The sequence below is a fragment of the Haliotis rufescens genome, unplaced genomic scaffold (assembly GCF_023055435.1).
Source record: "Haliotis rufescens isolate VD_foot unplaced genomic scaffold, xgHalRufe1.0.p SCAF_72, whole genome shotgun sequence".
In the NCBI taxonomy this organism is placed as follows: Eukaryota; Metazoa; Mollusca; class Gastropoda; order Lepetellida; family Haliotidae; genus Haliotis; species Haliotis rufescens.
In genome coordinates, this window is record NW_025964364.1 from 1,671,277 (window position 1) to 1,815,455 (window position 144,179).

Genomic DNA, 144,179 nt, shown 5'->3' on the forward strand with positions numbered 1-144,179 from the left:
GATCATTGCCATTCCTGCTGCCAAGCTGAATCCATCTAGGTTCTCGCCAGCAGGCACTCCCTATACCCCGGTGAAGAAATCGAAGCGCAAAGGAAGGCAGAAAGTTACTTGGTCTGGCAAACAGGGTAAGATTCGGGAAATTATTCCCAAGACAGAACTTCAGATTCAGAATGTGGTAAGCTTGAAGGACAGAGTTCTGGATAGTACAAAGGTTTTGGAGCCATCACAAGATTGTGCAAGTAAGAGAATGAGGGATTATTTTCGTAAGTGCCAAGCTCTAGATCATGCCGATTCAGAAGAAAAAACAGAAGGGTGTCAAGAAACAGACAACCAGGGTAGCCAGCAGTCTAGAGCTCATGGTGATGAGCAAACAGAGAATTCTAATAAGAAACAAACTGTCTGTTGTCAAATGGATTCAGCAAAGCGAAAATCTGGAGAGTCAGGAGATTTTCAAACAAATTCTTTGGCAAAAAAGGCAAAAGTATTGAACAGATTAGATGATGATGATGAAGATGATGAAGAATATGTTGTCATTGATCTTGAAGATATGGGAGATCATGCCCCTGAAGGGAAGATGACAACGCTGAATGTTTCCAGTGATGATGGTGATGATATATTTACAGCCAGTGGAATTGGAAGCAACAATGAGACTTGTATTTCGTCAAGTGAAAACAATTCCAGTGATATGATCAGTGTATCTGACTGTACCTTACAAGAGCTTTCACTTCGAGAAATTCCGTTTGGCCTAGTATTCCCTTCCAAAACCAAGAGAAAGATTTACACTGGCAGGAAGCTGAATATTTTTCATAGTGAAGAAGAAGCACCACAAAGAAAACAAAAGTTCGTCACAAAAAAAACTCCCAAAAAACAGTCAAAGATATTGTCTGTCAAATCGAAATGTCCCGACACTCAGTCACAAGTGCCTCATTATACCATCCAGCCTGTTGCAAGATCTCTGGAGTTGTCAGAAGTTGCTGGCACCACCAACCCTATAAAGACTATACCTATTGTGGTGGCATTAGCAAATGGGAAGACCGCCACTGTGATGCTGCCGGGCTACACTCCCAACAACAAGCTGGAAGTGCCTTTGACCCCTCAGGTAGCAGCACCCCCGCAACACAGACAGCCTCATCCCATACAGACCACTACCTTTACCCATCCCAAACAGACAAATACCTTTACCAATTCTCTTATACAAACCCCGAGGGTATGCATGGCTAGTGTTTCTAATCCGTCAAACAATGTCTTCACTTCAAGTGCACTTATTCCATCTCAGGTGCCTGGAATGCAGCAGATGAAGCTGCTGCAGCATCCTGTTCCAAGAGGATTTGTACCGCAAGTCATATCAGGAGCTCTGACTCTGTCCAACTCATTGCCTATCGGTGTGTCTGGCAGCCATCAAGTTGGTGGTGTGCAGAGCATCCTCCAGGGTCCAGTTGTAACAGGATCTGCTGTGGTGACAGGGGGAATTCAACAGCAACTTCTTGTTCCCAACTTTGCAATACAGAATCAGACTGTGTCTGTTCCGAATCAGTATCTGGGGCAACAACAACAGATGCGTCTCCCGACTATTCCCTCCCCGACTATCCCCTCGCACCTGAACAATGGGAAAGTCAAGAATGTGCCTCGGCAATTACCTCCAGTCAGTAAACGAAAACCGTCAGTTGTGAAACCATCTACTCTCAAAGAAATAAGGCCAAAATAACCATGACAACTGCTGAATTAGAAATCAGTGCTAGCCCATGGCTCATCGTTGTTTAAAAGTGCTATTACTCTGCAGCCATCTGTTCGTTCAGCTTGCTAGACAATAGGGGGGAAACAATACATCCCATATGATACACAATACATTTTTTTTGTCTCGATACACTTGCTGAAAAAAAACACTTACTTCTTGTTAAATGACCCCTGGCTTTTGTCAGTCAGCTATAGAAAAAGGTGTTGTAATTAGTGTTTCAAGTTCACTGCTAAAAATAGCTGCTACAAGCATGTGTCAACAGCAAGCTTTTCTTCTAAACTTTCTCTGAAATATTTACTGTCAAGAAGTTTCCATGCTATTTGACATAAATATGAGTATGGCGATACTTAACATATCTTAACCTATGTATCATGATACATATCGTATCTGACCTTGCTGGATCGTTTCACCCCTACTGTACAACTGATTCAGCCTTAAGGAAAACTATTGGGATTCATGTGTTTCCGTTGTCCATGTAGGTGTCTGATGTTGGTGACAACGAGATCAAACTGGTGTGACTGCAAGGTTTCTGCACCATGTGTGTGTACGCTTGGGGAGAAATGTTTTTTAGACATGTTCAGTTCTTAGGTTGATAGTCAAGTATGATTTTTGTGATGTTAATGTGCCAAAATATTTTAAGTGGGTTTTAATTCTATTTGTTTCATATTGATACATGATGTCCAACAGTTCCTAAGGTATCCCTGGGGGGCACGGGGGGCCCAGTCGTCTAAGGCGCCGCGATTCGCTGTGCAGAGTTGCGTCCCTTGGGCATGCCAGAAACCTATGATTGTGGGTTCGAATCCCGGTTATGTTTCCAGGTTTGTCAGCACCATACCCGTGCTCGTGGGTTTCACCGAAGTGGTAAACGTCAGAGACCTGCATCACTTCGGGCTTTCCTCCCACATTAAGCTGACACGCCGTTATATAACTGGGATACTGTTAAAAGCGGCGTTAAACCCAACTCACTCACTCACTCACTCGCTGTATAAGACCGAACGTGTACACGATCATATTATCTTGTGGGTAGTACAGATGTGACGGATACAACACTGTACATGTTTATTTTATTCACCTTCAGTGCCTGCTTTTAAGTTTTGTTTGTTTGTTCTTTAACGTTGCACTCAGCAATATTCCAGCTATAGGACGGCGGTCTGTAAATAATCGAGTCTGGACCAGACAATCCAGTGATTAATATCATGAGCATCGATCCACGCAATTGTGATCAATGACATGCATCAACCAAGTCAGCGAGCCTGACCACCCGATCCTGTTAGTCGCCTCTTACGACAAGCACAGCCACCTTTTACGGCAAGCATGGGTTGCTGAAGACCTATTCTACCCCGGAATCTTCACGGGTAGTCTGCTTTTAAGTGTTCAACTTTATGTTTTATGATTGGTTAAGATAGATTAAATGTAGTTCATGTGTCCTTCATTTTGTGAGCCTAAACAAACCCAAGCTATGACGTGCTCAACTGATTGGCCAAGCTAGCCCTCAAAGTTGACCCTTTGTCTCACTGCATGTTCTCAGTCTACACACATTTTTAACACAGACATATGGGCAAATAACACATAAGTGTGTCACACCTGTAAAGTCATGTACATGTATGTATTTTGAAAGAAATTTATTATCTCTTTACAATTAGATAATATGATATATGGATAATTATTCTATTTGGTTCTTACATTAGTTAGCAGATCATTGTACAGTATAACAACTAATATAGGAACAACATCTGTTTGTCATGTAAAACGGTTTGTACTACTGTGATGTTGATGACTGCATTATGTGTATTGTTAATATTACTTATCATTCCTTTAATATTTCAGGGTATAGATACTTGGGCTGGGACGGGTAACTCGGGTCGGGTGGGTGCTGAGTAGGACCTGGGTACCCACAGGACTACATGGTTAGTCACATGATATATTGTTTAATGACAAAGAAAAGTATCTAGAACTCTATGGTAGTATGGTTACCGGTACACTACAAGTTAGAAATGTTCGCATTCCTTCTGACTTTTCATATCTTTGAATAAAGATATAACTTGAGTCAACTTCAGTGTATGCATGACCAGATTGTTTAATACATGTATCTCAATACGTTTTGCCAGTGCTATGGTAATAAAATGCCCAATCGGGCATTTTGTACCTATCTCATGAGACCTACAGTGGGTACCCGTAGGGTCGGGTAATAGGAGGGTGGCCCGGGTGGTAAATTGGGACTCGTCCCAGCCCTACTAGATAAATATATGAAACATCCACTGGCTTATTAAAATGTCTCTGATTTCGTTTTTGTTGTGTATTGTTTGTCAATTTTCTAAATTCCCAGGCGCTCATTACGGCAAATATGGTAATTTGATATGAAAAATTTATGAAACGTTAGACAATTTCTGTGAATTATCGACTAGACTCCGTCTACGTGTGCATCTCCTATCATGTTGTTGACAGTGCGGAATGTTTATCTGTTTTGTGATTTTTCTATTTTGTTTCTTTGTTTTCTCGATCATGAGGGGTCGGGCAGTGCATTTGATAAACAGGGTACCTATTATTAGGGCTTGGACGATACACCAACTGTGCGATCCGATACGTATCACGATACCTTGCTCATGACCCGATACATATTACGTATTCTTGTGTGTGCAGCTTATACCCAAAATATAGTTTCAACATTATTTCTGGTAGCACTACCTATCACTGAAATGGTTTTAATTCCATAAAAATACAAAGGTCTTTGTGAGGTATGACCTTTAACCGGCACCTAATACAATGTGATTCTGTAGTCGGTGTAACCATAGTAACATGCCAGGTATTCTGCAGCCAGTATAACCATGGTAACGTGCCAGATATTCTGTAGCAAGTGTAACCATGGTAAAGTGCCAGGTATTCAGAAGCCAGTATAACCATGGTAACGTCCCATGTATTCTGTAGTTTGTTCACATTGCTAAGTATCATCTATCATGTCCATAGGGTTTCATTTAGAGACAGAGTACACCTGATGCTAACAATTTGAACCAATCATGATGAACCACAAGCATAGCTTGTGAAGCGTTTCTTGAGGAGACCAACACCATTAGTGCTGTACCATTTCCCGATGTGACGCACAGATGCTACATCTGTCCTCCCTGTACATGGTGGGAGTGGTGTGGAATTCAAAACATTTTCGATAACTTTTTCTTGAATGGATCTCGAATGAATTTTTAACATGTCGATTAAAATATGGTTTGTACAATGTCTGTGTCGGTTGTTTGTAAATGTTTAATAAAGAAGTAAGAGAACATGTTCTTTAAAATGTTTATGTACAAATAAGACAACTCTACTACAGTACGAGATCATGTGAGTCCCGATGCTCCTGGAGAACTCGGAGATTCAGATGGGGAGGAGTCTGCAGCTTCATCAGACTTGACCTTGCTTGATGACTGCTTGCCTGCTCTCTTGTCAGCTTTCTTCACGTCATTCTGTAAGTGCATGGAGTAATTCTGTAAGTGACATGCTGGTCTAAATGCTTCACTCACTCATCTCGATAATTAAGACGCCTGGATGCTGATTGGCTGATTCCCCCGACAGAACCTTGTGTGTGTTTCATCTTCCTGAGGCAAGTGAGTTAACTGACCATAAAAGTCCAGATTCCACCCGTGCCAAATCAGGCTGGTATTATGGAGTTACATTTTGGCTGGACTAATGAGTCTATGCGTAGTCCAATTACAATCGCGCCCTGAAATCGAAATCCAGTTCGTAAACTTTCATGCAGATTTCAGTCGATTGCAGGATTTGCAAAACATGTGCACCGCTAACTTGTCAACAGATATTTTCTAAATCTTTTCATGATTTTGATCAAGGTGCTGACGTGATTTGATGCACTTCGTGATGTAAGACTCATTTTATCACAATACAGATCTTGATTGTCGATCAGATCATCTTGGCTGGGCCCCATCATTTTGTTTGATTTGTTTGTTTGTTTGTTTGTTGTTCAACGCCACACTCAGCAATATTCCAGCTATAAGACGGCGGTCTGTAAAATATTCGTGTCTGGTCCTGACAATCCAGTGATTGACATCATGAGCATCGATCCACTGTTGGGATCGATGACATGTATCAACCAAGTCTGCGAGCCTGACCACCCGACCCTGTTAGTCGCCTTTTACGATAAGCATAGTCGCCTTTTACAGCAAGTATGGGTTGCTAAAGACCTATTCTACCCCGGAATCTTCACGGGTCCCATTTTGTTGAAAGCAAAGGTAAGTGATACGAAAGGGATAGAAGGGACATTACTTGTAATAGCCACTAGTGGCGTTAGGAATTCCAGCCTAGTTCGACAAGGGTGGAAACTGGACTTTTAAAGTCAGTTAACGCTCTTGCCTCAGGAAGATGGGTGTGTTCATATCGGAGTATAATAATTGATTTTAGAGAGATGGAGCATCAGTCAAGATGACATTCAGCAAATGTTTTTTCTTGCTCAAGAATAGTGAGTTGGGTATAATGGAGCTTTAACGCCGCAGTATTCCAGTTATATCACAATGTGTCATCTTAATGTGGGAGGAAAGCCCAAAGTCATATCGGTCTCCGATGTTTACCACTTCATTGAAACACCCAGTAGGTATGGTGCTGACAAACCTTGAAACAAAAGGAGTGAACTTGGATTCAAACCCACAATCAGAGGTTCTGGCCTTAGATGACTGGACCAAGCGTGCCCTCTGCTCAAGAATAAATATGCAATAGAGAAGTTAATCTAAATTTGCAGAGAGGCTGAGCAGCTATGTGATATAAGACAACAAGGATGTCTATAGTTGTGTGAACACCACATCAGCAGCTAGCCACCTCATCATAATTTTTTTACCTCTGTAACCATGGCAACAAGGCACCATACTGTGACCTGAAATCCCCAATATATTTTTCTGATATCATTCTCAGAGTGAGACGACTGCCACTGAAGACTTACTGGTCCCGCTGGCACACACTCCAGAGGTATCGTCACTGGGCCGTCGTTCTGTATATTCACCTGCATGTAGGCGCCAAATTTACCATCTGAAACATAATCATGAAATACACACTAAGTTGATCAGATGAGAAATCTACTATATGTTGAGCTGGAAACAGAATAACAAATCATGCAGATTTCCATATTTCCTATATTTTAACATGTAAAATAAACGTGAGTGAGTTGGGTTTAACGCCGCTTTTAACAGTATTCCAGTTATATCACGGCGTGTCAGCTTAATGTGGGAGGAAAGCCCGAAGTGATGCAGGTCTCAGACGTTTAGCACTTCGGTGAAACCCACGAGCACGGGTATGGTGCTGACAAACCTAGAAACAATCAGGGCGAACCAGGATTCGAACCCACAATCATAGGTTTCTTGCATGCCCAAGGGACGCAACTCTGCACAGCGAATTGTGGCGCCTTAGACGACTGGGCCCCCCGTGCCCCCCAATTGATATTGTGAAAAATGGTCCCCGCTGCTGGGGTACGATGACGTGCTATCAACCAAGTCACTGTGTATGACCACTTTCATTATCAATATTCCAGCATCCAGGATTCAAACAATACCACCATGTACAGTCAAGTCTCTTAATCCGACACTAATGATGGGAACCAATTAAATCAGTGCTATTTTGACCCGTTAATCCGACATCTCGTTCTCCGACTTCAACACACCTAATTTGCAACGAATTATCGAAATCTCTCATTAATCAGTCTCGTTAATTTGACACAGTGATCAGCGTACTCCGTGGTCATCTGCCCCAGGTACACAGCCAGTGTTTTGATGCGAGACGAGTCGACTGGTAGTTGCATATTACAAAGCTGCAGAGATAAACTTTGCTTAACAATAAACATGCTTTAAATATGGAAAACAGGATAAATCACATGCTGAGATTACCTCAATCTCATTAAAAGCAGATACAAGTTCTCGATATTGCCGAGAATATCCCATTACAGGTCACGTCAGAAGAATCTTTTGCGAACTATGACAATGAACGTTGGTACTACTTAATTTCGTTTATCTGAAATACTCGTTAATCCGACATAATCATATGCAACCAGCCATGTCTGATTAATGGGACTAGACTGTACATGAATTGTCCACACCCGAATCATTAATGTGACTATGGACTTGAATCGTCTACACGTCAATCATCTACGTGACCATGTACATGAATCGTCTACACCTCAATCATCTACGTGACCATGTACATGAATCGTCTACACCTCAATCATCTACGCGACCATGTACATGAATCGTCAACATCTCAATCATCTACGTGACCATGTACATGAATCGTCTACACCTCAATCATCTTCGTGACCATGTACATGAATCGTCTACACCTCAATCATCTACGTGACCATGTACATGAATCGTCTACACCTCAATCATCTACGCGACCATGTACATGAATCGTCAACATCTCAATCATCCACGTGACCATGTACATGAATCGTCTACACCTCAATCATCTTCGTGACCATGTACATGAATCGTCTACACCTCAATCATCTACGCGACCATGTACATGAATCGTCAACATCTCCATCATCTACGCGACCATGTACATGAATCGTCAACATCTCAATCATCCACGTGACCATGTACATGAATCGTCTACACCTCAATCATCTTCGTGACCATGTACATGAATCGTCTACACCTCAATCATCTATGCGACCATGTACATGAATCGTCAACATCTCAATCATCTACGTGACCATGTACATGAATCGTCAACATCTCAATCATCCACGTGACCATGTACATGAATCGTCTACACCTCAATCATCTTCGTGACCATGTACATGAATCGTCTACACCTCAATCATCTACGTGACCATGTACATGAATCGTCTACACCTCAATCATCTACGCGACCATGTACATGAATCGTCAACATCTCAATCATCCACGTGACCATGTACATGAATCGTCTACACCTCAATCATCTTCGTGACCATGTACATGAATCGTCTACACCTCAATCATCTACGCGACCATGTACATGAATCGTCAACATCTCAATCATCTACGCGACCATGTACATGAATCGTCAACATCTCAATCATCCACGTGACCATGTACATGAATCGTCTACACCTCAATCATCTTCGTGACCATGTACATGAATCGTCTACACCTCAATCATCTATGCGACCATGTACATGAATCGTCAACATCTCAATCATCTACGTGACCATGTACATGAATCGTCAACATCTCAATCATCCACGTGACCATGTATATGAATCGTCAACACCTGAATTGTCTACATGACCATGTACATGAATTGTCCACACCTGAATCGTCTACATGACCATGGACTTGAATCGTCTACGTACCCTGTACTTTGTCGGGGGAGTATGCGGCTCCCAGCTGCTTGAGGAACTCCTGGTACATCTGCTGGGACAGGTCGGGGCCCATTGCCTCGTGGAAGTCTGGCTTGTTGCCCTTCAGAGTCACACACAGGGTGAACTGCAGAGACATAAACAGTGCAGCATGACTGTGTCTGCAAGCATACTCATTTTGAATAGTTTCTAGACTGACTTGACCAAAAGTATATCTTACTGGAGTTTGGTTTCAGAGTAGTGACTTAAACTCACAGCACCTCACCTGGAAATCACACAATTCACCTGGACATATCACACAATAGCTCACCTGGACATATCACACAATAGCTCACCTGGACATATCACACAGTAGCTCACCTGGACATATCACACAATAGCTCACCTGGACATATCACACAGTAGCTCACCTGGACATATCACACAATAGCTCACCTGGATATATCACACAGTAGCTCACCTGGACATATCACACAGTAGCTCACCTGGCTGACACAAAGCACTTCAAACTGCTTGTCCATCACATTCTTGGCCCATCGCTTTCCACCGTCATCATCAAACAGACGCAAGTTCAGAACTTTTCTAACTCTGAAAGTGGAAATCTTTGAGATAGAATCAACAGTTTAGTTCAACATGATTTGTGTCAGCATCAGAATAAGGCAGACAATCCAGCCACACTTGTCACCAGGTCCAGCCATACACCACACTTGTCACCAGGTCCAGCCATACACCACACTTGTCACCAGGGCCAGCCATACACCACACTTGTCACTTGTCACCAGGTCCAGCCATACACCACACTTGTCACCAGGTCCAGCTATACACCACACTTGTCACTTGTCACCAGGTCCAGCCATACACCACACTTGTCACCAGGTCCAGCCAAGCACCACACTTGTCATGTGACACCAGGTCCAGCCATACACCACACTTGTCACTTGTCACCAGGTCCAGCCATACACCACACTTGTCACCAGGTCCAGCCATACACCACACTTGTCACCAGGGCCAGCCATACACCACACTTGTCACTTGTCACCAGGTCCAGCCATACACCACACTTGTCACCAGGTCCAGCCAAGCACCACACTTGTTATGTGACACCAGGTCCAGCCATACACCACACTTGTCACTTGTCACCAGGTCCAGCCATACACCACACTTGTCATGGGACACCAGGTCCGGCCATACACCACACGAGTCGCAAGCCGACCCCAATATTTTTCTGCTAACCTAATATGGCACCGTATACGGCACCATAAATTTATTATGCTGAAACGTTGACACTAAAGACGGCTGCTATCTTTTCTATTGCTATGTGACGTCATCCTGTTTCTATGATGTTGCTATTTGTAAATCAGTGACCTCTGTTGTGAGCCTTTTTCTGTATAGTTTTTATTAATAAAGTCACGAACATGGTTTCTTTAAGAAATATTGTCGTTGTACATCACAACTAAGGATATTAAAACACAAAACAGTGTCGAATAACGAATTTCTGTACCAGAATTTTCATGTGAAATATTTGAGGTGGGTGTTGAAAAATCCAAGATGGCTGTTACTGATGGTATACGGTCTCATATCAGGTCAGTATCAACCATCTTGGATTTTTACTGACGGTATACGGACTCATATGGGGTCAGTAGATCTGCTCTCTGATTGGTCAATCTCACTTTGAGGCATAATAATGACATCTATGTAGAGCACAGTGACTGACATGTACTCCATCTCCTTCGGGGTGTCGTATCTCGAGATTCCCACCAGCACACACAGGCCTCTTCCGATCGACCCAACCACTTCATCTCCAACTGAAATAGAAGAAAGCTTCCATGAACAAGCCTACAAACAACGATAATGTTGAACATGGGGTATTCCGAACGATAGTTATGGGTTTAACAACTGAATCCTTACAATCTAGACCATCTATTACCCATTCCAGAATGGTTTTTTTGTTCAGGTTTCGAATTTGTAATCGAGAGTTTGTCAAAATATGTCTCGAAGCGTAGTCGCCAATTTGAAATTTGTGCCGTAAAGCACGAGAAAGCTGCCTACTGATTGGTCATTCCATTGGTCGGTCAAAGTTCGCAAAAGGTCGGTCTGACGTGACCCGTAATGGGATGTCTTCAGGGCCCACTTGCACAAAGCGATCTTAGCGCTAAGATGATCGTAACTCCGATGCTTTAACATAGGCTTACAATAGTCTTAGCACTAAGATCGCTTTGTGCAAGTGGGCCCAGATCTTTGTTTAGCGGTAGCGAGAACTAAGATCTGATTTTAATGAGATTGTATATTGATTTCGTTCAGCATCCTAAGACTTCGTGAACTCGCCATTTCAAGGTTTGATTGTACCGTCACAGGACACTGTTTCAAACATGGCTGAGAAAACGGCAAGGATGATAATTCACACCACCATCAATGTGCAGAGTGACATAAGGGCATAAGATCTGTTTCCATATTTCCTATATTTTAACATGTGAAATAAACGCGAGTGAGTGAGGTTTAACGCTGCTTTTAACAGTATTCCAGTTGTATCGCGGCGCGTTAGCTTAATCTAGGAGTAAAGCCTGAAGTGATGCAGGTCTCAGACGTTTACCCGAAACCCATGAGCAGGGGTATGGTGCTGACAAACCTAGAAACATAATCAGGGCGAACCAGGATTCGAACCCACAATCATAGGTTTCTGGCGTGCCCAAGGGACGCAACTCTGCACAGCGAATCGCGGCGCCTGAGACGACTGGGCCAGCCGTGGCCCTTATTTTGTTATAGAAGAACTGTAACCAAATTAAGAAGTGGGTGCAATAGCAACCAGAAAATTGGCAAAGGGATAATTGTGAGTTGGATAATGATGATGCATTGTGTAAAGTGCCTGAAGATAGAAAATGCATTTTGTATAACTGTGTTTTATATAACTGCATAGGGATGTGTTGCCTCCCATAAGGAAAGGCCAACATGTACCACAGCATTAGATCTATTTGTTCAGTCTCTAATTCAGATTCTCATATTAAACATATTTAAAATACTGTATTCGATGTAATAAGCGCCCCGCTCTAATTAGTGCCCACTGCGATATTTGCTGATATATTGGCTAGTGAAAAATCCCAATTAGCACCCCTTCCGATTGATCAATGTATACAAGACTTATTTATTCGCATATAATACTCACTCGTGTGTTATATGCATTCTTAATTATGGGCAATTAAATTATGGAAAAATGTATCTGTTGCATATAAACATTTCAGTGTGTCAGCATAAACCACGAAATTTATCTTTCAACTCTCTTTTTTCCACCAAAATAATATTCTAATAACAGCCCCCTTTTTCTAATTTTGAGAGTGCCCTTGGCGCTTATTACGTCGAATATGGTATGTGAGGAATTGTAAACTTTGTCACTCTCACAGCACTACCTTTGTACAATGGGTATTTGGGACTGAACTAGAGATAAACATATCTGTCTGTCTGTCAGTTGTGTTAGAATCCTTGAAGGAGTCCAATAAATACATGATAGCTAACTTTCTGTTTGATGATTACATGTTGATTTTTTGTTTGTTTGTGCGTTTGTGTGTTTATCGCTGTGCTCAGCAATTAATATTCCAGCTATATGATGGTCTGTAAGTAATCGAGTCTGGACTAGACAGTCCAGTCATTGATATCATGAGCATTGAGCCACGCAATATTGATACGATGACATGCATCAATCAAGTTAGCGAACTTGACCACCCGATCCCATTAGTCGCCTCTTATGACAAGCATGGGTCGCTGAAGACCTATTCTTTCCTGGATCTTCACGGATATCCTCGTCTTTTGTTTTTATAGGTTCTAAACCTTATAAAGCTTAATCCCCTATTGCCTTACCAATCACCATGCTCAGGTGAATTTGTACCTATAATAAGTGCTGGACAAGAAGGAAGGGCCCTGATACACCACCAGGCAGACTGGGTGCCAGCCTGATGATTGAAACATAGCACGTCATGCAGCAGAATCTGTTTTAAACCTACCGTGGGGGAATCCCCTTACTGGCCGGAATTTTTCATTTGGAGGACGATTTCACGTGTCTTTTTTTGTCGTTTTATTTACACTTTTTCTAATTTTCAATTTAATTTTGTTCAAGCATTTGTGATTAAATATGCCCAAATGTATTAAAATCTGCAAAGTTGCTATGTTGACTTTACTTGTCCTTTAAAATTACTAGACAGTTTCAAATTTCACAACCATAAATATGCGACAGTTTATATTTTCAGAAATTTGATAATGTAAAGGTATCAACAAAGTAAACAATAATTGCAAATCATAAGACAAATATTATGAAGGGAGGTAACTCTGATCTTGCAACCTTGATTTGTTGCAGGCATTAATTATTTTTTGTTATATTTTTTATGGTTGTATTCATACAGAGACAGAAACCCGTGAAAATTCCGGGTAGAATAGATCTTCAGCAACCCATGCTTGCCGTAAAAGGTGACTATGCTTGTCGTAATAGGCGACTAACGGGATCGGGTGGTCAGGCTCGCTGACTTGGTTGATGCATGTCATCGATCCCAATTGCGTGGACCGATGCTCATGACATTAATCACTGGATTGTCTGGTCCAGACTCAATTATTTACAGACCGCCTTCATATAGCTTGAATATTGCTGAGTGCGGCGTTAAACAACAAACCAAAAAAATACAGAGACGGAACAATTTTATTTAATTTTGATCAACTAAGAATTGTGCCTAAAGTTCAGTAGCCAGTCAGGCTACAGAGTAGGTGGCTTTTTCTCACACAGGCGGGCACAACAATTCTGAATGACGATGCCCTGTTTTAATAGTTGTAGAGGACTTCATATGACCCAATGTTGACAAATGTGTGCACTGTCAAGTCATCAGCTTTAATGACGTCACACCGCTCTTCATAACGCGAGATATTTCGATAATTATGGCTGTTTGAAAACGGGTAGGTCCACTCCGCAAGACAAGTAAAGTCATGAAGAATTTCACTTCAATACTTTCGTAGTCTGTATCTGTGTATAGACAAATGATCGACCATTCGAACGGATACCCCATCACTTGGAGCCTTGCTATATGTTTGTGTTGTAATGGTTATTTACTAAGTCATTCAAATCTGAATTTAGAAGCTGATACCTGTCACACTTGCTTTCATTACTCTCTGGATGATGGCCTTCATGACTAGTTTCGCAAATCAACGTGCATGACAGCCGGCGAGACAGGTCAGAGTTACCCCCCTTGGTATATGACAGAAAAGTTCGATGTTATGTCCTCTAATGCATAATTCCCCAAAGAAATTCTCTCATCAACATTTTTTAATGATTATTTCTCTCTGCCTCATTTCTATAACGAGGTCTTCTAAATAGATTAGAATACTAACAAAACACATTCTCAATAGCCTCAGCAGTGACAATCACGGTGTCAAGATCTAACTCCTCACAGCGATAGCCCATTCCCGGAGCTCGCCATGCATACTATCGTGATGATACCGGGAAGGTAACAATTAGTGTGTCAGGCGCTGGAATGAGCTTGTAGCGAAGGGGCATAACTCTTTCCATTGGTTTAGGAAGTGGATTTCTTTTTGACCGGAAACGCGCTTGTAGCTCTACAGTCGCCTAGTAACTACGGAAGCTCGGTACTCTGGCGAGATTGTTTAAGTTGGGTATGTTTTGCTTGTGATTTCTCCCTGCTGAAACAACGGTGAACGTATTTATCAGACGTTCTTCAAACATTTAGGTGGTGTACTAATTATAGTTGATTCTGCTAAACGTTAATGAGAAATGCGTACATTCATAGATCTACAGAAAATGAAAGAACATGCTGTTTGAAAACATGCCATTATTTTTTTTATTAGGTTTTGCAACATTGTTTTTATATTGTTTACAGATTCGCTAAACCCTTCACTCTCTTTTTTACCATATTTTTTTCATGCAATCTGTTCGACGTAGATTCTTTTTGGAAAAAGTATTTTCTCTTGCAGTTTTATATACAATTTTTATTTTTATTTATGTGCCCATTTATCTGTTTGTCAAATTGTGTTGTTGACTTGATGCTGAATGTTTTTATATGATCTGGACCAGGGCCCACTTGCACAAAACGATCTTAGCGCTAAGACTATCATAAGCCTATGTTAATGTATGGGAGTAAAGATCATCTTAGCCCTAAAATTGTTTTGTGCAAGTGGGCCCACTAAATAAATTGCCCCGGTGATAATCTTTTGAAGACAATTGCCAAAGGGGAAACCTTTCTTACTGTGATATGTTTATATATTTATTAATACCAACATTTCATCTATTATTATGTATTCATGTAATATCTGTTACTATTTGTTCTTCACATTTGAATGTATCTCGAAATATCACATAAATCCGGCTTATGTACTTTTCAGTGTATCCTTTTCTGGAAAAACTGCTTGTAAGTCTCTCACCATGAGATCGACATTGCCTCATTTTAAGAAAAACTTAAAAACAATTTTCTTGTTTTCAGCATAGATAACAAAATGGCTGAGCCTGAACCCCCTCACATTCGGCCCCCAGAGCCCATCACGATTGCCGTGCACAGGGCGAGGAATCTGGTGAGTGTTGGATGATTCAAGAGAATATTATGTTTACCAGAAAATAATAATAACTTATGATAGATAAACATATCATTATGATCATGATCATGATGATGTATTTAAAAAAGAAACACATTAGTTTATTTTAGTTAGTTTACTGAACATAGAGCAATATTCTGTATTTCTGAGGTGAAGGTTGCACAGCAGTATATAGAATAAAATAATCAGATGCCTTCATGAAATTAATTTTCAGGTAAATAATTTTTGTGTTGTAGGTTAATAATTCTTAGATGCATCATTTGCATTCAAACAATATATATTTTCCAAATCAAATCAACAAATATATATATATATATATATATATATATATATAAATTGCAAAACAAAGGATGAAATAAAGTGTGGCCTTAGTTGTTCTCTTAATGCTAATGGCTTTTTTCAGTTCTTGTTGAAATACATGTTGGTATGTAAATTGTAGCAGAAATCATCAGATTCTGACTTTTCTGTAACAGAAGGGACAGAAGGGAGACACAGTGAATGCTATGATCAAAGTGGAGTTCGGAGAGAGGAGTTTAGGAGAATCTCCCAAAGTTGACTGTACAGCCGATACCCCAGCAGAATTCAACTACAATGCAGCTCTCAACTGTACATACGAGGACCCGATAGTGCTGGATGAGATAGCACACAAGCCTGTTGTCTGTAAGTGGTCGTTGTCATCAAGGGGGCACGGGGGGCCCAGTCCTCTAAGACTCGGCGATTCGGTGTGCAGAGTTGTGTCCCTTGGGCACGCCAGAAATCATGATTGTGGGTTCGAATCCCGATTCGCCCCAATTGTTTCTAGGTTTGTCAGCACTATACCCATGCTTGTGGGTTTCACCGAAGTGAAGCGTCTGAGGCCTGCATCAATTCAGGCTTTCCTCCCACATTAAACTGATGCGCCGTGATATAACTGGAATACTGTTAAAAGCGGCGTTTAACCAAACTCACTCACTCACTCACATTGTCATCAATGTGTTTGTTAACGTTCTGTGGAGTGAGACCACATACTGTTTCTACTCTTTTAGAGATGTTGGTACACATGTGAACATTCTTGATATGACTAGCACTCATAGGGAGCTATTGTACATGTATGTGTTATGTAAGTCATAATTTATAAAATCTCTTTCAGCAAGGAATCATTTACCTCTTTTTACTTTGACAGAAGTCCCCTGTCGGGCCTGGTTAGATAGAGTAGGACCAGTCATGGGTTGTCAGAGGCAACAGAATTGAATTGGGTGATGAGGCTTGTTTACGGCAAGCATGGGTTGCTGAAGACCTATTCTACCCGGATCTTCACGGGACTAGACTGGTGTGATGTGGCTGCATATTGCTGACTGCTGCATAAAATGTCAAACAAATTAACCACAATTAATAGATATTATTTTGAAATGTGCAAGAAGACAAGTATTACACAAGCCAGTCAAAGTGTACATTTACTTTCACTATCATTAAACTTTCGTGAAAAATCCCAAATATCTAAATTTGTATTTGGGTAGTAATTTAAACTGCCACAATTTGCTGTGAAGAGTTGTCTCCCTTAATAGTGTCAGGACCCATTGTCTTTATTCCCAGGTGTGACTGAGTTATGATCCTTGGTCAATTAGGAACATACCCATGTTGTGTGTTTCACCATGTTGAAAGGAACTGGTGGGGGTGGGGCTGGGGGATGGGGGTGAGACTGGTCTCAGGAATGTATCATATTTTGCTGTCTCCCAATTTACATAGCATTTGTTCAATATCTCCCCCAGAAGATAAATCCACAAAGTCCCCTTCTCTCAAGCACCAGCTTGAGGTAGATGTGATAGTTATTTGACTTGAATAGACTCAGTATTTGAGTGTGTCTGTCCTCCTTCAGTGACGGTGATCGAGGTCCTGCCGAAGGAGAGGAAACAGAAGGAGGAGAAGACCATCTTGCTGGGCCAGTGCACCGTGGATCTCCTGCCTCTTGTCAAAGGTGGGATGCAGCTCTACACCCATCTTCCTCAGGCAAGGGAGTAAACTGACCATAAAAGTCCAGTTTCCACCCTTGCCGAAATAGACTGGAACTTCCAGGCTCAATCGTAGCCCCACCAGTGGCTGTTACGAGTTATGTCCCTTCTATGTCCTTCCTATTGACCAATCAGATTCCATCTCTCATATCACATGCTGTTCCTTCAAACAAAATGGCGGCGCTCGATTAAGACAATCTGATTGATAATCAAAATCTATATTGTAATAAAATGGGTCTTACCTTGCGAAGTGCATCATTTCATGTGAGCACCTTGATTAGAAACATGAAAAGATTTGCAAAATATCCGTGGACGCCCAGTTAACAGTACTCATACTTTCAAATCCTTCAGTCGACCGAAATCTACTCATTGAAATCCATGTTGTTTACATACTGGATGTCTAGTTCGTTACTTGATTTTGATTGGACTATGCATATAGTCATTTGTCCAGCTAAAATGTAACCCCGGAATTCCAGTCTAGTTCGGCAAGGGTGGAAACTGGACTTTTACAGTCAGTTAACGCCCTTGCCTCGGGAAGATGCTCTACACAAAACACAGACCCTCTATCTTAAATGTTTTGTTTTAGTGCAATGTGAATACACAACAAGAACGCGTAGACATGGCATGAGGCAGATCTGTACGTGGAGATACTGTTCAGGGTGCCGTTGTACAAAGCGATCTTAACGTTAACGTGATCGTAACTCCCATACTTTAACATAGACTTACGCTAGTCATAACGCTAAGGTTGTTTTGTACAACGACACCCTTGGCGGGAGTGGAGCAGTGACAACAAAAACAATCCAACAAGATTTTTAAACTTTAATTATTCAAACATTTTGGCTTAAAGTTTTTGACGCCTCATCTAACTCACCAAGCCGCCGTATATGCATGGCAGGCCCTGTTTACAAGGAGGTTACATGGAGGTTGTGTGTTTATTCCCAGGAGAAGTGAAGCAAAAGTACACGCTGATGGTGAACCCCCTCCCTGGCTCCCCATTGGAGCAGCTGTCCCCCGAAAGCTTGAGGGTGGGTGCACTAGCTGTTTCTTTTCATAATCATCATCATCATCATCATCATGAATGTCACAAATTATATCAATGTTTTTGTCTTAAGTACATTCTGTTAATTTCCGTCATTTCTTTCGTGTTGTTAGGTTCTGATTTTATTATTAGGTAATACTGAAGATTTATAAAACTTTACTCATGACAAGTTTTGCTTGGTTAGGACATGATATTTAGGATTGGGTTCAGAATTGAGTTCAGAATTGAGTTCAGAATTGAGTTCAGAATTGAGTTCAGAATTGGGTTCAGAATTGGGTTTAGAATTGAGTTCAGAATTGGGTTCAGAATTGAGTTCAGAATTGAGTTCAGAATTGGGTTTAGAATTGAGTTCAGAATTGGGTTCAGAATTGGGTTCGGAATTGGGTTCAGAATTGGGTTCAGGATTGAGTTCAGAATTGAGTTCATTGGAGTGTGAACTTTCATGGATTGTCAGGGCCACTCTGTATGAACATCAGTTTCGAATACATGTGACCAGCTTCTTCATTCATATTAATGAATTATTATTTGTTTGGTTGATGAAACTGCTCATCATATGAAAGCGGAGCATCTTTACATACATTTCCAAGATACAGAGTCATGTGTGTACTTACCTGTAGCTTTATCAGACTAAGACAAATTCACCACGTCCCCTTTCTCTCAATCACCAGCCTGAGGTGGACGTGACTATCTCCGTCAATGACCCGCTGCTGGACGAGAACCAACTGAAAGATGGAAATCTGTTGACCATCACCATGGAAACGCTGTACTCTCCTCCCGAGAACTGGCTCCTCACGGGTCAACAATACTACTACGCTTCCACACTGCCCATCCCTATCACATCGGAGGTGGGGATGACGTATTGCATGCTTTACTAGTTATTTGTGTTACTCGCAATCTCATTAAAATCAGATCTTAGTTCTCACTACAGCTAAACAAAGATCTGAGGACATCCCATTATAGGTCATGTCAGGACGACCTTTCATCTGACCAATCAGAGCGTCGCTTATCAGATCATGAAAGTAACAGTTGGAATGTGATTTTTTATTGTGCAACCTTGAAAAAAACCGACATACTGAGTATTCTGAATGACAGTTATGGGCTTTATGACTGTATTCATACAATCTAGATGATCTATTAGCCATTCCACAATGTTTTTTGTTCACTTTTTAATTTTTTAATCGAGTATATGTCAAAATTTGTTTCGAAGCGTAGTCACCAGTTTGAAACTCGTGCCGTAAAGCTCTATTAAACTGCGTTGTGATTGGCTAATGCCGACTTCTTGTCAGTCTGGTGTGACCCGTAATGGGATGTCCTCAGATCGTTGTTTCAGGAGCGAGAACTAAAATCTGAGTAAGGATAAGAATTTATGGATGAACAACTTCTTTATTACAATTAAGAGCAACGTTTCAGTGTAGGTTCTAACACCGTTATCAAGCAAGTGATTTACAGAGTGTGGTTGGCAAGTATATATACAAGTAGGAGGCAATGTTTTTACAGTAGAGTAGAAGTTGTTCATCCATAAATTCGAGTACTCCAACTTCTAAATGCCTATCAAAGAAACTAAGATCTGATTTTAACTAGATTAGGTTACTCAACATGTTCTATTTTATTTGGACTTAAATTGTTTTGGTCAGTTTAGTGGAAATAAATGCTGTTTTACGTGTTTAAAGTGCAATGTTTTAATAATTTTACAGGATTATGTATTTGTCTTTACTTCAGGGAATGTTAAGTTGTGTTTAAGGAGGTAAGCGATGGCAGTGACAAGATTGACTGCATGTTTTGTGATTGATGTTTTCACAGAAGGAGTCGACCATCGTGTTCCCCCACGGCCAGCTCAAGCCCGGCACAGACAAGGAGATACCTAACAAACAGAAGAAGTGGGCGTCGCCCGGGCAGGCGCAGGGGAATTCTATATACATCACTGATGCGTAGGTTTCCTTGTCGTGGATCATGAAATAATTGGAGCCGAGTTTAGGAGACTTGTTGACTATCCTTCAAGTGCACATACCTCCTTATATGGTGATGATGATGATCAAGTTGTGCATTAGAAGACTTCCACTACAGGAAGTGTTTCAGAAATGCTGAAAATATGCTCACCGTAATAGAAACATCCTGACATAATTGCATGGTGTCTTGGTCATGACACAAGACACAATGATAGCCCATGTAGAAAGGATGTCCTGGCTTATGTATCCTACTAATCGGTAGCAGGCTTGTCGGCAGTATTCAATCCCTCAATTCCCTATTGGATATGACCCGTGAAGATTCCGGGGTAGAATAGGTCTTCAGCAACCCATGCTTGCCGTAAGGTGACTATGCTTGTTGTAAAAGGTGACTAACAGGATTGGGTGGTCAGAATCTCTGACTTGGTTGATGCATGTCATCGATCCCAATTGCGCGGATCGATGCTTATGACATTAATCCCTGGATTGTCTGGTCCAGACTCGATTATTTACAAACCGCCGTCATATAGCTGGAATATTGTTGAGTGCGGCGTTAAACAACAAACAAACCAACCTACCCTATTGGATATCTACCGTTTGGTGTTTAGTAATTGTTGTGGGTTACGACAGAATCTTTCCATTGTATGACTTATTACTGAAAATTTGCAGACAAAAGATATGACAAATTATTTCACCAATAATTGAATAATTGTTCTTTCAAATTTAAACTATTACTATTGTAATCCAGATATAGCGGCCTGAAACTAACACATACCAGAAAAATCTTCCTTAAAGGGAGGTAACTCTCGCTGGTGTTTGACCAAGTCAATGCATGATGTAGTAATGTGCCTGCTACAGCCCCACTGCTTTCAATCATGATACATCACATGTAGTGACAGATATCTTTAAAACAAACCTTTGTATGCTTCATGTCATCCAGAATAGTTGGGTGGAGTTGTACGCTACTTGAACTGTGACTGGTCAAGGAGCCTGTTGACATCGTATTTACTTGAATGCTGCTGTGGTTTGTTCCATATGATCCGAGTTGTCCTGAATGTGCAGGTACATCTTGCCCTATATGATCCATATGATCCATTTTTCCTGGATGTGCAGGTACATCTTGGTCCATATGATCCACATTGCCCCAACTGTGCAGGTACATCTTGCCCTATTATATGATCCACGTTGTCCTGACTGTGCAGGTACGTCTTGGTCTACATGTTGTAACGCTGTGGTGATGGTGTAGGTACGTCTCGGCCGACACGGTGGAGGATGAAGATGGGGAGCTGCGGGGCAAGGAGGACCGGGAGCTCCGGGCGGTGTCAGAGATAGACAAGAACCGCATCACCTGGAACACGGAGAGACGATGCTACATGGAGACCTCGTCTGTCAAGGGGTGGGTAAACATACACAGATATACACAGAAATACATCCACATGCATACATAAGGGGCTGGTCATATATTATAGATGGGTATGGGGACAGGGATGTGGGGAGATTGGTCTTTGGACTGTATCATATTTTGCTCCCCCCTCCCATTTTATGCAACATTTTCTCAAATACGCCCAAGACCCCTCCCTAGAATAAATGACCATTTCCAAAATAATGTTCACATTTATAATATTTTGACCACCCCTCACCCCCTCCCTTTTGCTCTATCATTGTGCTAACATATCAATATCATGCATACATCGGTTGGCATATTCAGTGTTTTGGATCTACATATTCGGCATCTTGTATTTTGGCAACATGAGGTTTGAGGTTAATGACTACGGTATTTGAATCTATTCGGTGTCTCAGTCTACCTCGAAGTCGGATAGGTGCGGTCGGGTAGTGTAGCGGTTAAAGCGTTCGTTCGTCACGTCAAAGTCCGGGGTTTGAATCCTGACATGGGTACAATGTGTGAAGTCCATTTCTGGTGTCCGCCGCCGTGATATTGCTGGAATATTGCTGGAATATTGCTAAAAGCGGTGTAAAAGAATACTCACTCACTCACTCAAAGTCTGATAACTAGGAACCCTCTCATACTTCGCTTGAAACCGTGACAAATAGTGACTGATCTTGATCTGTTTAGTTGTAAGAAAGACATATATTCTGAAAATAATTTCCAGCTTCCAAGATTCCATTGCCAAGACGCGCTACTGGCCGGTGGAGATTTTCCGTCTTCCTCAGCCCTCAGGAGGAAAAGGAAAGAAGGTAAGACAGATTTGTGAGGAAAACATATCTTGTTTGCCAAATGTTAATTAAATTAAATTAATTAACAAAAGTTAATTGTGTGTTTAATCACTGAGTGGTAGATTTTTTTATCTGACTTGGTAAAATTAGTGTGATAAAATTATGAATGTGAGGTAAAAAATGTCAAAGATTTTATTGCAACATTTCTTTGTGTTATGTTTTCAGTTGATATGGGTCCGTGAGGATTTCCGTTTGTCAGACCTGTAGACTAGGACATGTAGCTCGGGCTTGTAAAGTGTACAGCCCATTGTAAATATTGTAAACATTTTGTAAATGCTTTTTTTTTTGCTTTTTTTTTATTAGCTTCATAGAGCAGAATATTGCTGTAGAAAGCAGAACTATATCTCTTGCAAAACAGAGAACAGTGGTCAAATGAAATGTTGGTCTTACGGATGTTATCAGGTTATTTGACCAATGAAACACTTGGAGGAATAAATAATGTTTTTGTTTTTACGATCAGTTTGACAGTGTGATGAAAATGTGTTCGAACTGAAATGTGTTCTGACTTGTTAGACACTGTGACATGTACACAGCTTGATACAATTGAGAATCCAGTTTAGCAGCAACGGAATCAGACTTATTCAATGGCTGCTGCAGTATAAGTTGGAATATTGCTGACTGTGGTTTTTGTAACAAAACTTACAACTTTATGGATAACAATTTGATTTAAAAAGTTTTGTTAACATATTAAACTTATGTAATTGGGAGAATATCCTTTTCTGTATGACACAATCTCCATATGTAGGATATTCTCTTCATGATTTGACAAGAGTATTATAAAGCACTCAGTGTTGAAAACTTGCTGGGGACAAACCACTGCTGGTGAATTAATGATCTGCTTAGTTTTTTTGTTATTGGTGTTTCTCAGTAAGAATGTTGAATATATATCGGCGTTTTTACCAACACGCTATGTGGGATTACTGTTTATCTGTGAATGAATGCATGATGTTCGTCCCAAACCTTGTCCCATGGTGTTCATTCATAAGGGACAAGTCCAGTTTTTAGCAGTAGGACTGGGACGGGTAACTTGGGTACTCTGGTTGGTGGGTACTTAGGAGGACCTGGGTACCCACAGGACTATCCGGACCTGTGGTTAGTCAGGTGATATATTGTTGAATGACAAAATTATCTAGAACTCCATGGTTACGCTACAAGTCACAAATGTTCGCATTTCTTTCTCACTATCCACGCATTCTTTCTGACTTTATATGTTTGAATAAAGATAAAACTTCAGTCAACTTCAGTGTATGCATGACCAGATCGTTTTATACGAGTATCTAAATACATTTTGCCACGGCTACGGTAAAACTATTCCCAAAGGGACATTTGTACCTATCTCTTGAGACCCACAGCGGTACCCGGGTAGGGTGGGGTAATAGAGGGGGTGGGGACCCGGGGGTGGGGACCCGGGTAGGGTGGGGTAATAGAGGGGGTGGGGACCCGGGGGTGGGGACCCGGGTAGGGTGGGGTAATAGAGGGGGTGGGGACCCGGGTAGGGTCAGGTAATAGGGGGGTGGGGACCCGGGTAGTAAATTTGGACTCATCCCAGCCCTATTCATAGGTTGCTCTATACATTTTCTTCTTCATTCAAAATGTGAAAGTGAATTGTGATGTATTGTCCAGCTGAAGAACAATATATTACATGTGTTGTGATGTCATAAAACATGACATCATATTATATTGTCCTCAACAATCAAGCAGTGTTACGTGATATGACTGCAACTGACCAATCAGCACGGAGAATCACCTAATGTACATGTGCAGATATGGGACAGCCATGCACTCCATCCTTCTTCTGGGTCATATCTAATGTTACAATCTATTTCATGTCCATAGCTCGATCTATCAGTCGTGGTGTTGCACTCCGAGCTAGGGCACTGCTGGAGTATATAGTCCATAATACGCTTGAATGTTTTCAGCAGAACCCTACTCCCTCTCAACAAAATGTTAAGGTATAAGTGTGTGAAGCTTCAGTCAATCATAGGCCATTAGTTCTAGCCGTCACGATATGGCTGAAATATTGCCGATGTGACGTAAAGCTTTAACTCACTCACTCACTTTAGTTCTAGCCTTCACTAACAGCCATTCACAGCTTCCCTTACCTTTTTCAGCCATTTTTACTAAACTTATTAGTTCAAAGTGTACTTGCTTATGTTCAATTTCATTAAAATCAGATCTTAGTCCTCGCTACCGCTAAACAAAGATCTGAGGACATCCCATTACGGGTCACATCAGGCTGACCTTGCTTGAACTTTGACCAATGGAATGACCAATCAGTAGGCATCTTTCTCGTGCTTTACGGCACTAATTTCAAATTGGCGACTACGCTTCGAAACATATTTTGACAAATTCTCAATTAAAAATTTGAAACCTGAACAAAAGAACAATCTGGAATGGGTAATAGATGGTCTAGATTGTATGGATTCAGTCGTTTAACCCGTAACAATCGTTCGGAATACCCAAAGTTAAAGTTTTCGAGGTTGTATGAATAGAAATCACAATCTCTGATTGGTCGGATGAAAGGTCGTTCTGACGTGACCCCTACTGGGATGTCCTCAGATCTTTGTTTAGTGGTAGCGAGAACTAAGATCTGATTTTAATGAAATTGGCTTATATTTAACTATGTTATTTTTAATATACTAGTATATGATTGTTTCAAAATTTGAACTTATGAAACTTAATACTTTGAATTAAGAAACACATTTACAAACATGATAAAGGTTCTATACTGCCAGTTTAAGTTTTGTTTTCAATTTGATGTTGATGAGCTTGCTACAAATTGAAAGGAGCAACATAGAAAGATGTAGTTGATCTAGGTTGTTCTACATGTGTGGGTGATCTAGGTTGTTCTACATGTGTGGGTGATCTAGGTTGTTCTACATGTGTGGGTGATCTAGGTTGTTCTACATGTGTGGGAGATCTAGGTTGTTCTACATGTGTGGGTGATCTAGGTTCTACATGTGTGGGAGATCTAGGTTGTTCTACATGTGTGGGAGATCTACGTTGTTCTACATGTGTGGGAGATCTAGGTTGTTGTATATGTGTGGGTGATCTAGGTTGTTCTACATGTGTGGGAGATCTAGGTTGTTCTACATGTGTGGGAGATCTAGGTTGTTCTACATGTGTGGGAGATCTAGGTTGTTGTATATGTGTGGGTGATCTAGGTTGTTGTATATGTGTGGGTGATCTAGGTTGTTCTACATGTGTGGGTGATCTACGTTGTTCTACATGTGTGGGAGATCTAGGTTGTTCTACATGTGTGGGAGATCTAGGTTGTTGTATATGTGTGGGTGATCTAGGTTGTTCTACATGTGTGGGAGATCTAGGTTGTTCTACATGTGTGGGTGATCTAGGTTCTTCTACATGTGTGGGAGATCTAGGTTGTTCTACATGTGTGGGAGATCTAGGTTGTTGTATATGTGTGGGTGATCTAGGTTGTTCTACATGTGTGGGTGATCTAGGTTGTTGTATATGTGTGGGAGATCTAGGTTGTTGTATATGTGTGGGTGATCTAGGTTGTTCTACATGTGTGGGAGATCTAGGTTGTTGTATATGTGTTGGTGATCTAGGTTGTTCTACATGTGTGGGAGATCTAGGTTGTTGTATATGTGTGGGTGATCTAGGTTGTTGTATATGTGTGGGTGATCTAGGTTGTTCTACATGTGTGGGTGATCTAGGTTGTTCTACATGTGTGGGAGATCTAGGTTGTTCTACATGTGTGGGTGATCTACGTTGTTCTACATGTGTGGGTGATCTACGTTGTTCTACATGTGTGGGTTATCTAGGTTGTTGTATATGTGTGGGTGATCTAGGTTGTTCTACATGTGTGGGTGATCTAGGTTGTTCTACTTGTGTGGGTGATCTAGGTTGTTCTACATGTGTGGGGCCCATTTCTGGTGTCCCCCGCCGTGATATTGCTGGAATATTGCTAAAAGCGGCGTAAAACCATACTCACTCACTCACTCACTCACTCACTCACTGTGATCTAGGTTGTTCTACATGTGTGGGTGATCTACATTGTTCTACATGTGTGGGTGATCTAGGTTGTTCTACATGTGTGGGTGATCTAGATTGTTCTACATGTGTGGGTGATCTAGGTTGTTCTACATGTGTGGGTGATCTAGGTTGTTCCACATGTGTGGGTGATCTAGGTTGTTCTACATGTGTGGGTGATCTAGGTTGTTCTACATGTGTGGGTGATCTAGGTTGTTCTACATGTGTGGGTGATCTAGGTTGTTCTACATGTGTGGGTGATCTAGGTTGTTGTATATGTGTGGGTGATCTAGGTTGTTCTACATGTGTGGGTGATCTACGTTGTTCTACATGTGTGGGTGATCTAGGTTGTTCTACATGTGTAGAACAGATCTTCAGCAACCCATGCTTGCCATAAAATGTGACTATGCTTGTTGTAAAAGGTGACTAACAGGATTGGGTGGTCAGGATCTCTGACTTGGTTGAAGCATTTCATCGGTATCCCAATTGTGTGGATCGATGCTCATGATGTCAGTCACTGGATTGTGTTGTCCAGACTCGATTATTTACAGACCGCCATCATATAGCTGGAATATTGCTGAGTGCGGCGTTAAAGAACAATCAAACAAACAAATAAACATGTGCATGTGATCTAGGCGGGGCGGTCGGGTAGCCTAGTGGTTAAAGCGTTCGCTCGTCACGCCGAAGACCCGGGTTTGATTCCCGACATGGGTACAATGTGAGAAGCCTATTTCTGTTGTCCCCCGCCGTGATATTGCTGGAATATTGCTAAAAGCGGCGTAAAACCATACTCACTCACTCACTCACTGTGATCTAGGTTGTTCTTAATTTTTGGGCGTTCAGATTCCACCGCAGCTGGTGACCATGACACGTCATGCTTGCTTGATGCACCAAGTAACACATGCAGCATAATGAGTTCCAATAAGGCGTAACATATCCCCTTGTTTCATGAAGGTTTCGTGTATTCATACTAATTAATAAATAAACGTCCAACTTTTGCCACAATCCAATTCCCCTGAAGCTGGGAATGGAGAGTTGGTCTGTAGGAGAGCTTGTCTCTCTGTATGACACATTGGACACATACCCTCAGTCTGTTTTACCGCTGCTATACTGCAAACTGAGGCTTATCCTGTGTAGTTACTTTAATGCTTCTTTCACAGTTGTCATGGTTACTGGGCATCAGTTTTGACTACTAATCACGTTATGTTAGAATATTGACAAGAGCTATAACATGTGTGTTTCTCCGAGGCCTTGTCCCACAACATGATCTGATCATCTCTGTGATAGACATGTTAACTCCATGTACTTTAACACACAGCTTTACATCCATCTTCCTGAGACGGGGCGGTCGGGTAGCCTAGTGGTTAAAGCGTTCGCTCGTCACGCCGAAGACCCGGGTTCGAATCCCGACATGGGTACAATGTGTGAAGCCCATTTCTGGTGTCCCCCGCCGTGATATTGCTGGAATATTGCTAAAAGCGGCGTAAAACCATACTCACTCACTCTTCCTGAGACAAGGGAGTTAACAGACAGTATAGTCCAGTTTCCACCCTTGCTGAACTAGGCTGGAATTTCCAGACTCGATCACATTGCCACCAGTGGCTATTACGAGTTATGTCCCTTCTATGTTCCTCATATTGCTCATATTGACCAATCGGATTCCATCTCTCATATCACTTGCATTTGCTTCAAACAAACTAGTGGTGTCCAGTCAAGTCGATCTGATCGATAATCAAGATCTTTTTTGGAATAAAATGGGTCTTACCCCGTGAATTGCATTAAATCACTTGAGCACCTTGATGACAAGCATGAAAAGATTTGCAAAATATCTGTGGACGCCCAGTTGACGGTACACATGTTTTGCAAATCCTGCAATCTACCATAATCTGCTCAACGGTGCACGTTGAAATCCATGTTGTTTACAAACCGGATGTCCAGTTCATTATGCGATTTTGATTAGACTATGGGGAGACTCGTTAGTCCAGCCAAACTGTAACTCCGGAATACCAGCCTAGATTTTTTCAAGGGTGGAAACTGGAAACTAGTCAGTTAACTCCCTTCCCTCGGGAGGATGTAGACATAGGTCTGTTTGTGGAATGAGGCTCAGGCGTTCTAGATGTGAGATTTGTACACAGACATGTAGTTGTCATGTCTGTGAAACTGTATCTGTATTGTATCATGTACCATGGTACTAATTCAGATACATGTATTTCTAGTAATATATTTAGAACATTTGATTTCTATGAATAACAATCTTCATTCTTGCATGCTGTATTCATTAAAGAACAAACTGATTTAGAAGTTTCAATTTCAAACCCACAGAGGTTTAATTGTTTGATAGGCATTACTTAGAAGTTGACGGATGACAAAGTAGACACAATTTAGGGATAACAACTTCTTTAATACTGTAAAGGCGACGTTTCGCTATGGATCCTTATACCATTGTCAAGCAAGACTTGTTTGACAACGGTATAAGGATCTATACTGAAAAGTCGGCTATACAGTATTAAAGAAGTTGTTATCCATAAAGTGTGTCTTCTTTGTCACACAAAAGTTCTTCTGGAATTAATACATGTACCAAAAGAGTGGCTTGGTCGTTTAATACTTGTTAGAGGGAGAAAGAAAAGTGCCAAATATATATGTTAGAATTGTGCGTCTAGGATGTTCCGATGTTATAATGGTGCCTCTAGGATGTTCCGATGTTATAATGGTGTGTCTAGGATGTTCTGATGTTAGAATGGTGCATCTAGGATGATCCGATGTTAGAATGGTGCATCTAGGATGTTCTGATGTTAGAATGGTGCATCTAGGATGTTCTGATGTTAGAATGGTGCATCTAGGATGTTCTGATGTTAGAATGGTGCATCTAGGATGTTCTGATGTTAGGATAGATACAAGTGTCTTCTTCTTTGACCTAGTTATGTTAACACTGTTTTATCTTTTAGTTTTGGTTTCTGAAACAAAGTTTTTTGTTTTTCATATTTTTTAAAATGAACGAAACTATTCCGACATGTCAGATAAACTGTTTGTGATATTTGGTATGAAGGACCATATTATCTTACACTTTAAGATGGTTTAGTTTCATGTCTGTCTATTTAAACTTTAATCTCAAAATATGACAATATATTTCTCTGCATATTCCAATTACTTGAAAAGCATAATATTTGTACTGATTATAAGATATATGGGTTTCTGGTTGAGCAGATTGTTCATATCCAAGGATGTATAGTATCCTCCATGTTGTGATGCATGTGACAGCAGCTGTAGCTATTCCTCGTACACGTCACAGGGGGATGATGACTAATGATGATGTGTGATGTCACAGGGGGATGATGACTAATGATGATGTGTGATGTATGTGACAGCAGCTGTAGCTATTCCTCGTACACGTCACAGGGGGATGATGACTAATGATGATGTGTGATGTATGTGACAGCAGCTGTAGCTATTCCTCGTACACGTCACAGGGGGATGATGACTAATGATGATGTGTGATGTATGTGACAGCAGCTGTAGCTATTCCTCATACGCGTCACAGGGGGATGATGACTAATGATGATGTGTGATGTATGTGACAGCAGCTGTAGCTATTCCTCGTACACGCCACAGGGGGATGATGACTAATGATGATGTGTGATGTATGTGACAGCAGCTGTAGCTATTCCTCGTACACGTCACAGGGGGGTGATGACTAATGATGTGTGATGTATGTGACAGCAGCTGTAGCTATTCCTCGTACACGTCACAGGGGGATGATGACTAATGATGATGTGTGATGTCACAGGGGGATGATGACTAATGATGATGTGTGATGTATGTGACAGCAGCTGTAGCTATTCCTCGTACACGTCACAGGGGGATGATGACTAATGATGATGTGTGATGTCACAGGGGGATGATGACTAATGATGATGTGTGATGTCACAGGGGGATGATGACTAATGATGATGTGTGATGTATGTGACAGCAGCTGTAGCTATTCCTCGTACACGTCACAGGGGGGTGATGACTAATGATGATGTGTGATGTATGTGACAGCAGCTGTAGCTATTCCTCGTACACGTTATGTCACAGGGGGGTGATGACTAATGATGATGTGTGATGTTGCAGGATGATGAGGGGTCCATCAGCTTCCATGGAGTGGCCTTCATCAACCTGGCGCCGCTCCTATACCCTGGGGGTGAGTCTCATAATCTGAAATAGTGATGTTGTTTCCATGTTTGAAAACCCGTGAAGATCCGGGGTGGAACAGGTCTTCAGAAAGACAGAAACCCAGGCTTGCTGTAAAAGGTGACTATGCTTGCCGTAAAAGGCGACTAACGGGATCGGGTGGTCAGGCTCGCTGACTTGGTTGATGCATGTCATCGTATGCCAATTGCGTGGATCGATGCTCATCATATCAATCACTGGATTGTCTGGTCCAGACTCGATTATTTACAGACCGCTGTCATATAGCTAGTGAGGCGTAAAACAACCAACCAACCAACCAACCAACCATTTTTGTAAAACGTATGTTTGTTTGTTTAAAAAAAATTGTATTCCTTCATTTGTGTCACATCCGTTTTTAAAAATGGAATAATTTTTTGTTTCAAATTTCATACTCCTTAAGAGAGATAGATAAGATCAAATATTATTATCCCAAAGGAAATTCATATTGGTTCTAAACTTGGTGAAAAGAATACCATCAGTTACCTCAGATGACTGAACATGTTTCACAGATGTAATGGCCAGTTGTCTATCTCTTGCATCCACAGTTATGTCCCTTAGTTGTGACAGGATCCATTGATCATGGTTTCAATCCAAGATTCACTCTGATTATGATCCTTGATCTGCCAGCAAAATATTCAAGATGGAGGGTTTCAACCTGTGTCAGTTCCAGCTTCCTCCAAACCGACACCATATTGAACTAACCCCATCCGATATAGCTGACATATAGCAATAGCAATGTTGTACCATCTCGAGAACAGCAATGTTGTACCATCTCGAGAATAGCAATGTTGTACCATCTCGAGAACAGCAATGTTGTACCATCTCGAGAACAGCAATGTTGTACCATCTCGAGAACAGCAATGTTGTACCATCTCGAGAATAGCAATGTTGTACCATCTCGAGAACAGCAATGTTGTACCATCTCGAGAACAGCAATGTTGTACCATCTCGAGATCAGCAATGTTGTACCATCTCGAGAACAGCAATGTTGTACCATCTCGAGAACAGCAATGTTGTACCATCTCGAGAACAGCAATGTTGTTCCATCTCGAGAATAGCAATGTTGTACCATCTCACTCACTCACTCACTGAACACAAGCCTTCCAATTTATCACACCTCACTGATAGCAGCTGCCACCATTGCATGACAACAGCCAATGTAATTAAGTGATAGCATCTTGCAATTGTCTAGAGGTATTATATAAATGAATAATTAACAATCTGTAAATTATTGACAGAGAAGTAGTCAATATGTCTTTGGTTGTTTTCTCCCAACAGTCCAGCGGATCCGAGGGGCGTACAAGGTGTATGCATACACTGATCATCTCCTGCATGAAAAGGTAAGAAAAACTCTTGTAAATCCTTTACTTTGCCTGTAAGAGACACAGACACTCTCTCCCAGTGTTGGAGGCACGGTGGCCCAGCCGTCTAAGCCGCCGCAATTCGCTTTGCAAAGTTGCGTCCCTTGGGCACGCCAGAAACCTATGATTGCGGGTTCGAATTCCGGTTTGCCCCGATTATGATTCTAGTTTTGTCAGCACCATACCCGTGCTCGTGGGTTTCACCGAAGTGGTAAACGTCTGAGACCTGCATCACTTCGTGGCTTCCCTCCAAAATTGAGCTGACACGGCGAGATATAACTGGAATACTGTTAAAAGCGGCGTTAAACCAAACTCACTCACTCACTCTCCCAGTGTAACAGGCTCCTGATAATTACTGGAGCCAGTGTGTATGTTCTCCTTTGCACAGGCTAATGGTACGTTTCTTTGGGTATGTTTGTCCTTCAATGGGTCCAGTCTATTGGATATTTTAGAACCAGTGAGAAGACAAGAATAAAACAAATATTCTGTTCAAATGCTGTTAAGTTCTGATTTTGGTTTGTTCTTCTTCTGCCCCAAATGTGTCACGTCACACAAACTGATAACAGTGAGACATGTCTTTGTTGCTGTACGCAAAACGTAACTCTTTGTGCATCGTACACACTAGAGGTCTTGTATACTTTCTTTCTTTGTTTTTTTGTTTGTTGTTTAACGCTGCACTCAGCAATATTCCAGCTATATGACGGCGGTCTGTAAATAATCGAGTCTGGACCAGACAATCCAGTGATTAATATCATGAGCATCGATCCTCGCAATTTGGATCGATGACATGCATCAACCAAGTCAGCGAGCCTGATCGACCGATCCTGTAAGTTGCCTTTTACGACAAGCAGAGTCACCTTTTACGGCAAGAATGGGTTGCTAAAGACCTATTCTACCCTGGAATCTTCACAGGTCTTTTATCATGCCTGCATTGTACACAGTAGAGGTCATGTATACACCATGCCTGCATTGTACACAGTAGAGGTCATGTATACACCATGCCTGCATTGTACACAGTAGAGGTCATGTATACACCATGCCTGCATTGTACACAGTAGAGGTCATGTATACACCATGCCTGCATTGTACACAGTAGAGGTCATGTATACACCATGCCTGCATTGTACACAGTAGAGGTCATGTATACACCATGCCTGCATTGTACACAGTAGAGGTCATGTATACACCATGCCTGCATTGTACACAGTAGAGGTCATGTATACACCATGCCTGCATTGTACACAGTAGAGGTCATGTATACACCATGCCTGCATTGTACACAGTAGAGGTCATGTATACACCATGCCTGCATTGTACACAGTAGAAGTCATGTATACACAATGCCTGCATTGTACACAGTAGAGGTCATGTGTACACAATGCCTGCATTGTACACAGTAGAGGTCATGTATACACAATGCCTGCATTGTACACAGTAGAGGTCATGTGTACACAATGCCTGCATTGTACACAGTAGAGGTCATGTATACATAATGCCTACATTGTACACAGTAGAGGTCATGTATACACAATGCCTGCATTGTACACAGTAGAGGTCATGTATACACAATGCCTACATTGTACACACTAGAGGTCATGTATACACAATGCCTACATTGTACACACTAGAGGTCATGTATACACAATGCCTGCATTGTACACAGTAGAGGTCATGTATACACAATGCCTGCATTGTACACAGTAGAGGTCATGTATACACAATGCCTACATTGTACACACTAGAGGTCATGTATACACAATGCCTACATTGTACACACTAGAGGTCATGTATACACAATGCCTGCATTGTACACAGTAGAGGTCATGTATACACAATGCCTACATTGTACACACTAGAGGTCATGTATACACAATGCCTACATTGTACACAGTAGAGGTCATGTATACACAATGCCTGCATTGTACACAGTAGAGGTCATGTATACACAATGCCTACATTGTACACAGTAGAGGTCATGTATACACAATGCCTGCATTGTACACAGTAGAAGTCATGTATACACCATGCCTGCATTGTACACAGTAGAGGTCATGTATACACCATGCCTGCATTGTACACACTAGAGGTCATGTATACACAATGCCTGCATTGTACACAGTAGAGGTCATGTATACACAATGCCTGCATTGTACACAGTAGAGGTCATGTATACACAATGCCTGCATTGTACACAGTAGAGGTCATGTATACACCATGCCTGCATTGTACACAGTAGAGGTCATGTATACACCATGCCTGCATTGTACACAGTAGAGGTCATGTATACACCATGCCTGCATTGTACACACTAGAGGTCATGTATACACCATGCCTGCATTGTACACAGTAGAGGTCATGTATACACAATGCCTGCAATGTACACAGTAGACGTCATGTATACACAATGCCTGCATTGTACACAGTAGAGGTCATGTATACACCATGCCTGCATTGTACACAGTAGAGGTCATGTATACACCATGCCTGCATTGTACACAGTAGACGTCATGTATACACAATGCCTGCATTGTACACACTAGAGGTCATGTATACACAATGCCTGCATTGTACACAGTAGAGGTCATGTATACACCATGCCTGCATTGTACACAGTAGAGGTCATGTATACACAATGCCTGCATTGTACACAGTAGACGTCATGTATACACCATGCCTACATTGTACACAGTAGAGGTCATGTATACACCATGCCTGCATTGTACACAGTAGAGGTCATGTATACACCATGCCTGCATTGTACACACTAGAGGTCATGTATACACCATGCCTGCATTGTACACAGTAGAGGTCATGTATACACAATGCCTGCATTGTACACAGTAGAAGTCATGTATACACAATGCCTGCATTGTACACAGTAGAGGTCATGTATACACAATGCCTGCATTGTACACAGTAGAGGTCATGTATACACAATGCCTGCATTGTACACAGTAGAGGTCATGTATACACAATGCCTGCATTGTACACAGTAGAAGTCATGTATACACAATGCCTGCAATGTACACAGTAGACGTCATGTATACACGATGCCTGCAATGTACACACTAGAGGTCATGTATACATAATGCCTGCATTGCATCAGCAAGTACAGATCTGTAATTCCCAATCAGTGTACACTCAAATTAAATTCTCAGCTCCCTGGAGAGTTTTCAACCCATGCTGCAAGCAGATTTAGCATTCACACACCATCTCATCCTACCAGTGGGCAAACAAACGAAAATTACACATAAAAAAGTACAAATTATTCATTCACTTTTAATCATTCACTGCGTGTGAAACATCACTCAATGGTTGAAATGTGTTCCTCTGTCCAGACAAAACGCAAGGTGGGAATTGCTGAAGAGGCTGCAAAGATGGCGTTCAACATTCTGAACAGGAGCAGTACATCCCCCTCCCCAAAGAAAGTTGCCAAGGACAAGGAGGGGGACAAGAAGGAGGTCAAGAAAGGGGTACGTGTTGACAGCTGTCATGCCTTGTTTCCACATTGCCTTGTGTCTCACAATAACTGGAAAAGTTTGAATCTCTTTGTTTTCATTCTAAAATTGGTGAATGCTTCCACTTTGATCTACATTGCTGAAGAACCAGATCCGCCCGTCATCCATCGGAAGCAGCATAGTCTTTTATTAATTTAATTCCATATGATATGATTTTGGAAATTTAAAGTACAGAATATGATTTGATTTGATTTTTTTTAAATGATTTATCATGGAATTTTAGCTATATTCATAAGTTTGTGAATCTTTGTATTCATGTTTACACGTAAGCAACTAAATGTTTGACATGTGAAGAGTCACAACAATACAGGGTATAAGTGTCATCTGCCTGTGGTCAGTGGCTATGTGTCATGTTGTGCTGGTGGTGTCTATGTGTTATGTAGTACTGCTTCCTAGCACCTGGTGTCTAGGTCCTGTAGTGGAATATTGGCTCCTGCATAGTCAGCTTCTAGTCTCCAGCTCTAGGGTCATAGCCAGGGACCTCTGTGTCCATCAGGGCTCCGGAGATCTGGGAATCGGGGGCTCCAGGGATATAGCCATGGACCTCTGTGACCATCAGGGCTCTGGAGCTCTGGGAATCGGGGGCTCCAGGGACATAGCCAGGTACCTCTGTTTCCATCAGGCCCTGCCTGTGGCCATCAGGGCTCATGGGCTCTAGGGTCATAGCCAGGGACCTCTGTGTCAATCAGGGCTCCAGGGACCTGACTGTGTCCATCAGGGCTCTGGGGCGCTAGGGACCCCTGTGTCAATCAGGGCTCTGGGGACCTGACTGTGGCCATCAGGGCTCCAGGGCGCTAGGGACCTCTGTGTCAATCAGGGCTCTGGGAACCTGACTGTGTCCATCAGGGCTTTGGGGCTCTGGGAATCGGGGGCTCCAGGGACATAACCAGGGACCTGACTGTGTCAATCAGGGCTCCAGGGCTCTGGGGCTCCAGGATCGGGGGCTCCAGGGACATAACCAGGGACCTGACTGTGTCCATCAGGGCTCCGGGGCTCTTGGGCTCCAGGATCGGGGGCTCCAGGGACATAACCAGGGACCTGACTGTGTCCATCAGGGCTCCGGGGCTCTTGGGCTCCAGGATCGGGGGCTCCAGGGACATAACCAGGGACCTGACTGTGTCTATCAGGGCTCCGGGGCTCTGGGGCTCCAGGATCGGGGGCTCCAGGGACATAACCAGGGACCTGACTGTGTCAATCAGGGCTCCGGGGCTCCAGGATCGGGGGCTCCAGGGACATAACCACGGACCTGACTGTGTCCATCAGGGTTCTGGGTGCAAGGGACCTGACTTTGTCCATCAGGGCTGCAGGGCTTCACTCCAGTATAAATCCTGTAGTTTGCTTGCTGAATCTGCTGAGGTGTCGGCATCTATCTACTTGACACATATTGGGATTATAACATCATTACATCATGGGTTATTAGCTTTGTTCCAAATATATAAAATAACTACAAAACATAAAAGTATGAGGTTGAACTTGTTTAGATATTAGTAGTCTTAACTACAGTGTAACAGGAAAAATTAATAAACAAGACAATCTACCGTACAGAATTTTAAGCCTCGGGTTCTGAAGAAAGAAAGTGAAATGAAGTTCATGAATCTAAATGAAAAACAACCTCAAATTCTGAAAAAAATCCAGATAATCTCAAAATTCTCTATGAGGCTTGCCCATAAAATCTGTATGAATGGGTAATAGATAAAACAAAGGTGTTCTACCTCCTTGCTGGTGTCTGCTATGTCTTGCATGATGGCTGCGCTTCAGTGCTCTGCTTCCTCGTTCTTCCAGCGGTCAAATAGCATCGTGCCCTCAGGTCAAGGTGACCTGCTCGAGGTTTGTGTTGGTGTTGTTGTTGTCTTGCCTCTGTACCTGGGTGTTCCTCCGTGTATCTGCTCTATGCCATTACTAACTGTGCTCTTCCCACTTCAGGGACATTTCTACCTACAAATTGTCACAACTGATGTACCACCTCCATCTGATGTCATTGATGTCATTCTTAACATACTCTCTGCAAAATTTACATTGAATTTTCAGAACTTCATAATATTTAGTGTTATAAATTTTAGAATGGACATCTTTATTTTTTTTCAATTTGATCACAAACGATATATGTGATATAATCTGCTTCACTAAAACAGTGTATAAAAAATTCACCCTTGCAATATCCAATCTTAGGAAGTCATTTTGATAAGTGAATTGGCTTTCATATCAGTATAATTTTTCTTTTCGGTATATCATTTTATTGTCTCTTGTCCTTGGCTCTTTTCTAATCATGTTTGAAAATTAATGCACTAATAAATTCACTTTTTGAGGTTGTGTGTTGCAAGGTGAATAACAGCATGGTATATGAAGTGAAATATTCATATGAAAAGTTTGGTTTGTGGATTTGAAGATAAACCAGACTTCCTCATATAATCCTTTGAATTTCTAATGTGTTATTTTGTTTCTATTCAGAAAATAGATGACTCCGTTTTGTTTCAGAGACGGTTATTTATATTATTGACCATCATACATTTTATCACTATCGTAAATATCTACTTATTGTGGTGTTGGGCAATTATTGTCAATGAACGTCATTATTTAAATTTAAATATCAAAATTATTTTAGATTTTCTAAGGAAACCACTCAGGGGACAAGCCTTCCTCTGGGATCTGTATAATTTAAGAAACGAGCAAAGTGTTTCGATATTTTTATGAAAATGTTCATGTAAATAAGATGTATTCTATGTTCATTCAACAACTGCATGTTTTGAACTTTTAACATCATGAGATGTATGAACATAAAAGGCTGAAATATGTCAAAAAGACTCATCTTTATAGGTTTACAGGAAGCATTTTGAAAATATTTTTATCCAGGCTGATACCTTAGCTTTGAATAACTGAGGTACCATTATTTGGTATAAAATTTATCTTTGTTCTGGGACTTCTCACAGTTAGATTTTCTCTTGAAAAGTTAGAAAAATCCGCCTTTTGAAAATGAAAAATAAAAATTTAAGGTTTAATAAAATAAAATAATTGGTTCTCAGCCAATGGTTTTTCAAAATATAGTGCGGGCGGTGCCTTCTTTTTTTCTTTTTTTTTCAAACTAGCTTGTAACCAAATAAACAGTTCCATAACCAAATAAAAGGTTGTGTACCTGGGAATACAGTATTTGACTACTGTTGGACTTGGAATATTTAAGGATATTTAGTTTTTAAAAAAAATGGAAATAAAAACGAAACGTGCAGCGGACTTTGTGATTATGCGGGCGGTGCCTGAGAACCAAGATTCTTATTTTTTTTAGCCTAAGCTGTTCTTTTATATTGAGTCATGTCAGAAACAAGTAGGAAAGACAAAAGACTTGATGTCAGCAATTAGAACATGATAGACTATCATCATTTCATTATTACAAAGTTTTTCATAGCTTCAACTTTTCACATGTTCTTTGTGCCAAGGGCCTTTCTGCTGCCTCGCTCTTCATGTGTCATAAACACTAACTCCACAATACACACTGAATCACTTTCATTCCCATACCTACTTTATGCACTCAACATATATTTGCTGTTTTTAAGCAATCCTATTCGAAAGTTTAATGTAAATTTACAAATTGAACAATTCTCTCAAACACAGGTTGACTTGTAGCAATTCCTACACTTTATGCTCCCAAGCTACATCGCTGAGAGAGTGGATCCTTTCTGGAGCAGTTTCATCCACAGAACTACATCACAAATACTATGCTTGTCGTAAAGGCAGCTAACGGGATCAGATGGTCAGGCTTGCTGACTTGGTTGATGCACGTCAACAATCCGAATTGAATGGATCGATGCTCATGATGTCAGCCACTGGATTGTCTGGTCCAGACTCGATTGTTTACAGACCCCCATCATAAAGCTGGAATATTGCTGAGTGTGGGGTTAAACAACAAACAAACAAACAAACAAACAAATCATGCATACAGATGGAATCAGTCTGAAGCAATTCATGCAGACATTACTACTTTTATAAAAATCAGTTTCTGGAGTTCATACATATTTTATTCATACAAATAAAGTGAATCCATTTCTGATGCAATTCCCAGAAATACTAACCATTATGATTATTGGCATTATAATTAAGACATTTAGAACCCGATAATGCCAATACCCTTATGTTAAACATAACAAATTGTGAACTTCTGCCATGGCTGAATGTCTATGCTACACCATGGCAGCCATATTGAAAAACCTATTTATCTCTGTTACTCAGCCATTTTTGCTCCAAGTGTCATGACATTTTGTATATATGTGGTTAATAGGGGGATTCAACAGAATTATACTGTTTGGTGTAATGTTATAAATTTGACCTTGTTTTGACCTTTGTGTGACAATGCTCTTTAAGTCACTCATAATGCAAGTGGCTGTTTAAACCTTTCCTCTGAAACTACCATGCTGAGGACGAGCAGCATTGGTATGCCTGTTTCTTCTCCAGGTGACGCCATATTTTGTTCAAATCCTTAGAATTTAGCGTTTGTTGTGAGTCTTCAGTTTCTATGCAGAAAAGGGGCACTGGTAGCCCATTTGGCTAAGGCGCCGCAATTTGCTGTGCAGAGTTGCATCCCTTGGGCAGGCCAGAAACCTATGATTGTGTGTTCGAATTCCAGTTCATCATTTAGTGACTGGACCTTGCATTGATATACTTCATGTTTTAGGCAAATCATTTTATAGAGATCATTTCAAAGTTAATTAACTTAAAGCATTCAAAGAACAACAATTTACTGAATAGTTTATAAAACTGTTCTGTTTTGTGCGTTCAAAGACAAATCTTTTCCTATGTAGTTGTTTGAAGAGACGTCTTTCATTTGCTGATAACATCTGTCTTGCATGGATCATCACATGACCAGAGTAGACTTTTTGGGAAACGTGAATGCTTTCTGGGTGGCCTGTACCCTGATTCGGAGCCAGAGCTAGAGATGTGCTTGCCAGAAGTTTGTGCTTCATCATGCATCAGGTTTCATGTGTGGCTTTAGGTAGTTTTACGTCACATCCGACTGGACTCGTTCTTGTCAGGTCATCACACAGCATTTTCAAGGGGGAAGATTGTACATTCTGGGATATGATTAGCTGAAACATCTATGAATTCTTCATTTTATTTTGGCGTTCAATTTAACTTAGTGTTCCCCTGATGTAATGGTTCATGGAGGGTTTTGTCAAATCTTCTCGCAGAGTGATGTCATAACAGAGTAAAAAATTCTGATTTGAACATCTTCCTGAGGCAAGGGAGTTTACTGACAATAAAGGTCCAGTTTCCATCCTTGGCAAACAAGACTTTAATTTCTTAGCCCGATTGTAGTGCCACCAGTGGCTATTATGACTATGTCCCTCCTCTTGACCAACCAGATTCCTCTTCTCATATCACTTGTATTTGCCTCAAACAAAACAGCAAGACGATCTGATCGATAATCAAGATCTATATTGTAATAAAACTGGTCTTACCTCAAGAAGTGCACAATTTACTTCAGCACCTTGATTAAAAACATGAAAAGATTTGGAAAATATCAGTTGATGCCCAGCGATGCCCAGTTGGCGGTATACATGCTTTGCAAATCCTTCAGTCGACCGAAATGTGCACGTTGAGATCCATGTTGTTTCACCAAGGGTTGAAACTGGACTTTAGTAGTCAGTTAATTCCCTTGCCTCTGGAAGATGGATTTTAATGATATTGCTGTGAATCCTACCAGCTGATCCTGACAGAGCTCCAGTCACTCCGTTTGTCTATTACATGTCTATTTCACGTGTATTGCAGCATGAACCGACGTCCCCTAAACACAGAGGTTCAGTTTCTAACTGGACTTCAGTTGTGGTAAAACTCTCTAGCGTGTAGATTTCATCAGCTGTAGACAGTCTCTACTTTTGATTCAAAATTTGCATGATATTGTTTTTTGTTTGTTGGTTGTTTTTTTGTTTTTTTTTGGGGGGGGGGGGGGGGCGAATTTAAAATTGATTTCAAAAATGTGTTTGCAATCCATAGCATCTACATTTTGATCAAGTAGTTTTAGGATTATAAAAGAGTTAATTATTTCAAACACTTAGCCCTGTTTCTACTCTAGCTCTGTCAGCATGCTTTCCCTGCTTGTGGGGTTCAGTAAAGTGGTAAACGTCAACATCACTTTAGGCTTTCCTCCCACATGAAGCCAACATGTTGTGACATAGCTGAGATACTGTACCAACCAAACACTCTCTCACTCACAATTTTAGATGTAAAACAGATAATCTTTATTAGAATAGGATCATTAATTGTTAGAACAATATAGCTAATGTCTAGTTGTTAGATACTCCTCCCTATTGCTGTTTGCCAATCAGCACTGGTAGATGATAAACTTTGCTGTATTCTCTAAACTACCATTAACAATGTAATTACTGTATCAAATGTGGATTACGTAGTTCAGAAAATTATGAAATATTATATAAATACTACATTATACTATATATGAAATATTATATACATATTACATAAATACTATATTATAGTATATATGAAATATATTAATATTATATATTATTATATTATAGTAAATGTGAAATAATATATAAATATTATATGAATACTATATTATAGTATACATGAAATATTACATAAACATGATAAATATTATATGAATACTGTATTATAGTATATATGAAACATTACATGAATATTATATGAATACTTTATAATAGTATATATGAAATATATAATATTATATGAATACTATATTATAGTATATATAAAACATGACATAAATATTATATAAATACTATATAATAGTATATGTGAAATATATTAATATTATAGTATATATGAAATCTATTAATATTATATGAATACTATATTATAGTATATATGAAATCTATTAATATTATAGCATATATGAAATCTATTATTATTATATGAATACTATATTATAGTATATATGAAATATTCTTTATAAAATATATTCATTATAATTGTTAATGTATAGCATGGCAAAATAACACCAACCAATTCCATTCAGTCCTACTGTTTGCAGCTGAATGTCCACAGATGAGTGAAGTTTATATCTTTACAGAAAATAGGAATTGTATGGCGTTGTCATGCAGAACAGTAAACTCTGAAGTATAAATCTGAGGCTACTTGTGATGTTAATTCAGAAATATGGAACTTTGAAATTATCAACTAAAATTGTGTTATTTGTCTGTAGTCAGTCACCACCCAGTTGTCCAGTTTAGTCGGACGTCAACGTGAGGTATGTTATACCATTGAAAAGCTTCTTCTTAGATTGTGAAACTCTCCTACATAACCAGTTAGAATTGTAGAAAACTGAGTTAATAAATAATTATGTAACTAAAACCTGCCGAACTTTCTCTTAAATCTGTTCTGAAATTAATTGAAAATACCAACAGAACTTAGTTGAAAATACTAATAGAGAAATAGTCCATGAAATGTCAATATTTAACCCTTTTGTGTTCTTTCCTTCTAAAACATAAACATTCCTTTAAAGAATAATCCTACTACAGTCTAGCGATGTACTGGTCTTATAGTTGCCCAAATATAACAGTACATCTAACAGGGCACAGGTAACCATGGTAATAGTGTAGAATAGATAGTTTGATGATGCCACAGTTTGTCCTGCAGTGTGGCTTTATAGTGAATGAGGCGTTATATAGGGGCTTGTACCGTAAGAAGTATCTGGAACAATCTCATTAAAATCTGATCTTAGTTCTAGCTACCGCTAAACAAAGATCTGAGGACATCCCATTAGGGGTCACATCAGAACGACCTTTCATTCGACAAAACAGAGCGTTGCTTACCAGATCATGAAAGTGACAGTCGGAATGTGTTTTCTAATCATGCAACCTCGAAATCTTTAACACAGGGTATTCCGAACAATAAGTACTGGTTTAACAACTGAATACATACAATTAGGACCATTCCAGAATCTTCTTTTGTTCAGGTTTAATATTTTTAATCAAGAATTGATCAAAATTTGTTTCGAAGCGTAGTCACCAATTTGAAAGCTGTAAAGCATGAGAAAGCTGCCTTCTGATTGGCTAATGTCGGCTTCTTGTCAGTCCGTCAAAAGGTCGGTCAAAGTACGAGCAAGGTCGGTCTGACGTGACCCGTAATAGGATGTCCTCAGAACTTTGTTAAGTGGTAGAGAGAACTAAGATCTGATTTTAATGAGATTGTATGGGGAATGTCATTGAAGTGTGTGATTAGGGAGTTTTCTACCAGGATTGTCATGGCAGTCTGATAACAAGTCAGAAAACCAGTGATCGATAGCATGAGCAGCAATCTACACGACATGATGACATCATATCACAACTCTGTCCCCCTCATCTCATCATCACACCTCCATGTACTAATGTCATACGTAGTAGCTATGATGATATGATCCCCATCTTCATCACCTCTGTTCATCAATGATGACTTCAGTAGCAGCTCATGGTCCTGTTCCCCCCGAATGGCACATCATCGATTCATGATGATTATCATTATAGTGATCACAGCAGTCTGTTAGTCCTGAGCTCATTGTACCCTACAGTCTTAGAATCGTATCACATGGCTTTTGTCTATATTCCGTGCTAATCAAAGTCTGCAGAGTAAACATCACAGGTTTGCATCCACTGCTTTAACACGGGTCAAGTCTTGTGACCTACTTCCCTGCTTATACTAATACTGACCTTGTCTATTTCAGGACCAACTGTCATTCACATCAATACGGTGTTCATTTCAAATCAATTTCTGACACCTATACTTTTTTCAGTTCTAAAATACACAATATATTTTTAATTTTGTAGTATTTATCTTCATTTTCTTTTTATCTTTAAAAAAACCTTACAAGCTTTTAGAATCATACATCAATACAGTGTTCATTTCAGATCAGTTCAGACACCTATATTTATTTCAGTTCTGAAATACACAATATTTTCAATTTCATAGTATTTATTTTCATTTTCTTCTCTTTCAAATAAACAAGCTTATAGAATGATGCTGTAGAATACTCTACATGATATAACATGATCTAGTAGCTGTTAAGGTGAGACTTGTTTTGTGGACTACAGTTCTGCAGATTGTTTTCAACTTTGCACATTAATATATTGATATATTAGATGAAAGCTTATTCATTTATCGACATCTGCGTGCACCTTTAAAGCTTTTCAGTCCAGCTGCACTTCACTTAATGTAGACATCTTCCAATTGTACATTTTCAACACAAGTTTCTATCAACACAAGTTTCTATCAACACAAGTTTCTATCAACACAAGTTTCTATCAACACAAGTTAAACATCAGCCGTGGTTACAGGCGTCACAGACGGTCAAGTCGGACACGGCATCAGATGTGGACGGTCAAGCTGTGGTCAATGTGGAGGGTCAGCAGTATGTGGACTCCAAGGCCTACATCATGCTGGAGATCAACCTAGAGCGCCCCTTGGTGCCCAAGAGACCACCAGAGGAACTCGCCAAACGGTTCGTACAAATATCACAAGTAATGTAGATTCTCTCAGTAGTGGTTTATTACTAATTTGGCACAAGTATTTTTGCGGCTGATTTATTCTAATGACATGTTTTTTTCTTCACTTTTTTAATGTTATAAGTGAATTAATATGTTCTTGAAACCTTGGTAATGTTTCACAAAGCCATTTACTATTTGACCCGGGAAGATCCGGGGTGGAATAGAGATTCAGCAACCAATGCTTGCTTTAAAAAGCGACTATGTTTGTCGTAAGGGGCGACTAACAGGATCAGGTGGTGAGGCTTGCTGACTTGGTTGATGCATGTCATCATATCCCAATTGTGTGGACCGATGTTCATGATGTCAATCACTGGATTGTCTGGTCCAGACTCGATTATTTACAGACCGCCATCTACAGACTATTACAAGATCCATTGAGGAACAAAGCACTTTCAGAAACAAATTCATCAACATCTATTTGATGCCAAGGTAATCTGCTTTTCCTGGGTTGTGAATTAGCAAACATTTGGTTTAATGGAAGCAATTTCTTGTTGTGTCTTTCATTGATAGTTTTGTCATTGAAATGTTTTGTTGTATTCAGAGTGGCGGAACTCATTCCTCCCCGACCCTTGTTTCCCAAGAGGACAGATGGAGCTCAAAGGGTAACTCAGAAACATGGAATTACTTAAACATTTAACATCTGTTATTTTTGGGACCACTCTTTCTTAGTAAAGTACAAATTCTAGTCATTTTGGGTGGAGTCCCATCGGGATGCAAAACCACTCTGTCAGAGTAAGGCACCTAATTGCCTGCAGGCAAAAATGGTCTGACAACTGGTAGTCTAGATGACCTACCTAGAAATTGTTTATGAATGTCAAGTGAAATGCACAAGTTGTTTACTTTCCGCTATAAGCATGCTGTGTTTGTGATGTTGCCAGTCAGTGGAGGACTACCACAACCAGATCACCAGCGTCGCTGGACTCGTCCTGGAGGAGTTCCGAGAACACTTTGGTGACGACCTCAAGGATCCCCAGACACAGACCAATGAGGCAATGGAGGGCAGGTGGGTTCAGTGGGGTGTGGGGGTGTACAGTGGGGTGTGGGGGTGTACAATGGAGGTCAGTGGGGTGTGGGGGTGTACAGAGGAGGTCAGGTGGGTGTGTGGGGTGTGGGGGTGTACAGTGGGGTGTGGGGGTGTACAGAGGAGGTCAGGTGGGTGTGTGGGGTGTACAGTGGGGTGTGGGGGTGTACAATGGAGGTCAGTGGGGTGTGGGGGTGTACAGAGGAGGTCAGGTGGGGGTGTACAGTGGGGGGTGGGGGTGTACAATGGAGGTCAGTGGGGTGTGGGGGTGTACAGAGGAGGTCAGTGGGGTGTGGGGGGGGAAAGAGGAGGTCAGTGGGGTGTACAGAGGAGGTCAGTGGGGTTTACAGAGGAGGTCAGGTGGGGGTGTGGGGGTGTACAATGGAGGGCAGGTGGGTTCAGTGGGGTGTGTGGGTGTACAGAGGAGGTCAGGTGGGTGTGTGGGGTGTGGGGGTGTACAATGGAGGGCAGGTGATTGTGTGGGGTGTGGGGTGTACAGAGGAGGTCAGTGGGGTGTGGGGTGTACAGAGGTCAGTGGGGTGTGGGGTGTACAGAAGAGGTCAGTGGGTCGTGTGGGTGTACAGAGGAGGTCAGTGGGGTGTGTACAGGGGAGGTCATTGGGTTTCGGGGGTTTACAGAGGAGGTCAGTGGGGTGTGGGGGGGTACAGAGGAGGTCAGTGGGGGGGGGGGGGGGTACAGAGGAGGTCAGTGGGGTGTGGGGGGGTACAGAGGAGGTCAGTGGGGAATGGGGGTGTACAATGGAGGTCAGTGGGGTGTGGGGTGCACAATGGAGGTCAGTAGGCTGTGGGTTGCACAATGGAGGTCAGTAGGGTGTGGGTTGCACAGTGGAGGTCAGTAGGGTGTACAGAGGAGGGCATGTACAGAGGGTTCTTAAAAGTTAAACCATAATCCACACAGTCCTTGTCAGAAAAGTGATACTTTATTTCAGTCAATGTTTTTGAGTTCATGATACACATTTTCCTCATCATTTGTTGCCAGGAGACAGAAGCTGATCTATGAGTTGAACTCCTCGGGGAAATACTTCGCCTTCAAGGAGCAGCTCAAGCACGCTGTGGTCAAGATCGTCCGGGAGAAATATCTCAAGACATCAAACTTCGAAGACCGCCAAGAATTACAGGTTTGCGATATCTATTTTTTGTCATAAGATATATCCCTCTTTAGCTATCTGTGCCAAGTCTGGATCTGTGAAACTGTTCTGTTTGTTGTAGGAGTTGACTGTTTGTTTTAGGGGTTGTTTTTGACTGTTTCAGACTTTCCTCAGTGAGCTGTACGTGTACCTAGTGGATCAGATGCATGTGGCTCTGGGTCAAGTCCTTGCTCTCGAGGACCAGCCCCCGGTGCCGGACCCACTCACGGACTCCGCCCAACTCAAACACTTCGCCAGGGAGGCGGAGGTCAATGAGAACTTTGACCTGGCAGCCAAATATTACCAGGAGGTGAGAACAGTTCTTTCAGAGATGGACCCATGAAGATCCGCATTACAATAGGTCCCCAGCAACCCATGCTTGCTGTAAGACGTTACAGTGCTTGCTGTAAGAGGCGACTAACAGGATGGGGTGATCAGACTCACTAACTTTGTTAATGCATGTCATCGTATCACAATGCTCATATTGCTGGAATATTGCTAAGTGCGGTTTTAAACAACAAACAACAAACAAATCAACATAAAATTTTACCGGTCTGAATGTCGTAACTCAAATGAGTCCCTCTATACGAGACTAAGCCTAAAGTCTGTCTCATTTTCAGATTTCACAGACCTGAGATGATTTCATGTACAAAGATTGGTAATGTCTCCTTGCTTTACGATACTTTATTGAAGATCAGACATAAATTGTTTAACATTACTGTTTCCAGAGGATCGCCCGGGAGAAGAACGATCCTGGCAACTGGTTCGACTACGGCACCTTCTGTCTGTACATCAACGACATCACCAAGGTAGGGGTCTCCAAACGTCAAACACAACATCGCCATTAGGTGATTGGAAGAGAGGGCATGGATGGTCCAGTCATCTAAGGTGCTGCAGTTTTTGTTGTGCAGAGTTGCATCCCCATGATCTCATCCCTCATTTGTTTGTCAGCATCACACCTCTCCTCAAACTAGTCATAGGCTTCACCAAAGTCGTGAACATCGCAGACAGGAATAACTTTGGGCTTTCCTTTAACATTAAGCTGACATGGAAGGTGAGGTCAGGTGACATTGGGTTTAATGTCGCGTCCAAGATTATTGTGACGTGCATGCTCGTGTGTGCGTGTGACTGCTTGTACTAGTCCGGACTGATGTTGATTTATAGTGCTAGCCCACTGAGATACCATGCCGCAGTTGAATACCCCAATAAGACACAGTATACTGACTCTGAGCTGACCAGTCCTTGTTTTTGCCCCTTAATGCCAAACACCTGACAGGGTAACAATAGGTACCGTCATTTATCATCTTTTGGTGATGACACTGCCAGGGTTCGAATCCCTGGCCTTCCGCTTTCCGGGCAGACGCTCTACCATTAGCCCACGGAGATGGTCCCCACATGCAAGGATATATAGCTGAGATAAACTCAGTCACTTTTGATTAATAGTGAAAGCATCACTGTTAATATATGCCATATTCTTTTTAATATTGTGAAGTGACATGCAGAACTTCTGCCATGACATTCCCATGACTTGCCGTCCCTGTGTGGATACCGGGTTGGAATAGGCCCTCAACAACCGATGCTGGTTTTGTAGTGACTAAATGTGGTGGTTTGCGCTCGGTGACTTGGTTGATTGTGTAGCAATGTACCCCACAGATTGTCTAATTATTATTTACTGGCCACTGTCATATAGCTGGAATATTGCTGTGTGCTGTGTTAAACAACAACCAAACAAACAAACAAACAAACAAACAAACAAACAAACAAACCTGACATGGTATATTGTGTGTTACAGGCGGAGGAGTGCTTCAAGGAATGCATTGCAATCAACCAGAGACATCTACCAGGGTATGTATGCACACTTACTTTGAGAAGATCCGGGGAAGAATAGGTCTTCAGCAACCCATGCTTGCTGTAAAAGGCGACTGTCAGGCTCGCTGACTTGGTTAATACATGTCATTGTATCCCATAGCGTGGACTGATGCTCATGATGTCAATCACTGGATTATCTGGTCCAGACTCGATTATTTACAGACCACTGTCATATAGCTGGAATACTGCTGAATGTGGTGTTAAACAACAAACGAACAAACAACCTTACTTGGTTGATATTCTATGGTGTTGTCCATCAGACAAGCTGGGTTCCTACACATGGCCACACTCATGATGATAAGAAACAAATTGTATGGTGGTTGGGGACTCTGTACACATCTTCATCCCCATCTTTGTACACGAAGCACACATAAAATATAGAAATACACTCAAACCACTTGTCGTCCTGTAGTCCTTGCCAAACTGCCCAATTGTTAAGGTATCTTAAGGACTAGTAGAAATTTGCCACTTTTCAAGGTTTTCCTATATGTTATTATTATAAAGACTAGTGGACTAAAACTGTTAGTTTCCATCTCTTTTTTTGGCACATTGTCAATGCACAATACATCTTCCCATCAAAACATGATGTTTAGACATTCAAATATTTGGCCAGTGACATTCCTTTTCTTGTTTCATGAATAGTCAGAAAGACAACATGGAGTACATGTGATAAGAACTTGTTAAGAAGTTGTCAGGGTCGAATGGAATTTTAATTTTGGTAATAATTAAACAGAAGTTGTTGTTTTTTTCACCTAAAGTTTCACTTAGTGAATGCTTATCTGTAAACAATAAAGTAGGTATGGTTTATTTTGAATGTATTGAATTTATTGATTGGATGTGATGTGAGATGTACTCGTGTGTGTTGCAGCCTGCTGTTGTATGGGGTTGTCTGTACGCTGTCCGAGAGGAATGAAGCGGCCGAGACGTTCTTCGAAGCAGCCACGTGTGTTGAACCCAGGAACATCCTTGCCTGGACTATGTTGGGTGAGTGAGTATGTTGGGTGAGTGAGTGAGTTAAACCCAGGAACACCCTTGCCTGGACTATGTTGGGTGAGTGAGTATGTTGGGTGAGTGAGTGAGTTAAACCCAGGAACACCCTTGCCTGGACTATGTTGAGTGAGTGAGTGAGTGAGTTGAGCCGAGCCCAGGAACATCCTTGCATGGACTATATTGAGTGAGTGAGTGAGTGAGTTAACCTAGGAACACCCTTGCCTGGACTATGTTGAGTGAGTGTGTGAGTGAGTGAGTTGAACGAGTTGAACCCAGGATCACCCTTGCCTGGGCTATGTTGAGTGAGTGAGTGAGTTAAACCAACAAACACCCTTGCCTGGACTATGTTGGGTGAGTGAGTGAGTTGAACCCAGGAACACCCTTGCCTGGACTATGTTGAGTGAGTGAGTGAGTGAGTGAGTGAGTTAAACCAACAAACACCCTTGCCTGGACTATGTTGGGTGAGTGAGTGAGTGAGTTAGTTGAACGAGTTGAACCCAGGAACACCCTTGCCTGGACTATGTTGGGTGAGTGAGTGAGTTAAACCAAGAAACACCCTTGCCTGGACTATGTTGGGTGAGTGAGTGAGTTAAACCAACAAACACCCTTGCCTGGACTATGTTGGGTGAGTGAGTGAGTGAGTTAGTTGAACGAGTTGAACCCAGGAACACCCTTGCCTGGACTATGTTGGGTGAGTGAGTGAGTTAAACCAAGAAACACCCTTGCCTGGACTATGTTGGGTGAGTGAGTGAGTGAGTTGAACCCAGGAACAGCCTTGCCTGAACTATGTTGGGTGAGTGAGTGAGTGAGTTGAACCCAGGAGCACACTTGCCTGGACTATGTCGAGTGAGTGAGTGAGTTGAACCCAGGAACACCCTTGCCTGGACTATGTTGAGTGAGTGAGTGAGTTAAACCAAGGAACACCCTTGCCTGGACTAAGTCGAGTGAGTGAGTGAGTTGAACCCAGGAACACCCTTGCCTGGACTATGTTGGGTGAGTGAGTGAGTGAGTGAGTGAGTTAAACCCAGGAACACCCTTGCCTGGACTATGTTGGGTGAGTGAGTGAGTGAGTTAAACCCAGGAACACCCTTGCCTGGACTATGTTGAGTGAGTGAGTGAGTTAAACCAAGAAACACCCTTGCCTGGACTATATTGGGTGAGTGAGTGAGTGAGTTGAACCCAGGAACACCCTTGCCTGGACTATGTTGAGTGAGTGAGTGAGTGAGTGAGTTGAACCCAGAAACACCCTTGCCTGGACTATGTTGGGTGAGTGAGTGAGTGAGTGAGTTGAACCCAGGAACACCCTTGCCTGGACTATGTCGAGTGAGTGAGTGAGTTGAACCCAGGGACATCCTTGCCTGGACTATGTTGAGTGAGTGAGTGAGTGAGTTGAACCCAGGTGGATGGGTTTGGAGTTGAGTGGAGTGGAGTGGGCATGAAGTCCAGGCCTTCTATGTGACAAGCTCTCAACCTCCCCTTTACTTCATTGAAGTTGTTCTGTATTTCAGGCCTGTACTATGACTCGGTGAGCAATGAGATCGGAGCGGAGATGGCGTACCTCGAGGCCAACAAGCTGAACCAGGTGGCAGCAGTAGCGACAGCGAGGGCACTTCGGGAGGAAGAGATGGAGAGAGACAGGGTGGATGACGAGGAAGAGGATATCCCTGAAGATGAGCCTGTCAGGGGTAAACACTTGTCTTGTCTTGAAGGGTTCACGCAGACTTGCAAGGGCCATGAATTAAGAGTCTGCCTTCAAAATGGATAATGTGCCTTTAAGAAGCCTTGCATTTTCCAAACCCATCTCCATATTAAATAAATTACCTTAAAGGAAACTATCTCAATATTATGAAAATAAATCTGTTGAAATATAAGTAATAGTTTCGACCATAGAGTTATCTCCCTTATACTAGTCTGCTGATCTGTTACAACCTCTACAGAAAGGCCCAAAGTATCTTTGTAGTAGAAGGAATGTTATGAATTCTGGACAAGCCTTGTAAATATGCTTGCACACTGTGAATATTATTGGATGTTTTGACCATTTGTAGCTTCTTAGTGCCTACTGGCTGGGTTACCTGACTGTAGTGAAATACCACCTGTCCTTTGCTTGTGATGTGATAGATTATTGGATTGTCTCTCGATAGACTTGTAATCCCTCCATAGACTAAGGTGATTTACCTTTTTGATTAAAAGAAATTTTGTGAAACTTTCAGAAATTGAAAACACTGAGGGAGGGTTGTCTATTCCCATGATACCTGAGATCAAACAGCCGACGCCCACCAGTGACAGGGGGAATAGCTCTGCCAAGTCCACCAACCGCTTGTCGGAAAAGAGGGCGTCAGCAATAGGGAAGAAACCAGGTGAGCTATATGTTGAAGAAGTCTGTCAGGGAAGCATGACACAAGTAATGTGTTCTTAATTCTTCTCAAGGTTTTACATACTATTATATTTTTATCAAAATCATTCTGCAAACATGATTTCACCACTTCATCATAATGTGGACGTCCAGGGGAGGTAACTGTCGTATAGACATGCATGGGGCTATCAGGATACTTGCAGCACATAGTACTTTAAGTTTGTTTGTTTGTTGTTTAACGACTCACTCAGCAAATCAGCGTTAGAAATTGGCACTAGTCCTGTAGTCCTTGCCAAACTGCCCAATAGTTAAGGTATCATGAGGACTTATAGAAATTTGCCATTTTTAGGGTTTTGCTATATGTTATTATTATAAGGACTAGTGGACGAAAAATGTTAGTTTCTAGAGCTGCAAATACATTTGCGAATCCAGAGGTGGGGCATGGGGTACGGACACCACCCCTCTTTTGACAACCAAATTTTTCACGTTGTAGACAGTAAAATTTACTGAGAGAGGCTCTAGACCCCTCCCTTCTAAAAGTGCTGCATCCGCTCTTGTATTGATATACGTTACTTACACTGTGCTTTTATCATTGTGGAAAGACAATTGCATCTGGAATTATACGATTTTAGACGTGAATACTTCTATCTGATGCTGTGTTATGACTGAGCTATTGTTAAACTCACTCACTCACTCACCCTGTACAATGTGGACAGCACCCCTACCAACAGGCCAGCAGAAGCCCAAGAGTCAGGAGAGTGGGGTCGGGCTTCTCTCACGCCCTGCCAGCCAGCAGAAGATGGCCAGCCAGCGTGGCACCCCCCAGCCAGCGGAGGACGCCCCCGAGGACATCCCTCCCCGCGAGCCGACGCCCATCCCCGCCTCCAGTATGTACATGCAGGCTGTGGACTGGCTGCTGGAGGTCAAGGCTGTCCCGGTAAGCTGGTCTGGATCAGGTCTTGTTGCATGCCGTGTCCCCCCAAAATTGGAAGTTTTATGCCATATATTGATATATCCACTCAAAAGAAAATACATGATACATGATACAGTAAACATAGTTTTCTGTATGTTGATATATCAATGAATTATGAATTATTCTGTTTGCGTATAGATTGAAGATTGTATAGATGTAGATCTGCCATTAGTCAAGTTAAGGCAAAATGTGATTATGATCAATTTAAATGTTTGGAATATGATTGGTTGAACTAGGTCATGCCCCATAATGATCTACTGTTCCCTGATTGGCAGATTGTAGAATGGGTGGGGCTTGTGTTGAATTAGTAGCCAGAGCGATGTAGCTGATTTCATATTGCTGTTTCTAGTTTTTTGTTTGTAAATGAATGAATAAGCAGTTTGTGAAGTTATTATTGTTGATGCATTTATTATTTAGAATTGACTTCAGTATGTTTTTGTGTTGATGGGGTTATAAACGTAAAAGCCGCTGTGCAGTAGTGGTGGTGATGATGATGATGATGATGATGATGATGATGATGATGATTAATGAGCACTTCCGGAGATGCCGATATCATAGGTGGCAGTTGTGCATTTACACAGTTTGGACACCGTATTTTACGTTTATATATCCATAAACACAAAATATATTGATAATCAAAATGACAATTTGACTTCAGTTGAATGATGTCTGTTATGCCCCTCTTGTCTGTAGTTCACAGAGCGGGCTCTGGGCCACGAGCTGCTGTCCCCGATGGGGGGACCGACGCCCGGATACCACATCGCGCTGGCCAAGCTGAAGCTGCAGAAGAGGGAGTTTGCTGCGGCAGAGGAGCAGCTGAGTGAAGCTCTACAGACGGAACACCAGGTGAAGCACAGATACGCTGTGGCCATGGTTATAATAATAGCAGGCCATTTATATTGAACATATTTCCACACCACATGATCAAAGCGCTATTATTACCCTGGTCACTGGATCAGTGTGCACTCAAGAATCATTCTCAGCTCCCTGGGGAGTATACAAACCATGCTGCCTGTTTGGCGCTAGAAGGTTAACACCCACATTGCCATCTCATCCTACCGGGTACCCATCCAATGCTGGGTGAACAGAGGCACATTTTGAACAAAGTTATGCATGTGTGTTACATGTCTTCAGGGTGGGGCAGGACCAAAGCCCTAGAAACTCTCAGGAGTCAGGCTGATAAAACGTGGTCACCCATCCAAGGACTGTCCAGTACCCACAAACGTATTGAATGGGTGCATAATATAATACTGCGTCCCGATGGAAGCACACTAATATCCATTGTTCCAAATTCTTCCCAAGAAATATAGAGTTCCCATAATTAAAGTATTTATTTCATCTTACTGTAAGGTACACTACACCATTCCTTTACTTTACAGGACCATGATATTTCCTGTAAGGACCCCTGAAATGAGTAACTGGGTGTCCTCTCAGAGCTCAAGATAAGCTGCGTATCTGCATAAAATATGCATCAGAAATGCAGAAATATGCAGTAAAATAAAATCCAAGCATATCAAATACGCAACGAATATTACAGATACGCTACAAAAATAAAACTTGTGTGTATCATCAAAATGTTGTGAAGTAACCCTGCGTATTCGATTAGCAAATCAGCAACCTATTTTGAAATTATAAACGGGCATTCCGTCAACCTTGCCAAACTCCACAATGATAGTTACATCATGATCATTTGCCATCACACTTTCTTGTGGAAGTATCGTGGTATTTTTGAGTCCCACACGACACCAGTTTGCAGGGACTAGATGAATAGTGTTTTTAAATATTTAACTTAAATACCCACATGTGTAAAAACTAGTGGGTAACAGAAATTTGAATACCCAGATAGAATTACTGATATCCAATTATTTGAAAATGCATGGGTAAAATACCCACAACACCAAAAGCTTATCTGGAGCTCTGCCTCTTGACTCCTAGTTTTGTAGGTCAAAGTAAAACCCAGGGTTAGATAATGCAGGGTTGTGGTGTCAGCGCTAAGTTTAACATTAGAAAGCTCATGCCATGTGTTTGGTTACCAATTCCATTATGTGTGGTCAGATCTACAGGTGACAAAGTTCTACATTGCAATCGCACTATGTTTACCTCCCAATTGTAGAACAAATCCCGGAAGCTCTCAATGAAGCCGTTAAGCCCCTTGGTAGTTGTGTCGATATTTATTTCAAAAACATCTTATGACATTGAGTTTCTTAAATTTATTTCATAATTCACATTTTCTTGCATCTGGTTATGAACACACAAGTGAATAACAACAAAATCGCAGTCTGAGATTGTGTTTGTTTCTTTTGTTTGTTGTTTAACGTCGCACTCAGCAATATTCCAGCTATATGACGGCGGTCTGTAAATAATCGAGTCTGGACCAGACAATCCAGTGATTGACACCATGAGCATCGATCCACGCAATTGGGATCAATGACATGCTTCAACCAAGTCTGCAAGCGTGACTACCTGATCCCGTGACTACCCAATCCCATTAGTCGCCTCTTACAACAAGCATAGTCGCTTTTTACGGCTTGTATGGGTTACTGAAGACCTGTTCTACCCCCGATCTGAGATTGTGCATTATTAACACACAGCTAATGGTGAGTGTTGGTTTCAGAACCCCGACGCATGGGCCTTGATGGGTCATGTGAAATACCTGACCGGTGACACGGAGTCAGCCCGGGACTGCTATGAACGAACCATCACGTTTATTGCCGACGCCTCTGAAATGCACTCCATCTACTTGAGACTCGCCTCTGTCTATCTGCAGGAGGGCAGGGTATGTACGCCTCACACGTCACGTCTATTGCACCGAGATATTTCTCATTTTAGATGTCATTTTAATAATAATATTTTTATGCACTTTAAACTCAGTACACGAGGTGAATACTCACAGATCTACATAAAATAGAGGAAAACTCTATACAAGGTTACAGATACATGACAAATAGATGTGACAGATGGTGTTGATTTTAGAGTTGATATAAAAGTCTGAATAAAATTATATACTGCTATAAAAAAAACCCAGTAAAATAGCAGCATAAAGTTTTTGAAACGTTCTTACAAACAATACAATGTTGTCCATAAGGCTAAAACAAATAATAGTCTTGGATCTCAGGCACCGCACGTTTCATTTTTATTTCCATTTTTAAAAAAATAACGTCTTCACATTGTGAAATATAATCGAAGCTCATTGTCTGCACGTATCATGCACACACTGGAAGACCAATGGCAGTCAATTACTGTATTCCAGTATTTTACTCAATAAGGAATACATTGATGTAGGGAGGCCCTTTCCCAGGTCGCCTGTACACAACTGTTTATTTGGTTACATACTAGTTTGAACTACCCAAAAAAGAAAAAAAACCTCCACCCACCCGCACTATATAATCAAAAGCCATTGCCTGAGATTCAATTATTATATTTTTTTAAGCCCAAACAAATTATTGTCTTAATGTTCTTCCAGCTGCCTATCTAAGACTTTCAAAAGTTACTGAGTTCAATATTAATACCTCATATTAATAAAGTCATATCAGATGTAAAGAAAGAGGTCAGGATCTGGCTTAAGACATTCACCAAAATCTTCTCGTCAGATGTATACCACCCTCTATTGCTTGTCTGGAGCATGGCTGGCCCAGTCATCTAAGACACCACGATTTGCTGTGCAGAGTTGCGTCCCTTGGGCACATCAGAAACCTATGATTATGGGTTCGAATCCTGGTTCGCCATGATTATGTTTCTAGGTTTGTCAGCACCATACCCGTGCTTGTGGGTTTTACCGAAGTGGTAAACGTCGGAGACCTGCATCACATCGGGCTTTCCTCCCACATTACGCTGACATGCTGCAATATAACTCGAATGCTGTTAAAATCGGCGTTATACCCACTCACTCCCTCACTCACTCACTCACTCACTCACTCACTCACTCACAAGATGAAGTAACAAAAGTAGATCAAATGGTTAAATGTGTTCTGTTGACAAACCTTTTATTCAGGGTGATTGATGGCCAACGAGATATATCCTCACTGTGATACCTATGTTGTTGTTTTAGTTCCAAGAAGCCAAAAATACCTTCCTCCTTGCGTGCAAGAAATCTCCCTCATGTGTGTCGTGGCTCGGCGTGGGCATCGCCTGCTTTAGGGTGAGTTCAGTGTCGGGTGTGTTGTAATTGAAGTTTATTTATCCCCAGACACGAAGTGGAAGGAGGATATTTGAATGGGTGCTGTCCTTCTGTCTGTCCATCCATCACATTTCATTTCCTGAACAGAACTCAAAAACCAAGAGAGATATTTTGACCAACCTTGGCACATAAAAAGGTCTAGTGGTGAACTGGTGCCTTTTGACAGATTGGGATTTCACCAAAAAATATTTTTTGAGTTTCCATGGCAACAACTTTGACTTAGACTGAAAAAGGTGGCAGTGCTCCTTTCCAGAGCAGATCTTGAAACCCGTACAATATTTCTTCACCAAACTTGGCACATAATAGGTTTAGTGGTAAACTGGTGCCTTTTGAAAGTTTGGGATTTTTTAAATAATTATTTTTTCGAGCTTCCACAGCAATGACTTTGACTTAGACTGAAAATGGCGGTAGTGCTTGTTTCCAGAGCAGATCTTAAACCGTAAATATTTCTTGCCTTGCACACAACCAGACATGTCATATTGGTCGGGGATATTTCATGCTTGTTTCTATTTCAACCTCCTTGAATCCATAAAGCATGTAATATATGAAGTGAGACACCATGTGAAACTGTAGGTAGGAGAATTGTGTTCTACGTGTGTTTCCACCATTTTATCTCCAGCTTGGTGAGCTGACTGAAGCAGAGGATGCACTATCTGAGGCCAACGTCCTCAATAACAGTGACCCCGAGGTCTGGGGGTACCTCTCCCTGGTGTGTCTACAGACACAGAGGCAACTGGAGGCGGAGCAGGCATACAAGTATGCACTGAAGGTGAGTGTCTGTATGGTCGGGTACTGTAACACACTGAAAGTACTTGTCTGTATGGGTTGGTACTGTAACACATGAAAGTACTTGTCTGTATTGTCAACATGACTTCTTCCCAAGGCAGGGGGTACGTGTGGCCCAGTCGTCTGAGGCGCCACGCTTCACTGTGCGGAGTTGCGTCCCATGGGGACACCAGAAACCTATGATTGTGGGTTCTAATCCCAGTTCGCCCCGATTATGTTTCTAGGTTTGTCAGCACCATACCCGTGCTCGTGGGTTTCACCAAAGTGGTAAACGTCTAAGACCTGCATCACTTCGGGCTTTCCTCCCACATTAAGCTGACACACCATGATATAACTGGAATACTGTTAAAAGCAGCGTTAAACCCAACTTACACACTCTTCCTGAGGCAAGGGAGGTAACGCTGGATCTGCCCTTGTGTTACCCTGTGTCCTTTAGAGGAATTGTGTTCTGAATCTGATTTAGTTTCTACCCAACTATTTTGCCTCATGACTATACTGACTGTCACTGTGTTGAAAATATGTGAATAGATGAGTAAGACGAAGTTGTTGTCTTCCAGCTGAGTCTACAGGACAATGATCTGTTGAGTGAGATCCACCAGATGCAGCAACATGTTGGATTTGGGAATCCCCAGTTTTAAATCCTCGTCATTCCTCATATCGACTTGCCAACAGAAATATGAACATCAGCCTGTAGTTTTCAGGACGTCCATTGTACATTACTACTTAATTGTTCCATGCTTTGTGACCTAATATTGTGTTAAGGGATACCATTTGGTTTATATACTCCATATTTGAAGATGATTTGTTTCGCATTTCTGAATCACGTTAACTGCATGATTTCAACAACCTGGATGTTGTGTTGTGCCCTTGATAATCGGTTTAAGTATTACAGCCTTATGTCTGTAACAAACTGCTTCATAAGGCCACAATAATTTAAATATTAGATTTTAATCCCCCAAAATTTAAAACTTTGAGGGGAACCCTTTTATTGATTACGTAATAATTGTGTATACACACTGTCAAATACCATTACCACGGATGTAGTCTCAAAATAGGTCTCCAGCAACCCATGCTTGCCGTAAAAGGTGACTATGCTTGTTGTAAGAGGCGACTAACAGGATTGGGTAGTCACGCTGACTTGGTTGATGCATGTCGTCGTATCCCAATTGCGTGGATCGATGCTCATGATGTCAATCACTGGATTGTCTGGTCCAGACTTGATTATTTACAGACCGCCGTCATATAGCTGGAATATTGCGGAGTACGGCGTAAAACAACAAATCACATGAAGCATTAATGTTTAGGACGGTGTATGTAGTATGTCTCATCAAGTAACAAAGGTTTTTTCTTCATCTGTGGGAGGGGCGGTCGGGTAGCCTAGTGGTTAAAGCGTTCGCTGGTCACGCCGAAGACCCGGGTTAGATTCCCGACATGGGTACAATGTGTGAAGCCCATTTCTGGTGTCCCCCGCCGTGATATTGCTGGAATATTGCTAAAAGCGGCATAAAACCATATTCACTCACTCACTTCATCTGTGGGTACTTGGGAACAGTAAAATTATTGAAGGTAAAGTGTTTGGTAGTGAAGCAAAGATGACTCTCTAATAATTTATTTATTATGGCCTAACTACATTAATATCTTAATTGATTATCTTATAATAATAGATATACTCATCAATAACCAAATCAACTGTTTGATTATTGTAGGATATTATCAGAAATCATTTTTTCTTGATCATTCTTGAATTAGCTCAGGCTGAATCAGTTGCAAAGTGTCACAAATATTGTCTATATCCCTTAAACACCCCCACACCCCCAGTATTTCTGTGATATTGTATATAGAACTGTGTACATAATAAAGAAATCCTTGTTCATTTTTGTGAATCATGTAACATACATGTATGTAAATAGATTGTTGACACTTTCTTGATGAAGATTTGTTATGTTAAGAACTTATCTGTCTGGTAGTATTATGTATTTATAACTAATATTTATATGAACCATGATATAATAAATGAGTGAATTAAATGTTTGATTGATGTTCTGATTCAAAGCAGCCACGTGTCTACTTGTTTGATATATGCATGCGTCATTTTCCTTTCATCTGAGAGGTAAAACTTGTTGGACAACATTCTAACATCAAGGGGAGATAACTCTAAAGGGATTGCTGACAGGTCGTGAGAAAGACTATCTACATGTGCCGTACGTGTTTTCAAAAAAGTTTCTTGCCGTTTCATCTTGAATTCTTGGGATTATTTCTCGCCCTTATAAATTGTTTAGGCACATGTTTCAGACAAAATAAGGTGGGAAAACAAGATCGTTCGAGGAGGTGTATTAGCTAACACTCGAAAGGTATGTCTGATGTATGTTAGTCTGCCAGCGTCTTCACAAGTCGAAACATGTTGTTACCAGTGTGACGACATTTTGCCGTTACCTCGCGTAGTTAAAGAATGAAATGAATAAACATACGTTTTTTCGGTTGAATCGGAATATCGATGATGCTAAGTGTACGAAATTTGATTACATTTTTTTGTTTTGAATGTTGTTTAACGCTGCACTCAGCAATATTCCAGCTATGTGACGGCGGCCTGTAAATAATCGAGTCTGGACCAGACAATCCACTGATTGACATCATGAGCATTGATCCACCCAATTGGGATACCATGACATGCATCAACCAAGTCAGCGTGCCTGACTACCCTACCGTAAGTCGCCTCTTACGACAAGTGTAGTCGCCTTTTACGGCAAGCATGGGCTGCTGAAGACCCGTTCTATCCCGGAACTTCACGAGCTAAATTTGATTGGTACAAATATATACCAGCTTGAATAACACGGGTGAAGTTTAGCTGCGAAATCCTAGAATTTCGTGACGCCTGTATGACGTTCTGATTTTGCTCCGGGGCGGTCGGGGAAGCCTAGTGGTTAAAGCGTTCGCTCGTCACGCCGAAGACCCGGGTTCGATTCCCGACATGGGTACAAAGTGTGAAGCCCATTTCTGGTGTGCCCCGCCGTGATATTGCTGGAATATTGCTAAAAGCGGCGTAAAACCATACTCAGTGAGTCAGTCAGTCTGATTTTGCTCCCGTCTTCACAAGCTCTAATTATGCAAATTAAGAATGTCGTGGCAATAATTAAACTCCCTTATTTCCAAACCAGTTACATTTAAAAACAGCCAAACGTTGCCATGGAAATGTATTTGTATATACAAGATGTTCGTCTAAAAACACGAGGGTCGAGTTTGAATATCTGATTTTCTGCCTCGTCCACCGTGTCTAATAAAGATTGGTGAAAACAGCACCATAAATGAATAGTTGAATTTCCATTTGCCGTGTGTTTTTACCACGCAAACTATACTATATACTAATGTATGTTTCAACGACTTACGTCTTTGAGAGCATCGAGACATCAAAGAGTAGTTCGCTTGCTGACGTTTTCCTGCGATGTCGCTTCAACCATAACGTTGTGGACTGAGGGTGTGGCGGACACAATCGGCTACCCCCGGGTCAGGACACACAACACAACTCCCCGGAGTATTGATATATTTATTGTAATGTATAACATTGTGTAAGGGTATAAAGTATAACATACAGGTATATTGTGAACACACTAAAACAAACATTGACACTGGCCACTTTACCAAACATACAGCTACATTGGGATACATCACAATAGAAAACAATGGCTTTACCTTCAAATCACCACTCTCATTTAAAAGAAGACGCATTGAAACAGATTTCAGATGAATAAACATTTTACACGGAAGATACTCAAAATCGCTCTTATCTGAAATGCCGCATGGCCAATGATTTAGTTTCCACGTTCTTTGGTTAACTCATCCAGCTTTTTTGTTTGTCACCTGTAAATATTTTGTAGGTTTTACCTAGAGCCTATCGTCATCATTTAATTAGTGTTTGCTTCCCATCCGACATTGAGAGGGAACGGTTTTTTACCTCTCATGATATTAACGCGCAAAGAATGAATAATATTTAATCAATCAAAGACATTCATTCAATGTTTATAAGATATCTTATTCATAATGTACGACCGACAGTTTATATAATTGACCACAACACGTGGAAATATCGACAATGTATTCTCATCACAGTGGCTTTTCATTGTACTGTAATACTATAACACACACATATTATTTCAGATAATTGCTTGGCCAAATAAGCAACTCTATAATGGTACTAGGGACCAACTTTTTCATTTCCAGGAAGGGACTGCTTCAAGAGATCCAGCTAGCAATTAGGTTTTAATCCTGAGACGCAATTATATTTTCCCATTATTTGCTGGAACATATTATTTATGAAAACAAAACCCAAACAATAGCCTACCCCCGAATGATAAAATTGTCGGTCCCTTGTGGTGAGGAGATAAATGATATACTGAGCAGTGAAACTCCCATTACCATACGTCTGACCTGGATGAATTACACACGTGCGAAATCTACAACAGAGAGTCTAACACGTGGTGTAATTGCATATATACAACAGGCACAATCTATACATTGTATATATGCATGTATATAACTGACACGGTTAAAACATTGTATAAATGCATATATACAACCGGTACGACCTCAACAATAAATGCATATATACAACAGGCACGACCTATACCTTGTATACATATATATAGCTGACGCGATCTAAACATTGTATAATGCATTTATAAACAGATTTACAAAAACTCGACAGACGCTAGGACAGCACGTAAAACACCACTATGTAGTTTGGGTTACCAGAGCACCTTTTGTTTCCTTGAGGACCATTGACAGATGTGTGGGACAACACTATTCCAGGTAAACCAGTTTAACCTGATAACGTGACTACATGCTACACAGTGTGTTCGTTAAATTAGATCACTAGGGTGTCATACCCTTTAATTGCTGAGACAAGAAGAACAAGCCACGTTCTACAACACTGTCACACTAAAACACGATCATGTGAAATAGTTGGCCGACGTTTTGAATGTACATGCCAATAGTTCAAAACCGTTTGAGTGAGTGAGTTTTGTTTTACGCCGCTTTTAAAGTCTTTCAGTTGTTTGACTTTGTGACACTATTTTGGCGAAACCCATAACTAGGGGTTAACCTAGAAACCTAATCGGGGCAAACCGGGATTCGAACCCACGATCATAGGTTTCTGGTATACCTAAGGGACGCAACTCTCCACATCGAATTGCATCCCCGAGGCCAATGGGCCACCCGTGCCCTCTAAAGCGTATGAACTATGTACAAATACTTGACTCGTTTTAAAAGATCTGGATGTGTGTTGTGACGAAATTGCAAAAGAAAGCTGTATTTTGTGAACACGTTAATAGTAAAACGAAGGGCAGATTTCATATTTCAGATTTTGATAGTTAATACCGACAGCCTTTGCATGACTTATACCGAATCTGTCTTGTGATCATTGTCTACGCACCTGACCAAGCTCATGTTTTTGACAGTCTTGTATTTGAGCAAACGCCGATCATCTATTCAACGTCCAAGCCAGGGTTGGAATGTCCGCCAAACTGGGAGACATCCGTCCTTATCATGTCTCGCTCCACCCCCTCCACAGCATACAACTTGTTGCTGTCGTGGTCCACGTAGTACCCCGATGTCGTGAAGCGCTCAGGGCTGAAGTTGGGTTTGTTGATGGCGGCGATGAGGAGGACGAGGAAGCCGATGAAGTCGAATCCGGCGCCGATGATGCAGACGATGAGGCACCAGCCGACCGCCCAGTCCGGTGTCTGACCGATGGTCACACCGTAGACCACGACCCCGGAGATGTTACAGAGAGCTGAAATGGGAGGTATTTATCAATGTCTTGACAAAGTAGTGAGCCTTGCTTGACAACGGTATAAGGATCTATGCCGAAACGTCGCCTTTGAAGTAAATACAGAACTTGCTATCCATAACTTGTGTCTACTTTGTCATCCGTCAACTTCTAAGTAATGCCTATCAAACAATTTTTCAACGGCGTGTCCACACTGCACAATAAAAGAAAACGTGACACGAAACAACCCTCCTTTGTATGCATGTAGACGTTTCCAGCCGCTATCGCCCGGAATGTGGGATTTCCGGATTAAAAAAGGGCTCAGATTAATCGATTTCCACTGAGAATCTATTAGTTGCCGTTTGACCAGATGTCCACATAAGCGCTAATACTGACATGGACACAATGTGTAGAATTTAATATTCCTGGACAACCATATCCACCATTCCATATCTTTCATTCAACATCCATATCCACCATTCCACATCCATACCAACCATTCCACATCAATATCCACCATTCCACATCCATATTCACCATTCCACATCCATTCCCACCATTCCACATCAATATCCACCATTCCACATCCATATTCCCATTCCACATCCATATTCCCAATTCCACATCCATTCCCACCATTCCACATCCATACCCACCATTTCACATCCATATTCACCATTCAACATCCATATTCACCATTCCACATCCATATTCACCATTCCACATCCATATTCACCATTCCATATCCATAGCCACCATTCCACATCCATAGCCACCATTCCACATCAATATCCACCATTCCACATCCATATTCACCATTCCACATCAATATTCACCATTCCACATCCATAGCCACCATTCCACATCCATAGCCACCATTCCACATCCATAGCCACCATTCCACATCAATATCCACCATTCCACATCAATATCCACCATTCCACATCCATATTCACCATTCCACATCTATATTCACCATTCCACATCCATAGCCACCATTCCACATCCATAGCCACCATTTCACATCCATAGTCACCATTCCACATCCATTCCAACGATTCCACACCCATAGCCACCATTCCACATTCATAGCCACCATTCCACACCCATAGCCACCATTCCACATCCATATTCACAACTCAACATCCATATTCACCATTCCACATCCATATTCACCATTACACATCCATATTCACCATTCCACATCCACATTCACCATTCCACATCAATAGCCACCATTCCACATCCATATTCAACATTCCACTTCCATATTCTCAATTCCACATCCATAGCCACCATTCCACATCCAAATTCACCTTTCCACAGCTATATCCACCATTCCACATCCTGATTCACAATTCCACATCCATTCCCACCATTCCACATCCATACCCACCATTTCACATCCATATTCACCATTCAACATCCATATTCACCATTCCACATCAATATTCACCATTCCACATCCATATTCACCATTCCATATCCATAGCCACCATTCAACATCCATAGCCACCATTCCACATCAATATTCACCATTCCACATCCATATTCAACATTCCACTTCCATAGCTACCATTCCACATCCATAGCCACCATTCCACATCAATATCCACCATTCCACATCCATATTCACCATTCCACATCGCTATTCACTATTCCACATCCATAGCCACCATTCCACATCCATAGCCACCATTCCACATCAATATTCACCATTCCACATCCATATTCACCATTCCACATCCATAGCCACCATTCCACATCAATATCCACCATTCCACATCCATATTCACCATTCCACATCGCTATTCACTATTCCACATCCATAGCCACCATTCCACATCCATAGCCACCATTCCACATCCATAGCCACCATTCCACATCAATATCCACCATTCCACATCCATATTCACCATTCCACATCTATATTCACCATTCCACATCCATAGCCACCATTCCACATCCAAAGCCACCATTCCACATCCATATTCACCATTCCACATCCATTCCAACGATTCCACACCCATAGCCACCATTCCACATCCATAGCCACCATTCCACATCCATAGCCACCATTCAACATCCATAGCCACCATTCAACATCCATATTCACCATTCAACATCCATATTCACAACTCAACATCCATATTCACCATTCCACATCCATATTCACCATTCCACATCCATAGCCACCATTCCACATCCAAAGCCACCGTTCCACATCAATATTCACCATTCCACATCCATATTCAACACTCCACTTCCATATTCTCAATTCCACATCCATAGCCACCATTCCACATCCATAGCCACCATTCCACATCAATATTCACCATTCCACATCCATATTCACCATTCCACATCCAAAGCTACCATTCCACATCCATATCCACCATTCCACATCCATATTCACCATTCCACATCCAAAGCTACCATTCAACATCCATATCCACCATTCCACATCCATATTCACCATTCCACATCGCTATTCACCATTCCACATCCATAGCCACCATTCCACATCCATAGCCACCATTCCACATCCATAGCCACCATTCCACATCAATATCCACCATTCCACATCTATATTCACCATTCCACATCTATATTCACCATTCCACATCCATAGCCACCATTCCACATCCATTCCCACCATTTCACATCCATATTCACCATTCAACATCCATATTCACCATTCCACATCCATATTCACCATTCCACATCCATATTCACCATTCCATATCCATAGCCACCATTCCACATCCATAACCACCATTCCACATCAATATTCACCATTCCACATCCATATTCAACATTCCACTTCCATATTCTCAATTCCACATCCATAGCCACCATTCCACATCAATATCCACCATTCCACATCTATATTCACCATTCCACATCTATATTCACCATTCCACATCCATAGCCACCATTCCACATCCATTCCCACCATTTCACATCCATATTCACCATTCAACATCCATATTCACCATTCCACATCCATATTCACCATTCCACATCCATATTCACCATTCCATATCCATAGCCACCATTCCACATCCATAACCACCATTCCACATCAATATTCTCCATTCCACATCCATATTCAACATTCCACTTCCATATTCTCAATTCCACATCCATAGCCACCATTCCACATCCATAGCCACCATTCCACATCAATATTCACCATTCCACATCAATAGCCACCATTCCACATCCATAGCCACCATTCCACATCCATAGCTACCATTCCACATCCATAGCCACCATTCCACATCAACATCCACCATTCCACATCCATATTCACCATTCCACATCCATAGCCACCATTCCACATCCATTCCCACCATTCCACATCAATATCCACCATTCCACATCCATATTCACCATTCCACATCCATAGCCACCATTCCACATCCATAGCCACCATTCCACATCCATAGCCACCATTCCACATCCATTCCCACCATTCCACATCAATATCCACCATTCCACATCCATATTCACCATTCCACATCCATAGCCACCATTCCACATCCATTCCCACCATTCCACATCAATATCCACCATTCCACATCCATATTCACCATTCCACATCCATTCCCACCATTCCACATCCATAGCCACCATTCCACATCAATATCCACCATTCCACATCCATATTCACCATTCCACATCCATAGCCACCATTCCACATCCATAGCCACCATTCCACATCCATACCCACCATTTCACATCCATAGCCACCATTCCACATCCATATTCACCATTCCACATCCATAGCCACCATTCCACATCCATATTCACCATTCCACATCCATATTCACCATTCCACATCCATATTCACCATTCCATACCCACCATTCTATATCCATCACCATGACAAGACAGGAATAGTGCTAAATCACCCACTCCCAACCAAGCCTAGTAACATCATGTTTACTTTTGATCTAGGTTGTTGTCTTTACAGATCTCAAGACAGGGGAAGATATTAACGAGTAGTAAGCACAGAAGATACAGCATGTGGCGGTAGAGATGCTGCATTACAAATGAAGCGAGGGATGGAGTGGCAACGTCTGACGCCATATTTACAATACATCAAAGCCACAAGGCCCGTTCCATAATGATAATACATATCTGCTAAAAGCAGTGTTCATTGTATGATTCTTAATATCATAAGCATGTGTTTATGAACCACTATCAAATAGTGGTGATACCAGGTATTCGAGAAAAGGTGAGCATATCCTGCCCCACCGGTGGCACCCGTCACAAATACATGCAAAGTCAAGTCAAGTGTTCACCTGTACAAACACGGCAACACATGGTACAAGTCAAAATAGGGATGTTAGTCACTGATGCGTGAACTGCCACGAAGGAATGTACGTTAAAAATACATAATTACCACAAGGCTTATAAGACTCAAAAGATAAACAACTGAAACGGTAGTGACTTTGCAAGTCACTATATTATACTTCTATACTTAACATATTTAAGATACCAGGTTAGTGTAGCGTCGTTAGCAACAAGAATACTGCAATGGGTGATAATCAATACATATCAACACAACCCCGACACAAGAAACAGTGATAAGAGTTAAAAAGACTTAATTGACATGACGGCCTCACGCCCAACTCTTACAAAATCTATACATGTATATTTAGAGCAAGGAGTGTGTAGCAGTCCTGTGCTTAAAGCGTTCACTTGTCACGTCCAAGGCTCGGGTTCGATGCTACAATTGGGCAATTTTCCTGAAACCCATTTCTGGTTTCCCACGCTACTCACTCACTCACTCACGCACTCACTCACTCACTCACTCACTCACTCACTCACTCACTCAAACCATGCCACTCACTCACCCACTCACCCACCCACTCACCCACTCACCCACTCACTCACTCACTCACCCACTCACTCACTCACCCCCCCAAAACCCACCCATTCACTCACTCACTCTAGTTACAGCCATGCAACGTGGCACGAGGAATATTATCCACTCACTCACTCACTCACTCACTCTAGTTACAGCCATGCAACGTGGCACGAGAGATATTACATGGCGTTTCCTCTGTCTGTACTTACATGCTAGCAGTGCAAACACGGTCATGGTGAGAAGCACACATCTGTAGTAAACTCACTCACTCACTCACTCACTCACTCACTCACTCTAGTTACAGCCATGCAACGTGGCACGAGAAATATTACATGGCGTTTCCTCTGTCTGTACTTACATGCTAGCAGTGCAAACACGGTCATGGTGAGAAGCACACATCTGTAGTAAACTCACTCACTCACTCACTCTAGTTACAGCCATGCAACGTGGCACGAGAAATATTTCATGGCGTTTCCTCTGTCTGTACTTACATGCTAGCAGTGCAAACACGGTCATGGTGAGAAGCACACATCTGTAGTAAACTCACTCACTCACTCACTCACTCACTCACTCACTCTAGTTACAGCCATGCAACGTGGCACGAGAAATATTACATGGCGTTTCCTCTGTCTGTACTTACATGCTAGCAGTGCAAACACGGTCATGGTGAGAAGCACACATCTGTAGTAAACTCACTCACTCACTCACTCTAGTTACAGCCATGCAACGTGGCACGAGAAATATTTCATGGCGTTTCCTCTGTCTGTACTTACATGCTAGCAGTGCAAACACGGTCATGGTGAGAAGCACACATCTGTAGTAAACTCACTCACTCACTCACTCTAGTTACAGCCATGCAACGTGGCACGAGAAATATTTCATGGCGTTTCCTCTGTCTGTACTTACATGCTAGCAGTGCAAACACGGTCATGGTGAAAAGCACACATCTGTAGTAAACTCACTCACTCACTCACTCTAGTTACAGCCATGCAACGTGGCACGAGGAATATTTCATGGCGTTTCCTCTGTCTGTACTTACATGCTAGCAGTGCAAACACGGTCATGGTGAGAAGCACACATCTGTAGTAAACTCACTCACTCACTCACTCTAGTTACAGCCGTGCAACGTGGCACGAGAAATATTTCATGGCGTTTCCTCTGTCTGTACTTACATGCTAGCAGTGCAAACACGGTCATGGTGAGAAGCACACATCTGTAGTAAAGTCCCAGGGCCACGTAGATGTAGACGGGCATCACCACGAGGGGGATGGCGATGAAGATGATGGCGATACTCTCCATCGCCCGGACTGCGTTAAGCCACACTGAAACACGAATACAAGACATCTAACGAATGGAAAAATATTTTGTTTTATTTGTATGCATACCAACTCAAAACGCCTGGACCATACCTTATCGGCATTGTAACGTTTTGATAAAGTTTGTAACGTTTGGGTCAAATACAATTTTCAAATGTATACTTTCAGTTTATTACATGGTATATCTCGTATCATACATTATCATATTGACATACACATGGGGATTTATGAAAACATATCTGATAACGCACCACAGTAACATGTTCAATATGGCTTGTCATGTTACAATTTCATTCGTGACCAACTCGTGTTATTCCGGGACAAGCCGAATATCGCCTCGTGCCCCTCATTCGTCACCACTCGCCCCTTTCCGTAACCTGCAAGAAGACTCGCCTCATGTCGGTGAGTCTCATGTGCGAGAAACCAATCAGAATGCGCGTATGGCTTCAAGTACTTCGGTTAAAGAATCCCTCAGGATCAATTTTGATTTTACACATATCTTGCATTTAAAAATATACCCAAGATACATTTAAATGTGTTTAACCAGACTGTATAATACTGTAAGTCCCGATGTGTTTCGAATAGCATCTTGAATATATATGACATATGGGGGAAATATACGTAAATCATTATTCAACGAGTTTACAATTGTTTTAGCTATTCCCTTTTGCGCTTTGACGGAACCCGGAACAGATGTCATTGAAAACACATCGGGACTTACAGTATTATACAGTATAATTCAACACACTTAACTGTATCTTGAGTATATTTTTAAATGCAAGACACATGAAAAGTCAAAATTAATTCCAGAGGGATTCTTTGACTTGAAGTCATAGGCGGATTCCGTTTGGTTTGTCGTATTTTCGCTCAAGCATTCATCGATAGGGGGACGAGTCTTCTTGCAGGTTACGGAAAGGGACGAGTGGTGACGAACGGTTACAATTTGTATCGGAATGCTGGCGTAGGCATTGTTCAATCTTGAAACACACCAAGTTTCACTACCTCTGTCCAGCAATTATTCATGCTGTATATCAGTCAGATCACTGTGTCTATTTCACGCTTACTAAACCTTGATATCGTCCACGTCCCCTTAACTCGAGTTTATTACTGAGACAACCTATAAAGCGGCCATGAAGAAGGAGATAATTCTGGTGTGAGGCTCAACTTGTCAAAAGTAATATTCTGTTCAAGAAGCCTTCTCCCATATAGTAACCGTGCATGAGGCTAGAACAAGGTTCGCTCGCTGTCCAGTATGTACATAACCACACACTTAAAACTTGTCAAACGTGTATTGGTGTGTTGCTATACTAATCAGGTTATACAAGGCCTAGATAGACGTCGACAGCCAATAGCCCTTCACGAGTATTCCTCCTACAACGCCAAAAAAAGGGTTCTATTCCCCACATGGGTACAATGTGTTAAGCCCATTTCTGGTGTTCCCCGCCGTGATAATGCAGGAATGTTGCTAAAAGCGGCGTTAAATTACATTCACTCACTCATTTCTCCTTTGACAATCAAGTCAACTGACTGTGGACAGACTACGCACTGAAGTCATTTGGTTTGTAATACGTCATTGACTTAAGAAACGAATGTAAGTGTAATTTCTTATTTTTATCTGTGCCATTGCTTCTATCAGCGCTCCCCGTGCTTGTCTTAAAGAGGTAGTGTTCTCGGTTAAGGTCCAGCTTGATTTAGGTTTGTCTGACTGCTGTTTGAATTCTTATAACCCATGCTAGTTTAACACATTTATACTACCATTATTGCCATGTCTGTGTTTGACGATATCCCCTGGAACAATGTTCCTATTTTACAGGTCTGCCTGAGGATTTGTGTATGATCCTATGTGTGAATAGTCCTGGATATGTTTCTACCAGGATGGATGACTCCGACTGCATGTACTCATCAACCTTGGTTTGTCTCATACAGGTGTGTTACTGGACGTTATACCCTTCTCATTATAGTACTGAAATCACAGTTTATCAGACATGATTCGTGTTTCGGTTCATCAAAAACGTCAGGGCCATAACGAGAGATGGGGTTACGAAGTGACCAATCACGAGGTTAGATCATCGGCAGGTACTCTGTCGCTGGGGATGCAACCAACAGTTCGACAGACCAGCATGAGAGGGTGCAGGGGTCCAGAGAGGGTGCAGGGGTCCTGAGAGGGTGCAGGGGTCCAGAGAGGGTGCAGGGGTCCAGAGAGGGTGCAGGGGTCCAGAGAGGGTGCAGGGGTCTAGAGAGGGTGCAGGGTTTGTTTGTTAGGGGGCGGAGATCTCACAGATCACACGAGTTTATCCCGCAACAACGTCAGACACATATTCCCTGCAGTGCAGCGTCGTTGAATATTTTAATAAAGACATGTTTCCAAGTGCAACCTGACAAACTTGACATTTTTATTCAAGCATATCATTTTATTAGACGCCAACGCCTCTCGAGACAATGGATGTTATTCACAACAGACACTCGTCATGCATTCCACAAGTCCGCTTTGAAAAAAAGGCTTCATTGACGTCATGTCATGGGGACATACAGGAGACCCAATGCCAGACACCCAGTGGAGGGGTCGGATCACTTAGGATCACTCTTTGGAGCCGCAATGCCAGTCATTGGGACATCCAGTTGAAGGGTAGGATCACTTTGGATTACTCTTTGGAGCCGCAATGCCAGTCATTGAAACATTCAGTAGAGGGGTCGGATCACTCTGTGGATCCGCAATGCCAGTCACTCAGACATCCAGTTGAGGGGTCGGATCACTCTGTGGAGCCGCAATGCCAGTCACTCAGACATCTAGTTGAGGGGTCGGATCACTCTGTGGAGCCGCAATGCCAGTCATTGAAACATTCAGTAGAGGGGTCGGATCACTCTGTGAAGCCGCAATGCCAGTCACTCAGACATCCAGTTGAGGGGTCGGATCACTTTGGATCACTCTTTGGAGCCGCAATGCCAGTCATTGGGAGATCCAGTTGAGGGGTCGGATCACTCTTTGGAGCCGCAATGCCAGTCATTGGGAGATCCAGTTGAGGGGTCGGATCACTCTGTGAAGCCGCAATGCCAGTCATTGGGACATCCAGTGGAGGGGTCGGATCACTCTGTGGAGCCGCAATGCCAGTCACTCAGACATCTAGTTGAGGGGTCGGATCACTCTGTGGAGCCGCAATGCCAGTCACTCAGACATCTAGTTGAGGGGTCGGATCACTCTGTGGAGCCGCAATGCCAGTCACTCAGACATCTAGTTGAGGGGTCGGATCACTCTGTGGAGCCGCAATGCCAGTCACTCAGACATCCAGTTGAGGGGTCGGATCACTCTGTGGAGCCGCAATGCCAGTCATTGAAACATCCAGTGGAGGGGTCGGATCACTCTGTGAAGCCGCAATGCCAGTCACTCAGACATCCAGTTGAGGGGTCGGATCACTCTGTGGAGCCGCAATGCCAGTCACTCAGACATCTAGTTGAGGGGTCGGATCACTCTGTGGAGCCGCAATGCCAGTCACTCAGACATCTAGTTGAGGGGTCGGATCACTCTGTGGAGCCGCAATGCCAGTCACTCAGACATCCAGTTGAGGGGTCGGATCACTCTGTGGAGCCGCAATGCCAGTCATTGAAACATCCAGTTGAGGGGTCGGATCACTCTGTGGAGCCGCAATGCCAGTCATTGAAACATCCAGTGGAGGGGTCGGATCACTCTGTGAAGCCGCAATGCCAGTCATTGAAACATCCAGTTGAGGGGTCGGATCACTCTGTGAAGCCGCAATGCCAGTCATTGAAACATCCAGTGGAGGGGTCGGATCACTCTGTGAAGCCGCAATGCCAGTCATTGAAACATCCAGTTGAGGGGTCGGATCACTCTGTGGAGCCGCAATGCCAGTCACTCAGACATCCAGTTGAGGGGTCGGATCACTCTGTGGAGCCGCAATGCCAGTCACTCAGACATCTAGTTGAGGGGTCGGATCACTCTGTGAAGCCGCAATGCCAGTCACTCAGACATCCAGTTGAGGGGTCGGATCACTCTGTGGAGCCGCAATGCCAGTCATTGAAACATCCAGTTGAGGGGTCGGATCACTCTGTGAAGCCGCAATGCCAGTCACTCAGACATCCAGTTGAGGGGTCGGATCACTCTGTGGAGCCGCAATGCCAGTCATTGAAACATCCAGTTGAGGGGTCGGATCACTCTGTGGAGCCGCAATGCCAGTCACTCAGACATCTAGTTGAGGGGTCGGATCACTCTGTGGAGCCGCAATGCCAGTCTTTGAAACATTCAGTAGAGGGGTCGGATCACTCTGTGAAGCCGCAATGCCAGTCACTCAGACATCCAGTTGAGGGGTCGGATCACTTTGGATCACTCTTTGGAGCCGCAATGCCAGTCATTGGGAGATCCAGTTGAGGGGTCGGATCACTCTTTGGAGCCGCAATGCCAGTCATTGGGAGATCCAGTTGAGGGGTCGGATCACTCTGTGAAGCCGCAATGCCAGTCATTGGGACATCCAGTGGAGGGGTCGGATCACTCTGTGGAGCCGCAATGCCAGTCACTCAGACATCTAGTTGAGGGGTCGGATCACTCTGTGGAGCCGCAATGCCAGTCACTCAGACATCTAGTTGAGGGGTCGGATCACTCTGTGGAGCCGCAATGCCAGTCACTCAGACATCTAGTTGAGGGGTCGGATCACTCTGTGGAGCCGCAATGCCAGTCACTCAGACATCTAGTTGAGGGGTCGGATCACTCTGTGGAGCCGCAATGCCAGTCACTCAGACATCCAGTTGAGGGGTCGGATCACTCTGTGGAGCCGCAATGCCAGTCATTGAAACATCCAGTTGAGGGGTCGGATCACTCTGTGAAGCCGCAATGCCAGTCACTCAGACATCCAGTTGAGGGGTCGGATCACTCTGTGGAGCCGCAATGCCAGTCACTCAGACATCTAGTTGAGGGGTCGGATCACTCTGTGGAGCCGCAATGCCAGTCACTCAGACATCTAGTTGAGGGGTCGGATCACTCTGTGGAGCCGCAATGCCAGTCACTCAGACATCCAGTTGAGGGGTCGGATCACTCTGTGGAGCCGCAATGCCAGTCATTGAAACATCCAGTTGAGGGGTCGGATCACTCTGTGGAGCCGCAATGCCAGTCATTGAAACATCCAGTGGAGGGGTCGGATCACTCTGTGAAGCCGCAATGCCAGTCATTGAAACATCCAGTTGAGGGGTCGGATCACTCTGTGAAGCCGCAATGCCAGTCATTGAAACATCCAGTGGAGGGGTCGGATCACTCTGTGAAGCCGCAATGCCAGTCATTGAAACATCCAGTTGAGGGGTCGGATCACTCTGTGAAGCCGCAATGCCAGTCACTCAGACATCCAGTTGAGGGGTCGGATCACTCTGTGGAGCCGCAATGCCAGTCACTCAGACATCTAGTTGAGGGGTCGGATCACTCTGTGAAGCCGCAATGCCAGTCACTCAGACATCCAGTTGAGGGGTCGGATCACTCTGTGGAGCCGCAATGCCAGTCATTGAAACATCCAGTTGAGGGGTCGGATCACTCTGTGAAGCCGCAATGCCAGTCACTCAGACATCCAGTTGAGGGGTCGGATCACTCTGGGGAGCCGCAATGCCAGTCATTGGGAGAAGTCGGATCTCTCTATGGAGCCATAATGACAAGTCAGTCACGCGAGGCCGATTTGGCGAATAAAGCAAATTCAGTCGCCCTGCTCCGTTACACAAATCTGGGCTCTTTAACTGTGAGTAGAGCTGTAGACTAGCCATGGCTGGTTAGGGAGCTCGTCAGCTGGAACGCTGGAGGTAGTGTGATAAGACGGGGACATTTCCCGCACCAGTGACTCCCACACAGACTCTCGTCCCCCGTGTGTACCGAGCGGAGAATCATAGGACGGATACAGGGCCTTCAGAAATGTGAAATGACATGTTGAATAGCCACAATGATACATCCAGGTTTATAGATAACACGAGAAGTGGCCGTGCGTGTGTGTGTGTGTGTGTGTGAGAGAGAGTGTGTGTGTGATGGAGAGATAGTGTGTGTGAGAGAGAGTGTGTGCATGTGTGTGTGTATGAGAGAGGGTGTGTGTGAGAGATAGAATGTGTGTGTGAGAGAGAGAGAGAGAGATAGTGTGAGTGTGTGTGTCAAATAACAGTTGCCATGAAGCAGTTACGAGGCACTTCTCTCCTGTTTCTGTTTATCAATAGGAGTATGCCACTTTGTAGACAACATGAACAAAGAAGAATTGTAAAAAATGGCTGATTTTACGTACAAGGAAAGGTAGTTTTAACGCGCTTAACATTTTTCCAAGTACACACACGCACGCACGCACGCAAGCACGCACGCACGCACACACGTATAATTACCGTATGGCCATCAAATGGTCATGTAATGAAACAAATAGCAATTCTAAATGTCTTTGGACAGCTGATAAAAAAGGGTGAATTATGCGGCCCATTTATGCCTCTTCCCCTTCTTGTTAGTAAAACGTAAAAATGTGACATACCGGACACCGACTCAAGGGAATATCCGTAAAATAGTTCTTTAATGTGTTTGAAGAAATAAACGTCACACGATGTTGTCAGTCTGACAGATGAAGACTGATGGCGACGAGGGATGCCGGGACAGGACGTGAGATTGGGACACTGCAGGGTGATGTCCTCTGTCCGTTGTTATTCTTGAGGAATGGAGCACTACAGAATGATGACCTCTGACCTCGGTGCACTACATGGTGCCGACCTTTGAATAGGAAACTGCATGGGGATGTCCTTTGACGACGGTTATTCCTGAGCACTACAGGGGGATGTTTTCACTGTGTATTTTGCTGAGGGGAGCACTCCTTGGAGATGGCATCTGACTGCGTGATGTTCCCTCACCCTTGTTATTCGAGAGGAGTGAGGTACTGCAGGGAAATGTTCTCTGCCGTCGATATTCGAGAGGAGTGGGACACTCTAGGTGGATGTCATGTGACCTCGGTTATTCCTGTGTGGCTTCGGGCAACATGTCAACATCAGTTTGTTGTGACTGATTGTAGCATGCGCTGCAATATACACATACAGATCGTATGCACGCACTGCAATATACACGTACAGATCGTATGCACGCACTGCAATATACACGTACAGATCGTATGCACGCACTGCAATCTACACATACAGATCGTATGCACGCACTGCAATATACACGTACTGATCGTATGCACGCACTGCAATATACACATACAGATCGTATGCACGCACTGCAATATACACGTACAGATCGTATGCACGCACTGCAATATACACGTACAGATCGTATGCACGCACTGCAATCTACACATACAGATCGTATGCACGCACTGCAATATACACATACAGATCGTATGCACGCACTGCAATACACACGTACAGTTCGTATGCACGCACTGCAATATACACGTACAGATCGTATGCACGCACTGCAATCTACACATACAGATCGTATGCACGCACTGTTATATACACGTACTGATCGTATGCACACACTGCAATATACACACACTGATCGTATGCACGCACTGCAATCTACACATACAGATCGTATGCACGCACTGCAATATACACATACAGATCGTATGCACGCACTGCAATCTACACGTACTGATCGTATGCACGCACTGCAATATACACGTACAGATCGTATGCATGCACTGCAATCTACACGTGCAGATCGTATGCACGCACTTCAATCTACACATACAGATCGTATGCACGCACTGGATATACACACACTGATCGTATGCACGCACTGCAATATACACATACAGATCGTATGCATGCACTGCAATCTACACATACAGATCGTATGCACGCACTGCAATATACACGTACAGATCGTATGCACGCACTGCAATATACACACACTTATCGTCTGAACGCACTGCAATATACCCGTACAGATCGTATGCACGCACTGCAATATACACGTACAGATCGTATGCACGCACTGCAATATACACGTACAGATCGTATACATGCACTGCAATATACACGTACTGATCGTACGCACGCACTGCAATATACACGTACTGATCGTATGCACGCACTGCAATATACACACACTGATCGTATGCATGCACTGCAATATACACAAACTGATCGTCTGCACGCACTGCAATATACACACACTGATAGTATGCACGCGCTGCAATATACACGTCCTGATCGTATGCATGCACTGCAATATACACACACTGATCGTATGCACGCACTGCAATATACACGTACTGATCGTATGCACGCACTGCAATATACATGTACTGATCGTATGCACGCACTGCAATATACACGTACTGATCGTCTGCATGCACTGCAATATACACGTACTGATCGTATGCATGCACTGCAATATACACACACTGATCGTATGCACGCTCTGCAATATACACGTACTGATCGTATGCATGCACTGCAATATACACGTACTGATCGTATGCACGCACTGCAATATACACGTACAGATCGTCTGCATGCACTGCAATATACACGTACTGATCGTATGCATGCACTGCAATATACACACACTGATCGTATGCACGCTCTGCAATATACACGTACTGATCGTATGCACGCACTACAATATCAGACCATTTTTCGGATGAAACGAACCAAGCACTTTCACGTGTTTCGGTATTCAGGCATATGCACATGAACAGATAATAAATATATTGATTACCAACTGGTGCCTTTGTTTCCAGGGATGTGTTTTATGCTGAATATCAACCGACGTCAACAATGCTAGAAAAAGTAAACATGTAACACAGGAGGTGAAAGTGACACGCCGGTCGGGACATTATCTCCTGATCAATCAAACTGTAGTTTCGGCAGCAGTGATGATCGATAAAACCTTTGTTGTCACACATATCAACACTCTGAGAATCGTTGTCTCATTTAAACACGTATAAGACAATTTGGCCGCAGGGCGCGTGTAATAGAGCTGTAGAATCGTTATTTACACGAAATCCGTCCCAGTTATAGATATTGATGAGTCACAAAACGCCAGCACATGACACAAGTAATAAGATTTGTTTGGGTTTTGAAACGAGCATTTTCATACCTCCACGTCAGAATGATGAGATCGGATGGGTTCACGTGATCTTGATAAATTGCTGTGTTGTGTTCCGGGGCATGCGTGTCCTATACAGGTCGCCTACATGTAACCACGCCCAATATCTGAAGTCAGCCTAACCACCCGGCGTAATTATTAAAGTACTTTCTTAAAGGGGTGTATACTGGGTTTATTCTGGGTATGACTACGTTCTTTGTACTGGGACTAGGATAATGTAATCTTATTTGCTTTAAAAACGTATTAATACATACGTGCGTCTTGAAAAACAGTAAGTAAACTTCGGCAATTAGGGGAAATAAACATTATCTGTTTATCCAATTGTCATCTGACGTCACGCCCGAGATGACAGTAAGACATGACGTCATATCTGTTATGACGTCATCGTGATGTAATGTGAAGTAGGCGCCCGCCGTATATAATGGTCACTCTGTGTCTCCCTACTGTCACAGCCTAGCGACATCCTTCTCTATCCACAGTTAGTGTTTAGAATAGGTGTTCAATAACCCATGCTTGCCGTAACAGGCGACTATGCTTGTGGTAAGAGGCGACTATGCTTGTGGTAAGAGGCGACTAACGATATCGGGTGGTCAGGCTCGCTGACATGGTTGATGCATGTCATCGTATCCCAATTGCGTAGATCGATACTCATGATGTCAATCACTGGATTGTCTGGTCCAGATTGGATTATTTACAGACCGCCGTCATATAGCTGGAATATTGCTGAGTGCGGCGTTAAACAACAAACAAGAAAACCAAAACGAACAAATCAGGGTTAAACTTCTTAAGCTTGTGGACAGCCTCCGTGGTCTAATGGTAGAGCGTCCGCCCGGAGAGCGGAAGGTCTGGGGTTCGATCCCCAGCAGCGTCATACCAAAAGACCTTAATCGATGGTACTTGTGGTTACCCTGTCTTTAATGTTCGGCATTAAGGGGCTAAAACAAGGACTGGTCGGCTCGGAGTCAGTATACTGTGTCTGAGTGGGGTATTCATGTTAAACTGCGGCATGGTATCTCAATGTGCTAGCACTTTAAATCGGCATCAGTCCGGACTAGTACAAGCAGCCACACACACACACACACACACACACACACACATACACACACACGTGCATGTACGTCGCTATATAAGTGCAATAATCTTGGACGCGACGTTAAACCTCACCTCACCTCTTAAGCTTGCGTGCGTGCGTGCATGTGTATGTGGGTGGGTAATCATATGCTCTACTAAGGTAGGAAATGAGTATAGATAATAGTATATGCCATGAATCATGACATGGATCGAGGTCTGACACTCGCTACCCTTGTGTACCTGCCCCGGGGCAAGCTGTCACCCCGTGAGCCCTGATACTGATCGCAGCTGGCAGGTGCACGGACGGTGGGCCCGGAGCTAATGTGATGTGAAGAGTGCTAAAGTATGTAGGTACATATTTGTGAAATAACAAGCTATCAGCCTGGTAGTAGGGCGTGTACAATGACTTGTTCAGCACTACAAGGAGCAGGCAAACTCAACAGTGTCTCTATACACAAACAACATGACGATGACCTGTCAATGGACTTCATATTTAACTCACGTGTTTATGCGTTTTGATAGGTCTCTGAAGGTGAATGTTTTCGTTGATACAAGCAGATGGATTTAAGTGAAGTGAGGGCATCGTTGTATCCAGATTATTATTGAGTATTAACATATCTGGCAGCAGTGTTTCATTCTCGTCATCAGCGGAGAAGACATCGCCGACTGCACAGGGTCGCCCCGACAGTAAGCCAGAATAAGCTGTAGTGTAAAGTCGGCGTGAGACCCGATCTCACCCGCAGGTCAAAGTAGCGTCAACAGCAAGACTTATAGCTGTAAATATCTTATCGTGTACATCGAATAACGTAATTTAAAGGACATTAACTGAAATAATCAAAATCTACTTCCATCTATTTCGCCTATCATTAACCGGAAATTATTTCCTCATGGAATAAAACATCGTTAGAAAGTGAAACAAAGAACAATCTCAAACAAATAATTTATGAATTGTTTGTTTATTTGTTTTTTTGTTTGACGCCGCAGGCAGCAGTATTGCAGCTATAGGACAGCGATCTGTAAATAATCGAATCTGGACCGGACAATCCAGTGATTGACATCATGAGCATCGATCACGCAATTGGGATCGATGGCATGTATCAACCAAGTCAGCGAGCCTGACCAGCCGATCCCGTTAGTCGCCTCTTACCACAAGCATCAAAGCAGCATGCAGCATTAGCATGGCTACAAAACAAACTGTGCACATTCCGTTCTAGCAGCATAGAAACTGTACCCTTCACATTCCAGCCAGTGGCGTTTCAAATAACTGGTCCGTCTTGACACACCGTAACACAACAGGTGCAATCAGACACAGTGACAGAGCAGGTGCAATCAGACACTGTAACTTAACAGGTGCAATCAGACACCGTAACACAACAGGTGCAATCAGACACTGTAACACAACAGGTGCAATCAGACACTGTAACACAACAGGTGCAATCAGACACCGTAACACAACAGGTGCAATCGGACACCGTAACACAACAGGTGCAATCAGACACTGTAACACAACAGGTGTAATCAGACACCGTAACACAACAGGTGCAATCAGACACCGTAACACAACAGGTGTACTCAGACACCGTAACACAACAGGTGTACTCAGACACTGTAACAAAACAGGTGCAATCAGACACCGTAACACAACAGATGTACTCAGACACTGTAACACAACAGGTGTACTCAGACACAGTAACAAAACAGGTGCAATCAGACACCGTAACACAACAGGTGCAATCAGACACTGTAACACAACAGGTGCAATCAGACTCCGTAACACAACAGGTGCAAATAATTTCTCAGGTCTCTTTTTAAGCACTCCAACAGGACAGGTGCGCGCAGGAAACATGACACCCTACTTTTATGGTATATCAATTGTTACTTTGAACACAAGGCCATTTACTTATGCTACTTCTATAGACGAATACGTGATCGCTCTGTGGTTGTGACAAATATAAACACATAACTAATGTAAGCCGACTTGAAAACACATTAATACAGGCTTAATAGTCGTTTACACAATTAAAACTTCATTTCAAGTCAATCCCACGAACAATGTAGTCATATTTGGACCTCTGTTATAACGCGAGTTTCACACACAGATAGAATCAGTTCACAGAGCTCAAGCTGACGTTGATGTACAACAGTTACGGCGCACAGAAGCAGGTGTAGTCGTGACTCACGGTAGCGCAAATATACCCACTGACACTAGCTGTGATGTCACGCCCATCTCAAACAACAGTTTTTCGCATAGAACTTTTAAAAGAACGAAATCCCATTTTTAGTTTACGGTTGTTTTACAGCCTTGTATCTCTGTTTGAAGCTGACAACATGACATGCCCTTGAACAACCAGGGTTACAACCGGTTTCTAGTTGACAATGCCGGTTGTCATTATACTGTATGGTTGTTCCTGTAAAAGGTTTGTGTGAATGAGCTGATGCTACATCAGTGGTATATCGCTATACCGCCATAAAGCAATATGTATCAATGTTCTTGGTGGATATTCGTGAATGTTATTAATGCCGCGTTTAGCAGGAATAGAGGGGGGGGGGGGGGGGGGGGGTTGGTTAGCATGATCGGGCGGCTAGTGATTGGTTCATTAGCAAGGAGAAGCAGCTTGTGATTGGCTATTTTATATTGGTTTATTGGCATGACGGGGCAGATCGTGATTGGTTGATTGAGATGAAGGGACAGCTAGTGATTGGTTGAATCGCATGGAGGGACCGCTAATAAAATTAATAGTAGTTAATTTGCATAGCGCCTAATTTCCATCATACGGTGCTCAACAGCGCTGAAAAAATCAAGAGGAAGACACACACTGGAGATGTAGAGACAGCAGCAATGGTTAATTAGCATGTAGTTGCAGCTAGTGATTGATTGATGAGAATGAATTAAGGGGAAGCTTGTGATTGGTTGATTAGCATGGAGAGGCAGATAGTGATAAGTTCATTAGCATAGAGGGACAGATTGTGATTGGTTGATTAGCATGGGTGGGCAGCTAGTGCATAGTTGATTTGCATCAATTGAGGGCAGTTAGTTATTCGTTGATCAGCTAACACAGATATAACATAGAAAGGTAAAACACATGGCGATTTAACCCTAGAGTGAGTGAGTGAGTGAGTATTGTTTTATTCCGCTTGTAGCAATATTCCAGCAATATCTCGGCGGGGGACACAAGAAATGATTTAATCCTAGAATATCACAAAATTATTACTTTTATTCAAGAAACTTTAACTATCAAATTTATGTTGTGTATATGCAAAAGGAAATCACTTTCGTAATGATTCAAAAGGATATAGGATTAAAACTTCAGAGATCCCCGAATGTCAGTTGGTTATATGTATTGATGTTTCTGTCAGGTGCTTGATTACTTGGACTGTTGTGTATCCGGGATTGGCTAACGCCGTGGTATTACGTGCAGTAATTGTCTCGTTTGCCGGCAGTCACTTCATGTCTCATGAATAAACATTGTTACACAAAGCAGCGTTGTCGGTGTTAAGGAGATCTATCCAGCGTCAATTGGATCTCCTCTAGACAAACACACCCTGTAGGTACACTGTGAGTACACTGGGTGGACGGGTGCTTGACGGGTGGCACAGGGGTACAATGAAGGGATGGACAGGTGTGGCGGGTTCGGGGGTAAACAGACATGGGTGTGGCCAGGTGTTGACCTTTACTCTGATTCGTACACCTTGTTGGGAGTATTGATCATGGTGTTATCTGAATGTCGGAGGGCAGATGAGTTTTAGATTAATAACCTTATTATATGACATATCGTGTGTATGGAATTTGTTTGTTGTTGTTTAACGCCGCACTCAACAATATTCAAGTTATATGACGGCGGTTTGTAAAGAATTGAGTATGGACCAGACAATCCAGTGATTGACAACATGAGAATCGATCCAGACAATTGGGATCGATGAAATGCATCAACCAATTCAGCGAGCCTGGCCATCCGATCCGTTTAGTCGCCTCTTACGACTAGCATAGTCGCCTTTTACGGCAAGCATAGGTTGCTCAAGACCTATTCTACCTCGGATCTTCACAGGTTCTTTTCAACATGTGAGATAGTGAGTGAGGTAACTGGGTTTAACAACATTCTGAACAATATTTCAGCTACTGGTATTTGACGGCGTGTCAACTTTTGTGGAGGAAAGCCTGAATTTCCTCTTCCTGAGACTGTAGAAGTCCAGTTTCCACATCATCATCATCATCATCATCATCATTGTCGTCGTCGTCGTCATCATCATCATATTCATCATCATCATCATCACCATCATCATCATCATCATCATCTTGTTATGACTTCATCACCTACATAAAGTTTATTTCATTGATTTAGCAGGTTTAAACAAACCTGCCATATATTCAGACAAACGAACATCGAGCGTGTCACGTAAGGCAGTACATTATAAACTAGTGTCCAAAAGAAACGATACCAACTTATTTTCAAAATTGGTTTTTACTAAGTGAATTGTCTAGTATGAAAACATGCCAATTCGTATTGCACATCCCAAACACAGCATAGTCGATAAAAAATACCGAGAACACGTGATCACTTCCGGGAAAAAACGTAAATTTCGTGAAAGTGACATTTCCCTCTCTAGCATGTTCTGCACGTGCATAAAAACTGTATAAAACGGCTGATCAGACACGTTGATATCACAGCAACAAAAAGAACACAAGATATGCCACGTTTGACAGCCATCGAGAGAGAGAGAGCCGTTGGAATGGTCCAACAAGGAGCGTCACACGTCGACGTCGCCAGAAGGTTGGGCTGCGCACGCATCACTATCACAGGGTTGATGCAGCGGTTACGTCAGACAGGTCAGACGTCAGACAGGCCCAGGAGTGGAAGACCACGAGTAACCACGCCCCGTGAAGATCGTTACATCCGGGTATTACACCTGAGGAACCGCACCGTAACAGCGACGTCCACGGCGGCTACAGCACTGGGACACAGGATCAGTCGACAGACCGTCTACAGGAGACTACGGCAGTATGGTATCCGGCCACGTCATCCCTACCGCGGACCGCTCCTGACGCCTCGACACCGGAACAACAGACTGATCTAGACCAGGCGAGTTCGACGTTGGCAACGGCGGGACTGGGCACGTGTTATGTTCTCTGATGAGAGCAGATTCCTCATCTTCAGAAACGATGGACGGCAGCTTGTATACCGACGATTTGGTGAACGTTTGGCGCCTAACTGTATCCAACAGGTCCGGCCGTTTGGAGGTGGAGGGTTAATGGTTTGGGGTGGCATATGTGGTGACGTCAAAACGATGCTTGTCGTAATTCGTGGAAACCTGAATGCACAGCGTTATCTTGATGACATCCTACGGCCTGTTGTGGTGCCCTTTATTCAGCAACAGCCTCGTGGACTCCTTTTCCAACATGACAATGCAAGGCCTCACACAGCAAGATTGACACAGAACTTCCTTGCCAACGCCAACGTACAGGTTTTGCCATGGCCCGCATGTTCACCGGACATGAATCCCATCGAGCACTTATGGGACCACCTCGATCGGCAAATCCGACGTCGCCGTGTGCCTCCAGTCAACGTCCAGGACTTGGAACGATGTCTCCTCGAGGAATGGCAACGCATCACTCCCAACGTCATCAGACGTTTGACGTCATCAGTCCGTAGGCGTGTTCTGGCATGTATTGATGCTCACGGTGGACATACCCGCTACTGACTTGACTTTGAGACGTGTGGTGAGACATTTCCCGTTGTTTCTGTGATCAGTGCTCTAACGAAATGTTCATTTTTCGACCCCACCCATCTTTAAAGGCTTGTCATATTGGTTGTACAGATTTTATTGAAATGAAATTTTTGTACAGATGTTGTGAAAGGATTTCTCAAAAGCATAAAACCAATCCTAAACTTCTGCATTGTTTAGTTTTTCTTTTATGTCGTTGCAAACAGGTGGTATCGTTTCTTTTGGACACTAGTTTATATACATATGTTAACTATATCCTATCACAGCTCCCCAACCCCCAGCCCCCAGCCCCAAGAGCTGCGTGACAATAGCCACTATCACGGGGCTGACACGTCGGCTGTTAACATTCGTTGCCCCGATCGACACACAGAACTCCCATCAATGGCGATGTACATAGGTGTAGGTGGGGAGGTGACGATTTCTCGGGTCCATATATACTGCGAATTTTTCCACACCACACAGGGGTTTGCTCAAAGCGCTATTATTACAAATACATTGCGTGGTTAAATGACAGTTATGTTGTATTTATCATTAAAACTCCATGACACAAGATTTGCAAATGAACGTTCACATGTGATAGGTCAGTTAAATCATCATCATAAAAAAATAAACTTCGTATGAGGCGACTTATGGGATCGGAAAGTCATCGTATACCAATTGCGTTGATCGATGATCACGATGACAATCACTTGATTGTTTGGTCCAGACACGATTATTTACAGACGCCGTCATGTAGCTGCGATATTGCTGAGTGCAGCGTTAAACAAGCAACAAACAAATATATTTACTGTCCAAAATAGACACGGGATGCATGCACACGTATGATTAATGATGTTAATGCCCCTAAATACTAATCAGTATTGAGATATAGAGTGTCTTTTAATAGCAAATATATCAACACGAGTTGATAAAAGTGGAAAAACTCCAAGGTTTGTTGAGAAGGTTTTCCACTTTTACCAACGAGTGTTGATATATTTGATATCAAAAGACACGAGGGTGAGATATTATTTAGCATCCAACATCATTCTTCCAACCTTTTCAGTTTTTAGATAGTAATAAACAGTGTCTGAAGTGTAAAAAGTACTGCTAACAGCTTCAGTAGCTTCATTGGGATGTCATTTGATTGTGACGTCATGTAACAATGACGTCACAATGGTTTTCAAAGCATTGTGATGCAATTTCATTGCAGTGATATCTACAATGTTACACTATCAATAACTTTGATCAAAACTTGGTCAAAGAAAACTTTGACCAAGTTTTTCTGGTCCAAGTTAGGCTGTTACACTCATCAAAGTTTTTGACAGGCCGTCAAAGTTTTGGTGGGAATTATCTTGCCAAGGTGGAAGCTACTGACGAAGAATTGTTTGCTGTTGTCATATGTATTTTGTTTATTGTCATGTTGGCGGTGTCGGTATAGGCGAAGGCATATTTGGTCCCGAGAATGGCTGCTCGTTGTTGAAACAAATCAATTATTTCTTCCAACATCTCGTCAGTCCATAATTGTTGACTCATTTTGACTTGACTCTATGCACTTCCGGTTGAAAAGGGGTAAATGTTTCTTGAAGTCTGATTCGCTAAATTAAATCAACGTCATCAAACTTTGATCAAAGTTTGACGAGAAATAGGATTGGTTTCTATTCCATCAAAGTCCCTGTGCTTAAACCTGTACCTGCCTTGCCAGAACACTATGCTTGTAGGTTCGAATCCCGAATAACGCTTCTAGGTTTGTCAGCACCATGCCTCTGCGCGTGAGTTTCCCCAAAGCGGTCAACATCTAACAGCTGCATAAATTCAGGCTTTCCTGACACAACAAACTGCCATGTCGTGATGTAACTGGAGTAAGTGTCACTGTAAGTGTCGTAAAAGGTAAACAACTAAACAAAGAACAGCGATGAAGATAACCATATGCACCACACCTTTACACTCTATCCCAGTAGCCAGGGGGTGGAAGCCTAGTGGATAAAGCGGTCACTCGTCATGCCAAAGTGCCGGGGTCGATTCCCCAAATGGGTAAATTGTGTGAAGGTCATATCTTTTGTCCCGGCCTTGATATTGCAGGAATGTTGCTAAAAGCGGCGTAAAACCACACTCGCTCACTCCAAGCAGGGATGACAAATTGCAATACCCCGGACCAGTTAACAATTGTTCAAGGTATCCTAAGGGACAGGCGGTTTGGGGGATGATATAATCATATCACTATTCGGGCAAGTGGACGTTCTTGTTTAATTCCCATCTCTTGACAGGACCTTGTGGCTCAGTTATTGACAGTAATCATCTTGGTGCACTCACTCACTCACTCTCACTGTCTGCAGATGGGACAGGACACACTGGTGGCTAAGTCAGTAATCGTGGTCCAAGTTACTGACAGTAATCATGGTCCTAGTTACTGACAGTAATCATGGTCCTAGTTACTGACAGTAATCATGGTACTAGTTACTGACAGTAATCATGGTCCAAGTTACTGACAGTTATCATGGTCCTAGTTACTGACAGTAATCATGGTCCTAGTTACTGACAGTAATCATGGTCCTAGTTACTATCAGTAATCATGGTCCAAGTATCTGACAGTAACCAAGGTCCTAGTTACTGATTGTAATCATGGTCCTAGTTACTGACAGTAATCATGGTACTAGTTACTGACAGTAATCATGGTCCTAGTTACTGACAGTAATCATGGTCCTAGTTACTGACAGTAATCATGGTCCTAGTTACTAACAGTAATCATGGTCCAAGTATCTGACAGTAACCAAGGTCCTAGTTACTGACAGTAATCATGGTCCTAGTTACTGACAGTAACCATGGTCCTAGTTACTGACAGTTATCATGGTCCACGTTACTGACAGTAATCATGGTCCAAGTTACTGACAGTAATCATGGTACTAGTTACTGACAGTAATCATGGTCTAAATTACTGACAGTAATCATGGTCCAAGTTACTGACAGTAATCATGGTACTAGTTACTGACAGTAATCATGGTCCAAGTATCTGACAGTAACCAAGGTCCTAGTTACTGACAGTAATCATGGTCCTAGTTACTGACAGTAATCATTGTACTAGTTACTGACAGTAATCATGGTCCTAGTTACTGACAGTAATCATGGTCCTAGTTACTGACAGTAATCATGGTCCAAGTTACTGACAGTAATCATGGTCCAAATTACTGACAGTAATCAAGGTCCAAGTTACTGACAGTAATCAAGGGTCAAGTTACTGACAGTAATCATGGTCTAAATTACTGACAGTAATCATGGTCCACGTTACTGACAGTTATCATGGTCCACGTTACTGACAGTAATCAAGGGTCAAGTTACTGACAGTAATCATGGTCTAAATTACTGACAGTAATCATGGTCCACGTTACTGACAGTTATCATGGTCCACGTTACTGACAGTAATCATGGTCCACGTTACTGACAGTAATCATGGTTCACTGACCACTGACTGGAACAACCACCGGCCCGGAGGGCTCAGCACGCAGTCCTACACAGCCGTCAAGGACTGACGCACACACACGGAGCCACCGTATACAGTGAAACCCTTATAATCCGGACTGTGCAGTTCTCAGCGACATTGTGTGGATTATCGAACCGGATGAATGAATCACTGTATGGAGTAATGTCCCTTTATGTCTGTAGACCTTCCCGACAGGTATCTTCCCGAAGCCGCGATTTCCTGATTAACGGTCTTTTGTTGCACGGATGTTCCATGCTAGATACACTCTAGACGCTTGATACTTCATGCGAAGGAATACCCCTTACCCTTTAAAACCACTCCCGCTCGATCACAATACGCATGATCTCGCTGACTTGTTGTCTGGTTGTGTGCATACACATCCAGTCTGTACACACTCCTGATCGAGAGATGATGTCGCAGGTTTTGAAGTATTTGGTAATGTCAGTTACCTGTTTTAATGCTGTTAGACTATTTTACACTCTTGGTAAACATAAAAACTTCTCTAAGCCACGTTTACAGAAGCTGTGTAAATACCTTAATAATTACTTTCAAAATAGCCCCGACCAGCCAAGAGGTTGTCGAGCCGGTGGGTGTGATGCAAGGTGCGCGTCTAGGGCAAGCGCCTTGTCGATGTTTGTTCACAGACACAAACGCGCGCTACCTCGGATATGTTATGCAGCGTGTTCAAGTGTTGTTACAAATGTTTTAAAAAATTACGTAAACGGAAAGGTTAACACAGTTAGCTGAGACGTAGATGCTTAGATTTCAGTTGAGAGAAACGAACTTGGTAAATATGTTCGTTCAATGACTGCTTCCTAATTTTCAAATGTGGTACAAGGACTGCTTCCTATTTTCTAAATGTGGTACACGGAGTGCTTCCTATTTTCAAATGTGGTACAAGGACTGCTTCCTATTTTTTAAATGTGGTACAAAGACTACTTCCTATTTTCTAAATGTGGTACAATGACTGCTTCCTATTTTCAAATGTGGTACAAGGACTGCTTCCTATTTTCTAAATGTGGTACAAGGACTGCTTCCTATTTTCGAATGTGGTACAAGGACTGTTTCCTATTTCTTAAATGTGGTACAAGGACTGCTTCCTATTTTGTAAATGTGGTACAAGGACTGCTTCCTATTTTAACAAATGAATTACATGTTTTTTCCTGATTCTGACGTTCTGTATAATCCAAAGTTTGTTTTGTGTAGGGTTGTAGTGTATGTGTTGTTGGTAGGATGGTAGTGTAGTATAGGTGTTGTGAATATGGAGGGGGTGGTGGTGGTGGTGGTGGTGGGGGTGAGGGGTTGTGTAGGGTTGTAGTGTAGGTGTTGTGGGTAGGATGGTAGTGTAGTGTAGGTGTTGTGGGTAGGATGGTAGTGTAGTGTAGGTGTTGTGAATATGGAGGGGGTGGTGGTGGTGGTGGTGGTGGGGGTGAGGGGTTGTGTAGGGTTGTAGTGTAGGTGTTGTGGGTAGGATGGTAGTGTAGTGTAGGTGTTGTGGGTAGGATGGTAGTGTAGTGTAGGTGTTGTGGGTAGGATGGTAGTGTAGTGTAGGTGTCGTGGGTAGGATGGTAGTGTAGTGTAGGTGTCGTGGGTAGGATGGTAGTGTAGTGTAGGTGTTGTGGGTAGGATGGTAGTGTAGTGTAGGTGTTTAAAAGATGGCGGATGGGTATGGCAGGGTGACAATGCAGCTGTGAATAAGGAAATATGTCGACCTCGCCCAGAGGAGCATGTTGGAATGCCGGCCGTCACAATAGCCGGTTGGAAATAGCTGTACTTTCATGAATCACAACATGTGAAATACTTCCGACCCCAGGGTGGCAACATCGCCCACGTGTTGCCGTGGTGATGGCAGTCTGGACCATAAACACAGCTGCCCCACGACTTGACGATTTGATACAGAGTTTGTTTGTTGTTTGTTGTTTAACGTCGCACTCAACAATATTCCAGCTATATGACGGCGGTCTGTGATTAATCGAGTCTGGACCAGACGATCCAGTAATTGACATCAACTTTTATATCTACCACTAACGGGATCGGGTGGTCAGGCTCGCTGACTTGGTTGATGCATATCATCGTATCCCGATTGCGTAGATAGTTGCTCATGATGTCAATCACTGGATTGTCTGGTCCAGACTCGATTATGTACAGACCGGCGTAATATAGCTTGAATATTGCCGAGTGCGGAGTTAAACAAACAAACAAACAAACAAAACAAACAAACAAATAAACAAACAAACAAACATTGTAGGGCACTGACCATATATTATGGAGGTTATGGGGTTATGGAGGTTATGGAGTTCAACTTATTTACAACACCCCAGGAATGAGAATCATAAGAAGTCTCGATTGAATTAAATTATTTTACATTTGAAACAAAGTCTTAATTATGTGCAATACATCTCCGGATCCTGCCTTGCCCTTCTAATCTGACGATTGTCCGTTATTTATATGTTTGCCAAGACACAAGCCGTGCTTCAAAGCCTGGACGTATGTCATCGTTAACGGCTGCCGATCACAGGATAATTGGACACGCGCCCCATTAATGAATCGGCATGTCGACATGTCCGGTGAATGAAATATCGTGCACACTGAGACCGCCTCTGGCAAGACAAGACGTATAGCACCATACTAAATGGCCCAAGAAGTACCACAGCTACAATAATAGCCCTAATAGATTCCAGTTGTGTTCAACACAAGAGATGCTACAAGTGCCCAGATAGACTTGCACAAGTCTCTAAGGAAAAACTTATTAGTTTAAATCCAAATTACTAGATTATAAAAATAATAAGAACAAGTCGTCCCCAAAAGAGACTGGAATCGTTACTGTCCTCCTATTTAGACTTGCATAGGAGGATCAAATTACTACGCATCCATAGCGTATCTTTTAGTACAGCCTTGGAGCAAGGCTAGTGCCCAGGTGGCCACGTATGGCCCGTGTTACATGCACAAGGTGGTAGTGTATGATGGCGCTATTAGAAGGGGCGAATTCTGCTAGTTCCCATGTCAACAGGAAGTGTTGTGGCGTCATCCACTATTAAATACATAACCATGCATATATTTCTAATAAGGACATCCTTAGTGAACACCGCCATCAGACACCTACATGACTAAATACTACATCCTTACTGTGCCGCCGGGTGAACACCGCCATCAGACACCTACATGACTAAATACTACATCCTTACTGTGCCGCCGGGTGAACACTGTCATCAGACACCTACATGAGTAAATACCCCATCCTTACTGTGTTGCCGGATGAACACCGCCATCAGACACCTACATGACTAAATACTACATCCTTACTGTGCCGCCGGGTGAACACCGCCATCAGACACCTACATGACTAAATACTACATCCTTACTGTGCCGCCGGGTGAACACCGCCATCAGACACCTACATGACTAAATACTACATCCTTACTGTGCCGCTGGGTGAACACCGCCATCAGACACCTACATGACTAAATACTACATCCTTACTGTGCCGCCGGGTGAACACCGCCATCAGACACCTACATGACTAAATTCCACATCCTTACTGTGCCGCCGGGTGAACACCGCCATCAGACACCTACATGACTAAATACTACATCCTTACTGTGCCGCCGGGTGAACACCGCCATCAGACACCTACATGACTAAATACTACATCCTTACTGTGCCGCTGGGTGAACACCGCCATCAGACACCTACATGACTAACTACTACATCCTTACTGTGCCGCCGGGTGAACACCGCCATCAGACACCTACATGACTAAATACTACATCCTTACTGTGCCGCCGGGTGAACACCGCCATCAGACACCTACATGACTAAATACTACATCCTTACTGGCCGCCGGAGCAGGATGCGCTAAATGTTTGGCGAACACCTGATAACATCACTATTTGATAACTATAACACATTCTTATGATATAGTCGAACTCGTTCAATGCACCCTGCTTTTATCTGAGATTTCTTGTGATGACGGAAAGGGCTTGTCTACACGCTAGAACCTGCTGCATCTCTCGTGGTGCACCAAAGGCCCGGGGATAGTTATTCAGTGGTGAGGTTCAACACCAAGGGAGGGAAGGGGGTAAACATCAAGACGTACACCAACATGAGCGCACTGGCGAAACAAGCAGGTCGTTTGTGGCAAAGGCAGACATACCCTCTGTAACTTTCTGAGTGATCAGCGGCACACCAGATTACACGAACGCCCCTTTCATAGCACACGACAGACCGTTGACCCGTGACGATGCTTGAAAATATGCAAGCGTCGTGAAAAACGCCATGAGATTTGGGGCGTATTAGACAGCTTGTACAAAGGTATAATAGTCCACAGAGTGGGAGGATCTTCAGGTTATATCTGTCAACAGTACTGGTGTATCTCACGGGAATGTTAAAATAACAATAGCTACATTTTTTTCACTTGTTCAAATTGAAACACGAATCAGTTAAAACACAAAGCTGTGATAGTGAGGTAGTATATCCACTGAGCTAATTAATAAATTTATAAAAGAAACAAGTCAAAGAAGGACATATGTTTTAAATTGAACAAATATTTCATCTAATGTTGGCAGGAGGTAGCGTTTGTTTGACAATAATGTTTCTTTCAACAACAAAGATCAACACTACCGCACGCCCCCTGTTACAGAAGCATACACACAATCACTCACCGTCCACGTGCCATGGGTACTCGTACTGGTAGCAGTCGATGTTCGAACCTCCGACACACTTCACATGACGCCATAATCCAAAGGAACCGAACTGATCCGACGCCCAGTATGGTGCAGCGAAAGACAGGATCTGCAGGGATTCCGCCAACAGGAGCGCGATGCACGCAATGAACGGTATAGCCGCAGCACCAAAAACACTTGCCATTTTTTAAGATATCCGAAAGTCCGGAACAAATGCCAACTCCAAAGCTCACTGAAAAAGTAAGATCCAAGTAAGATCCTGAACTGTCGTCTGCCGCGAACTGTCGTCTGCCTATACCTATCGTCTGCCTCGGGCTACCACGACAGAAACCATTCACAACAGCAGAGGATGGGTCGCATGCTGCGTTTACGGGTAGTCACGTGGTCGGAACTCGACAAGCCAGTTTGTGAAAAGGCCAGTCTTGCCTCGGAAGGAACTTATTAATAGTAATCCTTTCAATCTTGTGTTGGGGTAAATGATTGAGTTGAATTGGCAACAAGAGTGAAAGCTCGCGACAGTTGTGAACAGTTTCGTCTTCTCCTACTGTAGCAATGCGGTGAAGGGGGAAGGGGTGCTGTGAGGAAGTCACCGGCATATTTATACCTCTATGTTCATACTGTGTGAAAGATGTGAGGTAAAATTGGGTTTAACGTCGCTCTCAAGATTGTTAGGGCAACGTGAATGTAGGCGCGCGCGTGCCTGCGTGCGTGGCTGCGTGCGTGGCTGCGTGTTGGTTTGTTGTTTAACGCCGCAGTCGGCAATATTCCAGCTATTCCAGCGGTCCGTAAATAATCGAGTATGGACCAGACAATCCATTGATTAATATCATGAGCATGCATTAACCAAGTCAGCTGGCCTGACCACCCGACCACCTCTTACGACAAGCATAGTCGCCTTTTACGGCAAGCATGGGTTGCTGAAGGTCTACTCTCTCCCGGATCTTCACGGGTCGGCTGCTTGTACCAGTCTTGATTACTGCCGGTTGTATAGTGCTAGCCGGGATACCATGCAGCAATTCAACATGAATACCCCACGCAGACCCAGTTAACTCACTCAGAGCCGACCAGTCCTTGTTTTATCCAGGCAAAGAAATAACAAGTACCATATAACAACATCTCTTTGTAGGACGCTGCCGTGGATCGAACCAACGACCTCCAACTCTCCAGGCAATCGCTCTATCCACTAAACCATATACTGTAAAAGGCATTCTTATACAAAGCTGTTATCATCTCCATAAACAGACACATAACGAGCCACCACTGAACGAGTAACCTGTGTGGTACATCTGTCTCCGGATGGTTAGACGTGTTCGGGACGTGCTTGTAACGAAGCAATCAACATGCATTATGTGAATGTTTTATGTTCAACTTTCGAATAGCTGCGTCACTGTCAGTTTCTGATTGAGGGGCAGGGTAGCCTTGTGGTTAAAGCGGTCGCCCGTTACGCTGAAGACCTGGGTTCGATTCCCCACATGGGTACAATGTGTTAAACCTATGTATTTCTGGTGATATTGTTAGAATTTTGCTAAAAGCGATTGTAAAACCATACTCTCCTTTTCTCATTCTCTACTGCCTCCTTGGCCGCTTGTCAGTCTATAAGGTCGTGTGCGAACTGGCGACGTTAGCATTGCTGCCCAAACGTATTCGCCAAGTAGAAACTGGTCACACGTCCATGTATGTGTATTTTATAGTTTTTGTTAATCTCGGTGAACATTTCATCTTGGCTAAATAATCATGTGCTACCCAGATGTTGCATGATAAGAATAAACAAGTTGAAATAAGCCCGCTCTCTGTTCATCGAAACTCCGACTTCTAAAGTTTCAGGTTTAGTCATGGAGCTTGCAGCGCCTTTTACGTACGCCTCGTAACATCTTGATCCCCAAGGACTACTGGTCATGAACGGGCACATCGTCCGCTGTCTGTTTGTTTGTTTGTTTGTTTGTTTGTTTGTTGTTTAACGGCGCATTCATCACTATTCTAACTATATGACGGTGGTCTGAAAATAATCGAGTCTGAATCGGACAATCCAGTGATTGACATCATGAGCATCGATCTACGCAATTGGGATACGATGACATGCATGAACCAAGTCAGCGAGCCTAACCACCCGATCCCATGAGTTGCCTCTTACCACAAGAACAGTCGCCATTTACGATAAGCATGAGTTGCTGAAGACCTATTCTAACCCGGATGTTCACGGGTAGACACACAACATTTGCGATTGTGTAGAGCCTACACGTATGCCAACCACCCCGTGCCCCTCACTGAGTGATTAACTGAGCTTGTAATATGAACAGTCATACAAAGGCATTGTGATACCAGCTAACTCAAGTAGATCAAAGAATTCTGGCTCAGATACAGTTATATAGTAAGTGGACTCACACGCATATCAAGCAGCATATGTCTGGCGGTAGAGTGGACGTACCGTTACTACCAAACACACTTCCTCCTAATCATCACGAGGACCTTGTGTCCTAGGTAATACCAAGTGCTCAGTCTTCAGGGAAGTATGACGTTTCCAGCATAATTTAAAAATCCACTAAATATATGGTTCAAATGATATCTGTATAATGTTTTAGAACTCTGCAATAAGTCTGTCCGATCCAGCTGATGTACATGTGTTAAGATGAGGATTACTTTCCGTTTTTTCATCCCTCGTAATCGGAGTCTCGAGTATGTCTCGTGATAATCGATATCAGCATCTGCCATATTCTCATCTTTACATCCAGAGAAGAAGTCAACATCACTATCATCATGAGTGGTTAATATCTTTTTAAAAATGAATATACCAGTTTTCGATGCTAATATTATACTTACCGTGTGGCGTAATTCCCACCTTTAAAGAATTGACCAAAAGACTTTTGAATTGTGAATGTATTTCACAAGAAATTCCTGTTTCATTTCATAATATTCAGCTTTCTTTTTTCTACATGTTTCGTTATACTGATTCCCGATCAGGTGATAATCTTCCCATGAAACCAAGTCGTTTTCCTTCTAAATATATTCAAACATCTACATCTTTCCTTTTTTCAATAACTCTCAGCAACTGTAATACCACTGACGATGCGGTTTGTCAATGCAAACGTTTCTCTTCATATCTGATACAGCCATACATAAGGTTTCAGTAATATATTTAACACTAGCATTGACGCGTTTTCAAGCAAATAAGATACTTCATCCGATGACAAATTATATCTAGAGTTATCAGCTTAATCCTAGACCCGTGGTCGATTCATAAATAAATTGATCATTTTCAATCTGTTCAGTTGTATGAAACGTACGTAAATCCATTGCGAGAGGAAAGCGCCTCCGTGGTCTAGTGGTAGAGCGTCCGCCCGGAGAGCGGAAGGTCTGGGGTTCGATTCCCGGCCGCGTCATACCAAAAGACGTTAAAAGATGGAACTTATTGTTACCCTGTCTGGCGCTCAGCATTAAGGACTAAAACAAGGACTGGTCGGCTTGGAGTCAGTATATTGTGTCCGAGTGAGGTATTCATGTTAAACTGCGGCATGGTATCTCAGCGTCCTAGCACTATAAATTGGCATCAGTCCGGATTAGTACAAGCAGCCGTACAAACACACACACGTACATGCACGTCGCTATATGAGTGCAATAATGGACACGACGTTAAACCCCATTTCACCTCACCTCCATTGCGAGAGGAACATGTGAAGACTCAGCTCCTGAGCGCATGCTGAAGCTACTACTTCAACAAATGATGAACATAATAATAATAATCAGCTAGCGCTAGCGCCTTCTTTCCTATAACAGTGAGATCTCAAACACCCGCATCTTCCATTCATTATATGGATGCTAAGAATACTGCACATATCTAAATTCTAAAGACAATTCTGTATTTCTCACCCTGCCTCCGACTGCCGTTGTTCCTGGTTCCACTATATTTGGGTCTGACAGCACTGCCTGTGCAGGACTATCTCTTCTCTCTGTGTCACGTTAAAATATGTCACCGGCAATTTGTCCTCCTTTGAAAAGAAACCCCTTTTATTCGGGTTTTAAGTGCGTATTCTGTTAGGTTCATGTCGTCGCTGTTTACACACGCCTAGAAATTAATGAAGTACCCCCTGGTGTTGCGAACATATCTGTCCAACAAGGTATCATTCGCGTCAAGACTGAGCATGGGGGAGAATTAAATGTCTTGTCTAAGATGAGACTCTTGACTATTGAAAACAGAGATAATGATGCAAATTTTTAATATTTAATTGAAGTCATAATACAGTTAATTGATTCCCACGAAAACTATGAATCTGGGAAGTTCCACGATAATGATGAACGATAATTTCTGTCCAAAAATGTTCATTGTTATCTAACAATGATAATCACAATCCTTAAATACGTAACGAGCGTAGACACCCTGTGCCTGGATGACAGATTCTACCCTTCCCCTCATTCCTCCAGTGAGTCTTCTGATACTATGTTTGTTGTATGAGGCGACTAACGGGATCGGGTGGTCAGACTCGCTGACTTAGATGATGCAATTGCGTGGATCGATGCTCATGATATCAATCACTGGATAGTCTGGCCCAGACTCGGTTTTTATAGAACGCCGTCATGTAGCTGGAATACTGCTGAGTGCGGCGTTAAACAACAAACAAACACACATTTGACTTGGCCGTTTTGAATTTTCCGGTTTGAATTATGGCTGTTTTGACTTGTTCCCGAGTGTATCACCAAACCTGTCCCAGCCCACATTGCGTCACTACGTCTTACTGTCGCGGGTGGAGAGACGGGTGTCGGAACACAAGGTAAGTTGAAGTGTTACACTACAGGGAGACAGAGATATGTAGCATTCTGCAGAACATTAAATAGTTCCTCAAACTGTAGAGGTCCATTGTGTTTCAGAAATAATTTCCCACTGTGTGAAACTGGTCAGATTACTCACATCGAGTGCAGGTAATGTACTCTGACCCAGGTCGAAATGGAGTTACTTTCGGTTTAGATTGCAAGACTATACACGTCAACCAGTGTCGATGATTACTCAACAAAACAGATTCCATTCGGCACTTGATAGTGGGGTGGGTCATGAAAGTTTGACACGGCTAAACACGGCGATCGCACAAAGGTATCACATCTTAATAGAGTTGTGTGGGATACGGAAAAATGACAGTTCTATTTTTTTACTTAAAAAATATCAATTTGACCATTATGTAATGTAATTGTTTTTAGTTTTATGGAAACAAAATGAAAAAAGAAAATATATGGAATAGAGCAGCATGTAATTTTAGAGCCTTCCCATTGTGAAAAGTCTGAAGAGTATCTAGCAAATGTGTAAGTCTGTAAAGTCTTTAAATAAAGTAGCTCTTACTGTTGATTATGTCAACAATTCATGCTGTTTAAATACGATTTGAAAGTACTATGCAGCTAGACTGATGTCATGAGGCCAACATGCTCGAGAACTGCTTGGGTGTATTCTGTAACATGATACTAACCTAATGACCAGTGTTTCTCTCTCCCGATGAAAATATTTTCTGATAAATATTTATATTTTTAAAAAGTCAGTGTCATATTTTGCATTTTAAAAATGAAATTATTTACCGTTAAATTTTCTTTGTATTTGATAGACATTTTCACTAAACAAACATGGGATGTAGTGTGGGGTGCTTCACATTTTTTGCCTAATATTAAACCAATCACTTAAAACTTACAGTATCAGACCCAAACAAGCCTCTGTGCTGTTATGTTTCCACAGCATGTGAGTGGAACAGTCTTCCACTTGGACAAACGGTTTCTCCAACTTTCCACATCTTTAAGCGCCGATTACAGACTCACCTTTTCAAGCTTGCCTTCATTCACTACACTGAAACCCTTCTCGTGCGCTTCGTTCATACACTGCGTGTGGAGTTATGCGCTACATTTAAGTGGAGTATTATTAATAATAATATATGTAATAATTCAATCACAATGTTCACTACATTTTCAACCAATTTTGCAATCGACTATTATTCTGTTAATTGATTCAATTCGATCATTGTATTATTTGTTTTTGTCTAATGAAAGAACAAAATCACTATCGTATTTGACGTAATAAGCGCCCAGCTCAAATAAGCGCCCACGCCGGGATTTGCTCATGTATTGGCAAGTGAACAATCCCAATTAGCACCCCTTCCGATTGATCAATGTACACAAGACTTATTTATTCGCGTATAATACGTACTCGTGTGTTATATGCACCTTCAATTATGGGCAGTTAAATTCTGATAACATATATCTGTCGTACTGACTCGTACATCAACATTTCAGTCTGTCATCATAAACCACGAAATTTATCTGTTTTTTTCCCCAACCAAAAGTGCCCCCTAGTTCTAATTTTGAGAGCACCCTGGGCGCTTATTTCGTCAAATAGGGTAGTTAAAAATTGAAATGAAGAGTCAGAGCTGATACATTATAGAAACTGATATTGAAAGATTAGAATTAATATCAGTGACATCGGTGGATATAAAGTTGTTACTGAAATTAGCAGTGACGGTGATGAGAGTGACTTTGAACTTCTAATTGTATGCGCTGCCATTCGAACAATATCAGGGGCCACAGGTGGCTCTGTTACCCGGGCCGGCGCAATTCGCTGTGAAGACTGAAGAGTTGTGTCCCTTTGCCACACCAGAAACGTAGAGATTGCGGGTTCGAATCCTGGTTCGCCCCGGTTATGTGTCTAGGTTTGTCAGCAGCATGCCAATGTTCGTGGGTTTCACCAAAGTGGTGAACGTCTTGGACATGCGTCACTTCGGGTTTTCCTCCCACATTAAGCTTACACGCCCAGATGTAACTGGAATAATATACACTCCAGCTTGATAACGGTGTAAGAATCTACATCGAAACGTCGCTAAATGCAATAAACAGAAGTTGCTATCAATAAAGTGTTTTCTTTTTTACTCACCAACTTCGAGAATGCCACCCAAACTGTTAACTGATATACAGTTCAAAGCAGCGTGAACCCCAACTCACTAACTCATTAACGCACTACGCGCAGGACGGGCAGTACAGAGGAACCCGCGTTACTTTTAACATGTTCAAGTCACTTGTTCAGTGTTGAATATGGAGATGCATGCATTATGTATTGGAGAAAACACGCTCACGAGGTTTTGGTAGACAGAGCATGCCCTGGGGAGATCCCCAGGGCGTGCTCTGTCTACCAAAACCGAGGGAAAGTGTTTTTCCATACTTATAAACCGAAAAAAGAAACTTAAAACACCATTTATCAACATTTTTATGTTTCGAACATACTTTCTGTGAACCTTAGGAAACGCGCGTAAAATATCTCTTGCTGGCGTACGGATCTTGAAAAGGACATTCTAAAAACCAGAGAAGCTCATCAACACCTCTGTAGCCTCGTGGTACACTCACTGGGCTACGGATATGAAGGTTTCGAGTTCGATCCTCGGGAATATAAAAAAAACCCAAAACATTTGTCATTTGATTTTACATTTCATTACATGTTACAATCTGAACGGAAGTTATATTAATAAAATACGTAGGACATTGCAGTCCGTTTGACTCAAAATGAGAACGATGAATTGCAAAATAACTCGAAATCCAGAAAAGTGTATGAAACATCAATACAGTACTTGACCATGAATACCCTGTACCCAACAACATCTGAATTTTTTTTATTTTAAGACCCATGACGGATGAAGTTCTTTAAGAAACTATCATCTAATTTTGTATAGAAATGTGTACATGACACGTAGGGGGGACAAACCGTGGAAGGCACAGCGCAAGCACGCATGTACTGCAGTTCTGTGGTAGGGGACAGAGGGGCCGTCTCATGATAATTTCAGTCGCAATCTGACTCGCTCATGCCATAGATCTCGTCGTCGGAACTGCTGGTGCCTGCACCGACTGCCACTATTATAGGTTGGACTGTTGCTGGCCGTAGTCCATCTCGTGACCAATAACGTGGCTCTATCTCGTCAACGACTGTGGCCACACAACGCCTCCATGTTTCTACTGTTACCCGACCAAGGGATTCCTTTACGAGTTGTTCAACGTCTCGTAATTTGAACGTTGTGTTCAATCTTCCAACGTCACCCTTGACGATGCCCCATACCAACTCGATTGGATTCAGGTCGCAGTGATAAGGTGGCAGTCGTAAGACAGCGTGACCCTGACCCTTGATGTAACTGTCAACTTTATACACGGGGTCAGGTTTCATAGTTTTGATGATTTCATAGAGCTGTGGTTTCGTCGCTCGAGAAGGAAAGGTAATGTTCCTCCGTTGCAGCCAAGTAACCATGTCTCCTTTACGGTTATTAGAGGTTGGAGTCTTGCTTTCTGGATCCTGCACACTATGATACGGTGCATTGTCCATGACAATGAGAGACTTGGTAGGCAAAGCAGGGACTAATTTATCTTTCACCCACTCCAGAAATACATTGCCGTTCATTTCTGTGTGGTAGTCCCTGTTGTCTTTGGCCTTGGCTCTAAAAACGAGGTCACAGTCTGGGAGAAAACCCTGACTAGCAGAACCAGCATGGAGAACTATGAGTCTTTCACCCTTTCCCACTGGTAACTTTCTACCAGACTCCTTACAGTCACCACTGGGTACCCACTGACTGCTGGCTGTGTGTGACGCATTTACCCATGTCTAATCTAAGAAGATGGGCTCATATCCTTCTTCACGTTTCTGCTTGATGGGACGAAGGTAATGATTTCGGAGACGAACAATGTCAGACCGTTCACACAACACAGACCTATTTTCTCCAGTTATCTTTTTGCATTTGTAACCAAATGTATGCAACAGCTGCCATATTTTGTACTTTGTAACACGTAAATCATGGTCAGTTTCAAGGTGTTTCTTCAAAATTCTGAGGGACAGGTACTTATTTTCTGAGTGCAGTTTGACAATGGCACGTCTGACTTGATCCCTCTGAAAACTGTCTAATTTATCAACCTTGCGTGGTTTTGACATGTTCCCTACCTCCTTGGCCTGACTATTTGTATCTCGTCGACTAACAACATTTTTAAGTTTCTGAGGGGACATACCAAGAGCTTTTGAAGCTCGTTTCAAGAATGTATCAATTGCATAAAAAGGCTTTGCTCTTTCTGCTTCACTTCTAAAGAAATCATACACATTCAACATCAACTGTTTAACATCTGCGGAGTAGCGCATCTTGTCATTGAATGAACACGGTCACTTTGTAGCACGTGCAGACCGTGCTTGCGCTGTTCCTTCCACACATTTCTATACAAAATTACATGATAGTTTCTTAAAGAACTTCATCCGTCATGGGTCTTAAATTAAACAAAATTCAGATATTGTTGGGTATAGAGTATTCATAGTCAAGTACCGTATTGATGTTTCATACCCTTTTCTGGATTTCGAGTTATTTTGCAATTCATCGTTCTCATTTTGAGTCAAACGGACTGTATATAAAATCCCTGGGATATTATATAAAATCCCAGGGACATTACAACGTCCCTGTTTATGGGATTTAACCCGACTGGAAAGTAAAACCTCACAATCGGTCTTAATGCCTATAGAAAGAAGTCTCTTACTTAATAGCGATCCAAATGAATAGGTTTATAAGTTTGGTCACTGCTGTCAATAGCTATATTGTCATTACTATCAGATATTCAGTATTTCCAAAGCTGCACGTCACACAATACAAAATGTATTAATATTCAATTACCAGTCCCTTAAAATACATGAATGCTTTTAAACATCATCTGTTCCTTTGTTTCAGATGGCTGCCGCCAGAAAGCTGGAGAGTCTGAATGAGAACTTCTTGACCTGTTCCATATGTACGGAGGGATACAAAGACCCCTGTACTCTGACCTGTGGACACACCTTCTGTAAGGGCTGCCTGGGGGAATTCCTGAAGACCAGACAAGACGCCATCAGAGCCAAGTCTATCCCGTGTCCCTACTGTCGTCAGATGACCCGAGTTCCCAGGCCTGACAGACCAGTGGAGGAGTGGGTGAAACAGATCAAGCCCAGTTTCATCATACAGGGACTTCTGGACACGTTTGGCTCTGAGAAAGTAACTGATGAAGGTGAGAATCCGTTCAAATGGCAACAGATACTGGCCTCGCAAATTTTGAAATGCTGTACATAGTTTACTTAAGTTAGTTACATAAGTTCATTCATTCATTGGTGTCGTCTGAACTAATGCAAAGAACATTTTCGAATTGAATTATCAAAATATTGCGGACTGATGACCAATTCATGTTATGTTTAACTATTGTAAGCATTCCTGCTTTTGTTCTCAGCATATTATATGTAGTGAACAATGTTGCAGGTGGCAGTGAGAAGCTATGTGCATCCTGTACACAACTGGGAGACAGAACGGAGGCTACTTCACTCTGCCAAGACTGTGACGTCGTTCTATGTACCAGGTGTTCAAATATACACACGTCATTACCAGTGACCCGCCATCATGTCATTCAGGAACTTGGTGAAGATATCAAGGCGACAGGGAAAGGGAAGATTCTTTGTAAGGAGCACAATGAGCTGGTGAATTTCTGCTGTAAAGATTGCAACACATCCATCTGTCAGACGTGCTGTATCATATCCCACAGGAGGTGTGAGTCTGTGGTTACAATGAAGTCGATGATGTCCGAGATGAGGTCTGCCTTGGAAGACAACAAAGACAAGATATGCAGACAGTTAGAGAGAACAAGGCTGGATGTAATGGATCATCAACGACAGACTGAGCGGATCAATCTGCAGAAGGCAACCACAGTGTTAGAGATCAAGCAGGTGACACAGGAAGCCGTGGACGTGATTAAACAGAAGGAGAAACAGCTGCTGGAGAAGCTGAATCAGATGACAGCGAAGCAGTCTGGCCAACTGAGGGGGCGGATAAAGTCAGGGGAAATAAACATGCAGATGTATCAACAACACATAGAGTACATCACCCAGGTGTTGAAGTCTGGGAGTGAAACTGACATTTTTGACATTTACCAGATGTGTCAGTCAGGAACTATCGAGGCAGTGGTGAAGGCAGATGTCAATCTTGAAACCGATGTGCTCGAATCCAAAATCAGATTTGTGAAGCAGTATGACGCACAGAAATTCGACAAGGATATCATACTTGGTAGAATTGAACACTTGACATATGACACTGAGTGTCAGCTTGTCTTACGTGATACGATTGATATCAGAATACATGGTGATAAGGAAACCCCTGATCCAGCTGATGTCACAGTCCTGGTTGTGCACGGCGTAGAGACACTGGTGGTCACCGACTATAATAATAAGAGTTTGAAATCCTTCTACACTAAAAAGGACAAACCACGACACAGTAAACTAGATTTCTCAAGTGCTCCACACTCTGTGACGAGGGTTAGGGACAACAAGGTGGCTGTATCATTCTGGTCACACAATGAGATTGTAATAGTACGGGTGACCCCTGACCTTGTATTACAGTCACGTGTCACAACAAAGAAGAAGTACAGAGGTCTGACAGCCTCGAGTCCTTCAACATTTGCAGCAGGTTGTGAGGATCCTCCTTGTGTTGATATCCTGGATGTATCGGGGAGAGTGATGAGGTCGGTCAGTAGATTCAACTCTGGGAAGAACCTGATATGTAAGCCCTGCTACCTCTGTGCTACAGACAGGGGCGACGTCCTGGTGTCAGATGCTGGCACAGACTCTGTCTACTGTATCACACCAGAGGGAGATGTTGTGTTCACCTACACCCATACAGGAGAGAGGGGACTGGGGGGACCAGTAGGTATCACAACTACCAGCACAGGACACATCCTGGTGGCAGACTACTCGACACACAAGGTGATACTAATGACAGCAGCAGGGGAGTTTGTCAGAGACCTGCTGACGTCACAGGATGAAATAGCGTATCCATATGGCATCCGTCATGATGGTAATACGTTGTATGTGTGCACACAACGTAATCAGATACTGGCGTTTCAGTGGAACTGATAATGGTTCCTGACACTACAGAAAACAGTACATAAATAGTTGCTTTTATCCCTGCTCAAAGTGGATATTTGGTTCATTGAGGTGTGAATCGAAAAAAGATGTGCAAACTGTGTGCATCCGCGTAGCCTGAGTACACAGGCAATCTTTGTAATTAAATTCAACACAAAAACATGTTTGATCATTAACAACTATATAAATCAAAGCTGTCAAATATGACGAAATTGATAAATTATCCCGGCGTAGGAATACATGATATGGCGTGACATGAATTGGCTGATTATTAATTTATACACACGCCAACAACGTCAATCAACGGAGAGTAACGTCAAAGTTCATAGACTCAATGAAGGCAAGAGACAAAGAACTGCAATGGCAATGAATCAGAGCAAATAGAAGGAGAAGAAGGTTGTTTCGAATGACATTCAAACATTAGTTTCCCTAGAATTGGAACCCAGTTTCAACAATGAGAGTTAGAAATGAAACCCGAAATGAGATTGTGCCATGCCATTTTCTTGTGCAATGAAGACGGCAGTATTGTGTCGAACTGTGTGGGCAAGTGAAGGCAGATATGTCACCAGTGTCAATGATATCTTTGTGTTGTGTAGGGCGTGATACACCATGTTGCATTGTATTTAAACTAAGCGTTGAGCATGTCATTTGCCGATTTAAACTGTTTCTCCCGAACAATGACAATGGCCCTGCCGATGTCACTTAAGTGTCTTTTCAAGGCATACCAAGCGGTTTGATGGTGTTTTTGTGATATACTGCAGCCTGAGATTGCAACTTGTTGGCCCTCTGATCTGCATATTTGGGTACAGAATTTACGAAGTTTTCCTTCGAGTTCCTCGGGGTTAGTGATGAGTGTACAGTTGCCCCATCAGTTTCGATCGCCCAATCTTATATATTATATATAACATGTCCCAGCTAGATTTCTGTGTTTTAGCCTACATACAGATCTATGATCACAGATAGTTACGAAAAAATCCTGTATCATGAGGGAGAGTTACATTAACCGGGAAGTCGGGTAGCCTAGTGGTTAAAGCGTTCGCTCGTCACGCCGAAGACCCGTGTTCGATTCCCAACATGGGTACTATGTCGGAAGCCCATTACTGGTGTCCCCCGCCATGATATTGCTGGAATATTGCTAAAAGCGGCGTAAAATCATACACACTCCCTCACTTAAATTAACGATGAATATTAGATATGAAATAGGCCAAATCTACTGAATTCTTTCCAAACGAAATGCATTGGTTTAAATCAGGTTGGATCTGCAGTCGTAGTCAATATCACCGTGTGGTTTTAATTATTTTGTATCATTTGGGAACAAAGGGTTTACCTTGAAACATTTTACCTACGATTTGGTATTTTTCTTTGTAGACGTGGGTTGTCTACAATCACCTAGTTGTTGCAAGTCCATATTCGATAATTTCTTGAATCTAGAGGGTGCTAGTGTAACAGGGGTTAATTTAGTGATATTATATCATGTAAATAAATGTATAATCAATCATTTTAATCTTATTTCAGGTTTGAGTGATCTGGCAGACAATGATTGGTTTATACATATATCAGTTGCAATTAGTTGTCAGTCCGTCTGTCTCTTGCTTTTATATCAACTGCACAGTTCTGTGTCACAGGGCTAGTCACATTTAAGGTATAAGGGTATTTGGGTTGATCTATTTTCATGTCATTGTCTTTGGTGTCGTAGCAAAAGCCCAGGCCTAGCTTCTCGCTTGATTGGTCCTGTTTCAAATATACATGTCATCCGCCATGTTACTGACTAGCCACACTATCACTGCATGAAGATTGTACACCAGCTTGAATATTGTACAACTCAAAGGTTAGTTATTATACATTTTAATTGTTATATAAAACTGTAGATTAAAGTCTAATATAAATCCTTGCATACAATCAATTTAAATATGTTCATGATCAACCGAGTGTAAATATATATACACAATCTGCCATTTAACCCGTATGAATGTGCGTATGGTTTGTTTTCTGTTTAATCTGGTCAATATGCTGTCTTGTAATTATTGTTTTGTAACTGTATACTGTATGATGAAAGAATGATATACCATCGATCCTGTATTGTTGGTAATACTGTAGAATTTCACAGTGGTGGTCACAATTATGTATATATGTTTCAGTAAGCATAACGGTAGCCCGTTTTTATATATATATATATAATCTAGTTGTCAAGAAATACATTTGCTCAATGTATTATCCCTTATATAAGATTCCTGTACATGTTTGCTGTCCGGCGACTGGGTGCGTGGACACACTCCCGTGTCACAGGGTAGGTTTCTGTGTGCAGACTCTATAGTCTGTTTCATGATTATAGCCCTGTTTAGTCTTCATGTCAACAGACATCGTGTTCATCACATATGAATATGTGATCATTTAAAGTCGCTTGTGTGCTGTATTTAATGTGTTAAACGTGTATATGATTATTGATATGCATATTTTTGTTCATCATGATGATATGTTCACCACGTGTGATTTGATTTGATTTATATTGTTTGTTTATTATCATTACACTACCCTGGAATAAACTGATAGTACCTCACAACCCGTAGCCTGTAGCTTATGTGCATAACACCCTAATATTACTATCTCATGGCTGCAACACTAGCATAGAAGTTTTGTTTTGTTACGCCATTGCAGTTTCTTGAGTTGCAGTTTTGGGAGTAGTTGAAGCTGGAATCTCGAGAAAATAGTCTATTTCTTCCAGATCAAATCCTCCAGAAATCTTAATATTAAGATCCGGGACAAAACATGGCATTTTCTCCAGGTAACAACCGAAATACAAACTTTGAATCGCCTAATCAAAACTTCCGTAAATGAAGTCAGTCATATTGTTGCTTTGTAATCACGATGATGCAGACGATTCTTTCTGGACTGAGCATGGTAAATACGGTAACTATGGAAACAAGACAAGACATCATGTGATTTGCATTTTGTTGTTGGTATGTTTGATACCGATAATTAGCACAAGAATGTTACTTGGCCTGATAACTGCTTGATGTGACACGGGGGCAGAAGGGGAATCCCCTCCTCTGTAATTGGGATTCCCAAACATTCAATCGTGATAAAAGTAGTCCGCCTCGATGGACGTGGCTTCATGCTTTACATCCGTTTGGAAATGAATGCCATAACATGTGACCCATTCAACTAATCATGATACGGGAATTACAATGAACACAACGGAAATTTACTTATTATGAAATGATAAAAGGTTACCTGTAAACCTTTCTAATTTGAGTGAAATATCAATGTTGATGGTGTATGTATCGTCACATGCTGTGTTCCTCATGGTTCTGTACTGTACAGCTGAGAGAGAAGCTGGAGGATACAGGGATGTCCCGTGTATTCTGGTGATCGTCCTGGGAATCATGGTACTGTACTGTACAGCTGAGAGAGAAGCTGGAGAATACAGGGATGTCCCGTGTATTCTGGTGAACGTCCTGGGAATCATGGTACTGTACTGTACAGCTGAGAGAGAAGCTGGAGGATACAGGGATGTCCCGTGTATTCTGGTGAACATCCTGGGAATCATGCTACTGTACTGTACAGCTGAGAAAGAAGATGGAGGATACAGGAATGTCCCGTGTATTCTGGTGAACGTCCTGGGAATCATGGTACTGTACTGTACAGCTGAGAGAGAAGCTGGAGGATACAGGGATGTCCCGTGTATTCTGGTGAACGTCCTGGGAATCATGGTACTGTACTGTACAGCTGAGAGAGAAGCTGGAGGATACAGGAATGTCCCGTGTATTCTGGTGAACGCCCTGGGAATCATGGTACTGTACTGTACAGCTGAAAGAGAAGCTGGAGGATCCAGGAATGCCCCGTGTATTCTGGTGAACGTCCTGAGAATCATGGTACTTTACTGTACAGCTGAGAGAGAAGCTGGAGGCTACTGGAATGTCCCGTTTATTCTGGTGAACGTCCTGGGAATCATGGTACTGTACTGTACAGCTGAGAGAGAAGATGGAGGATACAGGGATGTCCCGTGTATTCTGGCGAACGTTCTGGGAATTTGAGATAATCAAGGATAATAAGAGTCATGGTCTGTGTATCAAATATCAACATTGATGCTCAGTAAAAGTGAACAGCAAACTGACTTTCTAAACTCTGCCACTTCTGAATAGTACGATTCATTAATCATTTGACTATCTGTATGTCCAGACACTTAACAACTAGCGGTGACTGATTTTGAGAAATTAACTTACCCCATCCGAATTTACAGAGCATCTATCCAGTTCCAGTTGCTGTACAATGACTTGGTTGTAAACGTAGTCAACATGTATGGAAGAAGCCGACTTGAGTTGTGTTTAGTATTAGACATTCACATAGTGAATGGTAGATTAGGTGCGGAAAACCAAATAGGAGAGTATACTTATGTCAGCCCTAATGGTTGTAGTACCATAGATTATGTTGTATGCTCATCTGACATTTGTTTTATCATATATGTGATTTTGAGGTTGTGCCTCGATGTGACTCACTACATCTACCTGTAACTATGACAACGCTTCTGGTAAAATGCGCTGCGGAAAACAGTCAACATACTGTCTGGCAGAAGATCAAGGGCTTTCAGAATACGAAAAGTAACTATAATGCCAGAGATTCAAAAGAATGGGTGGAATACTTTGAACATTTATTTAATCAACCTACAATTGAAGAAGATAGTGATTTCTTAAACGTCGAAGCCGAACCATTAACAACAGAAAAGCGAGGAAATCTCCCGTGACATCTTGGATGGACCAATCACTAAAGATGAAATCATTGACAGTATTAATCCCTCAAAAACTCTACATCACCTGGTATCGACAATATTCTCCAGAATACCTGAAATTTGCTTTAACTGACATTGTCCAGCGTGTTGAGATAAATTTCAATTGTATCTTTGATAGTGGTGTTTTTCCAAAGATTGTCATACAGGTGTTATTTTCCCGTTACATAAAAAGGCTCAAGATTAGTCAAAGATAACTATAGAGCTATTAGTTTATTGAGTAGTTTGTCTTAAGTGTTCACAGGTATATTAAATACTAGATTAGTTTTTTGGGCAGATACACTCTTCAAAAAACGAAACGCACAGGTAGTATGTAATTCATTGAACCTGACTACACAAAAAATCCGGAATATAAATTGGATATATGTTATTGGAAAATGTTGGTGGCCTGATATTCGACAAACGGTAGCCACAGTCGATTTGCAATGTCTTAAATGGCATTGTTTTCAATTGTTCAAAAATGTCATGAAGGAAAACAGTAAAGCAAAATGCAAGTGCAGGTTATGGCATTCGTTACTCGTGGTAGTGGCTTGAATAGGCAAGCATAAGCCAATAATTTGTCATTCAATTGTCAACATTTTTCAAGTTCGAAAATGCCGAGACAGCATATACTATACCACGAGATCTGTCTTGGTTGTGGTTCAGGGACAGTTGACAGTAATTCACTACATGAATCAAATTTTTCAACCTCACCTTCTTCCAATCATTGACCGCCAGAGGGAGATGTTTTAACAGGACAACGCTCAACCGCACACAGCTAGTGTCACGGTAGATAACCTTCATAATGCCAACTTCAACGAATTGCCCTGGCCGTCGAGATCTCAACCCAATCGAACACCTATGAGAGATCAACTCGATCGACGTGTACGTCGACGTCAGAACACGCCGCAGACACTCCCACAACTGGCCAACGCGTTACAAGCAGAATGGCGCAGAATTCCGCATGACAGAATTCGTACAATTATCCAGTCAGTGCCGAGGAGATACGGAGCCGTGATTGCTGCCCGGGGTGGTCACATGATATACTGAGTTCAGCGCAACCTTGTGGCTTTATGTGACATGACAATGAAACTTTTTCAATGCCTTTGTGTAATGACAAAATGTGACTATCGAGCTCCATAATAGCTTCGATATTTCAGAAGCTTTACCTCAAACTCAAATATCCATTTAAGATAAGGGACTGGTTATTTATTATAGTGGGTTTCAGGTGGTTCTGATCAAAGAACTATGTTTCATGTCCCCTCCCCACCCAATAATAAATACTCTCTCCCTAAATAATGTTCAAATTAATATTGAACAAAATCCCCCTCCCCCCTCTCATTTTACATGGCCGTTCAATTACGTGCTCACGTTCTTTCCCCAATGAACACCCCCGGGTACCCGGATGATAAGAGTCAATCCTGTGTCAAACTGGCCCATTTAACATTCCAACAGCAAGGTCACTGGACCCATTATAAATGACCAGTCCCTAATTACACACCATGTATGGACTCCTGCGATTGAAGACATAGTTATCCCTACAATGCAGACCGGGATGCAATAAGTGGGGTCAATCAGTTGTTCGGCAGGTGGGGATGGTGAATATTTGAAACAGATTTCAAAGTTGGCCTCGCAGATGGAATGTTAAACTGGACACAGGTTTGACTCCTGTCATCTGGGTACCCGGGGGTGTTGGTTGGGGAACGAACGTGAGCACGTAAAAGTGTTAAAAACTGATGACCTTATGTTCTACCACCCTCGTGTATTATATCCAGTGTCCCATATCGCCATTCTAGCATGATCATCTTATAATGGAGAATACAGAATGGATATTCCATGTCTAGACTTTTTAATTAGTGTGTTGTGTAAAAGTGAGACATTGTCTTATTGAAGAGATCATTATAAGTCTATCCCTCAGTGGCGATCATTTAGTCCATCCCTCAGTCGCGATCTGTTATTTAAAGCATGAAACCTAGCATGGTGGTAGTAGACGTAACGAGTATTTCTGGATATTGGACAGTCAAGCTTTTCTTAGATTGAAGCCTTCACGATTAAACACAAGCGTCATCAAATTATATGCAGCCTCTAGATAGAGTTGACCATGTTATAATTAACCATCTATTGTCACAATATGTTGCCGCAACACTTTGCAAAATGTATAAACGTAACATTATCCGGTTACAAGCTCACTACACCCATCTGAAAGCTATCCCACTTAATGTAAGTCGTCCTATTTTGTGTTTGTTTTTGCATATATGTATGATAATTTTTTTACATTTGTATCTGATCTTATATCAGAGCAAATTTTGACACATTAATCAAATAATATTCTGCTTCTTCTGCATATAACAATAGTATGTGATATTCTTTACAGAGTATTTTTACGGCGTATTTCTGGACTCCAACATGGCTGCCAACAAGGTTGAACAATAAACCCTGTGAATGTATATTACATTAGGTTGTGTCTGGCTCTGTGTAAAAAGCATAAACCCTTGTAATGCCTGCCGGTCGATGCGTTTGCCGAGTATTCCTGGAGATGGGACCCTATCACTTTTTTTTCAAAGATGAATACACGTTCTATATGATCTCCAACAAGAGTGGGAAGCAAGCACTACTGAACGTATATTACAAAAGAGTGTTCGTGTAGTGATTATTCAGTACACTTATAATGACATATATTTGAGTTATGATTTTCAATTAATTTCTCGTCCTAAACTATAAGGAGTGTATGTACGTAAAATGTTGAAATGGTCGTGGTGCAATTTAGAAACATTTAAACAATAAAACGCGGGACATTACCGACTGGTCATTTCTGATAGGGGAGTGTGAAATTGAAGCGGATGGGGTTGCTCATGAAGTTATGCTCGAGAATGGTCATATATATTATTGGTAGGGGTAGGGTAAAAAAATGTGGTGAGGTGGGTCAGCAAATTATGAAACAGTCCTGACACCACACTTATCTGGTGTTTCCAAGAATGCCCATCAGAAACATGGCTGCTTTGGCAGCCATATTGTTACCGTAGACCTTAAAATTGGATGCCTAGTATTATCCCGGCTGCTATTTTTAGAAGTTTTAAATGTACCTTTTAATAAAATTTGTTTCATTTTATATCCCAAAGTTTCTGAACCTAACATGTTTTCCGGTAAGGTATTCACTCTGGAAATAAAGAATATAAGAACAAATAACGCATTGCAAATAACATCATCTCTAATTAGACATCGTCAATGTACATATGGTCTGAGTACAGATGGTGACTGGAGCGGTCCATTATTTATGAAGTAGGCTCATTTTATCCCTTTCTTTTCTTCAGCAGTCATAATGGGAGTGAGCCGACGTTATTACCAATGGATTCTAACCAAGCACTCCTTTTAGAACAAACCAAATTAATGTTGTGTCTGGATGGCTTTGAATTTGTCTATAATTCAAACTGTGAACAAAATTTATTATAAGATTATTGGTATTGGTCAGAAACCAATTTCATTCGTTCACGATGCAACAACGTAAACCGGGTACTCGCAAACTGCACTCTGTTCAGGCGTTGTAAAGTCAACACTTAAAAAACTTACAATTAATTTACCCTTGACACGGTCTGGAAGAAAGGATACATGCGCCCTCGACATGAATTGTCCGGAAAAGAAATTCTTACATGTGCACACGGCACCTCGATGCACTAATTACCATATCAGTTCTCTTGTGACTTAATTACCATATAATCCCAAGGTCGTACGACTGTGATGATCTGCCTCACACACGAAGACAACACTAGATGAAGGTATACTCGATATAAACAATGGTTGTATCACTGCTGGTTGTTGTATATAGATTCCACGTCAGATACACGCAGCTTGTATTCAGTTCCGAGACATTGTCGCCGTCAGTGGTTGATACGACGTGTGCTTATTCTCTTACTATGAACATTATACATAATGACGCGTGCGTTAAGTAATTTTCAATACGTGCCGGTTTCTATACATGGTTATTCACGCTACTTTCAGGCGGGGCTGGTGTTCGGGCGTCTATGGTCGTGTCAAAGGTATATCTCTGTATACAGGACTTTGTCACTTGTAATAGTGTAACTGATATACCCACGCTGTGTGAAGCCACCGAAGGCATAAGCATGTCCAATCTGAAGTACATAATATACATTACATGACTCTATGGCACACGTGGGTGTGAAGGTAACACATACACTGGACCTGGTGGCCGTGATAGGCGTCTAAGGGGATCGGGTGGTCAGCTTCATACAGATTACATAACTCTGTGGCACGTGTGTGTGTGAACACATACGTGATACATACACTGGACCTGGTGGCCGTGATAGGCGACTAAGGGGATCGGGTGGTCAGCTTCATACAGATTACATAACTCTGTGGCACGTGTGTGTGTGAAGGTAACACATACGCTGGACCTGGTTGCCGTGATAGGCGACTAAGGGGATCGGGTGGTCAGCTTCATACAGATTACATGACTCATTGGCCTTCGTACAATATATATAACGTACACTTTTGCCTTTCATACGGTTTCTTCTACTATGTTCATTTAGTACCTATACCGATACTGATGCATGCGTGATGTATATAAGTATCTTACTAAGAAAGTGTTATCCCAAATATAACATGTGTTACATGTGACCACTTTCTAAATGGCATTGTGTATTCATAGCTTTCGGCCATGGGAGCCGTGCCAAATTACACTTGTCAGATGGGTACTCAAAGTACGTGATCTAGACTACCAGTTGTCGGACTTTCATTATTGTAGAAGCATCGGTAGCTGAGTGGGTTAGATCGCTGACATTGTGTGCTGGCGATTACGTGCCTAACTCTGGCAAGTGTGGGTTCGAATCCCGGACGGGACTCAACTAAAAAAGGACTAGAATCTGTACTTTACTAAGAAAGTGTTATCCGAAATATAACATGTGTTAAATCATAATGATATTATTATCTTTGATCGGAATCGGATAAATATTTGGAGAAAGACGCATTATGCGAGTCGGTGCTACTCCCACCTACACACGTCCCCCCCCACACAGGCTATTAGACATGGAGACATTACAGACCACCATTGTCAGATGCCAGACAGTGACATTAATGTGATAACTAAATACGCTAAACGTGGTATTACGATCCGATAAATATGCCAATGAGGTCTAGTTGTTTCCAGGTGTGTGGTGTTTACGTTTACAAGCATGGCTGCAAATCATTTGACATTATATCATCAATGTCTCTGATACTTTGTATTCAATCCAAGTGACTATAGAGACTTTAGCATCGATAAGTTTGAGAATGACATTATAACAGAAGAGCTTGTGTATCCGTATCGTTAATATCCACACACGGTATTTCTATAGCAGGAGAGGCCTGTCACATGACCGCGAAACTGATCTTCAGAAGCATAAGAACGACACCATTTGACATTCATGATTACTTCCACATTTCTGGGGAAAACTGTGCAAAATTCTTTTGCATGAATACAAATAAAAATGTTCTTTCTGATCATTTAGATCCTCTAATCTTGAACTCAGCTCAGAAACTTTGACTGCATGATCGTTCACGAATATCCTTGCTATGATCTATTCTTGAGAACAAAACGCAGAACATATCCACTATCGTAGTATCGTGTCGAGTCTAACAGTTACAGTCTACGGCAATCTATGAATAAACGAAAGTATCTATCTGACACGTCTTTATAATCCCCTTTCAATGATCGGCCAACTGATCAATGCTGTTTAGCACACATAACCACAACAGGTTCTTTAGAAAATATCTCCCGTCACGTTTATCGTGTCGGCCATTTTGACGTCTTGTTCTTCTTGTGCTTGATGTAAATATATTACGACATGCTGTCATTGTGACTGGCTTACTGAGGTAGTTCCTAATCGACCATTCTCACCCAATGATTTGAATGCATGTGTTGTATTATTTGAATACTTGTGTAAGTATCACCTCTCTTATTAGGGGCACTTTTGTATTCCGCGACACAGCTGGCTGTTGTATAGCTGTCAGCGTAAACTATTAAGTCACACTATAGATCTAGTGCTACATCCCTCGGGGTATGAAAGAGTGATATAAAAATTATAAGAATTGACTTTCATAGAGTGAGGGCCAAACTGTAAACGTGGAAAGTGAAAGTCAATTCTCAAGTACAAAATGCTCATGACTGGCGGACAGTCAATATATAACACAATCAGCATTAGCATCTTAAAGTAATGGCAAATAAGTGATTCTAGATTCTGATTCATATATATGTCATAGCTACAGGGTAAATAGAGGATTCATCACGAGTGTTTTTTAATATTGGAAATATCAACCGAGTCTTAGTTAATCGGTATTTGCCGAGCCTTTGGCGAGGCAAATACCGATTAACGGGACGAGGTTGATATTTCCCATATTAAAAAAAAAGAGTGATGAATTCTATTTATCATTTTTGCTTCCCTATTAAGGAATAATTGCATTAACAATAACATCAGCAACTTGTCGAAATCTTACGTATAGATCGTGCGTAGTGATACATGTTTTCCATAGCCGTGTAAACCAAAATAAACAACCTCTTAACTCATTTATGGCATATTCCTTCGCTGAGAAAAAAAAGTACCATCAACCTGCAACCAGTAATATCCATTTGTCAACACGGATATCACTGTAGCACTTCCCCTTTCATCTATTAAAACATTGTCTCCAACATCAAAGGTATCCATGTTGTTTGTAAACACCTACTCACGTGCACCGGCGAAAAATGTCCCACTTCCGGTTATCTAATTTGCATATCTAATTTGCATACTTATGTAATTGGGGTATGACATACATGTTTTTATGTCATAAGCTTATGTCATGGATAAATGCTTTAGTTAAATGATAATAAGCCTTTGATCATTTCGACAAACGTTTTCCTAAATCGGTCGTTAGGACTATATTCTTTCCGTTTACTTTTTGTCTCCTAATCAAAGTGTATATCTAATTCTGTTAACAAAATAACATGTCATTTAAAACAACCGTCGTTGTGTAGGAACTATATGCGGTGGGATCTTAAGTGAGTGGATTATTTCAATGAGTGAGTGTATGAGAGTAGTGTGAGAGTGAGTGGATTATTTCAATGAGTGAGTGTATGAGAGTAGTGTGAGAGTGAGTGGATTATTTCAATGAGTAGAGTGAATGAGAGTAGTGTGAGAGTGAGTGGATTATGTCAATGAGTGAGTGAATGAGAGTAGTGTGAGAGTGAGTTGATTATTTCAATGAGTGAGTGTATGAGAGTAGTGTGAGAGTGAGTTGATTATGTCAACGAGTGAGTGAATGAGAGTAGTGTGAGAGTGAGTGGATTATGTCAATGAGTGAGTGATAAGAGTAGTGTGAGAGTGAGTTGATTATTTCAATGAGTGAGTGAATGAGAGTAGTGTGAGAGTGAGTGGATTATGTCAATGAGTGAGTGAATGAGAGTAGTGTGAGAGTGAGTTGATTATGTCAATGAGTGGGTGAATGAGAGTAGTGTGAGAGTGAGTGGATTATGTCAATGAGTGAGTGAGTGAGAGTAGTGTGAGAGTGAGTTGATTATGTCAATGAGTGAGTGAGTGAGAGTAGTGTGAGAGTGAGTGGATTATTTCAATGAGTGACTGAGTGAGAGGAGTGTGAGAGTGAGTGGATTATTTCAATGAGTGAGTGAGTGAGAGTAGTGTGAGAGTGAGAGGATTAATTCAATGAGTGAATGAGAGAAATGTGAGAGTGAGTAGATTATTTGTATGAGTGAGTGAGTGAGAGTTGTGTGAGAGTGAGTGGATTATTTCAATGAGTGAGTGAATGAGAGAAATATGAGAGTGAGTGGATTATTTCATTGAGTGAGTGAGAGTAGTGTGATAGTGAGTTGATTATTTCAATGAGTGAGTGAGAGTGGAGTGAGTGTTTGTAATACATATCAGCACAGGTTATTAAATGTGTTTTTGTTCGGGTCAGAGTATACCAGCGCATTTCTCAGTTTTTTGTAATATTAGTATTAATATAGGTATTATTTGTATGTGCATGATAAGAATTACATTTGATTTGGCCGTTTCGATTTTTTCCGGTTTGACGTATGGCTGTTTTGACTTGTTCCCGAGCGTATCACCAAACTTGTCCCAGCCCGCATTGCGTCACTACACCACACTGTTACACAAGAAGGAAATACAGGTGGGAGAGATATGTAGCATTCTGCTAGAACATACAATCGTTCCTCAAACTGGAGAGGTCCCACTGTGTGAAACTGGTCAGTTTAGTCACATCGAGTGCTGGTAATCTACTCTGACCCAGGTCGAAATGGAGTTACTTTCAGTTTAGATTGCAAGACTATACACGTCAACAGTCTTGGTGATTACTCGACAAAACAGATTCCATTGGTCATATGATGGTGGGGTGGGTCATGAAAGTTTGACACGGCTAAACACGGGGATCGCACAAAGGTATCACATCTATATAGAGTTGTGTGGGATACGGAAAAATGACAGTTCTATTTTTTTCACATAAAAAGTTGACCATTATGTAATGTAATTGTTTTTAGTTTTATGGAAACAAAATGAAAAATGAAAATATATGGAATAGAGCAGCATGTAGTTTTAGAGCCTTCCGGTTGTGAAAAGTCTGAAGAGTATCTAGCAAATGTGTAAGTCTGTAAAGTCTTTCAATAAAGTAGCTCTTACTGTTGATTATGTCAACAATTCATGCTGTTTAAATACGATTTGAGAGTACTATGCAGCTAGACTGATGTCATGAGGCCAACATGCTCGAGAACTGTTTAGGTGTATTCTGTAACATGATACTAACCTAATGACCAGTGTTTCTCTCTCCCGATGAAAATATTTTCTGATAAATATTTATATTTTTAAAAAGTCAGTGTCATATTTTGCACTTTAAAAATGAAATTATTGACTGTTAAATTTCTTTGTATTTGATAGACATTTTCACTAAACAAACATGGGATGTAGAGTGGAGTGCTTCAAAAATGTCTTCCTCACATTTTTTGCCTAATATTAAACCAATCACTTAAAACTTACAGTATCAGACCCAAACATGCCTCCGTGCTGTTATCTTTCCACAGCAAGTGAGTGGAACAGTCTTCCACTTGGACAAACGGTTTCTCCAACTTTCCACATCTTTAAGCGCCGATTACAGAATCACCTTTTCAAGCTTGCCTTCATTCACTACACTGAAACCTTCCTCATGCGCTTCGTTCATACACTGCGTGTTGAGTTATGCGCTACATTTAAGTGGATTATTATTAATAATAATATATGTAATAATTCAATCACAATGTTCACTACATTTTCAACCAATTTTGCAATCGACTATTATTCTGTTAATTGATTCAATTCGATCATTGTATTTTTTGTTTTTGTCTAATGAAAGAACAAAATCACTACCGTATTTGACGTAATAAGCGCCCAGCTCAAATAAGCGCCCACGCCGGGATTTGCTCATATATTGGCTAGTGAACAATCCCAATTAGCACCCCTTCCAATTGATCAATGTACACAAGACTTATTTATTCGCGTATAATACGCACTCGTGTGTTATATGCACCTTCAATTATGGGCAGTTAAATTCTGGTAAAATATATCTGTCGTACTCACTTGTACATCAACATTTCAGTCTGTCATCATAAACCACGAAATTTATCTGTTTTTTTTCCCACCAAAATAATATTCTTATAAGCGCCCCCTAGTTCTAATTCTGAGAGCACCCTGGGCGCTTATTTCGTCAAATAGGGTAGTTAAAAATTGAAATGAAGAGTCAGAGCTGATACATTATAGAAACTGATATTGAAAGATTAGAATTAATATCAGTGACATCAGTGGATATAAAGTTGTTACTGAAATTAGCAGTGACGGTGATGAGAGTGACTTTGAACTTCTAATTGTATGTGCTGCCATTCGAACAATATCAGGGGCCACAGGTGGCTCAGTTACCCGCGCAAGCGCAATTCGCTGTGAAGACTGAAGAGTTGTCTCTTTGCCACAAAGAAACGTAGAGATTGCGGGTTCGATTCCTGGTTCGCCCCGGTTATGTTTCTAGTTTTGTCAGCAGCATGCCAATGTTCGTGGGTTTCACCAAAGTGGTGAACGTCATGGACATGCGTCACTTCGGGCTTTCCTCCCACATTAAGCTTACACGCCCAGATGTAACTGGAATAATATACACTACATCGAAACGTCGCTAAATGCAGAAGTTGCTATCAATAAAGTGTTTTCTTTTTTACTCACCAACTTCGAGAATGCCACCCAAATTGTTAACTGAAATACAGTTCAAAGCAGCGTAAACCCCAGCTCACTCATTCATTCACGCACTACGTGCAGGACGGACAGTACAGAGGAACCGGCGTTACTTTTAACATGTTCAAGTCACTTGTTCAGAGTACAATATTGAGATGCATGCATTATGTTTGGTCACTGCTGTCAATAACTATATTGCCATTACTATCAGATATTCAGTATTTCCAAATCTGCACATCACACAATACAAAATGTATGTACACTCAGTTACCAGTCCCTAAAATACATGAATGATTTTAAACAGCATCTGTTCCTTTGTTTCAGATGGCTGCCGCCAGAAAGCTGGAGAGTCTGAATGAGAACGTCTTGACCTGTTCCACATGTAAGGAGAGATACAAAGACCCCTGTACTCTGACCTGTGGCCACACCTTCTGTAAGGGATGCCTGGGGAAATTCCTGAAGACCAGACAAGACGCCATCAGAGCCAAGTCCATCCCGTGTCCCTACTGTCGTCAGATGACCCGAGTTCCCCAACCTGACAGACCAGTGGAGGAGTGGGTGAAACAGATCAAGCCCAGTTTCATCATACAGGGACTTCTGGAAACGTTTGGCTCTGAGAAAGTAACTGATGAAGGTGAGAATCCGTTAAAATGGCAACAGATACTGGCCTCGCAAATTTTGAAATGCTGTACATAGTTTACATAAGTTAGTTATATAAATTCATTCATTCATTGGTGTCATCTGAACTAATGCAACGAAAATTTTCAATTTTAATTATCAACATATTATTAAACATTACGAACTGGTGACAAATTCATGTTATGTTTAACTATTGTAAGCATTCCTGATTTTGTTCTCAGCATATTATATGGAGTGAACAATGTTGCAGATGGCAGTGAGAAGCTATGTGCATCCTGTACACAACTGGGAGACAGAACAGAGGCTACTTCACTCTGCCAAGACTGTGACGTCATTCTATGTACCAGGTGTTCAGATATACACACGTCAGTACCAGTGTCCCGCAATCATGTCATTCAGGAACATGGTGAAGATATCAAGGCGACAGGGAAAGGAAAGATTCTTTGTGAGGAGCACAATGAGCTGGTGAATTTCTGCTGTAAAGATTGCAACACAGCCATCTGTCAGACGTGTTGTATCATATCCCACAAGATGTGTGAGTCTGTGGTTACAATGAAGTCGATGATGACTGACATGAGATCTGCCTTGGAAGACAACAAAGACAAGATATGCAGACAGTTAGAGAGAACAAGGCGGGATTATCAACGACAGACTGAGCGGATCAATCTGCAGAAGGCAACAGCAGAGTTTGAGATCAAGCAGGTGAAACAGAAAGCCATGGACGTGATTAAACAGAAGGAGAAACAGCTGCTGGAGGAGCTGAATCAGATGACAGAGAAGCAGTCTGGGCCACTGAGGGGGCGGATAAAGTCAGGGGAAATAGACATGCAGATGTATCAGCAACACATAGAGTACATTACCCAGGTGTTGAAGTCTGGGAGTCAGACTGACATGTTTGACATTTACCAGATGTGTCGGTCAGGGGCGATCAAAGAGGCAACAGACAGGGATGTCACTTTCACAGGAACTATCGAGGCAGTGGTGAAGGCAGATGTCAATCTTGAATGCAATGTGCTCGAATCCAAAATCAGATTTGTGAAGCAGTATGACGCACTGAAATTCGACAAGGATATCATACTTGGTAGAATTGAACACTTGACATATGACACTGAGTGTCAGCTTGTCTTACGTGATACGATTGATATCAGAATACATGGCGATAAGGAAACCCCTGAGCCAGCTGATGTCACAGTCCTGTTTGTGCACGGCGTAGAGACACTGGTGGTTACCGATTATAATAATCACAGTTTGAAATCCTTCTTCACTAAAAAGGACAAACCACGACACAGTAAACTAGATTTCTCAAGTGCTCCACACACTGTGACGAGGGTCAGGGACAACCAGGTGGCTGTATCATTCTGGTCACACAATGAGATTGTAATAGTACGGGTGACCCCTGACCTTGTAATACAGTCACGTGTCACAACAAAGAAGAAGTACAGAGGTCTGACAGCCTTGAGTCCTTCAACATTTGCAGCAGGTTGTGAGGATCTTTCCTGTGTTGATATCCTGGATGTATCGGGGAGAGTGATGAGGTCGGTCAGTACATTCAACTCTGGGGAGAACCTGATATGTAACCCCAGCTTCCTCTGTGCTTCAGGCAGGGGCAACATCCTGGTGTCAGATGCTGGCTTAGATTCTGTCTACTGTATCACACCAGAGGGAGATGTTGTGTTCACCTACACCCCTACAGGAGAGAGGAGACTGAGAGAACCACGAGGCATCACAACTACCAGCACAGGACACATCCTGGTGGTGGACTACCCGACACACAAGGTGATACTACTGACACCAGCAGGGAAGTTTGTCAGGGACTTGCTGACGTCACAGGATGGACTACAGTATCCTTATGGCATCTGCCATGATGGAAATACGTTGTATGTGTGCACCGAAAGTAATCAGATACTGGCGTTTCAGTGGAACTGATAATGGTTCCTCACACTACAGAAAACAGTACATAAATAGTTGTTTTGTTCCCTGCTCAAAGTGGATATTTGGCTGGACGTTTCTGTATTTAGTGATTGACTGTATTTTTCGGTTCATTGAGGCGTGAATCGAAAAAAGGTGTGCAAACGGTGTGCATCCGCGTAGCCTGAGTACACAGGCAATCCTTGTAATTAAATTCAACACAAAAAACATGTTTGATCATTAACGATTATATAAATCAAAGCTGTCAAATATGACGAGATTGATAAATGTTCCCGGCGTAGGAATACATGATATGGCGTGACATGAATTGGCTGATTATTAATTTATACACACGCCAACAACGTCAATCGCAAATCAATGGAGAGTAATATCAAAGTTCATAGGCAAGAGACGAAGAACTGCAATGGTAATGAATCCGAGCAAATACTTCAGGGAGAAGGAGGCTGTTTCGAATGACGTAGTCCCTGGAATGGGAACACTCATTTTCAACAATGATAGTTAGAAATGAAACCCGAAATGAGATTGTGCGCTACCATTTTTCTTGTGCAATGGGTGTGGAAGACGGCGGTATTGTGTCGAACTGTGTTGGCAAGTGAAGGCAGTGATGCCACCAGTGTCAATAATAACTTTATGTTGTGTAGGGCGTGATACACCATGTTGCATTGTATTTAAACTAAGCGTTGAGCATGTCATTTGCCGATTTAAACTGTTTCTCCCGAACAATGACAATGGCCCTGCCGATGTCACTTAAGTGTCTTTTCAAGGGAAACCAAGCGGTTTGATGGTGATTTTGTGATATCCTGCAGCCTGAGATTGCATCTTGTCGGCTCTCTGATCTTCATATTTGGGTGCAGAATTTACGAAGTTTTCCTTCGAGTTCCTCGGGGTTAGTGATGAGTGTACAGTTGCCCCATCAGTTTCGATCGCCAAATCTTATATATAATATATAACATGTCCCAGCTAGATTTCTTTGTTTTAGCCTATATACAGATCTATGATCACAGATAGTTACGAAACAATCCTGTATCATGAGGGAGACTAACATTAACGGGGCGGTCGGGTAGCCTAGTGGTTAAAGCGTTCGCTCGTCAGAAGACCCGTGTTCGATTCCCAACATGGGTACCATGTCTGAAGCCCATTACTGTGTCCCCCGCCATGATATTGCTGGAATATTGCTTAAAGCGGCGTAAAACCATACACACTCCCTCACTTAAATTAACGATGAATATTAGATATGAAATAGGCCAAATCTACTGAATTCTTTCCAAACGAAATGCATTGGTTTAAATCAGGTTGGATCTGCAGTCGTTGTCAATGTCACCGTGTGGTTTTAATTATTTTGTATCTTTGGGAACAAAGGGTTTACCTTGAAACATTTTACCTACCATTTGGTATTTTTCTTTGTAGACGTGGGTTGTCTACAATCACCTAGTTGTTGCAAGCCCATATTCGATACTTTCTTGAATCTAGAGGGTGCTAGTATAACAGGGGTTAATTTAGTGATATTGTATCGTGTAAATAAATGTATAATTAATAATTTTAATCTTATTTCAGGTTTTAGTGATCTGGCAGACGATGATTGGTTTATACATATATCAGTTGCAATTAGTTGTCAGTCCGTCTGTCTCTTGCTTTTATATCAACTGCACAGCCTAGGCCTAGCTTATCGCTTGATTGGTCCTGTTTCAAATATACACGTCATCCACCATGTTTCTGTTTAATCTGGTCAATATGCTGTCTTGTAATTATTGTTTTGTAACTGTATACTGTATGATGAAAGAATGATATACCATCCATCCTGTATTGTTTGTAATATGGTAGAATTTCACAGTGGTGGTCACAATTATGTATATATGTTTCAGTAAGTATAATGGTAGCCCTTTTATTTATAATCTAGTTGTCAGGAAATACATTTGATCAATGTAGTATCCCTTATATAAGATTCCTTTACGTGTTTGCTGTCCAGCGACAGGATGCATGGACCCCCCCCCCCCCCCCCCCGTGTCACAGGGTAGGTTTCTTTGTGCAGACTCTATAGTCTTTTTCATTATTATGCCCTGTTTTTATTATAGTCTTCATGTCAACAGACGTCGTGTTCATCACATGTGATCATTTAAAGTCGCTTGTTTGATGTATTTAATGTCTTATACGTGTATATGATTATTGATATGCGTATTTTTGTACCTAGTTCATCATGATGATATGTTCACCACGTGTGATTTGATTTTATGTATATTGTTTGTTTATTATTATTACACTACCCTGGAATAAACTGACAGTACCTCACAAGCTGTAGCCTGTGGCTTATGTACACCCTAACACTACTATCTCATGGCTGCAACACTGGGATAGGAGTTTTGTTTTGTAACGCCATTGCAGTTTCTTGAGTTGCAGTTTTGGGAGTTCCGGGACAAAACATGGCATTTTCTCCAGGTTACAACCCAAATACAAACTTTGAGCATGTCATTTAAACTGTTTGTCCCGAACAATGACAATGGCCCTGCAGTAGTCACTCAAGTGTCTTTAAGTGTCACTAAACTTTGAATCGCCTGATCAAAACTTCCGTAATTGAAGTCAGTCATATCGTTGCTTTGTAATCACGATGACAAAGACGATTCTTTCTGAACTGCGTATGGTAAATACGGTAACTACAGAAACAAGACAAGACATTAATATCTGTAAAACTTTATTTTGTGAGTACATTGAATCATGCGATTTGTATTTTGTTGTTGGTATGTTTGATACCGATAATTAGCACAAGAATGTTACTGGGCCTGATAACTGCTTGATGTGACAAGGGAGCAGAAGGGGAATCCCCTCCTCTGTAATTGGGATTCCCAAACATTCGGTCGTGATAAAAGTAGTCCGCCTCGATGGGCGTGGCTTAATGTTTTTTTTACATTCGTTTGGAAATGAATGCCCTAAGATGTGACCCATTCAGCTAATCATGATGCGGGAATTACAATGAACACAACGGAAATTTAATTATTATGAAATGATAAAAGGTTACCTCTGAATCTTTCTAACTTGAGAGAAATACTAATGTTGATGGCGTATGTATCGTCACATGCTGAGTTTATCATGGTACTGTACTGTACAGCTGAGACAGAAGCTGGAGGATACAAGGATGTCCCGTGTATTCTGGTGAACGTCCTGGGAATCATGGTACTGTACTGTACAGCTGAGAGAGGAGCTGGAGGATACAGGGATGTCCCGTGTATTCTGGTGAACGTCCTGGGAATCATGGTACTGTACTGTACAGCTGAGAGAGAAGCTGGAGGATACAGGAATGTCCCGTGTATTCTGGTGAACGTCCTGGGAATCATGGTACTGTACTGTACAGCTGAGAGAGAAGATGGAGGATACAGGTATGTCCCGTGTATTCTGGTGAACGTCCTGAGAATTGGAGATAAATCATCACTCACATCAAGGATGATAAGAGTCGTATTTTAACTCAACGAGAGAAACGAGTGGTCCTGCTGACCACACTTTGGCCGACACCAAAGACGTTTGCATTGTCTTGACCCAGTTGCAAGCATGCTGATGCATCTACCTATTTCTTCGGTCGTCAACGACGTTTTTCATGCTGTTGGGACATACGTGCATTCAGTTGGTGCAATCCTCAGGATCAAATGCTGTGATAGTGCCAGGTGGCAATAAAATAATCTTCGCAGAAATTATTCGCGGATTATTTGCGACTTACCCGGGGATTATTCACAATTTTACGACAGAACACGATAACAAACGTTTGCTTGTTAGTGTAAATATGAATATTGTTAGTGTCAGTTGCCAAGCCATGCCTTCAAATGAGTAGATGGATCAAATCAGGGGAAATAGACATGCAGATGTATCAACAATACACAGAGTACATCACCCAGGTGTTGAAGTCTGGGAGTGAGACTGACATGTTTGACATGTACCAGATGTGTCAGGGGCGGCCATTGGAGGGACGAAGACGGATGTCATGATGTGTCATAATCCAGTATCAAATTCGTGAAGCAGCTTGATGAGAGACAAATTGACAACGGTATCAAGCCTGGTAAGATCGAACACGTTAAATCTGCCACAATGTGTAAGACTGTTTATCATGATACGATACGCATGAAGCTGACGTTTGACAAAGATGAACCCTACCTAACTGACATCACAGTTCTGGATGAAGACTATGTCGATTCACTGGTTACACTGGCTTTTGAAATAACCGTGTAAAGTCCTTCTCTGTGAAGAACAACACAGTCCAAAATCATTGTCTAAAACTTTTATGTCACCAAGTGGTTATAAGCTTTTAAACACATCGTGAATCCATTTTAGTAGAGTTGGAGACATTTACTAGAGTCATGTACCAGACCACAGAAGCAGTATAGAGGCACTACAGCCTTGAGTCCTTCAACATTATGTTGGTTTGTTTGTTGTTTAATGCCGCACTCAGTATTATCCCAGCTATATCCCAAGAGTCCAGGCATTCAACATTAGCTGTAGGCCCAGAGGATCCTCCAAACATTGCCATCCTGGATACATCGGGGACAGTGCTGAGGTCAGTCAGTTCACTCAACACTGAGGAGAATCTGATACGTCACCCCAGCTTCCTCTGTTCTCCAGACAGGGGCAACATCCTGGTGTCAGATGATGGCTAAGACTCTGTCTACTGTATCACACCATAGGGAGATGTTGTGTTCATCAATCCCGGTTCGCCCTGATTATGTTTCTAGGTTTGTCAGCACCATACCCGTGCTCGTGGGTTTCACCGAAGTTGTAAACGTCTAAGACCTGCATCACTTCGGGCTTTCCTCCCACATTAAGTTGACACGCAATGATACAACTGGAATACTGTTAAAAGCGGCGTTAAACCCAACTCACTCACTGTTGTGTTCATCTACAGTGGAGAGGAGACTGGAAAGTCCAGAATTTATCCCAACTACCAGCACAGGGCACATCCTATCGGAAGATCGATCCACACACAAGTTGATACTACTGACACCAGAAGGGGAGTTTGACCTGCTGACGTCACAGGATGGAATACAGAGATCAAACAAAATATCTACATGCTTAGAAATACGGTGTATGTGCTGCGAAAATCTTACCACCATATTAGGGTGATCCCATGCAATTCACGTTGTAATATAACACCCTCAGTAATAAGTCACATGTAGATAGATCTACATGTTATATGTTATAGTATAGTAATTCATTTCTTTGTAGTTGGATTTCTAGGCCTAAAGTGAGGCCTTACTTGGTGTTATTCTACAATCTTTAATCCTGCTTTGTTAATGAATGTATGTTTCTTGAGAACCACCCAGTAAAAATTCGATTGGATATAAATTCTTACTTACTACTAATTTACGAGGAAATACGAATCACGTGTCCCAAGTAGGATGTAGAATCAGACACCTGGAGGAGATAAAACATGTCGGCATGGATATGGAACTGGAACTGGGGACACACGTGGGAGAGGACTTACGTTGACTTGGCAAGAAATATTAAAATTAATCTTTACTGAAGGCATCATCACAGGTGTAGAATTTGTGGAGGGTAGTTTTATTCGTGGATTAATGTAAGGTAGCAATACCTAACTGCGATTGTGAAACTGTTCTTCCGTGATTCACGTGTTATGATATGAAAGGGCACCTGCTTACTTGATTTGATAGTCACACATGCAATGACCCGTGTGTTCATGTATAGGAGTGATGAGTCAAAATTATTTCAAAATGTTGTCGATTGTTTATTATTTTCTTGATCTTCCAAACACTTAGTTGATCGTTAAGGCTAAAAAGCTGAGACCCATTTTTGGAGATCTAGTCAGAATGGTTTCCCAATTTTGTCTCAACGTGAGGATACGAGGGTAGAATACAAGCGGCCCTCACTTATTTACATCTGGTTTGTGTTGACATAAATTAAAACCGCTTTGTCAATCGTGACTTTGCCAAAACACGACATGGTACAGCAAGCACAGGTATTGAAAATGTCACAAGTCTAATTCAAAACATTTTTTTAACCTGTCATTGTAAAGCCGACTCAATTCGACTTCCTTGTCGACAACTAGACGCTGATGTTTACTCTTTCTTCAGCTGCTGTAAATACTTGACACCTCTCTATAACGACACTAAACTTGATGAATCTGGCAGCAACATGGTCACCAAACTATTCAATCAACCGTCCACTCCACATGTCGGTCTGTTTTTAGTGGGGTTAACCTGAGGTTAAACTATTAGTTCATTTCTAGGAAGACCCGCTGTCGTCACATCATACCCGTCGTGGTGTTGATGCTGGATTCCTATAGTAGGAGCGTCGAATATACTCAATTGAAAAAAAAGAAAATATAAAAAGAAAGAGAGATAATACAAAAATAATTATTTGGCTACCCCCCAAAAGTTTTTTTAAAAAGAGCGGAAAATATATATTACTCACACAACTACAGGCCCGTGTGTGGTGAAAGCATCACAAGATGTTATTGTTTGTGTCACACAGTAAATGAATATTGCCCATTTCTACAAGTATCATTTCTATTTGTTCAGCATTAATAGACAGAGCTGATTGTTTCCTCGATGTAAAATAATGTTGTGAAAATATAAAGTCTTAAAATGCTTAGTATAAAGCATAAAACTAATAATGTGTTTATTAAAAGTATCGCGATAATGATCCGAGTAAAGTCTTGTTGGAAACGTGGGATTAAAGCGTATATTACACATAGTACACGATTAATTGTAAAGCTGTGATCTATTTATATTTTTCAAATACACAACTCGGGGAGCGTGAAGTAACGGTGAACAATTGAGAGGAGTCCGCAAACCAGTAAGTCTGAAAACCTCATCAGTATGTCTGTCATATACCTATTGTGTGTGTGCTCGGTGAAGGATATATTTATATTCAAGTAAGAATACATCCATATTTATATGGCACAAAGAAGACATTGTACTATGTTCGTGCTGTGTGAGTACAGCGTAGCAGTGTCTGTAGTTCATGATGACATTGCGATATTGTCCGCATGTACTTTAGGGCATGTTGTTCATTTGTTTGTTTGCACCAGCATATTCCAACTATATAGGCGGTCTGTGAATAATCGAGTGTGGACCAGATAATCCAGTGATTACCATCTGGATACCATGACAAGCATGAGGTGAGGTGAAATGGGGTTTAACGTCGCGTCCAAGATTATTGCACTTAAATAGCGACGTGCATGTACGTGTGTGTGTTTGTGTGGCTGCTTGTACTACTCCGGACTGATGCCGATTTATATTGCTAGCCCACTGAGATACCATGCCCATGACAAGCATGAGCCAATTCAGCGAGCCTGACCACCTGATCCCGTGAGTTACCTCTTAGAACAAGCATGGGCTGCTCTAAACCAATTCTAGCCCGGATCTCTTGAGTAGGTATTTGAGTGAGTGAGTGAGTATGGTTTTACGCCGCTTTAAGCAATATTCCAGCAATATTACGGCGGGGGACACCAGAAATGGGCTTCACACATTGTACCCATGTCGGAAATCGAACCCGGGTCTTCGGCGTGACGAGCGAACGCTTTAACCACTATACTACCAGACCGCCCCAGGATGTTTGAACACATACGCACGCACGCACACGAACGCAAACCCGTAAAACACACAGCTTACATCATCTTTAAATTAGTTAAATGGGTTTTTACGTGTATGATTCAAACAGCTTGTATACGTATGACGTAATTTTTTTGTCACCAATACGAACGTCTAGAAACCTCTGGTGTATGATCTATTGGTTGATCCTACACGGTGCATTGTGTTTGCAACATAACTTATTTCTGCAGTCAGTATGCAGGTTTGTCAACCTGAACTCAACCGAAACCTACACAAATGTTACTCGACGTAAATGTCCCGTGTCATATGCTGTGCAGGGAAACAGGTTAGGATCTCTAGGGAGTTACACGACCATCACCAGTAGCGACGGCTGACGCTTAAGACGGCATTGGGTGACAGCGAGTGACTGTTCAGGCAGGACAACAAGGGACATGAGAGACTGTCGGTGGAAACAAGATACAATGTAGACTGTCGGTAGAAACAAGGAATATTGGGGATTCTCGGTAGAAATATGGCATATAAAAGAGCATACAGTGTGCCTATTTGTCACAGGAAATGGACAGTGGTGACATTGTTCACAGGGAACAGACAGTGGTGACATTGTTCACAGGGAACAGACAGTGGTGACATATTGTTCACAGGACACAGACAGTGGTGGCATATTGTTCACAGGGAACAGACAGTGGTGGCATTGTTCACAGGGAACAGACAGTGGTGACATATTGTTCACAGGACACAGACAGTGGTGGCATATTGTTCACAGGGAACAGACAGTGGTGGCATTGTTCACAGGGAACAGACAGTGGTGACATATTGTTCACAGGGAACAGACAGTGGTGGCATATTGTTCACAGGGAACAGACAGTGGTGGCATATTGTTCACAGGGAACAGACAGTGGTGGCATATTGTTCACAGGGAACAGACAGTGGTGACATTGTTCACAGGACACAGACAGTGGTGACATTATTCACAGGGAACAGACAGTGGTGACATTGTTCACAGGACACAGACAGTGGTGACATTGTTCACAGGACACAGACAGTGGTGGCATTGTTCACAGGGAACAGACAGTGGTGGCATTGTTCACAGGGAACAGACAGTGGTGACATTGTTCACAGGGAACAGACAGTGGTGGCATATTGTTCACAGGACACAGACAGTGGTGACATTGTTCACAGGGAACAGACAGTGGTGACATATTGTTCACAGGGAACAGACAGTGGTGGCATATTGTTCACAGGGAACAGACAGTGGTGACATTGTTCACAGGACACAGACAGTGGTGACATTGTTCACAGGACACAGACAGTGGTGGCATATTGTTCACAGGGAACAGACAGTGGTGACATTGTTCACAGGACACAGACAGTGGTGGCATATTGTTCACAGGGAACCGACAGTGGTGACATTGTTCACAGGGAACAGACAGTGGTGGCATATTGTTCACAGGGAACCGACAGTGGTGGCATATTGTTCACAGGGAACAGACAGTGATCTCATGTTGTTCACGGGAACAGACACGTGAGACCCACTGGTCGCGGTAACTAGGCTAGACACACTGTTTATGGGAAGAGATCAGTTAAGAGAAACACAACACGAGGACATGGAACATATTGGTTATAAGCTGCTTATATATTTTTAAGTAAGTTTAGAAATGACTAATTCAAACAAGTCAAACTTCAAGGTGAAGACATTTTGCCAAACCGGGAAACCGCCAGTCATTCTCTGGAGAATTATTTCACCACTTCTGTTTATAGTTGGCAAAGGAATTTATTTATTTATATGATCTACCCAATATGAGGATGAATGATTCAAACTGTTCGAACGAAGAGAATGAAGCCATATTGCCTAACGAGGAAACAGCTGAGCTCTTATGGAAGATCATTTCGCCAATTCTCCTTCTACTTGGCACTGTAGGCAACCTCCTTTCCATTGTTGTGTTGACCCGTAAGGCAATGCGGAAGTCCAATATGTCCAAATACCTAACCTGTCTGGCAGTGGCTGATCTAGCGGTTCTGTATGTCGGACTTCTACCACAATGGATAAGTGTTACGTTCGATGTAGATATAAGGGACGTTCATCCAGTTGTTTGTAAGACACACCCGTGGTTACTGTACTCAAGCCTTCACACATCGGCTTGGATTCTAGTCTCTGTGACCATTGAACGCACAGTATTTGTTTGGAGACCTTTACATTACAAGTCTGCTTGTACCAAGAGAGTCGCCACCTTGTGTATGATAGTTGTAATTAGCTTTTGTTTGATAATAAATTGTCACTTTCTGATCTTCTTGGAACTTACTGAAACAGATCCAGGAGTTTATGTGTGTGATTACGTAAAGACAGCTGATTATTTATACAAGAAAGTGTTTCACTGGATAGATCTGTGTGTGTGGTGTATTGTACCTGTCGTTGTCCATCTTGTGTGCAATATTCTCATCATTTACCGTCTACGCGTTCAGACCCATATATTCACAAGACATAATTCAAGAACAAGAGCAGATAGATTGAGACAAACTCTAGTGACATCCACGACAACGATGCTGTTGAGTTTGAACCTGGTGTACCTCCTCTGCACCTTGCCCGTGTCCGTCTTCTTCGTTGGCGAGGAATATTGGAACATCAGTTCCCCGGGGGCTGAGGCAGAAGCACAGCGAGAGCTTATAAAGGCGTGTGTGAGCCTTCTGATGTACCTCAACAACTCCACCAACTTCATCATCTGCTTGGTCAAAGGTAAACGATTCCGGAAGGAGGTTAGCACCATCTTCAGCTGTCGGAGAACACGTGGTCCTGCAACCCAACAAAGACCTACATCCATCTCTAATATATCAAGGTCATTCCGTCAGAGGTCACTTGCAGAGTCATCAAGAAGTTCATGTACGTATTATCACCGTTTCATCAACACAATGTTTTCTATTATATTCTTATGTGTTTGTGTTAATTTACCAGTACATCATTCCCTATTTAATTTTTTTAACAAAAAGGCCCAGGTATTAAACTGTAAATGATAATGGCGAGGATGAGAAATGGTTGGCGTCCAACCTTCTCTGACGTTTTAGTTACCAAACTTCCCATCAAATTCAAAATAACGTCCTCTTTCCAACAGATTTAGTGTTCAAGTGTCCCATTGGTGACTTAATATAACTGATCTGAAGTTCTTGTAATTATCTTGTAACAGTCTTGCGGTATGCCAAACATATAGTTGATCTTTATACACATTCCTTGGAGACACACCCATACGATTTGTCTCCACACCAACAACAGGACAATAGGGATTAGGAAGCGTGGCTGGCTCATAACCTGGGACATACATAACATTCTTAAATGTAAGTTTCATTAGTCCTTGTGAAAATATTCTTTGGAGGCGAGTCTCATTATACACTGTGATAACATAATACTATTTCGTCACATTCAAGGAACCAGTTATTTAAAACACAATCTGCAGAAAGGAGAAGGAAACTCAGAATGACTGACAGACACACAGTGTTAATATCATCAACATGGATGCCATTTTGTGTCAAACAGATTTACATTTAAAGCATTGTTGTCATGATTCCTGTCCGATTTATGACTGGGCAGGCTTTAAGTAAAATAAGTAGTAGTATTGGTAGTATTAGTATTAGTAGTGGCAGTATTAGTATCAGTATTAGTATTAGTATCAGTAGTGGTAGTATAAGTATCAGTATTAGTATTAGTAGTGGTAGTATTAGTATTAGTATTAGTATCAGTATCAGTATCATTATTAGAATTAGTATTAGTAATAGTATTGATAGTATTAGTATTATTAGCAGTGGTAGCAGTGGCAGTATTAGTAGTGGTAATATTAGTTGTGGTAGTATCAGTAGTATTAGTAGTGGTAGTATTAGTAGTATTAGTATCAGTAGTGGTAGTATAAGTATCAGTGTCAGTATTAGTAATAGTATTGGTAGTATTAGTATTATTAGCAGTGGAAGTAGTGGCAGTATTAGTTGTGGTAGTATTAGTAGTTGAAGTATTAGTAGTATTAGTATTTGTAGTGGTGGTATAAGTAGTAGTAGTAGTATAAGTATTTGTGGCAGTATTATTAGTGGTAGTATTAGTGGCAGTATTATTATGAGTAGTGGTAGTTTTATTAGTATTAGTATTAGTGGTGATAGTATTAGTAGTATTGGTATAAGTATTAGTAGTGGTAGTGATAGTAGTAGTAGAGGTAGAAGTAGTATTAGTAGCAGTAGTATTAGTAGTACTACTAGTAGTAGCAGAAGGTGTAGATGTTGTAGTAGGGGGAGTAGAAGATGTAGTAGAAGTTGAGGTAGTGAGTGAGTGAATGAGTATTGTTTTATGCCACTTAAGCAATATTCCAGCAATGTCTGGGGGACACCAGAAACGGGCTTCACACATTGTACCCATGTGGGGAGTTGAACCCAGGTCTTCGGCGAACGCTTTAACCGCTAGACTACCCACCGCCCCAGTAGTGGTAGTAGCAGATGTAGTGGTGGTAGTAGTGTTAGCAGTAGAAGTAGTAGCAGTAATGGTAGTGGTAGATGTAGTAGTGGTAGTAGTGTTAGCAGTAGAAGTAGTAGCAGTAATGGTAGTGGTAGATGTAGTAGTGGTAGTAGTGTTAGTAGTAGAAGTAGTAGCAGTAATTGTAGTGGTAGATGTAGTAGTGGTAGTAGTGTTAGCAGTAGGAGTAGATGTAGTAGTAGTAGTAGTGTTAGCAGTAGAAGTAGTAGCAGTAATTGTAGTGGTAGATGTAGTAGTGGTAGTAGTGTTAGCAGTAGGAGTAGATGTAGTAGTAGTAGTAGTGGTGGTGGTAGTAGATGTAGTAGTAATAGCATATGTAGTAGTGGTAGTACCTTCCGCTCTCCACGGAGGCGGTCTTATAGTAGTAGTACATGTAGTAGTGGTAGTAGAAGTGGTGGTGGTGGTAGTAGAAGTAGTGGTAGTAGTAGTAGTAGTGGTGGTGGTGGTGAAGTAGTAGTAGTAGTAGTAGTAGTAGTAGTAGTAGTAGTAGTAGTAGTAGTAGTAGTAGTGGTGGTGGTGGTGAAGTAGTTTTAGTAGTAGTAGTTTTAGTAGTAGTAGTAGTAGTTTTAGTAGTAGTAGTAGTAGTAGTGGTAGTAGGAGTAGTAGTAGTAGTAGTAGTAGTAGTAGTAGTAGTAGTAGTAGTAGTAGTAGTAGTAGTAGCAGTAGTAGTAGTTGTCAGTTGTAGTAGTAGTAGGAGTAGTCAGTAGTTGTAGAAGTAGTAGCAGTACAGCAGTAGTAACAGATGCACATCGTTCACAGTAGTTACTATCGAGGTTGATACACTGTGTGTGACTGTCAGTGACGTTCTCGGGAAATTGTTGTGTCATTCAGTTTAATCTAAATCACTTCCTGATTCACAATAGCAGTGGTAATTGTGTGGCGGTGTTTATTCACAACATGCCCCTTGAAGAGAGCTACCCATTATGCAAGTCCCATTAAATATGTGGTGATCGTTATCGCTTGAGAAGTCGTGAAAGGGTGAAATGTCGTTGCAACCTCAAGACATATCATGTTACGTGAGCTCAGACACCCGTTCCTTACATTGAAACTCAGATTGACATATTTGTAAAATGACATTATTATATTCTATATGCTACGCTGTTTGGGGTACAGGTGCTTGTCGTAATTCTACGTAATATTAAGCACAATCTCAGTTATAACGGAGTGTTGTAACTTTTGTAAAGCTTGGTCTTATGCAGGCATCACAATGAACACTTTGCTAGAGTTTCGAACCATCAACCTAAAGCTCTCCGGGCTGATGCTCTATCAGCTAGATCACGGAGGAGGTCTCCGGGCTGATGCTGTATCAGATAGACCACGGAGGGGGTCTCCGGGCTGATGCTGTATCAGATAGACCACGGAGGAGGTCTCCGGGCCGATGCTGTATCAGCTAGACAACGGAGGAGGTCTCCGGGCTGATGCTCTATCAGCTAGACCACGGAGGAGGTCTCCGGGCCGATGCTGTATCAGCTAGACCACGGAGGAGCTCTCCGGGCTGATGCTGTATCAGCTAGACCACGGAGGAGGTCTCCGGGCTGATGCTGTATCAGCTAGACCACGGAGGAGGTTTCCGGGCTGATGCTGTATCAGCTAGACCACGGAGGAGGTCTCAGGGCTGATGCTCTATCAGATAGACCACGGAGGAGGTCTCCGGTCTAGATACTCAGTTCATTATCTCAGCTAATGGAAACAAGTTCATTTAAGATTTTATCATGGTAGATTGCAGAAACACCGCCGGTATGGTTTAATTTAGACGCCTTCAAATCTACAAATAACACATATTTGCATTGTAAACGCTGTTTGTTTATCTCCCAATTTGTTACTCATCATCAGTGTGACAACTGCGTAACAGTTAGAGATCTATATGACGAAGCTTTGGATTTTGTTCCCTTTAAATAATGCGGTTGAATGTCTGTGGTTTCTTACGTAATTGTGATACACATCCTACCTTTCAGCGAGGGACATTATTGGCCTGAGGTACAGACGATACTCCGCACAAGGTGGACAAATAAACAACATAAGCTCCAGTATCAGCATGTGACGAGGTGGACAAATAAACAACATAAGCTCCAGTATCGGCATGTGACGAGGTGGACAAATAAACAACATAAGCTCCAATATCAGCATGTGACGAGGTGAACAAATAAACAACATAAGCTCGAGTATCGGCATGTGACGAAGTGGACAAATAAACAACATAAGCTCCAGTATCAGCATGTGACGAGGTGGACAAAAAAACAACATAAGCTCCAGTATCGGCATGTGACGAGGTGGACAAATAAACAACTTGAGCTCCAGTATCAGCATGTGACGAGGTGGACAGATAAACAACATAAGCTCGAGTATCGGCATGTGTTGAGGTGGACAAATTCATTATAAGCTCGAGTATCAGCATCTGACGAGGTGTGACATTTTGTCTGTGGTTATTGGAGAAGTCATTTGCAAAATGTTGTTTGCAATTTTTAAAAAATGTGCAGCTTGGACCACGCCAAAAAGGCTAATGTGGGTGCAAAAGTGAGAAATAAAAGACCATTCTTAGATCTCGACAATGCAAGTAGATTTAAGAAAAGCAATTACTGAATCTACATTAAAAGTATTATTATTGAACAATTATACGATTCCGACTATATCATTTTCAAATAGTGATGATACTAGATGTTCACGAAAAGTTGATCGTATCTTACCCTACCAGTGGCATCCGTCACAGACACGTGCAGAGGCAAGTCAAGTGTTCCACTTAAAACAACAACACAGGAACGTAAAAGAAAGGTTGAAGTCAAAATTAGAAAAAGCATCAGAGATTATTTTTTGTCACTGATGCGTCAAGAGTCGTATGACGCTCTTTGGAATCTTTGCTCGACCGTTCGACATGTGGACATGTGGACATGTGGACACCAAAGACCGGTGTACTCAAGGTCCACTAACTTCACGTGCAGGTTTATTTTCTAGAAGGGACGCTACACTAATTGCTGAAAAGAGACAGCACTTTAATATCACAAGCCATAACCTCGTGGTCATACACTGCCTGGACGTTGTTACTGTGATAACCTTTCCGATTAACGGCGCCTGAATATGTATGTCCGTACCATCAATGCAGCCAAGGACACTCGAAAACCGCCAAAAACAAAAGAAGAACTATAATCCGGAAATCGTCGTTAACATTTTGTTTCGTTGTTTGTTGTTTAACGCCGCACTCAGCAATATTTCAGCTATATAATGGCGGTATGTAAATAATCGAGTCTGGACCAGACAATCCAGTGATTATTGACATCATTAGCATCGATCCACGCAATTGGGATACGATGACTAACATCAACCATGTCAGCGAGCCTGACCATTGACAACATAACTTATTTCTTAGTAATAAAATTAAATATTTTTGAAATTGCATATTTTTAATGCATGATGAACATACTACATACTACACACCACACTTGTGATTGTTCTTGGATGCTCATGTTCACTGACAATATTTGGAATGGTTGAATTTTTTTCCACTTTTATATTAACCCAGTTCCCCGAGTGTTGCAATTTGTTTTACTGAAGTTGTATACAATTCGGCACTCTCGCGAGATCTCTGATCAAAAGCTTGTGATTCACTACATTACCGCTGGAATCCTGGTTGCCGAGTTAATGTTCAGACGCCCAGTTTTGCCAAATGATCGATCTGCATTGGTATATTTTTGAATTTTCTACTCCATGGTGAAACATTAAAGATTTATTTGAACAGCAAATAGTGCTAAATGTTGTCCAAGTTTATGTTTCGCTGACTGAAACCCAGGGGTTCACATCGAATTCGTTTCCAGGAAATTTGTTTGTGTTCAGCCTAGATTCATTTCCGACCTTCCAAAACACACCAGGATTAAATACATAAATCTGTAGTGAAAAGGTTCCGACCCAGTTGTGAAAATGTTCCGACCCTATAGTGAAAAGGTTCCGACCCAGTTGTGTAAATGTTCCGACCCAATAGTGAAAAGGTTCCGACCCTATAGTGGAAAGGTTCCGACCCTGTAGTGAAAACTGTTCCGTTGGCAGAATGTGCACATGAAAAAAAGGGAAACTAAGACATATAATCGTAATACAAATAACCATAAACTAAACGAAAAAACAAAAGAATATGATGGAAAAAGTTATCCTAGAACAAATCCTGATAGTTAATAAATGATACAGACAAATGTGAAAACATGTAATTATAACAGAGACCTAAATCGGAAAAACTGCTGCACGAGAATTCCATGAGTGAGTGAGTGAGTTTGTTTTTACGACGCTTTTAGTAATATTCCAGTAAGATAACGGCGGGGGACACCAGCAATGAGCTTCACACATGTCGGGAATCGAACCCGGGTATTCGGCGTGACGAGCGAATTCCAGGAAATGACTGTGTTTATGTCCAGTAAAGTATAAACAAAGGCAGTCGCCAGTGAATACTACAGCTGTAGCGATGAAGTATCCCGAAAATGAGAAAAGGACAAATCCAATTATAAAGAAATGTCAGGTAGGATTTTTCACCTATAGAGAATTTCCACACATACATGCATGTGACCGGAACAAAAGTCAGTGTGAGAGGAACCCAAACTTGACGTGATATGCGCCTCCAGTGGAACAAATGTCAATGTGAGAGGAACTAAAACTTGACGTAATATGCGCCTCCAGTAGAACAAATGTCAGTGTGAGAGGAACCCAAACTTGACGTGATATGCGCCTCCAGTGGAACAAATGTCAGTGTGAGAGGAATTAAAACTTGACGTGATTTGCGCCTCCAGTGGAACAAATGTCAGTGTGAGAGGATCTAAAACTTGACGTGCTATGCGCCTCCAGTGGAACAAATGTCAATGTGAGAGGGACTAAAACTTGACGTATTAGCGCCTCCAGTGGAACAAATGTCAGTGTGAGAGGAACTAAAACTTGACGTGCTATGCGCCTCCAGTGGTACAAATGTCAGTGTGAGAGGAACTAAAACTTGACGTGCTATGCGCCTCCAGTGGAACAAATGTCAGTGTGAGAGGAACGAAAACTTGACGTGCTATGCGCCTCCAGTGGAACAAATGTCAATGTGAGAGGGACTAAAACTTGACGTGATTTGCGCCTCCAGTGGAACAAATGTCAGTGTGAGAGGAACTAAAACTTGACGTAATATGCGCCTCCAGTGGAACAAATGTCAGTGTGAGAGGAACTAAAACTTGACGTGATTTGCGCCTCCAGTGGAACAAATGTCAGTGTGAGAGGAATTAAAACTTGACGTGATATGAGCCTCCAGTGGAACAAATGTTAGTGTGAGAGGAACCCAAACTTGACGTGCTATGCGCCTCCAGTGGAACAAATGTCAATGTGAGAGGAACCCAAACTTGACGTGCTATGTGCCTCCAGTGGAACAAATGTCAGTGTGAGAGGAACTAAAACTTGACGTGCTATGCGCCTCCAGTGGAACAAATGTCAGTGTGAGAGGAATTAAAACTTGACGTGCCATGCGCCTCCAGTGGAACAAATGTCATTGTGAGATTAACCCAAACTTGACGTGCTATGCGCCTCCAGTGGAACAAATGTCAATGTGAGAGGAACTAAAACTTGACGTAATATGCGCCTCCAGTGGAACAAATGTCAGTGTGAGAGGAACCCAAACTTGACGTAATATGCGCCTCTAGTGGAACAAATGTCAATGTGAGAGGAACTAAAACTTGACGTAATATGCGCCTCCAGTGGAACAAATGTCATTGTGAGAGGAACTAAAACTTGACGTGCTATGCGCCTCCAGTGGAACAAATGTCAGTGTGAGAGAAACTAAAAGTTGACGTGCTATGCGCCTCCAGTGGAACAAATGTCAGTGTGAGAGGAACCCAAACTTGACGTGCTATGCGCCTCCAGTGGAACAAATGTCAGTGTGAGAGGAACTAAAACTTGACGTGCTATGCGCCTCCAGTGGAACAAATGTCAGTGTGAGAGAAACTAAAACTTGACGTGCTATGCGCCTCCAGTGGAACAAACGTCAGTGTGAGAGGAACCCAAACTTGATGTGCTATGCGCCTCCAGTGGAACAAATGTTAGTGTGAGAGGAACTAAAACTTGACTTGCTATGCGCCTCCAGTGGAACAAATGTCAATGTGAGAGGAACTAAAACTTGACGTGCTATGAGCCTCCAGTGGAACAAATGTCATTGTGAGAGGAACTAAAACTTGACGTGCTATGAGCCTCCAGTGGAACAAATGTTAGTGTGAGAGGAACCCAAACTTGACGTGCTATGCGCCTCCAGTGGAACAAATGTCATTGTGAGAGGAACCCAAACTTGACGTGCTATGAGCCTCCAGTGGAACAAATGTTAGTGTGAGAGGAACTAAAACTTGACGTGCTATGCGCCTCCAGTGGAACAAATGTCAATGTGAGAGAAACCCAAACTTGACGTGCTATGCGCCTCCAGTGGAACAAATGTCATTGTGAGAGGAACCCAAACTGGGCGTGCTATGCGCCTCCAGTGGAACAAATGTCAATGTGAGAGGGACTAAAACTTGACGTAATATGCGCCTCCAGTGGAACAAATGTCATTGTGAGAGGAACGAAAACTTGACGTGATATGCGCCTCCAGTGATACAAATGTCAATGTGAGAGGAACCCAAACTTGACGTGATTTGTGCCTCCAGTGGAACAAATGTCAGTGTAGAATGAACTAAAACTTGACGTGATTTGCGCCTCCAGTGGAACAAATGTCAGTGTGAGAATGAACTAAAACTTGACGTGATATGCGCCTCCAGTGGAACAAATGTCATTGTGAGAGGAACTAAAACTTGACGTGCTATGCGCCTCCAGTGGAACAAATGTCAGTGTGAGAGGAACTAAAACTTGACGTGCTATGCGCGTCCAGTGGAACAAATGTCAGTGTGAGAGGAACCCAAACTTGACGTGCTATGCGCCTCCAGTGAAACAAATGTTAGTGTGAGAGGAACCCAAATTTGACGTGCTATGCGCCTCCAGTGGAACAAATGTCAATGTGAGAGGAACTAAAACTTGACGTGCTATGAGCCTCCAGTGGAACAAATGTCAGTGTGAGAGGAACGAAAACTTGACGTGCTATGAGCCTCCAGTGGAACAAATGTTAGTGTGAGAGGAACTAAAACTTGACGTGCTATGCGCCTCCAGTGGAACAAATGTCAGTGTGAGAATGAACTAAAACTTGTCGTGATTTGCGCCTCCAGTGGAACAAATGTCAGTGTGAGAGGAACCCAAACTTGACGTGCTATGCACCTCCAGTGGAACAAATGTCAGTGTGAGAGGAACCCAAACTTGACGTGCTATGCGCCTCCAGTGGAACAAATGTCAGTGTGAGAATGAACTAAAACTTGACGTGATATGCGCCTCCAGTGGAACAAATGTTGGTTGTAAAAGTTCCGCCGGAACTTAGATACACATGGAGCCAAATCTTGTTTACACATTGATTGATTGCCATCCAAAATTTCCTAAAGACTTTTTTCAAGCTGGGTAATAATATAGAAGAATGTCCTCTAAAAATCATGAAAATGTCCTGTGGCCTGTTTCACTTGCAAAATCACTGCGCCAAGATATTTCTAGTTTTCTCCCATTTTACGAAATAGGAACCACAAAAATATAGTAACAGAGTAGTTTTTTATTTACCCTAATATTTCTCCATTGTAAAGATAATTTCGATTAAAAGATCAGGGCCTAGATTTTCGAAACGATCGTAGCTAAGATAAATCTTAACAACTTACGTTCAAAGATAAGATATCTTAAGGTTAAGATAAGATAGATTTTCGAAACTATCGTAAACCTGTCGCAGATCGTTCAGAGTTACGATACCTGTCGTAACTCTGACAGAGAACTCATTTGTGTTAGAGATTGAAAAAGCGGGGTGTTTCCCAGTGACGTCACGGGGATTTCCCAGCTGCATATGCGTTCAGCATTTAACATGCGTGTTCAAGTCTGGTATACTGTTTATTTTTATGTTTATGTCAAAAGTCAAGTTTATATTAGTGTAAACACCAACATTA

General features: G+C 42.0%; 5 protein-coding genes across 15 annotated transcripts; 3 read left to right on the forward strand and 2 right to left on the reverse strand.

Annotated features, from left to right (window-relative positions):
- Positions 1 to 5,009: 5,009 nt before the first annotated feature.
- Positions 5,010 to 14,325, reverse strand: LOC124116816 (D-aminoacyl-tRNA deacylase 1-like). 4 transcript variants are annotated; one of them, XM_048388509.1, is made up of 6 exons: positions 14,180 to 14,325; positions 10,777 to 10,867; positions 9,548 to 9,650; positions 9,057 to 9,189; positions 6,669 to 6,754; positions 5,010 to 5,208 (listed from the first exon to the last, which is right to left on the reverse strand). In XM_048388509.1, exons 1-6 carry the CDS (start codon positions 14,220 to 14,222, stop codon positions 5,062 to 5,064), a joined length of 603 nt encoding a protein of 200 aa, XP_048244466.1. In that variant the 5' UTR covers positions 14,223 to 14,325; the 3' UTR covers positions 5,010 to 5,061. The 4 variants fall into 4 exon arrangements, with proteins under 4 accessions (XP_048244466.1, XP_048244467.1, XP_048244468.1 ...); XM_048388510.1 differs by having other exon boundaries at positions 5,010 to 5,187; positions 14,180 to 14,324; XM_048388511.1 differs by lacking the exon at positions 14,180 to 14,325 and adding an exon at positions 13,821 to 14,033.
- Positions 14,326 to 14,608: 283 nt separating this feature from the next.
- Positions 14,609 to 60,752, forward strand: LOC124116814 (cilia- and flagella-associated protein 70-like). 6 transcript variants are annotated; one of them, XM_046478338.2, is made up of 30 exons: positions 14,609 to 14,705; positions 15,530 to 15,617; positions 16,112 to 16,298; positions 17,494 to 17,592; positions 18,569 to 18,651; positions 19,334 to 19,510; positions 20,466 to 20,593; positions 21,855 to 22,004; positions 22,720 to 22,804; positions 23,009 to 23,017; positions 30,947 to 31,016; positions 32,324 to 32,385; positions 35,745 to 35,879; positions 37,707 to 37,751; positions 45,200 to 45,363; positions 45,951 to 46,011; positions 46,288 to 46,412; positions 47,430 to 47,568; positions 47,702 to 47,887; positions 48,306 to 48,386; positions 49,370 to 49,422; positions 50,315 to 50,430; positions 51,945 to 52,121; positions 52,647 to 52,793; positions 53,506 to 53,726; positions 54,456 to 54,608; positions 56,377 to 56,538; positions 57,811 to 57,900; positions 58,559 to 58,708; positions 59,283 to 60,752. In XM_046478338.2, the coding sequence occupies exons 2-30, from the start codon at positions 15,543 to 15,545 to the stop codon at positions 59,361 to 59,363; spliced, it is 3,411 nt and encodes a 1,136-aa protein (XP_046334294.2). In that variant the 5' UTR covers positions 14,609 to 14,705; positions 15,530 to 15,542; the 3' UTR covers positions 59,364 to 60,752. The 6 variants fall into 6 exon arrangements, with proteins under 6 accessions (XP_046334294.2, XP_046334292.2, XP_048244462.1 ...); XM_046478336.2 differs by lacking the exon at positions 23,009 to 23,017 and adding an exon at positions 24,763 to 24,795; XM_048388505.1 differs by lacking the exon at positions 23,009 to 23,017 and adding an exon at positions 24,766 to 24,795.
- A 1,500-nt stretch (positions 60,753 to 62,252) lies between these two features.
- On the reverse strand, positions 62,253 to 95,051 carry LOC124116815. Its single transcript, XM_046478341.2, has 3 exons — positions 94,653 to 95,051; positions 70,538 to 70,687; positions 62,253 to 64,510 (listed from the first exon to the last, which is right to left on the reverse strand). Exons 1-3 carry the CDS (start codon positions 94,855 to 94,857, stop codon positions 64,203 to 64,205), a joined length of 663 nt encoding a protein of 220 aa, XP_046334297.1. The 5' UTR covers positions 94,858 to 95,051; the 3' UTR covers positions 62,253 to 64,202.
- Positions 95,052 to 99,380: 4,329 nt separating this feature from the next.
- Positions 99,381 to 124,519, forward strand: LOC124116820. 3 transcript variants are annotated; one of them, XM_048388507.1, is made up of 3 exons: positions 99,381 to 99,436; positions 104,372 to 104,681; positions 122,459 to 124,519. In XM_048388507.1, the coding sequence occupies exons 2-3, from the start codon at positions 104,372 to 104,374 to the stop codon at positions 124,132 to 124,134; spliced, it is 1,986 nt and encodes a 661-aa protein (XP_048244464.1). In that variant the 5' UTR covers positions 99,381 to 99,436; the 3' UTR covers positions 124,135 to 124,519. The 3 variants fall into 3 exon arrangements, with proteins under 3 accessions (XP_048244464.1, XP_048244465.1, XP_048244463.1); XM_048388508.1 differs by lacking the exons at positions 99,381 to 99,436; positions 122,459 to 124,519 and adding an exon at positions 104,927 to 109,484; XM_048388506.1 differs by lacking the exons at positions 99,381 to 99,436; positions 104,372 to 104,681 and adding an exon at positions 121,863 to 122,203.
- Positions 124,520 to 131,856: 7,337 nt separating this feature from the next.
- Positions 131,857 to 138,967, forward strand: LOC124116821 (probable G-protein coupled receptor 139). Its single transcript, XM_046478355.2, has 2 exons — positions 131,857 to 134,559; positions 138,141 to 138,967. Exons 1-2 carry the CDS (start codon positions 133,482 to 133,484, stop codon positions 138,224 to 138,226), a joined length of 1,164 nt encoding a protein of 387 aa, XP_046334311.2. The 5' UTR covers positions 131,857 to 133,481; the 3' UTR covers positions 138,227 to 138,967.
- The last annotated feature ends 5,212 nt before the right edge of the window (positions 138,968 to 144,179 follow it).

What these genes read in the sequence shown, in the direction of transcription:
- LOC124116816 (XM_048388509.1), bottom strand. Translation starts at nt 14,222, where the DNA reads ATGAAGGCCATCATCCAGAGAGTAATGAAAGCAAGTGTGACAG. An exon ending in AAGTGCTTTGTGTCAGCCAG is followed by an intron (nt 9,190 to 9,547) that starts GTGAGCTACTGT and finishes ATGTCTCTGCAG; the next exon opens with TTCACCCTGTGTGTGACTCT. An exon ending in CTCCCCCGACAAAGTACAGG is followed by an intron (nt 6,755 to 9,056) that starts GTACGTAGACGA and finishes ATTATGTTTCAG; the next exon opens with ATGGTAAATTTGGCGCCTAC.
- LOC124116814 (XM_046478336.2), top strand. Translation starts at nt 15,543, where the DNA reads ATGGCTGAGCCTGAACCCCCTCACATTCGGCCCCCAGAGCCCATCACG. An exon ending in TCTCCTGCCTCTTGTCAAAG is followed by an intron (nt 17,593 to 18,568) that starts GTGGGATGCAGC and finishes GTTTATTCCCAG; the next exon opens with GAGAAGTGAAGCAAAAGTAC. An exon ending in CAGCCAAATATTACCAGGAG is followed by an intron (nt 47,888 to 48,305) that starts GTGAGAACAGTT and finishes TACTGTTTCCAG; the next exon opens with AGGATCGCCCGGGAGAAGAA.
- LOC124116815 (XM_046478341.2), bottom strand. Translation starts at nt 94,857, where the DNA reads ATGGCAAGTGTTTTTGGTGCTGCGGCTATACCGTTCATTGCGTGCATC. An exon ending in GTACCCATGGCACGTGGACG is followed by an intron (nt 70,688 to 94,652) that starts GTGAGTGATTGT and finishes TTCGTGTTTCAG; the next exon opens with TGTGGCTTAACGCAGTCCGG. An exon ending in CGTGTTTGCACTGCTAGCAT is followed by an intron (nt 64,511 to 70,537) that starts GTAAGTACAGAC and finishes CTCCCATTTCAG; the next exon opens with CTCTCTGTAACATCTCCGGG.
- LOC124116820 (XM_048388507.1), top strand. Translation starts at nt 104,372, where the DNA reads ATGGCTGCCGCCAGAAAGCTGGAGAGTCTGAATGAGAACTTCTTGACC. An exon ending in TGAGAAAGTAACTGATGAAG is followed by an intron (nt 104,682 to 122,458) that starts GTGAGAATCCGT and finishes ACAATGTTGCAG; the next exon opens with ATGGCAGTGAGAAGCTATGT.
- LOC124116821 (XM_046478355.2), top strand. Translation starts at nt 133,482, where the DNA reads ATGAGGATGAATGATTCAAACTGTTCGAACGAAGAGAATGAAGCCATA. An exon ending in AGAGTCATCAAGAAGTTCAT is followed by an intron (nt 134,560 to 138,140) that starts GTACGTATTATC and finishes CCTACCTTTCAG; the next exon opens with CGAGGGACATTATTGGCCTG.